Source organism: Larimichthys crocea, chromosome XXIII (genome assembly GCF_000972845.2).
Source record: "Larimichthys crocea isolate SSNF chromosome XXIII, L_crocea_2.0, whole genome shotgun sequence".
Lineage (NCBI taxonomy): Eukaryota > Metazoa > Chordata > Actinopteri > Sciaenidae > Larimichthys > Larimichthys crocea.
Window position 1 is genome coordinate 15,430,255 of NC_040033.1, and position 144,179 is coordinate 15,574,433.

The 144,179-nt window shown below is 40.5% G+C and overlaps 1 protein-coding gene across 2 annotated transcripts; it reads left to right on the forward strand.

Annotated features, from left to right (window-relative positions):
- Positions 1-16,666: 16,666 nt before the first annotated feature.
- Positions 16,667-85,920, forward strand: mmp16a (matrix metallopeptidase 16a (membrane-inserted)). 2 transcript variants are annotated; one of them, XM_019274849.2, is made up of 11 exons: positions 16,667-17,222; positions 33,931-34,079; positions 35,338-35,352; positions 35,652-35,774; positions 41,361-41,665; positions 59,750-59,911; positions 64,688-64,905; positions 74,353-74,491; positions 79,285-79,435; positions 80,012-80,127; positions 83,547-85,920. In XM_019274849.2, the coding sequence occupies exons 1-11, from the start codon at positions 17,097-17,099 to the stop codon at positions 83,879-83,881; spliced, it is 1,839 nt and encodes a 612-aa protein (XP_019130394.1). In that variant the 5' UTR covers positions 16,667-17,096; the 3' UTR covers positions 83,882-85,920. The 2 variants fall into 2 exon arrangements, with proteins under 2 accessions (XP_019130394.1, XP_019130395.1); XM_019274850.2 differs by lacking the exon at positions 35,338-35,352 and having other exon boundaries at positions 83,547-83,881.
- The last annotated feature ends 58,259 nt before the right edge of the window (positions 85,921-144,179 follow it).

The window sequence follows — 144,179 nt, forward strand, 5'->3', positions numbered from 1 at the left end:
TGCAGTGTTTAGTTTGTCTGTTACTGTCTGTTACTGTAGGAAAATAGTGGTTCAACATGGCTGATTCTGTAGGGGACCTGCAGTATCTGTAGATATAAAAGGCTAATTTTAAGGTATCAAAAACATAATAATTGTTATTTTATTCCCTTTATGCGGTATTGTGTACCGCTCCCTAACACACCTGACCTTTGAATTTTGACCTGATAATTGCACCACAGAAAAGGTTGAGGGACCAAAGTCATTAGTATCATTCTCATTCTCCAATAGCTATCCAGACATATTCACTAGAGGTGATCAGTGTCAGTAGGCATTGTCACATTTAAGAACTGAGGACATCAACATCATAAAAACATGAGGCAGATGAGACTTCATCTGGACCAAGAACTTTAGAGTAAAATAGAGATTTAATGGAGGCTTGATTTAGATACAATACATTATGTACATAAATGTATACAGTACATACAATATTGCTAAAAGAGGGCATGTTCACGTTTTACTTCCAATATCAGCATCTCATTTCTTTGGTTTAACTTTGTGGTTAAAGCAACTTTTTATAGTTCTGTGTGTATCTGCTTACTCTACTGGACACAGATTACAGCAGAAGGTGTTCATTGATGTTTTTTTGTTTTTTCTCCCTCTCTTTGCCCTGCAGCATTTTTTTTCTGTAAAAGGTAGGGCGCACAGCTAAAGCTTCCTTCGCCTGCAACGGCTCCATCTGGGCACCAAATGACGAGTGGGTGGAGAGAGGGGGTGAGAGAGAGAGAGAGTAAAAGTGAAAGAGAGAGGGAAAAGGAAGTGTCCAAAGTGACCAGAGTCCCACCCCAATGTCAGCTCTGTAACAGAGACAGATTGCGGTGGGAGGGACATGTCCCATTTCTGAGTGTGAGTAACACTGAAAGCAGATGACAGCATGATCTCAATCAAAGAGACTGTCGGGGATAGAGGGATGGACAGTGAGCCAAATAGTCCAATTTAACACTACACACACAAAAACAAAGGGTTTTCTTTAAGTAGGGCAAACCAAACCTAAAAATATAACTAATAAAAATGTAGTTCTTCTTGTTTCTTTGTAAGAAAATAGAAATTATAGTGATGTTGCAGCTATTGTGCACATCATTTTTCCATTTTTAAAAATAAAAAACATTCTGGACATATTTGTGGAAACAAAATCTAAGCTTCAAGCCTTTTTTTCCCTTGGCAGCTGTTAACTAACATGATAGAGCTGCCATTGCTAAGATATGTTCTCATTAGAATTTCAGCCTACGAATGTTAATAGCCTTTTTCAACAAATCCACATAATGTTAGCTATCAGCCATTAGTGATCTGTCCCTACACATTTGGGAGGACCTACCGTGCAATTAACCTTGTATTCCACTAGCAAGATACTCTTTGTTCATGTTCATGTCAACATCTACTTACAGGATTCTACAGGATTACATTAAATAGGTTAAATGTAAGACCTTTCAAGATCCTAACAGAAAACCAGTAAGGACAACGTATCAAGCAGCAGTGCATACCAATGATTCCTAATAATAATGTTATTCATTAAATTAATGTGACCTGGAACCAGATAAGCACCAGAAAATTGATGAAGTCTCAGCTATAATTGACTCAGTACACTTTCTTGCTACAGTAGGTGATAACATAGTTTGCTACAGGATGTAGCTAACAGAAAGGCCCACTCATAGTTTATAATTGTGAAACATTTTTGAAACCCAGAGAGTGCTCTGAGTAGAGCCACTTCTCCATCATATTAGGAGCCAGCTGAGGTGGTACAGGCATTGGATTAGGATTCCTCCTGGGCACCTTCCTTTGAAAGTATTCTGGGCACATCCAACTGGCAGGAGACCCTGGGGCAGACCCAAAACTCACTTGAGGGACTATATAGCCCATCTGGCCTGGGAACGCCTCGGGATTCCCCAGGAGGAGCTGGAATACGTTGCTTGGGAGAGGGATGCCTAGAACTCTGCTAAACCTGCTGCCACCATGATCTGACCTTGGATGTGCAGAATCATACAAAAAATGTTATAACTCACATTACATTACCATTACTTTTTTCAAGGAACCTATATTTATTGCCTTTGAAGACTGCAAATAGATTTATTAATCCCAAGGGAAATTCAAGAGTTTGCAGGTACCCTGACTCACAATAATGAAGGCAGTTCTTAAATTACAGATGGGATAAGCGATGGCAACTGCCTATTGCACCTTTCAAAGAATAGCACATTGTTAGTTAAAGAAAATTAAACAAAAATGAACATCACATGGAGACCAGAGATGTATATGAGTCTAAAGCATATATATACTGTAAATGTATGTATTAGTATAATTTTAGTTTAACTTTAAAACTTGAAGAACTGCAGCAACATTCAGACAGTGGAAGCAACCGTTATATTGAAACATGCTGCTTTTCTTAGGCTGTTTGCATGTTTTGAACTCCTCCAACCACAGAGTAACAATGGCACCCATGTGGCCCTTTGGTACCAACAGAAGAGTGATTATGCTGCTCCCACTTGGAGCATCTGCCCTGCAGCTGGCCACAGTGCACAATACCTACCCAGACAAATGGTAAACGACCCAATCAAATGATCCAATTCCACCTGGCCGACCAAACAAGCGGCTGAGCCGCGTGGATGGTTATTAGCCATTGATTACAGCACCCAAAGATTGCCTATCAAAGTTTTACATAAAGCTCTAAGCACCCACGTGCTGCACACCCATGCTGGGTCAAATGGATAATAATGCAGATAGCAATGTGCGGCACTGATAGTAAGACAGCAGCTGAGGCTGTTTGGCTGGCAGCAGGCCACCAGTGGAGGACGACACTTACTGGATTCATTACAAAACAGAATGGGAGCAATTGAGCATTATTACTGTCAGATATTACTGTTTGCTTTTATAATTTAGATTAATGATGATGAGGAACTCAGCTGAATATTGATGAAATGTGCTCCTGCGCTCAGAAGAAAGTAAGAAAACAAGAATAATTACAGTGTGTCTTCTCTAAAATGTCATCTCTCGCCTCTCTCTCATGCGTACAGGAAAGACCTCCATCTGCATGCAGACATCTATTTGTTTATTGGTTGAACTTCTGTATGTTTGTTCATCTTCTGGAAACCCTCTAGCCTCTAAAATATTCAATACATAGATAATGTAATATTTGCAGATATCTTCAGCTGTCTGTTTCAGACAAGCCTGACCTTTCAAATTAATATGTCTTCTTATCATGAATACAGTTTTGATGGATTTGTTTGAACCTGAGCTGCTGCCACGCTGCATACAAACAGCTGAGCTTCCTTTAGCTGCATTTTTTTTTTCAGTGGCATTTGATGTGCCCCGCTTCATGCTGCGAGCTGCTCATCAGGGCCAGCTCATCATCCCCCGGGAGGAAACTGCTGACCTGCACTGCACACTCGAGACAGTACAAACGGTGGATAAAAGTCTGCTCTGCCACCTGTTGTTAACAATCCTCACCTAATCCACAAACCTGTCTGGCGTTATATGATGAATAATTTACAGTCTGTCAGCTGCTCACCACTTCTACACATCCATATCTATATGTACTATGTATATATATATGAAGCCTAGATCGAAGTCCACGTAATGTACTTGAGATGGAAAATCAGCTTGCTGTCACAGACATAAGGATCACATCATGAACTCTTACCTGGTTCAGGTTCAGAATATAGCAATACTGACAGAGAAGAGACTAAATCTAAATTAAATTTAAATATACGAACTAAGCTTTGAATTAATTGTCAATCAGCAGCAGGTTGCTTATTGAACTATGGAGGGGAATTCATCATCTGACCACTTGTGCTTGCATTGCACACAAAGTGTGATGCAGTTCCTCGAATAGCCACTTGAGGCTGGCTCCAGTGCAAGTTAGGCCACATATTAAAATGTCCAACCAAAACAGTTTTGGTCCATATAGCTAAATTCTCCATTCATGACAACTATACTGAGGGTGAATTTTTATGTAGCTCACCCGTTTACATTTATATTAGGGCCTAAAGTTATACATAATTAAATGTGTGGGCTCCCTGATTGACAGGTGGGTGCCCTCTCAAACAAGGCTTCCTTCATCCCACCTCAGCTTCACCCATGCTAGACATCTTTGCCAATTTTTGGATTACCCATTAGCCAGCAGAGGCAGGATTTCCAAGATGGCAGCCAGATAAATGGAGCCACCACACTCTGAGCTTTCACAATGAAACTTTGGGTAACATGACAGAGACTACCAACATTTTCATTTATACAGTCTGTGGCTACACAGAATGAAACACCTGTATTATCCTCAAACTCACGAAATATAAGCATAACTCAAATTATCTTAATTCACTATTTATAGGCACAGACAGGTTTTAACAGGTTAGTAATTATTCATGTGTTGATGGAATAAGACCAAATATATTTAAATATTGTTTGGACTTAATTGGTTTTAACTTATCTTGTAAACTTTCAAATGTTCTTATATGATTTAGGTCAAATTAGTTTTTTTGGCTAACTATGCATGGTGCATGTGCTCAGTACAAGAGACCATTGTTTAAAAGTTGCATGAACGTCATACTTTATGTGTCAGGGGAAGATTGCACTAACTGGAACTGACTTGTAATAAAAGGCCAACACAAAGTTAATATCAGAGGATGTGACCTATTACAGCGTCTGTGCAGGGATGACAACACATACACACACAAACACACACACACACACACACACACACATAAACACATTGTACGCCATCCTCACCCCATTTGGCAGTTTGGTTTATGAGTCAGGGTCAAAAGCAGCAGGTGAACTTCCTGTGATGCCGTCACATGTTTGTGTAGGGGGGCTGCCAGGAAATGACACATTGTCTATGGGTTGATGGTGCCAGGTTTCTCTCAATAAACAACAAACACACACATACATACTGTTTGTCCGTGCATGTGCATGCATCTGTGAGGCTCTCATGTGCTTCCTTTATCCTCTACCCTCTATCATTTAGGACGTTTCAGATGCTTGATGTCATTTTATAAGTCCTCTCCATGTGAACCATGTGATGTCAGGTTGCTGCTGGGGGTGTAAGCAGGTCAATGTTATGGAGGTCAATTGAGTTGCAAGCATACTTAAATTGAATACAGAGTTATATAACAAACTTTGTATTCAACTATTTCTCAATAACATGAAATATTCGTAAATAAAAAAGCAACATTCAAAATGTAAACAAGACTTATTCTACAGCCATACACGTTTGCTGTGATTACAACTTTGCTAACAGCATCAAGAAAGTGCAACAGCACAAAACAGAGCAGCCAACTAATATTACTGACTAGTTCAACAGCAAGAAACCCAGCTCTGCGTCTGTCTTTCAGTGTTTTATTTCACGAAGCTCTCGCCAACACCTAGAAGTCAGTCCCAGATTTACTCTTGTCTGAGGGGAGGGGCTTCTTGCTCAGTCACTCTTTCTTTTTCTCTTCATAGCTTCCAACTCTGTAAATCACACAGAGAGTTGGTGCAAAGCAGCCGGAGGACATCAGAGGGAAAACCAGAAACATTTTCTCCATAAACAAAGTCAAAATCAGTGGAGAAGTTAGTGGTGTGTGACTTAGTGCGGTAAAGAGTTACATACTAGTAGTCGGATAGTGTGAGAACAAACATAAGAATGACAGACACACCATTCACCTGATTACATCTTAGCAGATTGGAATTCCATTAGATATGTAGTCACAATGACAAACAAATTCAGATTTTGACCTTTGCTGTCTGGGAACCACAAACGTCTGTGCTTATCTATTTAGTAATCTTGATCTTTTTCACTGGACAATGGGATCATTTTATACATTTGAGGACTCTGAATGTTTCTAGGAATCTATCCAAAAGCTGAAATATTCAAAAAAAAAAAAAAAAAAAAAGAGGACCGAAGTCGACTCCGCTACTGTGGTGTGTAAACGTCTTGAGCTGTTATACACTGAAAAGCATGTCACAGTCATCAGAACTATGTGCAGTCTAGCTGTACTGAACTGACAACACACTCAGCTTCTTTGGCAGTCGTATGTTACTCCGAGCTGCAGGTGTGCTCTTTAAAAGAAACAGAATCGCACAATTTGGTGTTAACAAGCACAGCAAGCCCTCACTCATTTCCTCTTACTCCCAGTAGTGTTTCCACTTGCACCACCTGAAAGCTGGCACTGATTTCACTCAGGAAACTGTTCGTGTATCTGTGTCATAGTAAGACACAGTAAAACCTCTGACTCCTCACCAGTGTTCCCAATTCACCCAGCTCATTAGCAAGAACATTTCCTGTAATGATCATAGTGTGAAAGTATTTCTCTTCATATCATCTGTACTCTGTGGCATAGCCTCCTCATAAAGTGTTTCTTAACTGTTGGAGCAATTCTGTCTTTGAAAGCCCACGGCTTTTTGCTTACAATTAACATTTTTAAAGGCCTCTAATGTCATAACACCTTTGTTTTAATGTGATCATTCATCTGAGAAGAATCTGCAGGATAATGGTTTTCCCATGGCATATTTTCAGCTCACGATTATTCTTGGCCCAGGGCTAATTCAGTCTACTATGTCTTTCCCATTTACATTTTTTGACGGGTAGCTAACACTTGTATCTGGTGCTGTTACGGTGAGGACTTTAGTAGTATTCAAATTTAAGAATGCCAACATTACTAGCAGGAAATATGTGCATAATGTTTTTAAATTAAAAGCAGGTCAGGTTGCTTATCATGACAAACCCACAGAGAATTAACCCAAATCTGCAGTTTCAGTAAACTCTAACTGTTTTAGTATCTTTCAGCTGATTGTTTTGGTAATACGCCCTGCATCTTTAGTGTTTTGGTTCACTTTGTTACTCAGTGTAGATAGCCACATAGTAACCTTGGTAGTTGTTAGAGGTGAAACCAGAACTAAAAGGACACTAAACATGAAGGTCTGAAATGCAGGTTTAAGAATAAAAGTAGATTTAAGAGGAAAATATGGGGTAAATATCTCACACTGCCTGATTTTATCTCAGTAATATCTCCATTCGTCCATGCTAGTTCATAAGTGTTTTGTTGCTTCTTGTTTCATGGTAGATCAGCTACAGCAGGACTATTCAATTACAGATTCAATTGGGCCAGATTTTAAAATGAGGTTTTAATAATGAAAAATTTTCAACTGCAAGTGAGTAAGAAAAAAAGAAAAAAATGTTTCACTTTTGAAATAAAAAAAGGGCAGAAACAGAAAAAAAATTACTATCATACTCATAACAAGTGGCAATAACAGTAACCAATAATGCACTCTATATTTCTCTTTCAGTATCTCTCTCTGCCCTCTCTCTCTTCCACACACACACACACACACACACACACACACACACACACACACACACACACACACACACACACACACACACACACACACACAAGATTCAGGATACACAAAGGGAAGCTGCTGTAGCTCTCTCTTATTCTGTGCATGGCCGCCCCACCAGTGTAATATGGCTCCTCCGATCATAAGATGCAGTCAAAATGGTTGTGAATTAAACACATTGGTTTGGCACTTGGAGATGGTGGTACTTGCCAGTCTAGACCTGGTTAAACTGACAGGGTTTTCATTGTCAGTGTTACATTTTATGCTTTCAGTGGAGCACTTCCCTAGTTGTGACTATAAATTGCCAGATGTTTTGGAAAGCTGGTCAGAATTCACATGAGAAAATGTTGATTTGTAAAAAATATGATTGCTGGCGGTGCTACATCTGAAAACATCCTGCCTGATTGGTCCTGTGCCTCTGCAGTTGGGAAATTAAGTGAGATGGCTCATTCGTTTGCTATTTCCAAAAACTATATATTTAGTTTACTTATTTTGTCATATATCAGATTTATGTATGCTGGCGAGCGAGTCGGAGGTTGCTTCTGGGCCATATGTGGCGGATTTAATTTGGAGGATTTAACATTTGCAGCTTATCAAGAGTGGAGCAGCAGAAGTTAGGAATATGAATTGATGCAAACTGTCAGCGTAAGTGGGCATTGTTGTTGAAAGTGACTGTAGTTCCTGTACATTTTCTTTTCACCCCCTTAAGCTAAACTGACAAAAACTTTCTGTCTGCTAAGTCTTTCACAGCTTTACACTACATGAACCTAGACAGTCTGGGCCAAAGGTTCAGACACATTTCAAAAATTATGTGGGGCCCAGACCGGCATGGAGCTTGGAGCCTGGTCTGCAGTCAGGAGGGTCTAAGTATTCTGTCTTCAACCCATTCAGACTCCAGGCTAATCTGCGCCGACAGCTGGGTTACTGCAGTCCCACTCAGAATAAGAATAAAACTCATCTAGTGTAACGTAGCATTAATTCATACGCTAACTGTGACAGGTCTAGACCCACTTCTGCAAGCTACAGTCTGCTTTAAAATGTTCCTGTGTGAAATGGTGCTACACCCAGAGCCAAGAACCAATTTAGCACTCAGAGAAGACCAGTGTAAGAAACGCTTCAGGGAGCTATAATCAATCATAATTGTTCAAAGTAGGGTGGTAAGTGCATTGCTCATCTTTCTGCTATGGCATTCCCCTCACTGCTGAACTTGCACCATTCAGCTTTTATTCAGCAGTATGTCAAGGGGGACGACAGACAGTGAACAGCAGCCATGGTGCTGGAGGTGCTTGATCCATCACTGAGAGTATTCCTAGCTGTATTAAAACATATTGACCAAAGTCTTATGTGATATTACTCACACAAAGCCTGGATGTTCCCCTAGAGACTTAGGTCACAACCAGCTCCTCACATACATTTGAAGAAGATGGTGCAGATATCATTAGACCCTGACTGGTAAATTATAGATTAGTTGGCAAACACAGCACTCTCTCACTGTGCGGGAGCATTTTGTGCTTTTTTGCCACAACATTTCGAAAAAAAAGTAACACTAATTATGACTAATGTATTGGTAGAAGGGTTGATACTCATATTCATATATATTTTCTCTTTACAAAACACATGCACTGGTGCTGCTTCCAATTTTAATGGAACATTTGGAGTTGTATAAATAGTAATTATTACCATATCAGAATGGAAAAGGCAATTAAAAGCCATATTTTACACAAAATCTGTCCAGCACACTAACAAATTAATCTTGTTTGTTTATCCATTCATCCATTTTCTGTCGCTTATCCATAGCCAGATCACAGTGGTAACAGGCTACGTAAGGTAGTCCAGATGTCCTTCTCCCCAGCAACGTTTTCCAGCTCCTCCCTGGGGATTCAGGCTCAGAGGCATCCTCAGTCTATGAAAGGGTGAACCCCAGTGACCAGAGGTCATGATGAGGTTAGACTATAGATCAACATGCAAAGTGAGAGCCTTCCACCTCAGCTCCCTTTTCACCTCAACAGTCTGGTACAACAGACACATACTCAACCAATCCTCCTGTCCACCTCACTCTCCATTTCACTTCTGAAATGTTTGAACTTTTACATTACATTATTACATTACATTGCATTTAGCAGACGCTTTTATCCAAAGCGACTTACAGAGAAGGACATAAGCTGAGAAAAATGTAAAGGAGCACAGAGTAGTTGTTAGTTTTGTTAGTTTTGTTAGGCAGGGAAGCATTCTCGAAACAGAAAGGTTTTTACAAGTTTTTTAAAGGTAGAAAGGGATGTTGCTGTTCTAGTAGCCGTCGGTGGTCATTCCACCATTTGGGGACGACCACAGAGAAGAGTTTAGAGTGACCTCGCTTTGCGAGAGGCGAGGGTACAACTAGACGGTTTGTATGAGCGGAGCGTAACGCCCTGGTCGGGATGTGAGCCTTTCACCTGGGACACGCAACTCACTCCGAACTTGGAGGAAGCAATCACCATTTTCCGTCAGAGAACCATGAACTGACTTGGATGTACTGACTCTAATCTTACACAGATTGTTGACAGTAAACCACCCTAGTACACGATGGAGGTCTAATGAACATAACCATATCATCTGCAAAATGCAAAGACAAAATTGTGAGGCTCCCAAACCGGACACTTTTCCTCCACCTGGCTGAAATTCACAAACAGAGTCAGTGACAAATGACAGCCCTTGACCTAGTGCTTGACTTCCTGCTGAGAATACGCACAAAGCTGTCTCAGTTTGTTTTCTGTCTGTTTCAAAAACTAAAACTTAAAAAGGACACATTGTGTTGTTGGAAGGGGCATTTGCTGGACTATTTTTTGGCAGGGCACAATAACGCCCATGTTTCCAGCCTTCATGGCAAGCTAAGCTAACAGGCTGTTGGTTGTCAAACAGTTCCCTGAATGTATGTCAGTATGTCTCCAATTGTCTCCAATATTTTTACCAAAAAACAAATAAACAAAAAAAAACCCCACAAGATATACAGATATACTCAATGCCTCCATACAAAGCAAAGATTTCATGTATCTTCATTAGGTGCAGAAGATGGGAGGTAGCCATTGCCTTCTTTAGTCTTGTACTTCCACTCCAATTTCTCCCACTGAAGTTATTAACGGCTCTTTTATGGCATCAGTCTGCCTTATTCCCAAGAGCACAAGTTTGAAAAAGAAAGTGTTGGCCACACTGAGCCAGAGAGGGAGTGAGAGAGAGAGTTTGCCAACAGCACCAAACGACCTACTTCCGATTTTGCGGTAAGGATCAGTTTCAGGTTTTTGGCCAATGGGTGGCTGCATGGTATGAATGTTTACCCCATACAGGAAGGGTGGAAACTTTTTTGGTACAGAGCAGAGACTCAACCACACAACCAATCACAGGGAAAATCTCCCCAAAGCCATTTATGCGTGTGTGTAGTGAATTTGTTTCCATTGCCCTGACTTTGAAGCTTACAGTTTCTACTCTTATCAGATCTACAGGGAGGTACTATGCAACCATTTTTGATGAACTAAGTGTTAGCATGCTTTCAATTTACCTTCCACATTATATGAATCCAAATGATCATCGGGCTTCTGAGTTCAAACATCTGAACCAACAAATTTTGTTTATTGCACCTTTATTTTATGTGTCAGCTCACTATTCCTACAAGAATTATGTTCATATTGGACAATTTTACACATTTACATCCAATGCCAATATTCGGTGCCAGCACAGTAAGTGTGTCCTGTTCACAATGTGAAGTCTGTATCAAGTTCAAGTTTGTGTCACTTTTTCTTTTTTCTTTTTTTTTTACTGTTCTTTTCCAAACCAAATTATAAAATTCTGAACTTGCATTTTATTCTAATTGTGACTGTCAGTCATGATGGTTGGGGTTCAAGAAACGCGGGGTTTGGAAATAAAAACATGTATAGAGAGCAGTGTAGAGAAGGCAGAACATTGGTCTTGTTGCCGCCTCCATTCTTTGTTTTTCCTCTTGTATTTGATTTTAGCTCCTCAAATGTACACTCCTGTTTGAATAATTTTGGGCCATCAAAGTGAAATGACTCACAGTCATCCACTAATTAGCCATTTCACTTAGTTTTCTTGAATTTCATTAGACATCCAGAATGATACTTCAATAGCGTGCCAGCACACCAAGACAGCAAGACAGCCTCACACATGGAAACAAACTGATGTGTAACTAGGTTTGTTAGCTGGAAAGTTGCCCCAGAGGTAGATCCTTATTCAGTTAGCTACAACAGCTATTCAGAGGGGTACTTTTGTGTTTATCTGCAGTCAAACTTAGAGTGAAATATTTGGAAATATATATTAAATTTCTATTTAAAATTGAAGTTTGTTTGGAAAGGCTGAGGAGGCTCATGTTACTTTCCCCAATCATCCATCATCTAACGGTGAACTATGAGGTCAACATTTTTTTTGAGTTTCCTAACTTTATTCATACCTCATTTATCTGTTACTGTATCTTTACTATATGATAATACCATATGATAATGAGTGAAGTTCAAGAGGGAAGAACAACATTTGATCGCACCAAGCTAACTCTGTGTAGTCTCCGGTGGTGAATTCCACACAGTATACTCACAGTGCCTACTCCATGCTTTGGTTTTCAAAGCAACTCCTCCACACCTCATCTCTCTGCCTTTTTCCTCTCTCCCTCTTTATCTTTTTGTCTCTCCATGCAGGTGCCTCTTGTTGGGGTTTTTGTTTTCATCAGCAAAGAGACTGCCAGGACTCTTAGAAATCCCCCAAATCCACTGTCTTCTCTACACATCTTCAACTAAACTACTGCCAAATCAACTGACAACCCTCTTATCTGAACAGCTTCATCTCAGTCTTTTTTTTCTACCTTCAATAAATCAGTTGTAGTTCTTGAGTTTATACAAGTGTGTAAAGCATGGCACACACATTTGTTACCTACATATTTCTCAATGCAGATAACACAGACTCTAGTGCTTCTGCAAAGTGAATCTGGTTCCTTGCTGGTGTGAAACTGACTGCACGACTAAGCTTATTATGTAAATATCCAATCTGTTCTCAGGGATGGCAACGTGTGGGCTGTAATCAGGTTATTTTTACACCGAGTCGACCCATTTCTGCTGTTTGTCTGTATGTCTGTGTGTCCAAAGTTTAAACAAGCCAGTGCCCGGCCCTGATGGAGCCACATGGCAGGGACTCTGGCGTCATGGCTGAGTTAATAAAGATCAGCTCTCTGTCTTATGTCAAAACTTCCTAGACGGAAGTTGCACTCACATCACTGATGGGCTGTGATCAGAGCCAGAGACCCAGATGTGTTGATTTTCTGTGTCATTTGGTCCTAAGTGCTCAGCCAAGCTATGATCCAAAATGGCAAAACTACTCTTTTTTTTCTTTTTTTACATCAGTGCACACACTGTGCCATAACCTGGTTGGTTTAATGATGTCATATGTAAGAATAAAAACTGGGCCTTTTTTCAAGCTGCAGCAGGTAGCCTTGCATGAGATGTCTCTTTGAAATGTGAAAGGATTTGATGTAAGTTGGGAAAGAATGAGCCAAAACTTTCAATCTTTTATTGAACTGAATGACTAAATGTGCATTGGCAGACTCAAGATCCAACCTATAAATCCACTTAAAAAAGGGGGAAAAAAAGAAAGCTAATGAAACATGTGAAATAAAACATTTGGGCAGAAACTTTGACTTGAAACAACTTAAAAGGATTTTTTTGAAAACGAGTTTCAGTGTGATCCTACAAAACACGAGAACCAAGAAACTTTTTTAATATAACAAATCTTTGTATACAATGTTTTGAGATACACGAAAGGTTTAGGACATTTCATTTTAATATAGTGGCACAGAATTAACAAAAAGTAATGCTGACAACTGGAAAGTCGTCATGGTTTGGAAAAATATCTATGTGAAAGAAAGCAGCCCAGTGAGGATGAAATGCACCCAGAAATGATCTTGGGTTCTGACCCAAGTAAGGTGGTCCAACTGTGTGAAAACTTTTTGGAATAGAGCAGTCATTTCTTATTGGAGTGTTTTTTTTTCTTCTTTTATTTGGCTTCAACTGACCGTATGATAACACTGCAATCAATCTGAGACCTTGTTGAGAGGGCGGCGTCTCACTGTGCTTCCAAACCAACCCCGGAGCTTCATCTGGAGAGAGAACGTGATCTGATCTGATCCCACCCAACCTCTGGAATTATTCATCCCCTGACAAATGTACTATAGGTTTCAAAATACTTTAATTGATAGAATAAATTTGGGAGACTTTGCAGATCGCTGGCGACTCCTCATCTTCCTCTTATTCTTTAATTTATTCCTCTGCTTGGGGAAAAAGAGAGACAGACGGGAGGCTTTGGATAAATTCTGCCAGGAGATCCAGGAGGTCTGACTGGGAGCAGATGCAGCAGTTATGAGACAGAGTCATGTTTGGAAAGAGAGGCTTTGAGGATCCTGGCAAAGCTCTATGCTGGTGGGAGGACCAGTTGGAAAGGGCCAGAACCTTTCAAAAAGGGCATTCAGGATTATCGAGTGAGAGAGGAAATCATTAAGTAGAGGGGAGGAAGAGAGACGGTGAGAGCGAGAATGGGGATGGGAGAGAGGAAGTCGGAATGAGAAAATGATTCAAACAGCCAACAAACTTCCAAATGCACATGCGGCGAACAAAGAAAGCAAGTCAAACTTTTACACTGGCGAAATTACTGTAAACTTTTATCACAGCTAAGCGCTGTGAAATGAATTAAATCCAAGATATAAAGAGAAGGGACACAACTTCTTTGTCACTGCTTAGCTTCAAATTCAACCAAATGCAATAAACATCTTGATTAATGTCAAAGGCTCACAAGGGGTCACACACACACACGTTGACCCATATGTAACATCCATATAATCTTAACAGAAATTTCTTGGTCTGTTCTGTAATGTAGCTGCACAAATTACTTAACATACAAGAGCATCATTAGATCTCTGTTCATGCTGGGAGTAGAAAACAAACAAGAATGATTGAGAGTTGTTAGAGAGATAAACATTAGATGCTCTTTTCTGTGTCATAAACTGCGCAATCTGCAATAGTTTGGTGGGAAATGTATAATTTGCATAACATATTTAACTCTAATGTCACATATGCAATGTAATATAACTTGTGTACATGACTTATTTTAATCCAAACAATGAACCATTCTTAAACTGAGAAGTTTTAGTGTCTAAACCTAACCGGGATTGTCAGACAAATGGGCTTTCAGTCCAATATAACATTCTTTGACTATCCAGGGAATAATGGACCATCAAAACAATTCACAGTCGCCCTGTAGAGCTAACTTTGTGTAGTCTGGGTTAGCATTATTACTGCAAATTGTTGCCGTCTAAAATTCCACGCTTTGTGTTAACAAGCAACAGTGTACAGATGTCTAAAGTTTCCAGGCTGAATGCAGAAATTAATCGAATGTCTACAGAGAAATTTTACTGGTTTCCAAGCCATTTATACTTTCACACACACCATTGAATGAGAGGAGGACATTAGCATGATCTCATCTGAGAACAAATGAGATCTTGTCCCATAAACTTAAATCACGATCTACTGGGGAATCCCAAGGTGAATTTAGTGTCTTTTTTTAGTGTCACTTCTTGCCTTTCATAAATCACTGCAGTTCTTAAAGGGGCTCAGCTGTTCAAATAGTAAATGAACAATTCATAAGTCTGCAATCTGCCTTGATACTCACAGTGTGAACTAATGACTGTGTGAGTCAGCAGATCTCAGAGCACACCGCATCCTATATCCTTTGCAAGTCGTGATGGACTCGCATGTCAGCCTCAGAGTGTCAGACAACGTGTACTGTATTGATTTGTACAATGAATTTGCATGTGTATTATTAGTAGTGCTGTTATGATCTGCAGTGGGCATGAAAATGTTTGCTTTTATCATTGCAGTATGACAGTGTGTCCCATAGAAACTCAAGACTCCTGTGTCACACAGAGGTCAAACTGTGCTACACACTCGTATTCTTGCTGCTGATGTTTTTCAAAACTTTAAATGGAGTTTTTCCATTTAGTGTGATCGGTGAGAATTCCTCAGAGGAAGTCGCTGAGGTGTATGTGCAAATTGAAACCTCATCAATGGGCTAATGGTGCGGCTCACCTAACTTTCCTGTGGCACACACACACACACACACAGTTTTACACACAACCACTCCTTTTGAGTTAGTCTAAGTCATTGATCTGGCTCATTAGATATGACCCTTCTCGATTACCAGAGGAGATTAGAGAGAGGCTTTCGCATACATCTATGTTTGTGTATTATGTCTTCTTGTTCTTTTTACCAGGCAACAGCACTTACATCACATATTTTAATGTCACTTAATGAAGCATACAATCGCAAGAGTATTTATACATGTAAAGATGATGCGACCATGATGAAGGGTTTGCCTGTAAAAGCAGGATCTTGAAAGCTTGAATGCATCAGCTACTCTACAGGAACTGCATTGACAATCAATGGCATCATCGTCACCTACTGGAAACAGTGCTGAGACACACAAGAGACTTCTGGGTACCGTGGAGGACTCACTCACACTGAGGGGTTGTGGGAATTTGAAATAACCTCTGAGCCTCATCATCGCCCTCTAGTGGATTTATAGAATACAGTAGATAAAACCCACACACAGACAGAAATACAGTGATTCAACATGCAGTTTATGTTTGTAGATATAAATATATAAATATAAAAAAATCACACAGAAATATAAAGATGTACATTTTTCTTGTTCTTGTTCTGAACACTGAAACGTTTATGTCAGGAAAATGATGATTTAGGCTGTTATTAACGTCATTTTCAAACATTTCACCAATGTTTAGTTCATAAAAAATACCTAGAATAAGGCAGATTCAGCACTTTTCTGAAACATTTACCTGCACTCCAAGGTTTAAATTATGGCATAAAGTGAGCGTGAGCTACACTCTGCTTTTCTTCCCAAAGTTATAATCAGATGATGTGTTTATATTCAATGGCAAACTAACACTGGACCTGCCTTACAAAGGTAAAATCATATAATGTGATTGTTATTTTTGTGTTTATTTACATGAATAAATAAGCTATAATGTGTTTATTTACATGAATAAATAAGCTATAATGTGTTCATTTACATGAATAAATAAGCTATAATGTGTTTATTTATTAATAAATAAGCTATAATGTGTTAATTTACATGAATAAATAAGCTATAATGTACTAAAAGAAGAATAAGCAGCATCCATGTGAAAAACATGTCAAACAAAAACTGGATGTTTTTTTTTTTCAGGATTTGGATCAGGAGTGGGATAGGGGGGGGCGCTCGTGCCAGTCCGCGCATGCGCATTCGGTGGGAAACACGATTGAAAACGGGCAGCTATGCCGCGCGGTGCAGAAAACGAGCTGGACGCGTCCGCTTGGAACAACGGCCGGTGTACCGGAGGACTCACCCGGGGACTGCAGGACCGGGAGGCTGCTGACAGGCGTTAACAGCGACTTTTTCCCCGGGGATAACCTCCTCCTGTAACCGCGGCGAAAGCAGCAGCAGCAGCAGCAGCGGCGGAGCGGTCGACGTATCCGCTCCCGACTCTCCCTCCCCTTCTTCCCCTCTCCGCTCCTCTGCTTTCGGCACCGCAACAGAGACACCGACACATCAGCTATGTTGCTGCTAAACGTCTAGGATTTACACCCCCCCGCCCCCGTTGTGCGTTTGTTTGTACCGACTGTAAATAAAAGTGCTCCGAGACAATAAGCGACAACACAACAGCGGGGTCCACTATGGTTTTATTGGCGGTCCGCAGTAGGAGATGTCTTAATAGCTGCTGTATGGGGACGTTATGCTTGCAGTTGTTGCTGTGGATTTTATGTGCCGTGAACGGAGAGGAGCAGCCGTTCAGTGTGGAGGTAAGAACCGGGACTGTTGTTGTTGACATGACACCATTCAAATAAAGGAAAAGAAAACGTGCTTTCCCCTCCTGTTAACATGCATTATTTATATCTTCTTTCCAGAGAATAATGTATTTAAGGCACATTGTTGCCCATGTTTTAGTCTGTGTTGATGTTTGACTAACAACGGGGTCTTTGTGAGATGCCCAGCTGGGTTGTTCCATCCTTTTTCTCCACTTTTGAATTTGAATTTTTGATCATTTGGATGAAATATGCACCTCCACATGATCATATTTCATATCTGGGTTTGTTTATGTTCTCAAAGCGGGCTAATATTAAAAAAGAAAAGTTGCCTTTTTTCACTTTAATATGATTTGAAATGTCCCCAATGGACAGTGAAGGCAACATGACTAGTTTAAGTCATGTTATCTTCCTATATAAACTCTACATACCCATGTAATTCAATACTGAGTCAACAAAAATCTTCAGTCAATGGAGCGAATATTCAGAATGGGTCCCACAGCCAGAACTTTTTCGTTTTTAAGACAGAACACGAGAACCTCCACTTGAGAGTGTTCAGATAATATCACATGTGCCATTACAACAAAAAGCACCACATGCTCAGAGGCTTAATTCTCCAGAAAGAGATCTCATGGGTTCACAGACAACAATGTGAGCAGCTAGATGAGATTTTAACAGGGGAGGGGAAAAAAAAAAAGGTTTCTTTTCAAATGGAGCTTTTATTCCGATCTGATATCCCAACTTAATGGATTGTTAAAAGCCCTCAGGCTACAAGTGTTACGCCAATAAACTTTAACACTCAATCAGCCCCTAAAAAGAATCAGTGTTTACTCTTTTTTTTACCTTTTTCTTTCTTTTAAGATTCTGCAGAGCGAGCACTCATGTTAAAGAGACACATTTGGGTTTTTATCAAAGGGCGCATGTGTCTTCTTTTTTTATTTATTTATTATTTTTTTTACATCCTCTGTTATTTCCAGTGCTGTTTAGCCAAAGTTGAATGCATAAGACTATCAAAGTGTTACACCGCAACCCCTCTCGCTGTCTCTCACACTTGGCTGCACACACACATCACAGAGACACCACACAGGAACATCCTGGCATGTCTACTGACAGTCATTTAAAATCCTACATCCACATATCCACATGATTTGCAAGCTTGGCATGCCGCACTGTTCCCTTTTGGAAAAGCAGAAAGGCAGGGAGCAGATTTAGTCCAGATGCTACAGGTTATTCAGTTTAATGTCCAAAATCACATGGCAAAAAAAAAAAAAAAAAAAAAAAAGACAAGAGGAAGAAAGTTTGAGAGATTGTAAAAAGGGTATGTTTTTTTTGTCCTCAGTTGATATATCTTGGATAGTTTCCCTTAAAAGAAGACCAAAATAACTTAAACTCTGGGCCAGTCAGATGTCAAAACCCATGATTTTCAATATGAGCCAGCCTCTGTTGCAAGACATGTCCAACAGTGTACATTCAGTGATTATTGATCACGGCTGGTATTATAATCATCGTCATATTTCACATTCCCTTCTCCCACATCTCCAGCCTTCACTTGTTATTATCCACCCCCAGACCTTGCATCTAATTGCTTCTGCAAGCCTTTCTTTGCCATGCCTACATGTGAATGTGCTGTAGTAGATCAGTACTCTGATCTTTTCCTCTTTTTAAATTGGCTGCTTGCACTTTTTAGAAATCTCAGAATTGTTAGTGAGTACGTGGCAGCCACGTGACTCGCAAGCAAACATATAAACTATAATTCCTTTTGGCTTTTATAAATGTGCGAGATGTGAGCACATCCCTGTGGCGACAAACACAGGAAAACATGAAACCTTTTGCTCTAAACTTAAAAGAGCGCCGGTCAATACGTCTCTGCATGTATAAGAGTAAGAAGCGTCATGAAAGAAGATGTTCTGAACGCATGTTGGCAAAGGCAGCACCCTGCTGTGCCTGCCATGTGAAGATAGCGCTCTGCTCACACTGCAGAGAGAGAAGCGAGCATTGAATAAATGCTGTTACAGTTTCATATTTATAATCACCGTGTGTTTTTGTCAGCTCCCTGACATGATGGCATGTGCTGCAGCCTTCAAACGTCAGCATTCTGAGCTTTTCTTACCGTAACGTGAGCCTTTTATGGTCCCCTAATTTAACCATCATTGCTGTCTTGTGTGTCCCAGAGGTGAGAGAACTCTTAAAAGCTGCTGGAGAGTGTGCCTGGCGCACATTTTATCCCTGTCATCCACAACGGTTGAGGTGCCTTTGAGCAAACTTTACAGGTTTGCCGAAACATATCGGTATGGTGAATGTGCGGGGCAGCTTTCAGCTGTAAATGTCCAGCACTTTAGGCTAAATAAGAGTTATAAAATGAGGTGCAGTAGAACTTTATTTGTCCCTGAGAGGCAGTTGAAGCAGAGCTGTATGCTGAAATGTGTCTTACTGTAAATGCTGTATAAACAGCGTCCTGCTCCAAGAGCTCAGTATAGCAGCATTACTGTGCTGCAGTTAGAAAGCATTACACAGCTTGTAGCAGGGTGACTGATGTCCCCCCGTGTGTCTCTGTGACGTTCTGTTTAGGAAAGACTGCACTGAACTGGTTCCACTGGAGCCGCTTACTAGATTTGTTATGACTGTGTGTGGTGTGCACCACAGGTTATAGAGGGTAATAATGAAGAGAGAGATGAGTATTGCCTCTAAATAACAGGTGTGGTTTGAGGCGGGAGATCACCTAAACCTGCCCTGTAATTGGTGGTCAGACTTGTGGTCTTGTCGAGGACTTTACCCTCGTTTTTTTTTTTTTTTTTTTGGTTGGCAGCTTCAGTGCTGACTTTCTGGATTTGACTTCATGGCTGAATTTACTGTGTTGCGACATTTTCTCCCTTTCTTGCAATTTTCTTTGCTCTGAGCTGACATTTTACAGAAAGTACAGCCTGTCGCCGGGCGATAAAACAAGTAATTAATACGAACTCGTAACACCTCACTTCAGTCTAACACTGTAAGACCAGCCAGCCTGTGCCTGCTGCGAAATGTTTCCGCAAAAGCTCCTCAGCTTTTGTTTATCCAATTGTCTTCCCCTGAAGAAGTAATTTTCTCTGCACATTAGACAATGTCATTAACAGTGGCACAGCCATGAGTCTAATTTCATTTATCTCCCTGTGTGCGCTGTGTTTTCTGTTTTAATCCATATTGATTTTACATGAAAAAGAAATGATTTAGTGCGACAGCCAGTGAAGTCATTTTTAATGTTTTCTCCATAAGGTCACATACTGTAGGTGGGCTGTGCGAGCAGTGGAGCTAACTTGACTTATGTGTATCATTAGTTTTTACATAACTGCGAGTAATTAAGAAGAGAGATAATGGATTTTTTAATCTCTTTTCCCCTGTCTGTGTTTCACACTGTCTGACAGTTTGGATTGTATTTCACCCTGTGTTGCATAAGAGGTTTTCTCCGTTCAGTGCCACAAACACACAGCCAGACCGAACTGTGTTCAACTATCCTCCCTTTTAGTCTAAAGTGGTTGTTTTGAACCGGTGCTGTAAGGCTTTGAGGTCAAGATGCATCATTTAAGAGATTTAAAGACCAAGTGCACTGCTCAAACTCTTTGTGCTGGTGTCGCGTTGGATTGACGCTACCCTTAAATGTCTGGTTTGATCTTTTGAATGCATGTGAACAAGCTGTACTGTATATTTTAAGAATTTGCAAACATCACAGCGAAACAGCAGCGCATTCATCTTAAGTGCTTTTTGTTTCCATCCGTGTCCAAAAATTGCCCGCTTACATAAAGTCCTCATTGTATCACTCACAGCTGTTTCTTTTCTTTCTACCTTCTTTTCATTCTGCTGGGATTTGTGATTTTTTGACTCTCGGCCGATTTTTCTCGCCGCAGTAGATTTTCTCGAGGAACACAACAACAATGTTGAAAGCGCCAAAGCCTCATGAGCATCACATTGCCTTGGTTACACTATTTCACAGAGAGGCATCAGGTGCAGCGCTTCGCTTCTGAGTCACATTAAGTGTTTGAATCATGCCACTCTGCTCGCCAGGACAAAGCGGAGTTGCGTAGTCAGAGATAATCTGCTGTACAACAAAGGGAGTGCAAAGTTGTTCCGGTGTTCTCCCATCTGTTAACACATCCTGTCTCAGATGGATGAATGAATTAATAAAAGATGGTTTGGCTAGAGCCCACTGACAGTCGGCTGTAATTATTAACTCCACCAAGGATTTTATCGTTTCCCTCTGTTTGTCTGTGTGTTTGTCTGTCAGCGAGGTTTCTCAAAAATCTCTGATCATGTTTCTGTGAAATATGGTGGACAGACCTTTGGTAAAAAAAACTATTGATTAGATTTTGGTCATGATCCAGATGTGGAAATTCAAACATTAGTTCCAAAAAGTTACTGACTGTAAGCCACAGCTATTAAACGCATACAGATTTATTCACTCATCTTATTACAAGATATAAGATATATTTCTTTGGTTGTAACAGTTCATAAAGTGCTTTTTTATTGTTATGGACTAAAAAAGCTGTAATCAGCATTTCCTGGAACAGATGCACGTGTAAGATTTTCCTGCTTGCGATGGCTGATGATTAAAGTATTGACTGATTTCCAGTATGATGGTAGTAGGCAGGGCTAATCCAATATCAATGTGTATGTACTTTGGTGGAATTGTATTGTGATGTGATTATATGTGATTTATATTATGTTGTTGTCCAAATTAAGGATTCAATAAAGGAATAGTTTGTGAAATATGCTTACTCACTCTATTGTTAAGAGTTTAAAGATAGATACCACAGCGGTGAATATGAAGTTACAGCCCACTGGTCCATTAGCTTAGCTATATAGCTTTATATTGTTTGATCTGTACACAAACAGAAATTAGTTATACTTTTATACAGAATTGGATGTTGGAACTATTGCAGAGCTAGGCTAGCTGTTTCCACCCGTTTCCAGTCTTTGTGCTAAGCTATGCTCATTGTCTTGTGTTTCTAGCTTCAGATTTAATGGGCAGATGTTGTGGAATGCAGTGAAAACACTAACAAAATGTATTTTTTAATCAGATTGAACATCAGTTTGATTATTTTATGCAGTACATTATGTCCTGTATCGTAACTATTTTCAATTAATAATGAATTAATTTCAGGATTTTTATTCCAGCCACATCGCTCAGCTCTGCAGAGTTCAGAGTCCCATAGCGCACAGCGTAACTACTGTAGCTGTTTTCAGCACTATGCTAATGCCAAGCACTGCTTAGTGCTGTTGTCACTATGTGGGGAATGGTGGAGCTTCATTCCTGTCACAGCTCATGTTACCATTTGGCAATGCTCAACCTGTGAGTGGCATCTGAATAATGGAAAGCAACTGGTGTGAGTGTGAGAGAGTGTGTGAGTGTGTGTAAACAGTTGTGGCTTCTTTCACTTTGGTGGATTTTTGTTCTCGCTCCTTCTCGGTGTCTGTGCATGTGTGTCATCTCTCAGTCATATTTACGCGGGGCGGTGGCTTCGGTGCCCTGTGTTGTAACCACAGGCCTGTTGGATGACCAAAGAAAAGAGAGAGTTCTTTTTCTGGACTGAGCTGAGGCTTAAATAGAACTGAACACAGTTCAAAACTGTGTCAAAACAATCTGAAAGGCCTTATTTGCTATTTTTGGTGATAAGTGTTCATTGGCATGGTGTTATTGCGCTGCATTTCCCAGAAATCGCTTGGCAGACAGACACTGTACATGGACTTTAGTGTTTTTACTTGAAATTTCACTTAATGAAGTTTGAATGTTCTTTTACTTTCCAGCGTCATGGCGGTTATCTGCACTTGTATTAACTACTTAACTACTCGGCACGACTGTCCGAAAAGGCCCCGAATTGAACGAATAGAAAAACTACTGTTAAAACTGGCTTCAGCAATCATAGTTTTTACTTTCTCCACACATTCATTTGTACCTTTAACAAACGAGATGTTAAATAGTTGCCGTGGTTTCTATGGGGCCACGTTTTCCTCCTACATCCAGTAAACTCTGCATGTATGAGCTTACCTTCTGTGTCTGAGTGCTCGCAGGCGTATTTCTGAGTGTATTTATACTCTCGTTTCTCACTGTGCAATCATATGGATTTGCAAGTACACAAACACTCACACACAGCATTTCTTACGTCATTTGGCTTTGATAGGAGAGCAGATTTCGGAGCCACCGGGGCGTCTGTGTCAGTCTGTTCACCCAAAACTGAGAGAAATACACAACACCTGCACTGACCTAAATGATTCATACTCACACACCTGATTTTTTCCCGAGCAGCCACTTGTTTTTGTTACGTGTTGTTCTAAATCTCTCCCCCCTGCATGTCAGCACACAGTGTTTCTCTCTCTGAAATATATCTTTGGTCACAGCTTACTGAGCTGTTAAATCTTTAATGTGACTGACAACTGCAACATTAGATGATGCCAATGGGGCATCACATGTAAGACTGTCAATTAAGCTGTTGAGAGAGACACTCTGGGACGTGTGTGTGTGTGTGTGTGTGTGTGTGTGTGTGCGCGCACAGGGGTGTTTCTCTCTGTGTGTTTATTTTTTATGCTACACAATTTTTTGAGTCATGTCAACTGTTGCAATCTGTTTCTGCGTGCGGTAATCTAGTTTTATAACAGCGTGTTTGAATATGTGATTACTCCTCACCCCTTATTTATCACAAGTAGAAGCCTGGATCAGCCGCATGGAAGTTTGGTCTTGATTTAGATCTTTCCGTGGCTTTTTTAAACTCATATCAGATGTCACAATCCAGACATCAGACTTTTTTTTATTTTTTGACATCTTAAGTCATCTGAATGCTTCGGAAAACCCCAAAAGATCACCCATGAGAAACGGCACTGTTCTGATCAGTATGTGTGATCAGACTGTGACATTTTTCGGTGACATTTTTGTGACATTTTGTACTAATGAGGCCACTGAGATGGCGAACATGGTGTGCATTAAGTATGTGCAAAGGTGCCAGCGGGGAAATATGTATCAGCGCCCTGTTTGACCTCTGCGTTGGGGTCACTGATAGTTTGGGTGTCATTGCGTTTAAAAAAAAAAAAAAACATTTTTTTTTACAGTACAAGTAGAGCAGTTAAATAATGTGTGTTTGTGTGTGGGTTTGTGGTTACTGGTGTGGGCAGGAAGGCTGCCGTTGCCTTGACGACCCTGGCACACTCGCCAGTGGTTCGGTGTATAACCGATGAATAATTCAGGGTGGTCAGAGGCGGCGGGCTTTCCCAAGAGGCCGGGATCATGTTCCCACAAGTCACCTGCACCGTCGAGAGCTCCGGTCAGTTACAGCCTGTGCTGTCCCTGTCACTGGTCCAACAGATCCACTTCTTTATCCTCTCCTCCTGTCGTCACCCACATGTTTCGTCATACAGTCAGACAGAGTTGCTCGGCACACAGTTACCTGTTTCTTGAATACTTGGAATTCATATTAAATGTGACATGGTTCCTCTTTATCGCCCCCTAATTTAACCCCTACATATATTATATGTGATAAAAGCATCTTCATTTGTAGGCGTTAAATTAGGGGGTGATAAAGAGGAACCGTGTCACTTTTATCACGTATAATTCTTCCTAATAATCCCCATGATTATCAGGGCTGGAATAATTCCAAAATCTTTCTTTTTCAACTCCTTTCTTAACTCGCTAATAACTGGTAGACCTGATATTTGTGGCATGAAACTTCAAGGTCTTCTCCTGCTGATTTTCCATCCTAGCAGGCACCTAATTGTATTCACTCAGCATCCCTGGGCGTAAATCACTCACTGATTAGATGAGTAGAATGAAAAACCAAGAGGGCTCTAAGACAAGTACTGACAGCAAGTCGTCCATAGCGGAGGAACTTGCTGGCACTTTTCAGCCTGCAGGCAATTTTTTAAAGCGGTGTTTCAGCTCTGCCAACACTTCCCCTGTCACACAAAGTAGCGCACCAGTGTCACTTGATGTTTGTGTAATCGTACCAAGTGGCATATGGCCGCCGTATCTGCTAAATTAATGCGAAAGTTGAAGTTACCATTCTTGGGTTTTGACAGATGAGTTCTGAAAGAGTGTACATAGAGAGAAGATCCAAAATAGCTGGCACTTTGGTTGTCAAGTAAAAAAAGAGTTTGAGGATAATCATACTCTGATTACGAAACCAATACAGTCAGTCAGTCATATGTTACCTTTGTGTTTGACAGATTACAGTAACAGTACAAGCAGAGCAATACTGTTAAATATACAATGTACAGTTTATCTTCTCTGTCCCATTCCGCCTATAAACCTTCTCTGAGCAGCTCAAGCTTGTAAACACACTTTACTCTCATTGACGGCCTGTGACAAATCTGCTCTGATCACATGCATAAATAAAGAGGTTTTATGGAACAGTCTGAGCCTAATTAGCTCCAATATTGCAGTGTATATCACAGGATCCGGGGTGAGAGAAAATGTGGCAAAACCTTGGGAGATTTCAGGAACTGTCACACCAAATGATGCATAAATTTAACATTTCAGTAAATCAAAGCACACGCAGAGTTGAGTTTTTTATGAGATCCAATTTAGAATGGTATTTCCCCCCTTTTTAAAAAAGGAAGGTTTGTGACACTAATATATTAAATCCAAAGACGTGTTTCATGTTTCAGATAAATTTTTCACACTTGTCATGAAATTTTCAGCTCTTTTTTTTTTTTTTAAGTCACATAAATGTCAAAAGTGCACCCTCACCTCCTGAAAGCTAAACTCGTCATGTCCACAACTCGCCATAAAAAATATATGCGCATGTGATCTGCAGCACAAGTCGCACCTTGTGCCTGTAACCCGAGCGGGCCGAGCTCCTGTCAGCTGATCGGTCACAAACGTCAACATCTGCGGCCATCGACACTGTCAGCGCGTTGCCATGTCGACCGGGCCTCCTGAGCCACATCTCATCTATAATAGAGTGATTCCAGAGCTTTTACAGGTTGGCCTTTTGATGGCACCCATCGGCTAATTGGCCCGCCTTCTGCTAGTCAGGTAGCGGGCCAAGCCGGCTGGTTGAGGGGTGGTCTGGGGACGCCAATTCTCTGGGGTCACTTAAGTTCAGTGCTTGTGCGAAGCATCTGGATGGAGGACAGCATGGCCTCTGAGTCACCCGAGGACTCTTTCAGTGGGCGACTTGTTTTCCTGATGCAGCGTCTGTGTGTTGGTAGCACAGTCGGTCTGAGTTTACCTGAGATGACATTGCTAAGTCTGATCGTGGTTAAAAACCATCCTCTACCTGACAGATCTTAAGTAGCTATGGTTGTAAAAATGCACTGAAGTGGAATGTTTAGGGGAAATATGAGGGCCAAGATTTGAAACCACAAGATGTTCTTGTCATTGTGTGACAAAGGTGAAAATAAAATGCACTCTGTGTGAAGGAGTGTGTAGAGAAGGGAGGTGAGTCTGAGCTCTTCTTGCATCAGAAGCAAGAGAGAAATCTACTTCAAAGTGGAGTCAAATCAAGCGTGCAGAACCCAAAAATAGGCACTGATGCATTTCAGACATTTTAGCCTTCATGAGGGCATGCTGCTGGACTCCTTATCTTTGCACTTCAATTTCTGCAGAAGTTTAACCTCGTTATAGCACTCCACTCTTTCCGGAAGATTTTTTTTTTTCTAGTGTAGCAGCATAATTATTAGATTACACATGACAGACCTATTTTTGCTTTATGACGTGTTCACAGTTGGCTGGTTTCATTCAGCTGCATCATGTTGTGGTTTAGAGTTTGGGTGAGTGCATGAATGGATGAAACAAACATGCCACTGTTATTACTGGTTCGCGGAAACATTTTTATCTGACAGCTATTTCAGGTATTTCCTTTCATGTTGCACTATAAAACACGTCATCTGTATGCTTTGTAGCGGCTCTTTCTTGTTCTCTTGAACATTTTTTAGATTTGGGGAAATATGGGTATCATTTTTAGCGGCCAGTTAGCTTAGCTTAGCATAAAGACTAGACATGGAGAAACTACTATCTTGAATATCACAGTTTGCTAGGTTCTATCAAATAAACACAAAATAAACACTCAAAATGTCAAACGTGGAAAGGTTCTTCAGAAAAACAACTGTACACCATCTGAATTCAAGTTTCAATTGTAAAACACACTTCATTCAAGCGATATACAAACAAACTAACTCACCAAAGCTGTCTTGGTTAGTCTTTTTGCAGTTTCAATAATCACAAACTAAATATAAACCCTTAATCCACCAAGTTAGATGTGTAAATATTCTGGCTCTACTACTAAAAAATTATTCCAAAAACAGCCGCCAATGTACTCTACTCTTATATCATCGATATATTGGTCAAATTGCCCGACCTTATTGTCCAATCCATACAAAAACCAGAAAAAATGTCAAGTTTGGTTTTACTGTTGGGTATGTTTTTTCTTTGTATGCTAAACTAAGCTAGCTGTCTCCTGACTGTAGCTTCATATTAACAGACAGACAAGAGTGTGATGTCAATCTTCTCACCAAACAATAATTTGGAAACCTACAATTATTCTTTTAATGCTCCTATCCATTTATCTGTCAGCTTAAATACAAGAAATGAGATTCCCACTCAACCAGTGTGTAGTTCTTTTTTTGTTTTTTTGTTTTGGTGTGTCAACTCTAAAGTGAGCGAGCATCAACGTATCATTTCCTACTTTGATCCAGAGAATTGGGCTTACAAATGTGAACATTAATCTTAATATCTCTTTATTAACAATTCATGAAGCTTTTCTTCCTCCGTTATGATCTGATGCTCTGTTCAGAATAATTAATTGTGCCTAGATAACGTTCATTGTCACTCTCATATTTTAGCTGTATTAGCAGCACTGTTACGGTGAGCTCTGGTAGTCCAATCATCTACATGCTGATGCAGCATTAGATGAAGCGTGGTTACCATTCTGTGCCGTCATTCATACAACCAAAAGTCCAAATCGCAGCAAATAGAGCTGTGAGCAGCACCGTCTATGCTTACTAGCTGCCTCGTTATCCGTTTGCAGAGAGAGAGGATGGGGAAGAATTTCTGTCTTATTGAATAAGGAGGCTGTCGAGCTGGAGCCTCCTGCTCTCAGGACTCCTTACAGTGGCTGAACACCGGGAACCATAGATCACTGAGAGAAAGAGTGAATCAATGAGAAAGGGAAGAGGTGCAGCGGAGAGAAAGAAAACAAAGAGATAAGGACAGATGATAAAAAAAAAAAAACGAAGAGCTCGGTACTGATTCAGCTAAACACATTTTTAGGATCTACTCATCTCTCTCGAGGATTGCGAGGAGAAGATGGGTCACTTTCCTGAAAGAAGTAGTGAAACAGTGAGACACGCCTTTAGTCAGCTGCATGCTGTATTGTAGGCAGTAGTAAATATTTGTTGGGTTATTTTTAGCTATTCCTCCATTGGCTGTCTGATATCACTGATCCTTTCGTCTCTGATAATTCAAGCGCCTTCTATTTTTTTGCCACCTTCCAAAAGAACTCATTGAATACTAATAATATAGAGTTTGTAAGAAAATGCGGATAACGTTTTAGCTTTGTTCTTTAGTCTTGAAGTGATGTGGAATATACGAGTGAACGGGAATGGTTGTTCAAGGTTAGATATACAGCAGCTTTCTAAACTTAAACTGCAAGGACAAACACAATTTATCCAATTATACTGCTGCAAAAAAGGAAGAGGCTTTGTCAAGTCTGAGAATACAACCTAGTAATCAACATAGACAATATAAAACATGGGCACGTATCCATGACGTCACCTGCAGGTTTCTGAAAAGCTGTTTTGAAAGTTCAGGATGTGGTGGCTCTGGCTGTCATTATCTTGGCAGTCCTGCCTCCACTATCTTCCGGATAATCCAAATATGGTGGAAGTGGATCGTGGGTGAAGCCAATGTGGGCCGAATGAAGCCCAGGGGCTTAAACTAGGCACCTGTAACAGCACCCACCTGTCAATCAAAGCAGCCGTTAATTATACATTAATTACACTTAGCTCAGCTGTCATGAACGAGGAAATTAGCTATAGAGACCAAAGCTGTTTTTGTACCAAGCTATAAACATGTTGATTTCAGCTGTGAAGTTGGACATTTTTACATAGGGGCTTATGGAGATTGGCTTATTCTGTAGGCAGCCTCAAATGGTTTGAGGAACTGCGTTTTTTTGGCACTTACGCATTGGCTTCATTTCACACCCATGCAGGTTGCCTCTTGGTAACCAATCATAGTGATGCCATTAATATTATCTCAACGTGGGATTGGAGAATAGGAAGCTTGCGTTGCAAACTGGAGGTGTGGGATTAGATGTGGACAGAAGAGGTCTAACAAAAAAACGGTTATTGATTGCTTTATGGGTAGTGGAGAAAAAAAGTAGGTAGCCATTTTGGAGTTCGACCATTCAAAAGGTCCTCCAACTTAAAAATTAAGCACATGTACCGTTATAGAACTTGAGTATGTATGACTAACTGTAACTCCACAGCCTTTCTCCATGAAGAAAACACCATTTTTTTCACATTTTGTTTAACCTGTATGTTGTGTCTTAAAGTAGAGAGACAGTGACCAGAATGAGTCAGTTGCTGTCAGTGAAATTACCGGCTGCTATATTCATTCATTGCGCCGTCTGAGCCGCTGTGACAGCTTCACCTTCCATATGCTGGCTCCATCTCACTCTCTACTGGGACTGAACAACCCCCACCCTCCATCACCTCCTGCATGCAGACGCACACCATCCAATATCCTGTCAGTGTCTGAGTGACAGACATATCTAACAACAGTCTCCGTCTCTGTCGCCTCTTTTCTAATACATCTCTCCATCTGATAATGGCTGCATTGTCTGGAAGGCCAAACACATCACACCGCCTCACTTAATATTTTCTGCCAACATCGGAAAAAAACTCACTGACATGTTTTCTTTTGCAGCTTCTCATTTACATAATAGTCGCGTTGCTCATGCTGCAAATACATTTCATGAACACTTTTCTTATGTTCTGAGCAGGTTTTCAAAACGTCTAGACAGATGTATCTGTACCCACATTCAAGTATAGACGCAGTGGGGTTAAAGTCATTAATGCAAATTCATTTAAAATCAATAGATAGTTTCTTCATGTTTTCGCCTTTCATCTCAGCAAAAAGTGGTCCAAATATTTTTTTTCAAAAGCCATCTGATGTTCTGAAGTCGTGTTGAATTAAAATGTCTCTCTGTCGCCACAATTGCGCAGTATTCTTAGGCTGCTGGGGAAAAACAGCCTCATAGCTTTTGGATTTTTTTTTTTTTGGCTAAATATTCAGTGCCACGTCTAAACTGTATGCTTTTTGATCAATATGGGTCTATTCACCGGGTCAGTGGTTATAGGATAGAGCCAAACGTGGTTACAATGAAAAACCTCTGATGTCAGAGAGGAGATGCGAGGGAGGGACAGACATGATTACAGGACAAGAAAAGAGAAAGTAGACATTAGGAGGAGAAGGAACGGCAGTAGAGAGTGACGTGGGACAAAAGCAATAATGAAACATTGCAGAGAGAGAAGTCGGGATCTTACAGTGTGTGTGGTACTTGTGATACCTGCTGGTTAATGGGATTTGAATGAATTAAGCTGTAGGATGGTGCTATGAAGACGATTGTTAAGCATGCCTGTCAGCGGGTGTGAATATACAGTGTAATGTAAATGCTGCTTGAGGTATAATCAAATTGAAAGTCATAAAACTGAAGATTTGAAAGGTTAACCATAAGCTCTGAACAATTCCGCTCCCATTTGGAAGGTTAAAAATAAGATTTAAAGGATTAAGATTTGAGTATATGTCATAACTTCTCTGTGCTTGGAATGTTTGCTCTGTCACAAAGATATAATTAGGTGTGTGAGCTTGCTTTTCGAAGACAGCACAATTCTCTGTTCAGAAGGCAAAACACGGCCCATGGAGGAAAGATCTGAAACTCTGGGAGAAAAAAAATCAGCTCAGACTAGACTTGGCAGTGTTTAACAGAGCTTCAATCAATCATACGTGCTTTTTAATCCTAAATTATAGTTTATGCTTTCAAAACATTACTTTGACTTTCATAAATCGTGAACTTTGTGGCTACCAAACAGATTACAACACTGTCCCAAATTAAAGCTGAGCATGAGTGTGTATATGTGTGTATTATCTTGCTATCCGTGTCCTCAGGCTTTAGTGTCTGTGTCAGCATCTTTCTGAGTATACTGGTTTGTTTGCAAGTGTTTCATGTGTTTCTGCCATAAACTTGCACATATGTGTGTCAGGTTACAGAGCTGTAGTTTCAGTACCTGAGTAGCCGAATGGAAATCTCACCCATCCACCCTCTTTCCCCAGAGTGTAAAAACCTGACACACATCATAACGTTATCACCCGCTCACTGAGTGCTAGGGGAAGAGGGGGCGAGGTAGTGTAGATAAAAATGGAGAGGCAGTGGGGAAATCCAAGAATGCCCAGCGGAGCCACATGGAAAATTAAAGAAAATGAGGGAGCAGGTGGACAAAACACTGATATATGACGATACGTGTGTGCAGGTAGGTGAGATAAAATGTGAATTGTGACACATGAACTGACACACAGTGCCACACATGGTGTCAATCTGATCATGTGCCTTCCTCCAGTATAGCTTTAGGGGACAGGAAGTAGGGAGGCAGAACATCATTGATTTAGATAATCTACAAAGAGGAAGTCTGGTTTAGATACTGAGGGTTCTTGTTCTCTGTGTATCCCTTTTAATGGAAACCTGGAACCCTTTGCTGTTCTTTCTGTTATATCTGTATGTAAGGTTCAATATGGTGTAGAATTTGGTTCTGTGTAATAGTATCCCAATATCAGTTCAGTTCAATTTCCTGTAAAAAAAAAATCTAATTAGGTACCAAGTATAGTACCAAACTGTGTATAGTTGTGTTATCTTGAAAGAGATGTTCCAATTTATTAAACCCAAATAAATATTGTATTCATTAATATTTTTTTAAGCTACAGCTAGATGAGCGACCACACATCATATATGTGCAATAAAAGTTAAGGTGTACTTACTTACTTCACCTCAACGGCTCACATGTTATTAGCCACATATAATTTCTTTAATCTGGAGAAAAACAGAGGTGTTTAAACTTTAACTTTAACTTAAATATCTACAAACAGCTCATCCAGTGACTTTCTAAAGGGCTCATTGTTGCTGCCTGGTGCCTGACACGAGACTTGCTCATTGCAACAGAAGCTGTAGACTCTCATTTGTTCCATTGTTGAATAATGGTTCGCCTTTTATTGCTTTCTCCTCAGTGGCTCTCTCACATCACGCTTCCCTCTCTGTATGGTGAATTTAATTCTCAGTGTGTATGCTATCCTGAGCAGCAGGCCATCCACAATGACTGAAGCTGCTTGACAATATTGTTGGACAAGAATAGCGCTCACGTTTTACAGCACAGCGTTGCTGAATAAAGGATACAAAAGGTTTGAGGCGAACACGCAGCCTGACAGTTCATTGGGTCTTTAAGATTCTAGGCCACTGTTTCTGTGTCGTGTTGTTTCAACACTTCAAACAATACAATTCATTTTTTATTAGTTTAATTTTGTTTTTATTGGTTGGTTGGCTTTGTGTTGCTAAATGCAGCATGCTTACCATTTTTATGATGAAGACAGAGAATACAGAATGTTCCGGGACTATCCAAATCCCTAAAGCCTCTTCGTCAGGAAAGCGCAGACCACCTCCCCTTCTTCTTCCTGGTCTAAAGATCTGAGCTGTGATTCCCTCTGGCAGCGTTTTATAGGGACACTGAAAGCTCTATTACACCAAAGCCTTTCCCTGACAAGCCAAATGACATGATAACAAATGACATTCTGCACTTTAGGCTCGTATAGGGATTTCAGTCTCTCTCTCCTATGCCCTTTCCTTTACCAGAATGTCTCTCAATACGTGCCTTCAGATCTGTTAGTCGCTGATCTTTTTTTTCTTACATTTGTATCTCTAGCTATCATAAAGTTGGATCTTGGTGACATTTAATTCTTCTAGTTTTAGTTCTAATGTTGGACAGAGGTGGTTTTTTTTAATTTATTATTTTTCAGGGAAATTCAGCTGAGTATTTAAAGTGCTTCTCCTGCACAAATACAATTCTATAAACTCACAGTTGGCAGCACACTCACACCATGGTCTCGTTAGCCCTGTGCTGCTCTACTGGATCAGGTGTGGGTAAAGTGACTTACTCTAGGGCACTGCTAGGGTGGCTGCTATTAAAAGAATAGTTCAACATTTTGCTTATTTGCTTTCTTAGTGGGAATTAGATGAGAAGATTAATCCGACTCTAATGTTGGTATAGAGAGTATAAATACTGGAAATGGCTAGCTTGGCTCTCTGTAAAGGTACCTAATTTAATATTTAATATTTTGTTTCATTAATGCAAAGCAAAAGTGTTAAAATGACAGGTTGTCCTTTAACAAGAGATATGTGCTGGGCTATTTCTTGTGACTTCTTATCTTCTCCAAAGGACACTGTTAATTAGCGACCTTTTAGAAAGACATGGGTTAAAATAACTAAGCTAAGCTAATTGTCGTCTAGGTCCAGCTTTAATATACAGACATGAGAGTGGAATCTCAATTTTCTTATCTCTTCAATGTAACAGTTCCTTTAATCATTATTCTGCAATTATCCCTTATGTTTTAAACTGTGTGCATAGATAGCTGGATACTGTTAACTGTAATGTCTGACCTCTAATGTCTCTCTCTCTCTCTCTCTCTGTATGTTTTTGTCCATAGGCATGGCTCCAGAGGTATGGTTACCTCCCTTCTGCAGACCCCAGAATGTCAGTGCTGCGTTCTGCTCGAGTCATGCAGTCCGCTATCGCTGCCATGCAGCGCCGCTACGGCCTCAATGTCACAGGGACTCTGGACGGCAACACTATAGAGTGAGTTACACTCCTTTTTTAAAAACACACCTTTTAAATATGCCACAGTACGTGACTTTGAGTTCTGAGCTTTTGCTCATGGAAACATCAGGTGGTTACAGTAGAAACAGTCATGGACATGTTAGTACAAAGAAGCAGTCATGATTCATTTAGTAGTGTAAATCTTTAATAATAATAATTAGTAGGGAATAGTTACTGTATGTTGTAGGCATGTTACTATGGAGACGCAATAAAGTGTGACTACTACTGTAACCCAAAACATCAGCTCCTTATATATTCTTCCTAATAGGCTGGTGTTCCTTATACATGGTTTATTCATAGATGATATTTTACAAGGAGAAGTGAATGACACGGCAGGTTAAAAAAATTGTTACAGTAATTTATTAAATGTTAATAAAGTGGTGTAGACAGCCTCTAAATGGAGCACAAATGGCAGATGAGTGTCTTCTCCGTCCCCTGTTTAGTATTCTGGAGGCGAGCAGAGTCGTTTTGCCAGTCACAAAGTTACCCTGACACAGATTAGTGTGGGGCATTTTAATTTGATCAAAGGGGCTTTTTACAGAGAGTACACCTCCGCTGTTAGATCAAAGGCTGCAAAATGTCAAAGTGTTAATAGTCAGTGGAAAAGAAGGAAGAGCGGGGACAGCGTTTGGTTGATCTTCGTACAATCAGTCAAACCACAGGCATCAGCCATGAGCAGACTAAGATTATACGTGGGTTTAGAGGAAGAACTCATTATTTTGTAACTACAATGACAAGAAAAGTCTTTCTGATGTTGCCTGCTGTGCATACACATGGGTGTAGTGGAGGGTAATCCCACCTGAGGCTTACATAAATCTTAAAGAGGTATATTTAAATGATATGATGTTAGTTGCGAGGATGTTAGAAATAAACCACAATCAATAATACAATATACACTATATGTAGTTACACCTACATGTTTTACTGTAGCTTAGATTTTCCCCTGTTTTAACCCCCCGGGGCCTTAACCACACATCATTTTACCTGCAAATCACTGAAAACAGTGTTCACTGACATTTGTCCCCACCAACACTGAAATACCATCCATGCTACAAATAGCAATGAGTTCAAATCGGCTCACTGAACTGGAACACGGTAATGTGGTGGCCAGCGGTGTGAATGCAGACTAACAGCTGTCCAGCTGCAGAGTGAAACAGCGTGAAATGTGATCAGCTAACAGTATGCCTGTCTTTTTTTTTTCTCTCTCCTCCTCCTCTGCTTCTCTTTGTTGATGTAGCGATAGCACGATAAGGTGAGGCGTCATTTGTGTGTAATACGGATATGAATGTGTACTTTTGTACAGTTTGGGAATTTGCATGTGCTGTGTGATAAACTGTGATAAGGTGTGGCGTATTCATGCATCCTCATGTCTGTTTTTTTGATGTATGTCATCCATCTCCTGCCAGTACTCATCAGTAAAATCTGCCCCTGTTCATAAAACTAAATTAGAATTGGTTTCTCATCATTATGTCGTCATTGCACATCATTACCATGATACCTTTAGTACTGCACTTCAGTATTGATTGGTGGCATCTCTTGTTTTCCGTCTAGGTGGATGAAGAAGCCCAGATGTGGTGTTCCTGACCAGATAGGAGGCGCAGCCAAATTCAGTGTCAGGAAACGGCGGTACGCCCTAACAGGACAGAAGTGGCAACACAAACATATCACATACAGGTGGGTGTTCTTTAATTCATCGAAATTATGTTGGTCAAATTCACCAACTTGATACAGAAGCAGTAGCATTGCAGCTTGTAATAATAATCCAACTCCACTCCAGTCGCCATAAACACGCCGACATGCACAAAAAAATCCCAGCCAAACACTCTGACTTGCTGTCAAGAGGGCTTTTGTCAAGTTGTGAAGACATCCGGTCAACAAGATTAACCCAGTATAAGCCAACAGGCACAAAGAAATAACTGATATCTGCACACATGCACACACACACACAGACATGTGCACACAGACAGGGCTTCAGGACTTAACCAGTGTCACTGACCTTTTCATTAAGATGCACATTCCTTTTGGAGAGACAGAAAAAGAAACAACCTGCTATTTTTTTTCATATAGTTCTTGCTCTTTTCTTATCCTCCATGTCTGCCTCTAAAAAATACAAAGGTTTCTTCTTCCCTCGACATGGCAGCCTGTTTAATACTGTAAAGATCTGATCTAAAAGGCTGTACAGTTCTCTCTGCAGGCTTTGTGCTTAAACATTTAGCTATTCCCACTCGTGGAACAAAGGAGCAACTACTGAACACAGCCAACAGTATTTGGACTCTTATAACAGAGAGAATGGTACAAAAGCAGAGGTTAAACCAAAGGTCAGCATTGATTTTAAGATAGGCTACAACCATTGTACGCAACACAGACCATGTTCTTCAAACCTTGTCCTGTAGAAGAACATGTTTTATCCTCAACAGAACATGCAGCACAAATGGCAAAAGAGTGTGTGTGTATATATAAGATCCAACCACGCGCCAGTGATCCCATCACCAATTCCATAATTCACAAGAACATTTTCTGACATTCAGCTACATGAGTAATAATGTACAGACCAACATGCTGCAGTTATATAATATTTCTCTGTTGATTTAGTGAGGTCAGTAGCCCAGATCCAGATAATATTTTATACATTCTCCACTGCTGCATGTCCCCAGCTCTATGTTTCATAGGATAATCCTTAAGAAGTGGGCTTGTTTTTTATTTTTGCTCACCCCTGAAGATAAATGTATAAGCAGTATTACATGCTGAATATAATCTAGTGGGTAGCTAACCTACAGCTGAAGTAGGACTGTATATCACTGATGGCAGAACTGTCCACATTCTTGCCTGTGCATTTTTCTTTTTAAAAAATGACACTGCGATCGGGTTTGGAGTTAGTTTCATTAGGGCTTGGTTCATCTGTGACGGCGCAGATCTGAAAAGAAGAAAATGAGCAGGCTTGATGAAGAGTGGAGGAGTAGATGGGTGGAATCGAGGAGGGAGGAAAGTGAGGAGTGGCGGAGTTGGAGGAGAAGCAGCTGCAGAGAGAAAGACATGAGCTAAGAGGAGAGGAGGAAACCCCAGTGGAAAGCAGAGGGTGCTCTGTGACAGATTAGGGTTATGTAATAGGATAGGAGCGTTTTGAGTGTGTGTGTGTGTATTTGTGTGTTGTGTGTGTTGTACATGGATATGTGCCTGGCCTCCAGTCAGTAGTCAGATGTGCCTGCAGCTGCTCCTTTTTACTCAAATTGATGGACTGAAGGTAGTTAGACAGCGTAGTACATTATAGATCATAGAAATATATCTATAATCTCCTTAAATGTTGTGTTTACATTTGCATATAGATGAATCATAACCATTTTTAGATAACGGTATTAAAATGTTATCAAAAATACACAAATTGGACTGTTGGGGTTCAAAAGAATAATGCAGCTCACAGCAGGAACCTTTTAATTTCACAGTAAATTCACAATTATATGTACAAGTCCCAGTATTGTATATAATATAATGAAAGTTTTTCGTACTCTTTGGTTCATTCAAACTAATGCATGCATATTAAATTAAGAAACGGGAACAACCAACAGTATCTTCATCAGTATCTTACTTATAGAGACCTATGGGAAAAGGATTGTTCAGGTTTATCATTACTTTAGTCTTCATAACGTCACGTTGCTGAGCTCTCTACAACAAAGTGTAACGGAGTAGTAACCAGGAAGTTGGTCTATGAACTCTCCTCTGTCAGTCATCGTCTCAAACCCGCCTTACATTGTATAAACCGTTGTGATTGGCCCTCTGATTCCAAGGCTGGTGGAATAGAGTCTGAGTGAATTGAGAAAGTATCTGCCAGAGCAAATGACACCTCTTGAGCTTGGCAGATTTGTTTGGTTCCCAGGCTAATCTTAATGTAATTTAACACAGACTAACAGAACTCTCCTGAATGTAACACGTCTATTGGTTTAAGTTGTAGCTACAAGTTTAAAGTGTTTCAACTTCATCTCAGTCATCATGTTTGTCATGTTATTTTGGTAGGGCCGATTACTCCAAATGCTACACTTGTTCCCAAAGTTAAAAAACAAAACAGAGCCAGGTAAATGTAGACATAAACAAAAACAGAGCATAGTGTGCCTCAACATATAAAGATCAATACTATGTTGTTTTACTTTTAATATCTGTTGCTGGCTTGGTTGAATTTGACTAAAGTCATGTCGGCCTTTCTCTTCCTTCTCCATTTCTTTAAACTTTAAGCTGAACAGTCCAAAAATGAGGCATAAAAAACAACGGTGACATTTGGAAAGTATAACAAATGCATGGCCGCTCTAGGTGTGTGCTAGTTTCCAGGTAGCCACATACAGTACTTGCTGTGGGGAGGCACTAATTAGCTTTGGCATCCCTACTGTTCTCCCTGCATGAGGCAACTATTATAGCACATAAGTTGCATCCGGAATCATTATCACTTCACAACATGGACTTTAATATTTAATATGGCCTCAGAGCAGGTTGGGATTGTTGCCCTTAAAATAGAACTTGCATATAGTGAGATGGGTAATAGAATCAAATAAAGTTTTTATTCCTCAAGAGGCCACAGTTGTTGGGAAGACCTTTGACTGTAACCCCTACACCAACAGGAAAAGGACTGTATTACGTATTAACGGAGAACTGTTGAGGCTCCACAAAAAGCTATCTTCATTTTAATCCCAATAAAACACATGGTTCTCTTTGTAGACTCTTTCTGGGTCAGCTGACAGTGATTCGAAAACAGGATTATTTCCTTGTGTTTATCACCCATGTACTTTGTGTATCTCTATCTGCTCAGCATAAACACTTCACAAGACAAAAGGGCTATTTTGTGTTGCCTCCAAGAATGGTCTAAATCAGCCAGACTGTTTGCTTAGTCAACAGCCAACAGCACACCACTTCAACTGATGTTCAAGATTGTTTCTGTAATTCAAGAGTACTGGCAAATCTTGAGACGCAAGCATTCATTCCTCTCATCTTGAGACACAATTTTCAAGCTGTTATTCATCACAATTTGTATCACTTATCTGATCACAATCAACAACAAGCTATCACAACAGGGTGATTGTTGCTTTCAGCTGGTCGCTCTGTTGGTTATGTCAGGGTCACAACAGATCAGTTTTTAGGTTTGAAAAATGTAAAACTGACAGGGCACAGTGTCAAAACATTGTCAGCACAAGCATTAAAGTTGCAATTTATAATTGATGACCTGCCATCAGATTAATGTAGCATTAACAACTCTTTCACCTGCCGTATTCAATATTTGTCATGTGTTGTTAGCTAAAAGTTAAAGCTGCTAATAATCAGCGTTTTTACATTATCTATGGATGATCTCACTACGCTGTTGGTTATAACCTGAAAACACTGCCCGTTTTAGTCACTTTCAGCTCATTGTTTTGGAAATTTTCCAATTTTGGTTCTCTGCCAAACTGCAGACAAAGTTTGCAGTTTAGGAGCCAGATATTTCCCTCAAGAGTTGATAGAGACCTCATCCAGAGCTAAAAGAAGACACTGATCACTGATCAGGTAGCAGAAACAAAACTCAAAATGAATAACGTGATTAACTTGACTTAACTTTAGGCTGGTTAAAAACTCTTTGACAATCTATTAACTATTAACTTAATTTCACACAAATCATGTGAACTAGTGCTCATCACCAAACCAGTTTAGTTAATTCGTCCATGGTCTCTCTTCTTTACAGGTCTACCTGCCATGTTGCTCTTGAATATTATGAAAACTGCTCACTCCATCCAAACGACCTCTGCAATCTTTTTCAACACATACATATTTGATAGTTTGTTTTTAGAAATTTGTCTTATAAGATGGCATGTTTTCCATGTCTTCATGATACCTGCATGCGTCTGCAGGGCTCAGGTCTGTCAAAACAGAAAATCATTAGCTTGAGAGTGAAAGTTTTGCCAAAACACGAGCGTAATTAATGCACCACTTTGCTAAAGTGCTAGTCCACTGTCAGCAAGTCAATCTTGAAAGAGCAGACAGAGAAGCAGTTTGTGGTTTGGTTTAAGCAATTACAACAAATTTTAAATGAACATTGCACTCCATATTTCATAACCAGCTTTCATGCTTCCCTTTTCACTGAGTTTGACTCAATAATTAATCAGAGTTTACATGCAATATTAATATGCTGTTTATAAATGCGTCTGGCCGCAGGCTACTATCTTCAGATGAAGATGAACAGTAGTCAAAGACAAAAGACGTTTTGATAACATTTATTCGTGTTACGGAAAATGACAAGCAAAACAGAGACAATGTGAAGAACTGACATGAAACAAAAGAGAGGAGATGACAAACAGTACGCAGAGGAAACAGGATGGATGAGAGGAGAGGAGGGAAATCCCTACAACAACTTGAAACACCTGAGACTTGTGAAAGAGACAAAAAAGAAATTGGCACACTGAACTTCAACTGAACACAAGCCAGCACAACCAACCACCAAACTGACACCGCGCTGCAGGCACAAGAAGACATCGAGTATTGTGTGTTTACAAGCATCTAAGTTGGAAGATGTAAACAATACCTATCTGTCTATCCCGAGAGAGGGGGAGAATTTTAATAGAGCGTGACACTGAGATATTTTTGGAGCGAATAAAGTAGAGAGAGGTTTTTTTGATTGCCCAAACCTAGACTGGGGCTCTCAGCAGGCAGTGGGCTGTTGATAATCCTTAATTAGAAAATAAATTCCAGAGGCAGGAAATTGTCCCGTCCTTTCCACACCTGCAGCAACTCAAAGCCGGCAGGGGAGGACTCAGCTGTTTTCTCTCACAAACCGCTCCATTTACCTCTCTGTTGGCGAACACGGCGAGCGTGAAATGGCAGCAAGCAGAGAAAGCAGTGACACTGACAGATTTTTTATTTTTTGTGGCCTACTGTGATCATGCAGTTCGACACCAAGTAGTATCCCTTCTTTTTCTGCCTTACCAAACTAACTTTATTGTATTCTATCTCTCATGCTTCAGGTGAGGTGGAGGTTATTTACGTTGACTGATGAGATTATAATCCATCATTTTTCCAATCCAGCAGAATGCGATACTCTTAGGTGTGCTTGTTTTACCAATCGTTTGGAGTCTTATCCGACCAATTCACAAAAGATTTGCTCATCCTGACAGCTGAAGGAGAAATCCCAATTTGGAGCCTACTGGGGTGTGATGATAAGAGAAAATTATCTGGTTTGTGTGAAATGTTTACAAAGGCTTCTAGTGTTTGTTGTTTTTTTCAGTCTTAACTTTTCCTTCCTTGTCTCTGCAGCATAAAGAACGTGACACCCAAAGTGGGTGCAGAGGAGACCCACGACGCCATTCGGCGAGCCTTCGACGTTTGGCAAAACGTGACGCCGCTGCGCTTTGAGGCTGTGCCCTACAGCGAGCTGGAGAGGTCGAAGAAAGACGTGGACATCACCATCATCTTCGCTTCAGGTTTCCATGGCGACAGCTCACCCTTCGACGGCGAGGGGGGATTCCTGGCCCACGCCTACTTTCCAGGGCCGGGAATAGGAGGCGACACACACTTTGACTCCGATGAGCCGTGGACACTGGGCAACCCCAACCATGACGGTGAGCAACACATTTGCAACAGAGGTCTTTAGCCATACGAAACTAGACTGTTTATCTATGTAGATGGTAATTAAGTTATTAAATCAATAATATATATTCTATATATACATTTCCAACATATCTACTCAAAACAAAACCACATGTTTTGACACTGTGCCAGTAAATCTGATGTTTTCCATCGTAATGCCTGCTGGATATTGTTTTCGCTGCTCCGTGTGCTGCAGATCTCTGGTCTGCCCTAGTACGCTTTAAGTCCAGTCTATTGAAACTTTCTCAGTCCTGTTTCTTCAACAATATCCGAGCCTGCTAGCATACATCGCCCCCTGTGAACTATAGTAATCACATCACCACTTGCTCCACTGTGACCCCGAGCTTGTGCCCTAGCTAGAGTATTTGGCCTCAGAGCTTTCTCTCTTGTCAGGCTGTATGTAAAGCCTTTAACGGGGTCTGTCTGTCATGCTATAGTGTGGTTTGCATGTTGAGCAGCTGTGTTGCTGTTTGACACTGTGCTGTCATCCAACAGATCCCTACTTGTGTGTGTGTTTGTGTGGCATCAGTGGCAGCCAGTTGACCTCTGAACTGTTCACAGCCTTCAGCGTGGTGATGAAAAGGCTTTGAGACGAGTAGATGGAGAAACAGATGGAGAGAAGATAGGAAGAAAGAGAAAATACTGTCAAAGAGACATAATACATGTAAAATAGAGTGTATATCATATATTATTATAAAGGTAAATAGAGCAAAGAAACTCTAAGCAAGTAAAGTGAAAGTTAAAATGATTCTTGACCGGATGCTTGTCGCAGCAGGACAACATGCTTCGAATATCTCAGATTGAAAAAGATACACAAGCTTTCATCTTTGAAATCCTCTTCTAATCTGAGGGGCGAGCCTGCCCTGCGGACCACTGAGACACCAAGAGCAGTCATGGCTCTTACTGACTCATGAGTCACAAGAGTGACAGAGATGACTGAGCGAGAGAAAAGGAGACACTACTAAGAAATAAGGACCCAAATGAGAGGCAAAAAAAAAAAAGCCAACTTACTAGAAGGAAGGCAGTCGAAGATAAGAGAGAATGGCAAAGTATCTCTAGACAAATATTGGAGGTTCAAGAGCTCACAAGAGAGACCAACGTAGAGGGAAAGACTGAGGAAGCAGTGAGAAGTAAAGAAAACATTTGAAGAGGAAAGGGGAGAGAGAGGAGAGCAGAGGAGACGAGATGAGTGGGAGCTGTTGAGCACTATGCGTTGGAAATAGAAGTGAGGAAGTTGCTGTCGAAGACAGAATTTTAAGTAGGAGCAGAGGGGCTTTTGTCGGCTTAGATAATATGTTGTGAACGGCTATATTTAAGGCCTTTGAGAACTTGTAGTTTGATCAAAGTGACAACAATCACTCCTGCCGGTTGAATAACACGATGGAAGTGATAACGATAACCCCAAGTCAACGCCACTGCTGTTTCACTGACTGCATGATCCGTTCATAAAAAGTCATATTAGACATGTCGAAACACATGTGCGGGTAAAGATCCACTCTGAGCACGTCCTCACACACACAAACACACACACACACACTTTGTTGTCGTTCCTGCCTTAGAGGAAGGAGAAGCAGCACTCACTGAAGGCTATGATTCACTCCCTTCAAACAAACTCACACACTGTCTCTCTACCCCTCAATGCAATATTAATACAGCCCCGCTGCGGCCCACACTTCTATGAAAACATCCCATAATGCATGCAGTTCTATTACGCACTCTCCAGCTGGCTTTCTTTCCAAATATGAACATGCACTGGCTGTATCCTGACTGCTCGCCGTGGCGGGGGGTGCTCTTATTCCTGCACAATGACTAGTGTTACACGGAGCTGAATTTCTGAAGCCTCGTACAGCTACTACTCTGTATTCCAGCTAGATTGTTGTTTTTTTGTCTTGGCACGATAGCAACACCTCTGTGGCAGCGTGTAGATTTTGGCAGGCGAAAACATAAGAAATCTGTAAGATAATAGCGCTGCAGGTATTACTAATGTTACTACTAATAATTAAACACAGTCATGTTTCAGTGTGTGCTGTTGTACCAGTGTATTTATCGGCTTGATATGTCATGACACAGTCTTGTGATGTGATATCGACACTCTGCTGTGTTTCAGAGTCAGCGGCGCTTTCTTTTCTTTCCGTGAACACGTTTAAACTCTCGGCAGGTTATACTGCACTGACAATGAGAAGATGTGTGTGTTGGTGTGTATATGTGTGTGTGTGTGTGTGTGTGTGTGTGTTCACTTTGGTAACGATTTCTAGGTTTCTTTTTAAGGTCTGATATTAATACTCAACCATAATTGAAATATATTGAACCACTCTTCAGTTTTAAAATAAACACATACAAACATCTGAAGGCTTGAATAAAGATACTTTACAAATGAGCAATAAACTGTATCTGAAATGAATAAAAGAGTAAATAGAAACATAAATATTGAGCATTAAATATCATTAAATCATTTAAAATTGCGATAAAGGTGCATAAAACTATGATAAAGTTCAGCTCAGAGAAAAGTCTGACTGACTAAAATAATGATGCATACTGCTCTGCCGTTTCTTTATGCCGGGTGGTATATTTTCCTCACATCATACAGATATCATAATGTACTTTAATTATACCCTATGCTATAATTATATACTTGATTAATGATTTGTGCATTGCAAAATTACATGTTCTAAGATACTGTCATTATTGTGGGTCAGATATTGTGATCGCATTGTTTTGTAATTTCTCAGACGTGCTGTATATATTTGATTATAAATACCAAAAAAAGGTTTTGTGGTTTGGGATTTTTGTCTCATTAATATTAAGAAGCTCTTTTATGATCTGAGAGATGCATGACCAGGTCAGTCACAGGTGACAGATTTTAGCCTACAAGGACATTGGTTCAAAGTGGGCAGTGCTTGTGGCTTTATAGTTGTGACGTCATAACAATACAGAAGTCTTGACTGGTCGTCAAAATATCTGCCAACTGAGGTAGATAACTATATATTTCCAATACATTTCCACCTCCTCTCTCTTCCTGTATCCTTGCTGTGTAGGGAACAACTGGGACTGATGTAATTTCAGCACATATTGCCGTGTGTCTGGCTTTCCCTTCTCTCTTTCTCGTCTCTCTTTTTTTATCTTGCCTCTCTGTCTTTTTTTTTTTTTCGTGCTTTTAAAAGTTCCAACTACACACTCGCTGGCACACACTGGAGATGAGCTCTTGTCCAGTAAGCTGCCCGTGCCTGTCATACCTAATCCCTGCCATGCTGTTGTCGAGGAGGATCAGTCGCCGTGGCGACTGCTGCCAGCATCACGCCACGGTTGTTTTTGTAGTTTTGCATGATACTGTCACTGATGCACACTGGAGGATTAATCTCATCTCTGCATTGAGATAAACACGTGCATACACGTGTTTAAGTGCTTGCACACACGCATGCATTTGAGGATAGAGGATTACTCAAAAGTTATATTCAGTGGCATTTCAGCGCACACAGCAGAATAAGGTTCTTATTAGGATTAGCTAATGGTATTTTAACAGACACACAGTCTGCTTTCTGTATGTTCTATATGCTTTTATCATAGAAGAGAAGGTGGTGTCTGAAAAAGACAGCTAACTACACCAGGGAGGCAAAAGTAAAACAACGTTGTATATTTTAAGTAGTTATTCGTCTCCAGCATGGAGTTTGCATTCGTCTGCTGGCGCCTGAATGCCTCCTGGCTGTTTTTGAAAGAACTTCCTCCTGTGTCTTACTGCCTCATCATCTTCATCGAGACAGTAATTTGACTGTAGACGTGATTATCTCAGAATTAGAATCACAATCAACATAATCACCTGGATTAGTCCGCTGTCTTTTCTTTTATCTCCAGTTTGAGCTTTTAATTTGATCTCCTGTCGCTCAAAACAAGAACAAATAAATCATACCTCCATGCAGCATGCTATGGATATTCAAGCATTGTGTGCATGTTAGGATGAAATAATAGAAAATGAAAATGATCATGGTTCCAGCTTCTCAAAGGTTAGAATATATTCCCTTTTTCTATGTTTTAGATTATTATAAATTGAATATATTTGGGTTTTGACTGTAGCTCAAACAAAAAAAGTAATTTTTAACCTTGGGAATAATATTTATTGTTCTGACATTTTTAAAGACAAAGACATTAATCGAGAAAATCATTCAGTCTCCTGATAATGATAAAAACACCCTGACTGTAGCAGTTTGTTGGACTCTTTTCATTTCATTTTTATCTTCTTATCTCAGCTGGATAGCAGCAGCATCATCCAGGGATTTGAGAAACCTTTTTCACAAAACTATGTACAGTGAAAGGTGCCACGTTGCTGCAAACATGTTTAGCACAGATCTGTCCGATATAACCAAATCACGGTGGCTAAAAATGTGCTGTGGGGGGGAGTAATGCAGAATGATCAGGAAATTCCTGGGAAGTGAATCTCACATACATCCTCAGTCAGGCCTGTGTTATTGCTTCTACTTCACACTGTCCTCTCTCTCTCTCTCTCTGTGTGTGTGTGTGTGTGTGTGTGTGTGTGTGGTAACAAGTTCTGTGGTTGACAGTGGACATAATCACACCGCACGTGTCAAACCTCAGTGGCAGATCCTTTTATGTGCAGCATGTCATGCCTGAAAAGAGTTCAGAGGACCAGAGAGTGAAGAGGGTTTGACACAGAGGTTTGAAGAAATCCTTTTTTATGAAGGCTAACCGACAGGATTTACCCATTTTCATTTCCCTCCCTTTTTCCATCCCCTTGTTCGCTACAAAGTGTGTGTCAGCCTTTGGTGCTGCTTTAAAGCAACAGGGCTTGCAGTCAAGGGAAAGGATTTGTTTAAGCAATATTTAAATGAACAAACATTTCCAACAGTGGATTACAGAAGTCCTTTCGGCTTGAGGAAATTGTTTGTCGGTTTTCTACCATCATAATTAAACTCAGTTCATATCTGATCGGTCTTGTTACAAATCTCCAGTTTCTTGTGTCCTTCTGCATGCAAAGACCAAATCCTTGTTGATTTTAAATTGAGAAACATCCCAGGTGGTGTGAACTGTTAATAAAAAATAACATTATGTAACCTGTTTCGTGCATCAGTTCCTCGTCCTTCATTCTCAGTATTTTTTTTCTCTTGCCTTTGAGCTGTCAAAGAAGGACAAAGCCCCCCCCCTCTACATTCCTCTCCCTCTCAGCCTATCTCATTTTATCATTCACTGTCAGAATTCACACTTTATTGTGCAAAATGAAAGCTGCAAGCTTATTTTAGCCAGGATGATGCACAGAAAGAGACGACCATGAAGGATGGAGATGGATGATCAGCCAATATCCCCATTGAGAGTTCAACATCCCTGTGGGCAAAACAGAGTAGTGGTCTTGGAGCTCCTACAGCTGCCCTACATTCTCAGACTGCTTGGCTTTAGAGGCTGATGGATGAATAGCTGTGAGGGATCAATAGATGGAAGGAGAGAGATGGATGCATGGGAGAACAAACTAAAGACATAATAGGATATGATGGGGGAGGGCAGAGGTTGGATAGGAAAATTATGCAGGTATGTTTGGATGAAACATCAAGCATGAAATGTTTGAACAAAGGTGAAATCGGGATGCAGAGCGCTGCAGGGCAGAGAGGAGAGGATTGTGGAAGGATTTAGTGTGAACATAGGATAAGGAAGAAGAAAGGCTGGAACTGGAGATCGAGATGATTAGATTGTCTTTTCATCAGAGCTCAACGTGCCACGATCATTTTTTAAAGGGAGCGCATTTGCAGAAGCCTTTTTTGTTGTTGTTGTTGTTGCGTAAAAATGGGGAAAAAAAAAAAAGGAAAAGAGACGCTCATCCATGTTTTATCACAAGGTCATCTTTGTGGGGTGAGGCCGCCGTGTTTCTCTTTGTGAAAAATCAAAGCGATGCATGCTGGAATAGATAAGACAGATTCCATTTTGTCTTTCAGTCACACTGAGGCTGATTGGATTTTACAAAAAAATAACAACTTGGCACCAAGATATAAAATAAAAAATTCGCTGCCCCTGCATACCATGACTGTATATAAACATCCAGCCTCACCCTGAGGGTGACTTATAAGGCCTGGTATTCCTTCAAGGACATCCAACTTCTTGTAAGTGAAAACTATGTAACATAACACAGCATGCGAGCTAGACCTACACACAGGAAATGAGAGATTCCAGGGCTTTATTATTTTCTTCACCCTTGCCCCCAAAATGAGCCAAAGAGGTTAGAAAAACACACTGTCACCAGGAGGAAAAATACGCCAATAATTTATGTTTCCTGGTATTGGGAGTAGATAACAGGGGCTGAGTTGGTGGGATACTCAGTAACAGAATGATGATTGGCTGCAGGAGGGGATGTTGGGATGGGCTCAGCATTGATCAGCTGATTGAGTGACGGCCGTAGGAGAAAGCTCAGCTCATTGGCGTCGATTGGCAGAACGGTCAATCATTGACTGCAACACGATTGTACATTCAAAGCTGGTGTCATTTTGGGCGTTTTTACCAGACGATGAAAGGAGATCAATCTTTGGTTAGTTAGCAGTGGACAGTGCATGGTATTGTAATGAAAGAGACGACAGAAGAATAACAAAGAGGAGGGAACCAGAGATGTTAGAACAGCATGAGGATAAAGGAAGAGATGTTGAGGAGCAGAGGAGCATATGGTGTCCTTGCAGGTTTATTTTTAGGTTGTTACTCCTACTGGGTGATGAGAAGGAAGCAGTCAACTGCCTTATTCACCCCGTTTCTCGTTTTCTTTTGTTCCTCCCTTGTCACTCTCATGCTCACTCTCTCCATTAAGTTCAGGGGGTTTAGCTGGCATGACGCTTTGTGTGTTTTCCAAAGCACTTGTACAGTTTCAGTTTCAAAAGAAATTGGCTGAAAACAAACCTGATTTATGTATGCGAAAGAAAGAAAGAAAGAAAGAAAGAAAGAAAGAAAGAAAGAAAGAAAAAAAGAAAGAAACCCACTTGATATTTCCTGCTTGCTGTCTTTTTTTTGGGGCAGGCAGTAATGCAGATAACAGCCAGCACTAGCTCAGAGTGAAGAGTAATTTCTTCTTGCTGTCCAGACATTAAAATTACAGTGTTTCGGAATGTTTTCAGAGGTTAAGTTTGTCTGAGAGTGACGTCGTCTGCTGTCGGACTGTGCCCGTTCAGCCTGTACATCGTCACAGTCTTTTTTAGGTTTCTTATCAGGTATTTTGGTCAGTTCCATTCCTGCAAGTGATGTATTTTTGTTTTTCTTTAGTTATAATATGATCTAATGCTCCGAATGACAGTTTTCTGGGTGTCGTGTGTTTGGCTGAGGTTTGCTATGTCAACATGCAAACTCTTGTTGGTGTTCTTAGTAGGGCAGGGCTTAAACATGTTAAGGGGTACAGTCACTATTTTTGATGTGGCTCCAGATTTTTTTAAATGTTAAGGACATTAACCTCATGTCCTGAAAGCAAAGAATGAGCTTTCGAAGCTCTGGGCAGAACTGGCGTGAGTTATAGTTAGATTTGTGTCCTAATAATTTTGAGACAGTGGGAGAGACTGGAGCTACATATCTTAGTCCTATAAACTCTGGCTATCGCAGTCTATTTCCAGTATGATTCATTATATAGTGTCAACATTTTCTGTTTTAGTGCAACACATTAAGTGTATTATTTTGCAACACTTGTCTTAGAACAAGATGAAACTGATTTTTTTTGGAAAACATTTGTTTCTTCCTCAGAAGTGTAATGCAAAAACAAATTTCAGTAGATTTCTGATTAGAATTGAATCCTCAGAGGTATTAAAAAAAAATACTATAAATTTTAAAACTGTGCAGTGTTTTTTTTATCATTTTCCGCCTATACAAAATTATACATATTTTCCCTTCCAACTAGATATTTTTTAGAAAATTAGTTTTGCCCTAACTGTAACTGTCAGGGTGTAAGTCTGGCAGTAATTAAGAGGGTCTCATATAAGTTCTTCTTTAGTGATAAGCAAGTGCATCATCTGCATAAAGTAGGACTTAAATTACATGCAGTATTTGTAAGTTTTCTAGGATAATAATTATTTATCAAGACAAACTTTGATTAAAATATTCACAAAGAAAAAAAATATATATCAAATCTCGGGTTTTTGGCTCCAAGCTCTCGCTAAATTAAAGGGTACAGAAAAGTTTAATAACTTTAATAACTTTTTCAAGGTTGTTCAGCTTCTCAGAAAACTGTCCTCCCTTCTGTAAAGATCGTGAATCTTTCCTGTGTCCTTCTGTCTCTATCTTTGTCCCTCCATCTCTCCGACTTTGCCGCTTGCCTCCCTCTATCTCTGTGAGAAAATAAATGGGGAGAATAGGACACTTTTTTTTTTCTTACCACAGGAGCAGATCTTTATCTTTTACTGGAAGCATGTGTACGTGCGAGTGCTGAGGACGTCCAGCACGGCTGCATTTGGGCAGGCAGTAGGAACAGTATTGATGGTTGGGTTACTGTAAGTAGAAGAGTTTGTGGGAGGACACAGGCGGTAAAACAGCACATAAAACTACACACACACACAAACACACACACAAAGATTTGAAGGGTGTTGGAACAACTCACTACCTTGTAGGTAGTTTATCTCAAGGATGCAGTGTGACAGTTGACATTACATGATGTAACACTGTGATATGATACAGTGCTATGTAATAGATCAGTATAAGATACTACATGATGCAGTCTAGGAGCATGATGAATGTACTTGTACAGTGCTACACATAGACATATGCTATGCAATACAGAGCACACAGTATATCTGTGAGATATGGTAATACAAACAGCTCAGTATGTTCAAGGAGCTGCAGCAAATGTTCTATAGAGGATCTTGTTCTGCCCCAGGCTTCGCCTCTCAGCAACATAAACTGTCCTAACCTGGTTTTTGGGGCAGTATATGGCCTGAATGCAGACACTATACAGGGGTCAGAAAAATACTGCTACTTTCTTTAAATCTTTTTTTTGAGTAAAAACATGAATAATCTCCAAAAAAAGACACTACAATTGAACATCTGTCTACTGTAATGTAGTACAAGACAGTGCTCTATTGAGTAAACATGCAAATACAACATTATCCACCATTGAAACCACATGGGATGTTACGTAAGTATAGTGCCGTAATAATGCAGCAAATCTCTTTTGTGTTAGATGTTTGAATTTGCTTGATACAGCACCTTTTAATACCTTGTTTATGGTGTGTGGAAATATCTCTGGTGGTTACATAATCATTTTAACTTAATTTCCAGCTATGAATATCACTTATGAGAAAAGAAAAGAGATTTAAATCACTGCGTTCACACAAAGAAAGTGAAATGAAGAGAAAAGAAAGCAGAGATATCACCATGCGTTCCTGCCCACCAGGCTGCCACTAGAAATAGACGGCCGCCTACTGACAGCAGCATCAACTTCCACGTGGGCGGCAGTACTCTCTTCCGCCCCCACACATGAATACACACACGCACACACGTACACTCTCAGAAGCACGCGCACACAGGCAAATCGCGCACCTGGGGAGACTTGCCCTCCCACTAGTCAGTCAGATGCTCTCATAAACTCATACCCATAATCCTTAGCAAACAAATAGTGTAAACAGTCCTACCTAGGGTACGTCTCCCTCTGAGAGCACACAGATTATCTCAGTTCAAGGAATATCACTTGCGTCTTCGGGGATGTATGATATTTGCCTGGTTTTATATAGAAAATATAAAGTAGCCATGTTATTATCAGTTACACATTTCTAAGGGAACATTTTTAAGGATGCTTAGGCACAATAATGATCCACTGAGAAGCATCATGAATAAAAATATCACTCTTTGTCAGGATTTGGAACAAAATGTGTTGTCTACAAACCCAGACTGTTACTTATAGCTTACCTACATTAAGTCCCCGGGCATTAAACTCTGTGACACATCCACAAAGGCAGCATTTGTCTGTAAACATCCCAGTTGTAGTTCTGCATTCTGAAGAAAGTCTCGCAATAATGCGGTCATTGATCCTGCCATAGAAGAAAGAAGGGTTTGGCAGCTGTTTAAAAGCAGTGAAGATTTTCTTTTACTTAACAAGAAGGTAGAAAAAAAATGGAAATGGCTATGTTTTTTGAGACCTGAAAGGGTTTGAAGTGTCAGTCGAGGTGGAAGGATTGAAATGAGAAATATCAGTTAAAGCGAAAGAGATGAAGGCAGCTAAAACATCAGTTGATGCATAAAAACCGAAAGCCGTAGAACTGCCGATTGAGGAGTAAAAGATGAAAGCAGTTGAAATATCAGTTGACACTTAGTGGTGAAAGTAGTTCAAATTTCAGCTGAAGTGAAAACTTCAACTTCTTTCAGCACCTCCAATTTAACTGATATTTTACACCTACTGCCACTTCAACTTTAACTTTGTACTAAGAATCGACAGGAGATATGTCAGTTGGCAACTGTAGAGAAGCGGGGAACTTTTTTTCCCTTTTTTTTGTAAAAGCCAGGCATTTATAAAAAGTCGAAAATTTACAGGGTGGGTCATCACTTGTTGGCTGAACTTGAACTCGAAGAATCTTAATAACCTAAGGAAGGTCCAAAGCGATGTCCATGGCCATATTCAAAGAGTATTAGCGACATTTAGCAGATCTGTATTATATTTTTCTCTCATTTTGGGTATTGTAGCTTCATTTAACATTCTGTTACTATCATTTCTCTGCCTCGTTCGCTGATACAAGTTGAGTTTAGAAAGTTTCCTCCAGCATTTTTGTGGTAACATTCGTGTTTGCTATGTCCACAGATACAGCTGCAGAAGTCTGTGCGAGCGATCTTGTGAAACGCACATGTGCACACACAATTGCTTGCGAATGCATTATTAATGATTAATGATCACATTTAAAATGTACACACATCCCCGTCTCGCTCACAGGTGCTGCACAGAGATAAACATGACAAGAATAAAGGATGACCTCTCCTTGGCAGCATTTTTTCCTTCTTTCTGCTGGTTTATTTACCTCAAGTCCACAGGAACGGCCAATATTTGGATCCCTGGCAACGTTCCACACACAGAATTTCAGTCTGTAGCAGTCTGTAAATAAATAATTACTCCAGCGTACATATGTTGCTCCCATCAGTCGGGGTTTAGTTCTCTGACAAGCTTGTGAGAATTAAGTGTAATAGATTCAACAGCACAAGTGTTGCTCAACCAATGTCAACAGCCTAAAGCGAACTAAAGCAGAGAGGGAGAAAAGGCAGACAGAGAGTAAAAGGATAGAAGATGAGGGGAGGGAGGAGAGCAAGTAAAACAACAGACCGCTCTCCTCTATAGGATAGTGTAGCTCAATGGATAGTACATGATACTGATACTGCCAGGGTAAGGGTTTAGATCAACACTTAGGCTAACTGTGCCAAAGTTTCCACAGGTCATGGCATTTTATTTTTTTTAAATATCATATAACATATTCCAATAACAAAAAGTCAAAGAAAATGATAACTTTAATGTGAAGTGTTAGAAGTTCAGGGATCTTTGCAGATTGGTAACACTTTTATCACATCCAGTGGTGTTTTATTCATTTGTAGAGAGACCTGGACTCTTGCCTGAGAACTTCTCAAAGCAGAAAAAGTCCTTCAGTTTGTGAATATTATTAAAGTGTTTGCATCTTATCTAAGATCTGCAGTGCTCATAAATAAAAATCTAGTTGAGTCTAGAGTGTCTTGCGACTGTGATCCCAGGATTACTAATACAAATAATTGTTTAAGGCTGCAACAAACCATTTATTATCCACTATTAACCTGTTGATCATTTTCTCAATGAATGAATGAATTCGTTTTTTGGTCTGTAAGATGGTGAAAAATGGTGATCCCTGTTTCCCAAAGCCCAAGATGAGGTCTTCAAATGTCTTTGTCCACAACTCCAAAACATTCAGTTTATTTTCGTAAAAACCAGGAAATATATTCGAGAAGCTGAAATCAGAGAATTTGGACACATTTTTTAAATATTATAATTGCACATGCGCATGTAAGCTCTCTCCATGTTGACTGTGTGGCATAGTTTCATATATGCTACAGTCACACTAAGTTTCAGTTTTCATGTTTTATCATTATTCTAATTGTCTTCTGGCTACAGTGGCCACTAAAAGTTGTGCATCTTTACTTTAATGGTTGTAGTGGTAGTCAGTGTGGTAAGGAGTCACATCTAATCCTAATTTATGCTGCAAATGCATCATCTGCCAACATTGTTTAAAATTATGCATGCAACAAACCAAAAGGGAATGACACATTCACTCCAGCTGGGATATCGTAATTCCTGGAATTTCACATCTAAAAAACTTGTTGTTAATACATGTGGTGCTGTTTGGCACAAGTTGATTTGGTGAAATGAACCAAATGGCACACTGAGTTTCTGTTTTGTCCTGTGAGGGCATGTTGGAAGCAGAGAGACTGTGAAAGTGAAGCGAGCAGAATGCAGCCATTGTACTTTGGCTGCTTTCTTCACAATGGTCACTCTGTCAAGTCAGGCACACAGCTCCGGTTTGACAGCCAGCAGAGCACTGTGAGCCCGGGGCCCTCTGAGCCAGGCACTGAACCACTGGGCTGAGATCCTCTGGCAGCTTGTCAGTACAGCACAGCACAGCACTCCTGGACGGCCAGTGCTCTCATTGACTCTCTGTTTCACTGTCTCTGCTGCCTCTCTGGACTTTCTGCTTTTCCTTCTCACTTCACATATATCCAGCTTCCTTCAGGGTCAAGGCTGTTCTGATTTCTGATGACGTGCCGGCTCCGAAAAACAACATCCAGTGTCAGTATGGTGAACTTCACCTCGGCTAGTGGATAACAGCTGATTTCCTTCCTTTTCCTTTTTCCTGCTCTCCACTGTGGAGCTCTCAGTCGGAATCAGGACAGTAGAATACATATCACCAGCTTACTTAGCATTTTAGCTTCATCAAAACCAATGATTTAGATAGATAAAACTGTTCAAGAGCCATCCCTTTTATTCAATGTTACTTTGACGCAGATAAAAGATTTGTTTTGGCACTACTGTAGAAATAAATGATTCAGTATGGAGGCTAGTGAGATATTTCACCCTAGTAAAGTGATGCACAACTCAACTAATTTGAACTAATAAACTAAAAAGAAATCCTCATATTGATTCAGCTCTACCACCTGAACACTAGCCTACATGTTGAAGTTGAGCGAGCATGAAAACTAGTAACCAAGTGAGCAGAGCAAGCTAGCAATTAGCCAAAAGTACTATATAAACAGTTAAAACATCAACCTTCTGCCACTTTAAGGCCACATTCAGACCAAATCAGGCACAGGGCTGTGAGACGTGGCTGATGGGAGTGTGTCTATTTGTGTTGAGTGTAACTGCTGTGAAACTTTATTTCGTTGATTAACTGGCTTTCTTGATACCAGCGCTCCCTCACTCTAATTCACTGTTCTTGTCACTCAACCAGTGCTCACTCTTTCCGATTTAGAAGCAGGTACATTAAATAAACAAAGCCAGAAGACATCATGTACAGTAACAGAGTTTAGTCCATTAATCCAACAGTGACATTTCAGGTTAAATGTGGAGGGTTTGACCAGTGGCCTAAATGCGGCTTAAGTGGTGGTAGTACAAATGCAAACGACCAAACTAACTCATTTGGAGCATGATAGGTGTGTTGTAGAAGGGTTGTTTAAGTTCATCCAACAGAGCTGTGGAGGAACATCGGTCAAAACAGTAGTTTCTACACTGCCCCATTGCCCGAAAAAGGTGTTAATCGCTTTTTCAGGTACGTTCCTGAAAATGCATTCAACACCTTTTCTGCATTTACTTTATCACGCAGCACTGTTTTGGTAAGTTTTTCCAAGACCAATAAAGTACAGTGTCAGCCACTCAGGGAGTTGTGGGAGCTGAACAATGGGAAACATTTGAGGTCCTCCAGGACAAAGAGAGCGCTTATGCTTGCTTAGACTTGGACGGCAAAACAACAGCAACAAGATAGCAGCAGTAACAGTCGCAGCTGTGTTTTCTAAAGAATGGGTGGAGGAGTTATAAAATTGTTGGTCTCTGCTGGGCATCCTCTTCTGTGCAGTTGGAGGAGTTAGGGTTGTTCTGGCTTTGTTTGCGGGCTTTCACTAGTTCAGGATGTTGATGTGCTGTTTTTGAAAGGCTTCCTGACTGGAGAGAAGAAAAAAAAAAACGTTCCCTTGATAGCGCTGGTAATTTGTCTACACTGGACAAAAAAAGACCAGAGTGATAACGAACATCCGAAAAAGCCTCTAATTAGGGAACAGACAAGCCAAAAAGTGGACAGCCTGCTGGTCGCCCGTGCTTGTAGCTGACGTCAGATGTCATGTGGTGAGCCGCGGGCACTTATTTAAACAGTAAGGAAGCAGAGAGGGTTACAGGCCCCTGGAGGCCAACGCTGACAACCTGAGCTATTACTGCAATTGAACAGCGGTGTCCAAGGCTCCGTATCTGATTTGTGTGCCAGCGTGTGTGTTTATCTTTGTGTGTTTATGTCTGAAACCCGGTATTCCCATGTCATGTGCGCCTCCAGCCAGCAGATGGGCTGTAGCAGTGGCATGTGCAGGGAGCCAGTAAATTATGGCGAAAGGGCCAGGTAGAGGTTTCTGGATTCTAATCACAACCCCTGTTTACTTTACTGCAACCCTGTGGGTAAAGACAGAGAGAGGTACGTCTGATCATAAATCTCCAGTGACTCTCCTCCTCCACCTCTTCCACTCTGTCTTCCTTTCTTTATTTTTCTTGTTTGTTTTTTTTTTTTTTTCCTCTCTTCCTTCTCGGCTACACTATCTCATTAGCAGCAACCTTGACCTATCCTGAGGAGAGTGTCGACAAGACTGCTGCTGCCGCTGGCTGCTACTCTGATCATTGCCCACTTAACATGAAAAAAAAAAAATCAACAGTGCTGAAATTTGTGCTTATTTTTATGCTGAATTCTCGGGCATAGCAGCGGATGGCACAGATGAGAGTGATGAATCACAGTGTGGTGGAAATATAAGACTCGCTGTCTCTTCTTTTTCCCCCAGAAACAAACAAACTAAAAAAAAAAATCTGTTGGCCTCAGTGGGTTATCACACAAGCCCTGCTGAGCTTTGTAATGTATTTCATCTCCCGGCATTGTTTTCTTCAACTCTGTCCTGCTGCTGAAGCCCTCTCGCTCTATTTTCTGCTTAACATTTTGTGTCTGGGGCCGAGGCATGGCCACTGTGAGGAGGGTGACGTTGCAAACGCCAAGGCCAGAGGTTACAGGATAATTCATCATCTCCATCTTTTGCGATTTCTGGAACATTGGAACATCTTCCAAAGATAACAAATAGTCTCAAGCCTTATCGTTTTCCTCGCCTCAGTTTTTCCCCTTCTCTTTATCATCCTGTTGGGTTTTTTTCCACTTTTCCTCACGCAGTCGTCGCTCCAAGTGCCCTTTCTCCTCACTTTACCTCACCTTTTTTATCTCTCTATTTATCTACTCTTTTGAATCTTTTGTCTCCCACTCATCTCCTCCTCCCTCCCATAACTTTTTTTTCCCATTGCCTTCATCTTGCCTCTTTTCTCATTCTTGTACACTATCCACTCGCATTCCCGCTTTGTTTCTTTCATCCTTCGCTTTCTGCTTCATACCCTCCCCTCCGTCTCTTTTCCACCATCCCTTGTGTAGGCTCTGTATACCTTTCAGCTGATAATTAGCCAGGCAGTACAAACTGTCTCGGCTTTGTTTGTGGCCCCGGGGCCAACAGGACGTCCCCGTCTACCACAGCGTAACTTACATAAGCAACCGACTCAAAGTGACAACGCCAACCTCAAATGGCCACCAGAGGCAGAGACAGACTCAAGATTGCGGGATGGAACAAGATGGAGGTGGAAGAAGACAGACGGTCTTTCTATTTACTCAACAGCTGATGTGACCTGGGCGTCTGTCATTAGGACTTGCACTGGTACTGCTCTGATGTACTTGTATTGTACATGAAGAACTTTAGTAGCATGTACTTTAGCACTGATGTTGCATTTTCAGAGCATAATTGGATCAGTTTAATACATAAACTCAATACTTGTGCTTGACACAATACTGTATGCCTTTTTAAAGCGTTATTTGGCAAGCAGTTCTACCAAAACAATTCATCCATCAAATTGTGTGTAGTGTTTTCGTAGATGGGTGTTGTAATTACAGTACGACACAGCAGAAAGTCTAAGGCCTCCATTCACTCCTATTACATTATGGTCAATTTGTTTTCATTTGATTTTTAAGTAATTCCAAAATTACGCCTGTCAGCATCAGCACACTCATCAATCACACATTTTCTTCAGGGCGTGCTTCTGTAGTTGACAATCCTTAGCACCAATCATCATGTTTTTGTGCAGTGATTGCACTGATGTCTGTACAGCAATTAATTTAACATTATTTCTGCGTTTCAAACTGCTTCATTGAGCACTTCTACCCCTCTGCTCCCACCGCCATCGCAGGAAATGGCCTAGAGAATGGTCTTCAGCTGCAGAGGAGTGTGACCCCAATTCCTCCACAAGTGATTCCTAAATCACTGAGCTGTTTCTCTCTTCTTTTTATCTCCTCCCCGCCTCTCTTTATTTGCTATAAACTCTATCTCCAGACACTTGTTCAATATTACAAGCTTGCATAAATTTGGCCTCACTTTCTGTACTTCTCCAATTTTTACAAGCCATCTATTTTCATTGGAAGAATTTGGCCAAACGATAGAGCTTTTTCAGCAAAACTCTGGATATTAATACAGCCTGTCCTTTCACGCCTGTGCAGTGGAGGGCTTTACATCAACCCTATAAAGACTCGTTGGCATTTATACAGTCAAATATCCTTCACAAGGTTCCAATTAAGCCATTCCTCTGTGGTAGTTTAGTCCGTAAATTCTTAAACATTGTACCGTACCTGATAAGAAGTGATCTGAATCACCGTCTGTATCTGCTGATCCGTTATTCATGTGACAGATTTGCAGTAGATAAGTGCCTTTAGTTGGAATCGCAATGAATAAGTGATGCTCTTTTTCATTCCTGTCGGGTTTATAAGGAAGAGAAAAGGATAAAACTGAAAAAGGATGGCAGTTGTTAGAGCATCGGAGGGTCAAACTTGAAAACACGATTTAGATCTTGTGCAAAACATTTGACAAGCCTAATTCCAAACCTCTTTTTTTTTTTTTACTTTAAATTTGTGTGTTTTAATGCCAAAAGATGAGTTTATCATAATTTTGTTCATGATAGTGTAAAAGGTTTTCCTTAAGTAAAGTAGTGACATGTATTTTTAGGCATTCAATGTCTCCTTGGAATCAGGTTAATAGCTTCCTGCAGACACCCAGTGTACTATTATAAATTATACATAAGACATAGCAGTCTAACCCTAATTGTACACCCATGAGTTTCTCAACAATGATGATGAGTTTCTTTATGGGTCGGTTTTGACATCTTGGCAAAAGATCAGAGCGGGGGCAGAGGAGGAGTGGTTTCTGTTGTTGTTTTGGTTGCCAGTGACGTCAGTTGAGGAACTTGAATGGGGCACGGAGGGGCGGCTTTAAATCCCAAATATCCAAATCTAATACAGTTGGGACTGGGTTGGGGCTTGGCTGTCGGCCACAGAGGGTTTCTGAGTCAAAAGGTCAATCCAGTGTAGTCATCAGCTTACCACAGCTCGAGACTAATTACAGCATGTAGGGTTTTTTATGCTCTGCGAGGGGGAGTGTGTGTGTACATTCATGTGTGTACAGGCCTGTTTCTGTGTAATATGTCCCATCAGTGGCTGTTCGCTACATAATCCATTCATTACGTGCATAAGTAGTGGATTATCTATGCTCATACATTCATATATGTTTGGATACATATAGTTGGGAGGACCGTACATGAATACCTCATTGTCTAACCATGAGCTAACCTGAAACTTAGAAGCCTATAGCTTCTTATTTTCTTTTAAACCAGCCAGTACGAAACACGTAAAAACCTGGCTTTATTTTGAAGGAACAACATTGGCACTGCCAACCAGAGCAGGTGCAACTTGTGAGAGATATAAAATGCTGCAAACACATTTTCCTGTTGAGCACAGCAATGACAGACTGCTCTCTCTTTTTCTCTGCCGTGTCTCTAGGTAACGATTTGTTCCTGGTAGCGGTCCATGAGCTTGGGCATGCGCTGGGCCTCGAACACTCCAACGACCCCACGGCTATCATGGCTCCTTTCTACCAGTACATGGACACTGACAACTTTAAACTGCCCATGGACGACCTGCTGGGCATCCAGAAGATTTATGGTAAGGCCTCCTGGCTTTATTTAGACGTAGATATCAGTTCACTCTGTTTACATGTTTTAGTAACTTGCCATAATGCTGTCACAGAAGAAAACGGCTAACAGTCACAATAACTTTCTGCACGACCTAACCTGCTAACAAACTAACTGAGAAACAAGTTATTTTGGCTGCTAATGGGACTGTGATTTAACATTGTTTATTCAGAAATGTACTTGTACCATCGACTCACCTCTAACTCTGCCTCTGGATCAGTTGGAGGTTCATTAAAAGTCAACGGTGCAACACAGAATTCAATTCAATTGCTTCCTCCATTTTTAGCCTTGCACTCCTTCGTGGAGCTGGTTTGCTGTTAGTTAGTTAGTTAGTTAGTTAGTGGTGCAAATCTGAGCTGAAATCAGTTCTTTCACAACATTTGACTTGTTTTAAATGCTAGTGTGACTGAGCCAGAAGTTAATCAGCCTGACTTAAATGGAAGACTTCTTTCTGTGTTATTCTAAACCCAGTTAAAGCATGGCATAAGTTTGATAACCAGATTAAACATAGATCTAAGATTAAGACCTAAATTTAAGCTCACAGGAGGGAAGAGCTTCACCGTCAGAGCACCTACACATTCCTCAGTGACACATTTTGAGTTGACAGGTGCTGATTGTGGCGCTTTATCTGCTTATTAAGCTGATGGAGCTCTGGGGCAGGTGTATCAGAAGTGTGAAATTCAATTTTGACTGTACCAGATCTATATAAGCATCAGTGTAGACTTAATTTTTACACTCTCAGTGTTGAATTAGTAGTACATCAGTGTAGAACAGGTTTCTATCTAGACATATGTTTTTTTTATTGATTGTTTCATTGAGTTTCATGTTGTTTTTTTTCATGTATACACATTTTTTACATTTATTTAAATGTTCATGTTGCCGTCTCGTCCTCAGTTTGACATTTATATCAAGAAACTTTGTCACTTTGTGACAGTATTGTCCCTTACCGCTGTCGAGGCTGTAAACAAGTCACACTCGGGTGAAACTGTCACATGAATGGCTGCACACTTACGCTAACACACACACATACACGAAAGAACCTGCCATCTGCTTACATGGCCAGGGCACATCCCTCTGGGAGTAACAGACCTGGGCAAGCGATCAAATCTCTCCTCATCCCTCTCATGTTTAACTCCTCTCTGCCGCTGCCCCTCCTCCCTCCTCCCTCTTGTACCAGGAGTTGAAGGGCAGGACAAGTGATGGCATCTCCTCTCTCAGGCTCGTTTTATTTTCCAGCAGCAGTTGGCCTCCTTTTCTTCCTCATGGCAACAATGATGTAAGACCTAGAGGATAAACGGGGACAAAGGTGGGAGCTGCACACTTCAGCGGAATTAGAGTTAAATAAGAAAAATATATGAATGACTTCCCATACAGGTAGAGACAGGTATGTTGAGATGTGGACAGAATTATGTGTGAGGTGTCAGAGGAAGTTAGATGAAGAGGCGGTGTAGGGCTGTAAATATAAAGATGTTAAATTGAGGACTTTGATTTGCAGTCAGTGGGAGCCAGGCAGGATCACACAGTGGATTGTGGGAAGAAAAGGTCTGACAGGGGTAGGATGAGCTTGATGTGGAAGATCGATTCACATTTTTGAGCATTGCGCTGCACTGTTTCCATTTTTCACCTGAGGTTGCAGAGAAGAAATGCCTGCTGGAAGCATTCACTCCTCAGGCTGCTTATACAAACACATCATTTCTCATGAATAAGTAACCGCCTAAACTTCACGGAATATTTATTGGGTTTAAAAACAAATGAAACATTTTCATGTAATTATAAATATAAAATACAACACATCAGATTTTTTTTTTGTCCTTCACCATTTTCTCACTGAGCTTCGAACGTAATGACTTCACACTCCTTTGAAGAGAACAGCCGACTTCCTGTTTACACATGCAGCAGAGTAAACTGTTACTGTACGAGATAAAGAAGAGAGAAAAAAACATCACTGTAAATATCATAGTCATAGTTATGCTAACCCTAAATATGTAAAAGTTTATGTAAAAAGTCATTTTCTAACTGAAGTCCACAGTAATAATTTCATACATTATACAGTTGTCCCTCGCTATAACGTGGTTCACTTTTCGCGGACTCGCTGTTTCGCGGATTTTTTTAGTGTAATTTTGCATGTTATTTTTTACAGCGTACTGTACAGTATGAACGCGCATTGTGTTCTGCGTCCTGATTAACTAAGGGAGTACTGTACAAAATGCGTGTAAAAAAGTGTATAAAAGTGTGTGGTTAGGGGTTTTACGGCCTTAAAACATGTATAATAACTGTAAAACTTACTTCACGAATTTCGTTTATTGCGGGTTATTTTTAGAACGTATCCCCCATGATAAACGTGGGACCACTGTATACAGATGTGTTACTAACACCTACATAAATCATTTGTTTTCTAGTGAGCAGGTCTTCCATTTGCTTTGTGTGTTGCATTATGGGAGAATAGTTTAGAGGACAGGAGTTTGAAGACACAGCATTTGAATTATGTGAATTGGATCCAGTGATCTTGATCCACAGGGGATTAAAAGTTTGGACATCTCAGCTTCTGCTGTATCGATTCTCTCTTGTGAGTCCGCCCCCCACTTGTAGAAGGTCAATACAAATGGCTGGATTACTCTCTTAAGGACACTCAGGCAGGCTCTTCAGACACCTTTGTTTTTAGTCTAGACTACTGGTTTCCATCAGTGTTTCCATTAAGGCCCAGGAGTATGCAGATTTTCACCAGAGCCAATCACCACACCAGATGAGTTCACTCATTAGATCCCTGTTCTTTGGTTAAAGTGTATTAATCTGTGAAATGAGCTGCTGTGGTGCTGGGCAACAATGGCACATGGGGGGGCCAATTGGTCTCACATGTGGGATCACATGACGATCATTGGAAACAAAGTGGCTAAAACAGAGCCAGACTGAAATACCTCAACTCTACCAAGTGTTTCATTTTGTCTGCATGTCCATCTGACTGCGAGTCTTCCCGGTGCTTTGGCTGCACTAATCTGGTATGTATTTCAGGGGATTTACTTCAGGCTGAAGTGAATGGGATCTCTCGTGCAGACCGCAGATCAGTTCTGCAGACTGGGAAATGTCTAGCAGAGAAGTGTTCCCTCCTAATCCTCTGATCAGCTAGCTTGTCAACTAGTGTCCTGGTTTATCTTTCTTTGTCTTACTGCTCACTATAGATCGACTCCTTCAGTTAAACGATCGGTTGCTCATTCACTTCTTTAATCCTCTCTTCATTTGTTGACTTTTAAATCATTTGTCAAGTCATTTAATCATTCATGTATAACTCCTGTGAATGTTTACTGTTGCTTTTCAATGTCATTATTTATATATAGCGCCATTACGGGCTGATGCTTTCCATGAATGGGGGAGAGGTGGTTGGGGGGGGGCAGGGGGGGTTTGCTTGTCACATTTGCATCTTTCATATTGCAGTCATCTATTCCTGCATCTGTTGGCCCCAATCAACACATGGAAACTCATCCTTGTTTTCACAGTTACACAGTGTGTTATTCATGCGTCGTCATGTGCTCAATTATTCATACACACAACCCACTCTCTTGCCGTCCCTCTACCCCTCTCCACTGTACGTCTCTCTCTCTCTCTGTAACTCATGCAAATCATGAATTTGAAAATGACACAGAGGCATGTCTGGGCCTCCTTCTGTGAGGGAATTTCATTTTTTTATCTCTACTGTATATACATGTTTTTCCCCTTATGTTTTTTTATTTTATTTTATTTTCTGTTTTATTCATCTAAACATATCATATTATGCTTTGGTGAGCCGAATCTTTAAACTTGGCAGCGGTCAACTCTAGCCACTGATTTTCACATCTTGTTTTTCTATCTCCTCTGTGTCTCTTATGTGTTTTTTTTTCTTGCACGATTTCCTCTTCACTTCTTATCTCTTCCTTTGCCATTTTGGTTCCAGTTACAGGTGAAAAAGTTGAACTTGGCTTCCAGATTTAGCCCCTGTGTAAGCTCAGGTGGCTAACTGTAACTGGTGCATTAATAAATAAAGTGATTCACATGCAATTTATTTTTACATCCTTAAATATCTCTTAAAGTCTTGCCTGTGTAAACCAGTTTTCCCGCTCACAAATTTTTTTGGAATCTAAATTGGTTTTCTCCTTTGCTAGACATACTTCTGAGTAGTTAGACATGCTGGCAATTACGCTATTCAGTTTGCCGAGAGATAAGATCGATACCACTCTATTGCGTAAAGACTGGCAATGGGTAAACAGATACCCTGGCTCTGTCTTTAGGTAACAACATTCTTCCAGCACCTCTAAAGTTCACAAGTGAACACAATTCACCTCGTTCGTTTAATCTGTACAAAAAACAAAGTGAAAAAATAACAAGGGAGTTAGACTATTTCTTGGCTAGCAGCAGTGACTTCCTTAATTCTCATTACTCTGATGTCAGTGTCATGTTTATTAGTGATCTTTACAGATGCCAGTAGCCCATTTCTGTGTTTTTGCAGTCTTTGTGGTAAGCTAATCGGCTGTTTGTGAATAACACTTAATATTAATATATGCACATGTAATATTTCCCTCATGCATTTATGTGCATTTATTGCAATGAGTTTGTAGTTATTTGTTCAAAATTTCATAGGATGTTGTCAAGTATGACAAGGGATGGCAAGGTGTGGTCCAGATAACACCAGAGCCTCCAGAAATGTAGTCAGAAAATGTGGTTACTGCTGATATATGTATCACAGCACACTGAGATATTTTCCTCTGACTTCCTCCAGGGCCTCCTGAAAGGATTCCCCAGCCTACCAAACCTTTGCCGACGGCGCCCCCTCCCCGCTCCCATCCTCCCTCAGACCCCCGCAAACCAGACAGGCAGACTCGACCTCCGAGGCTGCCCCCAGGAGATAGACCATCCCACCCCAATGCTAAACCAAACATCTGTGATGGAGGCTTCAACACCCTCGCCATACTGAGGAGAGAGATGTTTGTCTTCAAGGTAAGTGAAGAGTCTGTGATATTAAAACAAACCCAGGGCATTTTTACACTTTGTTTGTTTTGAAGAGTCATTTTGAACCCTGGAGCTGTTTTACCCAAAACTTGGATCTCTTAGCAGTGTGAGAAACGCAGCAGTCAGTCTTTGTAGGCCAAACAAACTTGAGACTTTGATGGAAGGATAGTTTCCAAACCGACAATATATGCCTGTAAGTCTGTAACAGTGTATAATTTAATCTATTGATACATGCAACAAAAGAACAACTCCCTTGATCGCTTGATTCAGACCAATGGAAATGGCCTGGAGGTTTGAAAAAGGAAAGCGAGAGAAAGCTTGTTAAAGGATTACCTAAATATACAGAGGTTGGGAGCTTTTCTTTTAATCTGCTTAATGTTCCATATGTGCGTAATGTTGAAATTGCTCACTTAGACTTCTTTGGTTGAGTTTTCTAAACGTTGGTAGAAAAGTTGGCTAGAATTGTTAAGAGAGGAAATTGATAATTAGGTTATAGTGTGTAGAAATATGGTGGACTCTGCTCAATTATCTTAAAACCAGCGCCTGTGTATTTTATTGCCTAATTAAAGGAGCTATTATGTCTAAAAGGAAGTCTTTCCAGGTTACTCCGGGCCAACAGGAATTTGGACAAATTGGATATTATATTCAGAAGAAACGCCATGCAACGCACAGTGCTGCACAGTTTTCCCTTCTTCCAGCAAACTCAGCCTGGTTCTCATTCCACTGGAAAAGAGAAAAAAAAAAAAACATACACATGTCCCTTAATGCATCTTTATCCTTGGTCTAAGCCTGTGAGCACAAGACCTTGGCAACATGCAGTCAGGAATAGAGAAAAACCTTGGGACAGCACAAAGCTGTCCTGTGTTCTCTGCAGAAAGGAGAAAGAGTGCCTCTGATACGTTCTGTGAGTGTGACTGTATTTTTCTGGTGATATAAATAGATAGTATTCAGTGGTTAAATAAGAGGCTTGTGGAGCCGGGGGAAAAACCCTTTCTGTCCTCTCTGCTACCCCGTCTCCGAGAGTGAGCTTTAAAGTTCAACATATGAACTGGAAAGGTGTTTAACCAAAATTAGACTCAAAGCTCACCCGCTCTCTTGTGGGTTTTTTTGTGGATATAATATTAGCTTGTTACAATAGTACAGATACGACCCCCAGTAGCTCCTATCACCCGCCATTACTCTGAGGGCAAGAGCCTGGTCTGATGGAGTGATGAGGATCATGGGATTTCTGCAGAGCTCAGAGCTACTGTGGAGACAAAAAGGATGTTCAGCAATCAGACAACCTCTTTATGAGTTTAGGATGTGAAGGATACAAGGCCAGCTGGGCTCTGAAACACATCTATTGTATCTGTGGGTTTGAAATCGAATTGAAGTGCTACAAATTGACTTTGGCACTGCTTTTTAAAAAATAATTTCTGTAGTGTGAGCATGCCAGTCCCTCTAGCTTTATTTGCCATAACCAATCAAATGTCATTTTGATGTTGTTTACCTCTAACCTGTTTTTATAGACTCAAATCAAATAATGTTTCCAAGGCTCCCTTCAAAGACAGAAAAGCACCAGATAACACTCTCTGTGGAAGGTTTATTTGTACGGGTTTGTGTATAAGATATGTATCTCTTTGTTTTGGTGCCGTGCCAGTGCAGAAGAAATGAGCCTTTCTCCTGCTGTACCGCATCCAATCTGACAGATTATCTTATAGTAAAAGCAAGACCTAAAATGTATTCGGCTGTCCACGTATTGCAAAACCCAAATGTAATTTAAGTGCTTTGTGTTGTCCTACTCGCACTCACTTATGTTTGATAGTTGACACTGTAGAGATGTGACAGGAAATGTGGACAGAGAGAGAACGCTATAACGCCACGGCTGGTTCTATTATGTGCTTTAAGCATAAGGCTGCCAGGGTTGCTGGATTTAATCAAACTATAATGGCTATTATTGTTATTGTTTCTTATAGTTAAAGAAAATAAAGTCAGAGTTTGTAGAGAACAACTTCAGCTTTATAGTAGAAACTGCCACACTTCTTAGTCCTGTGTGCCAAAAGAGTCTCTAAGCACTCCTTTGTAGGCCGCTCCACAGGGGCCACCCTTACAAGATGCCGTTCAGCATAAACTGCATGGCTCCCCCTGCTTTGTTTTAACTCTCCACGTATTATAGCCAGCTTTCCAATTAATGCTATAAAAGAAGTCTATATAATTAACCCCTAAGCAAAAGTAAAGTAAGGTATGGCTGTATGCAGGATATGATGTAGTGTGGACGTTACATTCAAATTCAACTCAAAAGAAACACACAAGATTAAACCAGACATGTCTGTAATCCACATTTTAAGACAGATTTTCGAATTGTGTATCATGTGAAAACATAAATTAAAACAGTGAAGTTAATTGAGTAGAATTACCTGTAATTGCCTGGCTTAAATAGTCATCAGCATTGATGTGAAGAACATAATTTTGAAGGCTGTGATGAATGTTTCTCTCTGTTGGCCTTCAGAAGTAGTAGCAGCGTGTATTTTTCCAAACATATAGAGAAGTGGAACGGAAAGACTGACAGAAAAAAGTGATTTGTTACAGAACGCATGTAAGTGTAGCTGTAAATCCACCGTGTTCACATCATTAGGACCACCAGTAACATTATGACTCATGACGATTTGCTCACTCCTTTGCATGATCCACGTCTCAGCCTGTGAATCCAATGTATTTAGTGAAGGGAAATCAATAAGGGATCACAGGTTTGGCTTGGATCCGCTCTCTAAGTGTGTTTCACGGGAGGAGCAGGTGGTCTTAATATTTCTTGATTCTCAGTGAGTGTTGTGCCAGTTTTCTGTGTGGAAGACTTGAGGTATCATGTTAATGCTTTCTTTTCTCCTGGTGGACGAAGCTGCCCAACTGTAAAACGGCTGATCTGGAATCATAATTACAGATGTTTGTCTTACTCCAGAGTTTGATAGATTCCCTGTAGAGCATGTCAAGGTCTACGCATTAGACGGTTAACAGAATAGAAATGATTTACAGCTTGTGCTTCCTTCTTGTTTCAGTTTGATTAGAATTTCTGTCTCTTGTTACTCGTTTATAAGGGTGATTTCTTGTTCCTCTTCTCGATTGATTGTCCACTTGGTTACTTCATGCTGTAGGTCCACTTGGCCTGCTCGGCTTGGCTTTACTCACCATCCCCACTTAATTGTTTTGGAAGAGCCGAGTCACGTCGATGCCAAGTCATTATAGCAGAGATCTCAGCAGTCTCGCAGCCCCCGAGGTCTACAGGTGGTCCAGCAATGTAGAGTAGTGGGCTTTAGAGAGGGGAGTTTATCTGCTGAAATGCACTGGGAGCACTCAAGTTTTCTCTAAAGCAAAAGCTGCATTTATTATCTTGGAACATAATATTCTTTGACTGAAAATGATTCATAATGTGCTTTTGTTTACTCTTTCTCACAAAAATTATGACCTGTGTTTGGCTTTTGCAATACAGGAACTGAAAGATTTAGATCCACATTGTCAGCTCTTTAGCACAATTCAGAGCTCTGGTAGAACCTGTTGGTCTCGAAAAGAGAAAATAAAACAAAGGAAAGAATATCATTGTCTGGTTCACTGTATGACTACAGAAGAGTTCAGAATCATGCCACATCACTAAATATGATATCTGTCAAAGCTTTACATTATTTCTGCTCGCTTATTTCCTGTCTTTGAAAGCATATTGCAGTCTACACATGTAGATTGCCTTCACAACCATTTACATGTAAATCAAGCATTTTACTTTTCTATCAACACTGATGTTTGCAATGTATAGCATATTAGGAATTTTTCCTGTGCTAGACTATTAGAGCCTTTTTTTCTAAACTGTTTGTGACATCTCATCGCAGGACTTTGTTATTATCAGTCAGTTAGTACGATTAAAAAGCAGTGTAACAAATTACAAATAAAGTATTGCACTTGTGTAAGCTTGGGGGAATGGTCAAAACCTGTGCACAGAGTAGGCTGGATCCTAAACTTTCCAGAATTCCATTGATGAGACCCCCCCTGCCTCTTAAATCTTGACTTCTCTCAACCCAGATACCTTCAATTTGTAACGCTGGCTTTGTGTTAAAACTTTTAAGTTTAAAGGCCAAGCCGATGTGACCCTGCTGACATCATCAGGGTTACAGTTTCAAACCTGAGAAACCAGCTTTACGATCAACCGAAGACATTTTACTAGTTTCTTTTACGGACTGAGTAATAATCTTTGTGATGCTTTAATTTCAGTGATAATGTTGCATTTAGCAATAAAGGAGGCAAAAGGTTAATGCTGGGGTCGTTAGACCTTCCAAATCTTGGATTGAAGTTGAGTTAGCAAGCCTGAATGACAAATGAAACGATTATATCAAGAAGACGAATGAAAACACCAGACAGGATCTACGATTTCTATAGCAGATGTACAGTAGGTGTAGTAAGTTAAAAACATATTGTTTTTTAAGTGTTAAGCTCCATACTGTTCCCAACAGTGTGCCCAAAGTGCCTGATTTATTCGAGGCACGTTAATCTACAAAGGCAGGTTAGGAGTCATGCTTGTTAAGGTGGTAGTTTTACGGTCGATCATTTTTCTCTCAGTGGGGTGACAGGAGGTCTGTTAAGGTTCACTGCGTATGACTGTGTATGGCCGTGTAGATCCAGTGTCACCAGTAAATGCCTCACAAAAATTACACAGCTACCACTTTTATGATTGCAGGCACTTTGGATTCAACTTCCTATGAACTCCCAAACCATATGGTATCCCTACGGATGTATATGCATGTGCGCGTACAGACCAAAACATTAATGCAACCAGTTTTCTCTTTCTGCTTCAACAAAAACGTACCATGGACTGTGACCTCATCACTTATACTGTCAGACAATGACCAGACGGGAAGAGTTCACTCGTTTCCCATCAGGCTCAGAGCATAGTAAAACATGGACATCTAGTTTCAGACATCACCCAACAGACGTTAAGAAGTCTGGATTTTGAGTTTATGGCTCGCTGCCCTCTTGTCAGTTTGCAGAGCCAGAAAATCCAAACAGAGCTTTAGGCTAAACATTCCCTAAAACATAAGCCTTAATATTGTCTTAACGGAGCAATAATTTTGAAAATCAACGCAAGGACACATTTTACAAGATGAGAAGTCAGCCACTGGGACTTAAACTCTTGTGTTCCTTTTTTTTCCATTGACTTCCATAGGCTTTACAGCCAGTTAAAGACATTTAAAGGTCCATTCTTTATATGAAAGCATAAAAGAATACACATTTTAGAAAGCAGTGGTTAAGGGATTGTTGTATTCATTCATGGGATCATTGTTTGAATGCTTCAGGGTAATTTTATTGAGCTCACCTCTGCTCTCATTTGATACGGCCTGCAGGTTTTGCTTGCTCAAAAGTTTGTAGAGGCTCTTGCCCTGCCTACAGTCCGGTACAATAGAGAAAAAATACACTTCCCTCATCAGTCTATCACCCAACTCTCATCCTGAGACAGTCTACCATAAAGGAAACTGCCATTCTCCTCCTCCGCTTCACTGAAAGACCTTCCTTCCTTGATGTGGACAGATTTAGAGCAGGGGATTCTGGGACGCCGGAGGTTGCCTTGCTGTTCAGGATTGGCCACTTGGCCGCTGATGTTGGAGACATGCTTTGATTCCGACATCCATTAATGAGAACACAGTGACCAAGTGGGCAGTGAGCTGTCCACTCTTCTCAGTATCTTTCTCCTTTGCTTTACTGGGAGGGAAGAGATGGATACTCCTGCAATAGCAGCAGAATGTCTACTCAGAGGACTGAGGAGAGGAGATGATTTAGAAGAGAAAAAAAAGACTTTTCTTTTAGAAGAGCCCAGAGAGGATACTTACAACATACACTGCTCTTTTCTACACTTCTCTGAATCTTTATTGGACATGAATGTTCTTGTTGTTGTGGCTTTACGATTATTACCTCCCAGGAATATATATGACTCTGCCACTAAGTCTGTTTTGAACCACTAAATCGGAAATAATTAATCCAAAAACTTGTTAAATATTAAATTAATTTGTATATATGCTTTTTTTGTTTAGTTTTCTATGAATAGAAGGTATAGTTCGTAGTTAGTAGAATCTTCATCTACACTTTGTTTCACCTGTTGAACACCCCTCTGCACGCTTACATGTCTGATTTAACCAGCTGCATATTTCACTCTGCTTTGCTGACATTTATTGGATTAGAATATTTCATCACACACAAACTGTGAAGCTGCCGTATTAGAAAGAACAGTAATGAAAAGTAACAGCTGCAGGTTGAAAAGTTGAAACCAGCACTTATTGCTATAGTGACTGCATTTCAAGGTCATACTTCATTATTTACAATGGTTGCAGCTATGATAATGTGGTTTGGAGACGTTGTGTTCCGGCCTCTGAGGTAGCTTTCAGCACATGAGAAAACACAAATCTTGCCACAAAAAAACGTTCGTCTGCAGTTATTTCCTTCCGTTAAAGTCATCTTTGACAGGTGATCATGAGGAATATGCGGATCTCAGGCTTCAACTCTAATCCTCATTCCTCTAAATTATTTACACCAGCATTCTGCGCTCAGTGAAGCCAAGCGATTGTGTGCGTCACATTACCCAAGTGAGAGGTCAGCAACACTGTCATCCTAACACCAATGTCTGTCATATTCTCACCTCTTCACTGACACACAAACACACATGGCAGAAGCAGATGCTCATTGACTGCTGACCTGGATTAGGCGATGATGAGGTTTTAGGTTTAACCTCATACTTAACGTCAAACCTGACTACATAAATGTCTGATAAACAAAATGTCTATAATACTACATATATAAATATAAATATCTCTTACAATACAATTATAAATTGTCCTTTTACTTTACTAAATCAAATAGAAGACAAGGAGACAACACTAAAATCATCCATCCTTTGTTCAGCATGTAACTGTGGAGGTCCATGTAAGCACAGATAATAATCTATAAATAATATCTTGGTTTAAGAGACAACATGAAACAACAACTATGAAAACATTCAATGTGTTTTTGTATTTTTATCCGTTCTCTCTGTAGTTTTTTTTTTCTCTTTGTAGTTGTTTTTGTCTCTTTGTAGTTGTTTTTTTCTCTTTGTAGTTGTTTTTGTCTCTTTGTAGTTGTTTTTGTCTTTTTGTAGTTGCTTTTGTCTCTTTGTAGTTGTTCTTGTTCTTTTTTAACAAGAAATGGTAGTAGTCCCTTCAAAAAGAGACTCTGACCCAGGGGTTAGGCACATTTAGTAAACTTTCCATGACCTTTGTTTGCTGCATAATGAGTTTTGCCAGTTATCGGTCACACTAATCTTACAGTAGAGCACAAAGTAATCTCATCCCATTATTTGATCTGTTCATTTAAATTAAATGGGAGGCTATTACCATTATTTGTTTGTTCTTTGTCAACTCAGCAGTCCAGAAACGTTTTGCAGTTGTGTTGTACAGTCTTAACTCTCAGGGCAGTGTCTGCAGTTTACGTTCCACTTCACAAACTTTCCTCAATGCTGACAAAACCTCATCGGTAGAGACAGTTTGTTAATACCATCGAGCAGTCCTGAATTTATATTCCTATACAGAGTGTATAGTAATTTAGACTGCTCTGCATGCATTTTCACTCGCCATGAGACAGTATGCGTGACAAACCCTGCACTGCCCTTTCTCTCACAGAGAACATGAACAATTTGAGTTTGAATATTTCCAACTTCTGTTACGACTAAACTTGTTGTAATTATTTTAGACGTTCCTATAATTGCAAAGTACAGGCTAAAATGTTCCACAAGTGAAGTCTGCTCGCCTGAGCTTTATTTTCAGAGTGGGAGTGGGACAGCAGGGCGGGAGAAAGAACATTTTCTCTTTTATAAAGTCAAAAGGATTCAAATGGTTTGGATTTCACAGTTTGATCTGTTTTCAATTACTGGGCCGGGCTGCATACAGAATAAAATGCTGAACAATTGAAATCTATGGAGGGCAGTAGGTATAGAGCGAGGGAGGGAGAGGAAGAGAGGAGGAATTGGAATGAGAGACAAAGGGGAAATGAAAAGAAAGAGGAGGAAGAGTCCAGGGAGAGAGGAGAGTCCCAGAGAAACAATTGGATTAGACAGAGGGAGAAGGAGAGCAGCAGAGAGAGTGTTTGATAAATGGGCTGTTTATTTAGCTTTCACTGTGAATGAAGCAGGGTGTGATGATGTGTTGTCCCTCCGCTCTCTGTCTCTGCGTCCCTCGCTATATGAGGTCAGGATTTTTGGCCTCAGCGCTCAACACGTTCAGGAGGGGCAATTGGCCATTCATTGCCAAAGGGTGGGACATCTCACTGAGCCCTAATGGCTTTCACAGCTGGGTCTCCCCCCGGCCCTCTTTATCATCGAGTTTCATCCAACATCAAAAAGACACACCTTCCACTTGCCTGCGCTCACGTTCCAGAGGAAATCAGAGACTGTTGGCTTCTCATAAAGCCCTTGGCTATCACTTTGCCCATGTTACTTGATGGATTTCCCAGTATGTTCTTCAAGTTGTGCGTGCGGAGCGTCGGATTCATGGACTTTTCAGGCAATCTTAGAAAGTATATGCGGATCTTAAAGGCACTGGGGCTATCAGAGCAGCAGCCTGAGTTAATCATTGCCAGCAGGCTTTGTTTATAATTGTGGGAAAGCAAGGAGCTGGCTTGAATTCACAGCTATCAGATGCTGCTACCACTGATTGTGTTACAATATGCAGAATTCATTATTATATCTGTTTTCCTGGTTATGGGCAGTTTGTTGTTGGAACTTTAGAGGGAACTTAAACGTTAACTAATGCCTGTTTTCCTACTTAGTCATTCACTGATTTTCCACATAAAGATGGATCACACAGACTTTACACATCTTAACCCACACACACACACATACGCCTTATACTTGGCCCGTTTGTGATTGTCTGAAACACAAAAGCTTAGGTAAATGACAATGTCAAGCTCTTAATTGGGGTTGGGGAAGTTAACGAGAGATGCATTTTCCAAAACTACCAATTAATCTTGTATAAATCCTGCCCTGAGGATGCAAATTAAATAGCTCTCTACCCAGACATACATTTGACAAACCATGTACGCCTGGAGTAAGGGCTGCTCCCGTGGTTTAGGATTGCCCTTTTAGAAAGTTGGGGACTTCTAAGAGACACAGTAAAACAACAATAAGCAAAACCTAAACAACAGAGGCCAAGATATTCACACTTTAATTACCTACATTCCCCATAAATCTTAGCAGCATTTTTAATTTGTTGACCCGGCCTCTTAAAAGCTGCCTCTGAGAAACCCCACACGCATAGTTTTAATGCTGGATTTCTATTTATTTCAAAATCAGGTTGTCTAGAGCCACAGAAGATGTTTTTTACAGGCTGACAAGTGCCCCCTTCAGTCATGTTTGACCTCTGCCTCCTAACACTGTCCTTTTTAATGTCTCTCTTTCAGGACCACTGGTTCTGGCGTGTGAGAGATAACTCCGTAATGCCAGGATACCCCATGCTCATTAGTGTTTTCTGGAGGGGCCTGCCACCCAAGATAGATGCAGTCTACGAGAACAGCGAGGGCAAGTTTGTCTTCTTCAAAGGTAAGCTCACAGCGCTGCTGTGATACCATCCTGGTTTACATTTGCTTCACATGTCATCTCTCCTGGGTATTATTCATCCGCAAGAATTTCACAGATATGTTCTGTATTTGTGTCTGTCATGTGTTTTTGTATAAACCATATGCACATGTCTTTTTAGTATTCAGCATGTGTTTTCTGTATGTGCCCTTACTTGGAAACAAACACAGGCTTTTTATCTTTAAACCGCTGTATGTTATCATGCTCACTCAAAGAACTGCCTTGATCTTATCTGTGGTTGCGAGTTCAGTGTAAATCTGTGGAAGATTAAGGAAATGTTTTTCTCACTTGGTTGTAAAATCCGCCTTAAATCCAGCAGTTATGACTTTTAATAATTCCCATGTTATGTTTTGTGATGCTGGTCGTAATATTCTTTATTTGAACACAGAGCTCTTGGGGAATCACTGTCACTGCATGTAACAAAGCGCATTAGTACTCGCTGTCAGTGTTTGATCATCTCCTCTTTTTTTTTTACCTTTCTGAAGAAATTTGTCTACATATTCAAATCTAGATTGAGCTATCCCTAAAACACAGAGATTTAAAGCTAATTATGCCTAAAGCCCACAAGCCACTCAAAAGAAACAGCAAGCAAACAAAGCAGTCCTGTAAACTCCTATTTGCATACACTCCAGAGAGAGAGAGAGGCCAACAGAGAGGGAGAGGGTGTTGATGAGAGGAGACGTAGGTAAGCAGTCAAAGTCTGCTGAGATAAAAACTACAAATCTTCACTCAAACCCATTTCTATTTTCAACACCAAACAATTCCTGGAAATGCGGACTGCTGGTCCCGTGAGCGTCACAAGCTCTGGAAGTTTTGATTTTGAAGGTATACACTCCACCCTGCTTTTCTTTTCGGGCCGGGTAGCAACGGGATTGCACACAGATTTAGAAAATTTATACGAACAGAGTGTCATTTTTCATTTTAGCATGCACAGCTGATTTCCCAGAAGGCCTTATACTGTCTGTCCCCATTTGGAATAATAAATTAAGAAGAAAGTCGGCCAGAAAACAAAATGCAGCACTCTAGGTCCTTGTCTAAGCAGCCGTTTTGAATATTCTCTAATAGTGCCTTGTCTGATGAATTCTCCTAAAATAAAAGCACAGATGGAGGCTTTAGAGTCTAGTTTGCACAAGTCATGGCTGAGACACTGATTAGCTTAGTGTTGTAATGGCATCACAGAGCAGGTCAGCAAGCAGACATCACTGGTATACATTAGAGATATATTCAGCATGTGTTTTTCATTCCTGCAGTCCAACTTTGTGCCAATTTTGAGTCAGTGTTTCCCTGTTTTCATTCTTCTCAGACACTGGATATGCAAGAATATGTGGGACGCTCATCGTGTAAAAATTACATGCAACAGTAGAATCAAGCCTATTGTCAGCTTTGCTAATCAGACTCAGCGTGTCTACAGAGTCACCATTCTGAGCCTGATGACAGCATGCTGACAGATTTTCAAGAATTACACTTAAATGATGTATGTGTAAAAACTATAACCGTCTGATTAGCCTAAATCACAAGAGGTTGCATTATGAATTCAAATTAAATTCATTAAATGAAATATTGGCAGTAGCAGGTTTACACCGAGGCACCCCTACGCGTGCCGCAAAATCTATATGTCAATATGCATTTTCCTCGCAGGAGGCGGGATGCAATCAGAGCTTGATTGGTGCTTTTTGTGGCAGAGGACAGAAAGAGCTGCTTGCTTCATTTACCTCATGCAGACATGTCTGAGAGTGTGTTATTGTGATATTACAGCTAGACTGATAAATCTGCCGGGTCAATATGTCTGCCAGTGTTAGCTTATTGCCGACATCAGTGTACATTATGAGGATCGTTTGAAGTAGTGTCACATTCCATAATTAAAAAAAAACACACACACACACACACACAAAATTGAACAATTTTTAACTATCCTACAGTGACAAGTTTATTTTTCCATTGTAAAATATCTGGCTCATATCTTCCGCCCCTCTTAGTTACTGTTGGTACGCTGTCAAGCATTTCATTTTGGCCATTAAAATGACGGTGGCAGATTTACCGCGCAAAATACTAAAGCTTTATTAATGTTTCCAGCTGGTTTGTCTAAAACAACTCCCCTGGAAAAGAAGTCTAAAATGTGACAGCGAAACATTCATAACATTCATGCTAAAAGACTGAGGCTAAAGCTACATGTCCCAGGCAGAAAGTCGGCATCCTCATTAGCTCATGATTCAAGTGTAATATATAGTATCATTGTTTATGTTGTATTGTAGAATAAAGCTAGCCAAATATATGTTATTCTTTCTAAACTAACCCTTGGATGTTTTCTAGGCTTACAGTTAGAAAAAGTTTGGCGAACTAACGCTAGCGCTAATGTAAACGTGATATTCTAGCATTTGTTCAGGATGTTCCTCTCTGAACCAGTTTTACTTTTTACAGGTTACATACTGTAATGTATAATAACGAAGTAGTGAGCTAATGATAAGATCTGTGTCTAAACTAGGTTACTATTGTGGGTACAAACGAAGTTAGCAGGATAAGCTAACGTTTGCTGCTTTTCTTTAGACAGACAAACTGTTCGGTTCATTCCCTACACACACTTTTCTTTGTGGTTGTGTAAAGGCAAAAAGCCCCATGAGCACCGTTTTTTAGCGTGTCAAGAAATTCAAAGCTTGACAGGCCTGAAATTTCATAAACTGTGTGGTAAAGGTCAGAGTATGTTGAGGAACCGTATAATTCAGTGACTTTACATGTGTATACTACACACATTCATCATTACATTTGAAGTTTCTCAGCCCAGCTGTTTGGTGTTAAACATTTACAACATTTACAAACCGGGAACAAAAATATACAAAATCATGGAAAAGTTAAGCATTTTTTACCTCAGGGGCAACATTGGGAACTAATAATTTCAGGACACACACATGGGCTTCATTTGGTTGTACAGTATGTTTTGTGTGTGCCTTGTGTAAGGAGGAGGGGTCTCCTTTTGGAGCAAATCTTCATCGTATATAATACTCTTCATACACTGTTGATGGCAAGCAGGGGATTAGTCGTTACACTGCAGCAGATGCCGGAGCTCGCCACTACATCAAAGCAGCCCTCATAGCTCTGAAGATGAAGCCAGACTTTTATGTGGAGGGCTATGCAAGTTGAGTTTGAAAAAAAAAGAAGTCACGTTTTGTGTAGGATAGAGAGACGGGGTATATATATATATGTGTGTGTGTGTGTTTTTTGCATGAATCAAGTTGAACTCGTTCTTTTTGGGGTGGGGAGACTCTATTAATCTCAAGGTGTGGTGTGTTTGTGTGTGTGTGTGTGTGTGTGTGTGTGTGTGTGTGTGTGTGTGTGTGTCAGGGCCAGAGGAAGTGTGACCCAGAATGAGAGGAGCACTGTAAGAGAAAGAGGTGAAATGACAGGAATTTCCTTTCCAAAAAGAGGCCACTACATTCCCACTTACGTTCAGCCAACACTTTGTCCTACTGTTCCTTCCCCTTTTCCATCTAATAAATCTCCCTCCTTCAACTGCATAGTGTAAATACTTCTTTAGGGTTAAATGTCAACTGTGAGTCCTTTAAGAAGCGAGAGAAGGAGTGCAAATGTTGCTGGAATCATGTCTGCTTTATTTCACACCCACTTCCTGTATTTGTTAAAAGAAAAGGCTGCAGGTCATCATAAAGCTGACCTTGCAACAATTCATCATGGTCCAGGAAAGAGTCCAACACATAAAACACATGAAAATGTAACATTAAACCGGATTCATTAAAAAAAAAGAGAAAAAAAAGCTGTAGCATATTGTATATTTATCCTCTGCTAGTTTCCTCCATCTGTAAAAGTCACACACCCCCTTTGTTTTACCTTCTTGGTCAGCCTTTTCATGTTTTCTCTGCTCAGAGACACGTTTATTTTTGTCAGTCCTGCGAATATTTAGGCTGCATTAGAAAAGTATTTCTGCTGTACAGGTGTTGAATAATGAATATTGTTTCCCCTGCATGGAATGTTGAACCATGACAGCCTTAGGCCCCATCCCAATGATTAATCAAATCAAAACTCGATAAGATAAAAACTGCGTGTGTGATAAGAGTCAGGAAAAGATGATAAGCTGAAATATTTGACATCCTTTTTCCCTTTTACTTTCGTCATTCCACCTTTCTTTGCTCTCTCTTGAAACGCACTACCCTTCCACCCACCCAACGCCCACTTCCTTCTGGTACACCCTCCACCTCCACCAGTGACGAAGGAAAGCACTTCCTGGGGTCACACTGTGTCAGAAACGTGCTGTTTAACCTAATTACGCCACAGGAAGGAGGTGTTTTTAAAGAGAAAGGAGAAGAGGGAAAAACTCACAAAATCTATTGTGATCCAAATGTTTCGTAATTTTTCTTAAGTCTGTCCTAATGTTCTGGTACTTGCTTGGATCCTTGGAGCTATGGAAAAACTGTTTTAATGTGACTGTTCAGCCACCGATTTTCCTACAAGAGTCATTTCTTTTTATCTCAGTAGTTACAGGCTCAGTTTGCCAGCAATGTTAAGTTCCAAGATTACCTTTAAGCAAGGGCAGAAGAACTTGTCACCGTGTCCGTGTCCTATTTTAAATTAGGGAAACATCAACATCAAATACAGTAACACGAGGTAACAGGTTATTGCCTGTCATTTGTTACAAGGCTTGTAACTGTCTTTGTAAATCTGCCCTCCTCGCATGTTGCTCATGGAGGGTAACCCCAGTTGTTACTTGTCCTTGTCCCTCTAATTTATTTTTCCCTCTTTTTCATGTACAGGGAAACAGTTCTGGGTGTTTAAGGACACAGTGTTGCAGACTGGATACCCCAAGGACATTGCCCAGTTCGGCCACGGCATGCCAGCCCAGAGCATCGAGACCGCTGTGTGGTGGGAGGATGTGGCCAAGACCTATTTCTTCAAAGGGGACAGGTGGCTACAACATTTGTTTCCACGAACAATAATGAACCTTCATCCATCGAAACCTTTTAAGAAAAACTTTGTTGTAGTTTAGACATTTCGCAGCCGCAAGAACCTTTGACTCCATGCGGAGAAATCCTTTTTAGCTTGACCAAAGAAGTCGTGCTGTTTCAAATTTAGTCATCTAAAAAAAATATCTGTGACAAATTAAAGGAAAACTCAACTTGCACCTGCATCTTAAATGAAGTGTTGAGTGACCATGAGTATCCACAAGAGCTTCAGTTTTGCCTGGAAAAGATTCTCTAACTCTGTGGAAGTCTGTCAATGGGATGAACACTGTTCTCTCAAAAGATATTCCCTATGTGGTGTTCTGATGATGAGTGCTGTCTGACATGTCTGGTAACTCATAGTCTGACAATTTAGAGTGGTCAAAGCAAGGAGGTGATAGGATATTCTGACATGTGGTATTAAGATACAAGATATGAGCGTAAACCACCATCTGTTATTAATCGACCTATTTAATCCTGCACTCATAGACATACACTACCTGCTTTGTCTTCCTGCGGCTCATCATTTGTTCCTGTTTAGGTACTGGCGCTACAATGAGGACATGAGAACCATGGACCCTGGCTATCCCAAGCCTATCACAGTGTGGAGAGGTGTGCCTGATTCACCACAGGGGGCCTTCGTCGACAAAGCCAATGGTACGATTTGTCCTGCCCGATACACTGACTTGGCAATAACAGCACAGTTCATGTGCCAGGCAGCATTGATTTCAGCTGGTCACTGGCACACATTGTGCAGTAGGTAAACCAGAGTAGCATTGATTGAAATTTGCCCCAGTTATTACAGTCTCAATGAGTGGCACGCTTCCACACATGCAATATCAGGGGATATAGACTGATGAGTGTTTGTGTATAGCAGGTGAAAGATGAAATAGGTGACTTTGTCCAGAAATCCCCTTTTTATTTGTTTTATTTTGTTTTATTTCATTTCTGTTGAATTGTTTCTCAAGCACAATGTTCCATAATCAGTCCATCCTGCTCAGAGTGCCATAAGACCCAGTTGGAGCAGGATTGTGGAAAGCAGAAAAGGACAAGACCACCGCTGGGCGCTTATTCCGGTTTAAGCCAGTTGGCCCTCGCCAAGGGCGTGAAGGCGGGATTTCAGACTCTCAAAAAGCTCACCCATTGGCCCATCTGATAGTGTGAAGAGGGAAAACGCTTTTCCCATTGGATGTATTATGCCAGGTGGGTCTGGGCCTGGTCTTGGCATCGTCTCGGTTGGAAAAAGCAGGGCAGGTGGTGCTGAACGCTCTGGCCATCTGTGCGGCAAATCTGCCGCCAGATCCGTAGCCGGGCGTGTCTGCCGGTGAGACCAGGTGGAGCGGGCATCAATCGGAGCATGAAGGGTGGATTAATATCCAAGGGGATGATGAATGTTTGCGCGCATCCCGTGTATTTCCGCTCATATTTGTGTCGACCTGCATTTATTTGGCGGTGCTCGCTGTTTGCGGAGACAGTGTGTCAAATGGCACGCTCATAACATTGACCCAGATAACCAGCTGTAAATGAGTGTGCTGCTACTGACGATGATAGCATGTGTGAGAATAGAGGCCTCAGGGTGATTTTGACCTGGCTCTAACCCACAATACCTCAAGCTGTCTCACCTCTCCTCTCCTCATGCTTGTCACAGTACTGTAAGTCTGGGTTCAGCAACCCCATCTATCTGTTGCTCCATCTGGATCTTTCTGTCTCTATATAACACTTCATTTTGTGTTAAATGTTGGAGAAAAGTGTGTCAGAAGCTGCTGCCAGGTTGGAAAGAAAGTAGTCCCCAAGAGCGGTTATAATTCTTCAGCTAATCACAAATTCCTGACTGAACTCTAAATGAGCAATTGGAGGGCAGTGTGTGTGGATTGGCTTGTGTTTCATCCCCTACAGAACCACATGTGAAACAGACTGTAACCGCTCAGGTTTGAGGACCAAGCACTGTCTCTTCATAAAACAAACTTCATGTCAACTTCTTGTCATCTGTCTTGTCCAAAACTAAATTAGTTTTAATGGAAGACCTGTGTGTATTTCTTTTTAAAGGAATGAAATGAAATTAAAGGAATGTTTGACGTTTGGTGAAATACATATGTTTGCTTCCTTGCCCAGAGTTAGAGGAGTAGATTGATACAACACCTATGTCTGTAGGTTAAGTGTAATGCTACGGCCTGGAGGCAATCAGCCTAGTTCAGCCAAGTTCTATCACATTTGTTTACCGTGTACAAACAGAAGAAATGTGAAAACAAGAGATTTACACAGTATCACTATTTGACCACAAGACCCCAGGAAGTCACTGCTCCTTGCTCTTGTCCTTGTAAAAGACACAATTTATCAGCTTTCTATGGACGGAGCCAAACTCACTGTATCCCCCCCGCTTCCAGTCTTTATGCTAAGCTAATTATTTGGCTAAGCTAATCGCTTCCTGGCTTAATCGCTCCTGCTCCAGGAAGTACTGTTGCCAAAACGATCTCTGTGATTTCCTCCTGCTCATAAATTAGCTGTCAGATGTCAGTCTGCTGGCTATAAGATAACCAGCAAAAATTATGAATTATTACAGAGATTTTAATTGTGTTTGCTGCCATCCCATGACTTTGGACTTTTGCTAAAAACACTTGATGTTTTTTACAGATAAAAAAAAATATATAGTTAAATGTTTTTACAGTTACATATAAAATCTTAATCAGTTTCTGTCTCACAAACGCACACGAGAAGACATGCAAGGGACTTCCAAGAATCTTAAAAAGCTTTGTCCTGTGCTTCTACCTCCTCGGAAACATCTTCACCTAACAAGTGATTTAAGACGCCCTGTCTTCTACAATAGCCATCTCGCCATCTGACTGGGAATTTAGAGCGTTTCCCTGAGAAGAAGTGTGCATGAATAATAAATCACGAGAAACAAAGCGTAAAGGGGGCCAGCGAGGAAGAGGAGAGCTTAAAAATTCAGCCAGGCTGTCATTCTCAGTTTAACACGGCATATATTTTCCCAACAAGCATTTCAGACAGTGACTCACAGGAGGCAGCGAAGTTTAGTGTCAACCCAAATAGACACAGTATTTTCACAATAAGTTATCATGGCACAGGAAAAAAAAAAAGTTATATTAAAACTCCCAAATGTCATTTCAGCATTTTTTTGACATTGTTACGTTACAATTTATTCATCGTCGAAATGTTTGCTGGAATCGGTGGAATCTGTGTTGTTGTTGTTTTTTTAGCTTCTGTCATCATTTTCAGTGCTCTTGACACAAACACAGAGAGGCCCAAGTGAAATAACAAAAAATCATCAAAAAATAAACACTGACTGAATTTTGTGTGACATCAGGACAATTGCTTCCACAAACAAAAGGGAAAAAAATGCCACTCTTGTGATTTGAAAAGCTCCACAGCAGCATGCTTCTTGGTGATATTTGTTGTGGTGCTGTGCGATATTAGCTGTGGGGTTTGGTTGCTGGTTGGGTGTGTTTTCTCTTTTATGACCAGATATAATTAGTCCTGAGGGACAGTCAGGGACATCTCAGCCAAACAATCAAGCCTGAACGGAAACTATGGCTCAAAAGCAGAGCAGCACACACGCTATTGTTTGAGGGGCACTTCTTGTGCTGCGCTGACAGGTTATCGTCACTTCAATTTCAGTTCAATCAGTTTTTTTTCTCTTTTTTCTTTGGATGATAGAAGAGGCAGCTGTCCCAAGCTGCAAGGGTTTGATCTGAGTTTTAATTAAAAAGAAAACACTCTCCTTGAATTCAAAGTGAGCTGAACTTTGCCCTGCTTGGCAGACAGATGAACGACTTTAAACACAGACACGCCAGAAAAACCAGAACGTACCAAAATGTCTCCAACATTAAGGTCAGCGGTGGAATGTAAGATGTACTGCACTTCATTTCACAGTGCATTATTGTACTTTTTACTACTTTTATTTGAGATTTTACTTTCTAAAGAACAGCTGAAAGTCTTCTAGTGGTTTGACATCACTGCTGAAACACACTTGAAACTCACTGCTTGCTGCTTCTCTACTCTTTAAACCTTTTCAACAATGTACTTACAGCTTCTTCTTTGTTCTTTTCTTTGTCTCTCAGGTTTCACCTACTTCTACAAGGGTAAGGAGTACTGGAAGTTCAACAACCAGTTCCTCAGAGTGGAGCCAGGCTACCCACGTTCCATCCTCAAGGACTTCATGGGCTGCGAGCTGACACCCATCGACCCTGCCCGGCCGCCGACCGATGAGGGCACATCGGAAGTGGTCATTGAGCTGGACAACGAGGCGAACACGGTGAAGGCCATCGCCATCGTCATCCCCTGCGTGCTCGCACTGTGCCTGCTGGTGCTGATCTACACAGTGGTGCAGTTCAAGAGGAAGGGTACGCCACGCCACATACTGTACTGCAAACGCTCCATGCAGGAATGGGTCTAAAACATCGGGAAGAGATGAGAAGGTGGGGTGGCAGAAGAGACAGGTGAAAACAGGATGGACAGCCCCCACTTTCACAGAGGAGGACAGTGGACTCTGGACATCTTTAGTGGAAACACACAGCCACACGTCCTCCTTATGGGTGATCTGATACCTTCGTTCAGACCCGCAGAAACAGCCTGTCGGCGGCCCCTCACACATAAGTTGACCCCCAGGACTTAAAGTTGACTCCGCTAACCCCCAGCCTTTTTAACAAATGGGAGCGGAGGGACAGTTTATGGGGGATCTTTGCCTGAAATGACCTTCAGTCCCAGTCAAAAAAAGAAAAGAAAAGAAAAGAAAAGAAAAAAAACAATGGTCGGCATCACTTTGTATCTCAGAAACTTGACTTCCCATTCCTCTTTTATTTCTTTGCGCGACTGCTCTTAATCAGAAGGAGGACTTTCAGGGGAGCACGCACTCTTCCCACAGGGCACTGCATTGTCATCTGTCATATCAGGTTGTTGATTAAACAACAGTTTTTTTTTATATATTTTCTGATCATGGTGCCCCTCCACCTCCCATCCCCACCCATGCTTCATTATGTGCTTAAAAGATAAAAACGAGTAAATCACATTACCAACCTTCAGTCCTTTTTCTGTTTATTTTTCATTTGAATTCTTTTGAGAAAGGAGGTCCTCACTGTTCCCTTTAACATGCTCCTGAGGAAGAGACCAAACTAAACCAAATCAAATCAAATTCTCTCCAAAGAGGATCACTCTTTTCCCCTTTGGCTTTCTTTTTTTCTTTTTACTTTTTTCGCTCTAATTTCAGTTCATCCTTCCTTCTCTTCTCTGGATCCTTGCAGCGATTAAGAGTTGGGGAGCTCTGACTGTTGTGGCAGTCTGTTTGAGACACAGGGGCCAAATTATTCTGCAATATTTTAACTCGCCTTAATTATAGATCATACTACTTGTGCTTGGTTTTGCTGTTCTTGGAGTTGTTTTTTTGTTTGTTTGTTTTTTTAGAAATTTGTATACCGCTTTTGTTTCCGTTTGTTTGTTTGTAACAGAAGCTAATCGTGAGCTTCCTGTGATTGTTTTTTCTGGATTTTTATTACGTTACCCAGAGTTCTCAGCACTGGCTTGCTGAGCCATTCTGGACAGAATATACAGTAAGGTCAGCCTGTATTGAGAGTAATGTATTGTATCGTGAAAAGATGTTGGAAGGTTCTGGAGCTAAGCCACTATTTTTGTGTTAAGATATTTGTTACTGTTACTTTTATCATTTCCATACAACAGAAATCAGGCAAATTATGAGCTTGAGCGTCTTGTTATTGGATTTGCAGATGTTATGTTTTTGTCCTTGGCCCATATCCCCTTCAGTTTAAAGACGTGTGCATCCAAAATGGTCATTCTGTATGGTTATTTGTGAATGGACAGACCATTTTTTTTAAAAGAATCCTGTTGACTGCCTTGTTTGAGAGAGCTCACAGTTCCCAGAATGCTCTTGTCTCCTGACTGAGGACCCACAAAGTGAGACACCAAGTCAAGATCAGTGCCTGTGTCAACGTGCATGCAAGCATTTACATACTGTACATCGAAGCGGTTCTGCTCAACATGGCTTTGGAACAGCCTCAAAATCTGAGGTGGAAGTTTTCTCTTGAAAATACTGTTTGCATTTATTTTTGTATATTTTAAGTGTACCCCCAACCCCCCTCCCCTTACCTCCAGGTACAATTAAATCTAAGAAAAAAAAAAAACTTTCAAATGTTAAAGTGGTACATTTGGGGAAATGTTTGGGAAATCTAATGTGTGATTGGCAAATGAAATTGGCCTCAACACACCAACCAACAGTATGCAAACATGTAGTGTCCTCGCCGTCACGGCGGGCAGTCTTTGAATGTGTGTCTGTTTTCATGATCACATACTGGTTTTTCCTTTCTTTCCTGTTTTCTGGTCAAAACAAATTGGACATCTCACCATGACTTCTTTGTGTAAGACTTTGGGACAACAAAGAAACGTGTCCTGACAGAATGAATAAATTGATCAATATATGATTAAGAGCTGCCTTTGAACTCTGTGCTTATCTTTTAACTTGAATGTATGTATGTTCAGTGCGCATCCACACTGCCTGTACGTGTGTGTCTCCTACGTCTGATTGTGTTTGTGAGCTTATAGTTGTTTATGTCCAACTCTTAGATGATGTTATCGGGAGATGGCAAGAAAAATATTATCTATTAAACATTTATGACACCACAAAATACATCACCATGTGCCTTAGTATAGCAGTGCTTTAAGATAAATGCTAATGCATGCTAACATTGTCACATTGACGACGCTGAGACCCTGATGTCTTGTAGGTATTATGTTTGCCATGTTCATTAAGCATGTTCACATGTTAATATTAGCTACTTGTATCGACTTCTAAAGTATAGATGAGAACTGAGTCGGGGGAAGTTATGTTGTTTTGTGTCCACACTATGGATATCCATGCCAAATTTCATAATGGAGCCTCTTTCAGTGGAATTCATATATATATCAGTCTACACAAATGGAGCCCTCATTTTGATACAGCCAATTAAATCTTCAAAAAAGCAGTAATGGTGGTGTAGACATGCAGACACACGGCCACAGACTTTGAACGACAACCACATAAGCCACACTGCTAAAGTCTCCGTCTTATCAAATGTCCAGACACACTTGTTTTCTCCTGGACATTAGCTTGTTGAACAAGCCACCAAAGAAACATTCACCTGGGGAAAATTGCCCTAATTAGCTACAGCACAGTAAACGGCATGGACACGTTCCTGCAATTGTCACTTAAGTACGATTTATTCAATACCACTAACAACACACTGTCTGCCGTGACATGAAGGCTACAGCATACATTTGTTTAACTTTGTCTCGTGTTCCCCTGCCAACTGTTGTCAATCTTTAATCGGTCAATCACCGCCATGCCCCCTACAGCCACCTGAGATGAAAAGTATTTCAGATGTTTTCTCCAAACACTTTGACATTAGATTGCAAAAAAACGTAGACTAAATATGATTTCAGTTAGGAGTCAGACTTTAAATAACTTGTAACTTGGCGGAAACCAGTGTGTCCTATAGTCTTGAACAAACAGTGCAAAGGGCCGACATACAGTACATAAACAGTACATAAAGACATTGGCACAAACGACAGTGAACTCCAGTAGTAGCAGGAAAGAAAAAGAAAAAGTAGCATTTGATTCAGAGGACTTGTATACGTGTTGATCTGAGCTCAGCTGTACTCTGGTATTGTGTGCTGCTGTATTTTTGGGTGGCATGATAAAAATCAGTGCTTTACTCTAGATTTACGATCCCGGCGGTGCAGGGCTAGCATTTATTGTGCACTGCATGTGAAACCGGATCCATGTACGGCCCGGCTTGTGTTTACTCTAGCTCTGCTGGGAGACATTCAACATACAGTTACTGACAACAGAGAAGATCAAACCAGTTTACTGACTGTGGTGTATGTGTGTGTGATGAAATTACGCTCTTAGGGATAACACTTCATTGGACCTCATCACAGGACTGTTCAGTGGTGAAATTGCCTCTCTGCTTTTAGACAAAGGCATTATATGCTCAGCTATGTTTGGATTGGTGCTTTTTCCGGAGGCTCTAATTTATTGTCTCCATCCCTGTAAATACAGACTTTGATTGTCTGTGTCTATGCGCCTATTTGTGTTCTCCCTCTCCTACAGATGTGTGTACTGTATGTACCAGCCCTGCAGCAGCAATACAAGCAGTTTAGTGTTAGTCAGCACATTTTCTTTTACTTCTATATTTCTTTTTTTTGTGAGTACATGTGTGGGTGTGCTCTGAGCAGAGGGGGGTGTTAAAACAGTAATAAGTAGGTCCACAAACCCAATGTTGCTTTGCCTGCCCGGGCGGATCTGTGTCTCAGTCTTTGTCTGCCTTATAATGAGTGAATCACTTTCTGCATCTTGATCCTGCGCATGCATGCTTCCTGGACCCTGTGTGTGTGTGTGTGTGTGTGTATGTGTGTTTTTGCAAGCATGTCAACCTCACAACTGGAGCCTGGACAAACCCCTGTGGGCCCAGCAGCCTCTTTTGCAACTGCCAGGCTAAAACATTGGTGCTAAACTGACCTACACTGGCCGAGGCTGTTTTTCTGTGGTGCTATTTTTGTCAGCCCTCCTCCTCTTGCTGTCATTGGCTCAAAACTTGAATGATTACAACAGGAACCGAAGTAATACATTTTCATTTAACCTGAGTCCTTGCAGTTCGCTGCTTAATGGCCCCTCTTAGGTTAAGAACCATATATCCTAGTGGTGGTTATTAGCGTGGCACAGTGAAGCAGCTGAAAGGAGCTTGTTGAAAGTCAGCAGGGGTCAAGCTGTTGCTATGGCCCGGATGAAAAAGGTTAAAACATATGTAGGAGGCACAGATAAAGATCAATGGTTGTTTACTTGTACTGTCTTTTAGAGAAGCGAGGTATGTTACCTCATTATCAGAGGTAACATTGTAACATCACTTGCCAACATCTCCTCTTCTGTGTTTGTCAGATCACTACGTCAGTTTGATGACATTTATTCTGTGAACTGTATGTGACATCTTAGCACCTCCTTCCCAATTCACTCATTGTCAGAATTGACTGTTCGCTGAACCCCAGCTCTGTCAAACTTTGGATTTCTCCACACACCAAATCAGTGTGCATGTAGCTGTAGTCCAAGGAATACTTTGTATTTTAAGAGTGGTTGGTGTTTTGGATTTTTTTTGCCAATCCAATACTATACTACCTATCCCACAGTAGTAACTGAGTATTAAAAGGCACAGTAGTATTACATTTACCAATCACATCAGTGAGTCATTAAACTCTATAAACAGATATCTGCAGTTTGTGGCCCGAGTGGTATTGACGATTACATCTGAGTGGGCAAAAAAGGCGAAATTCTTTGGAACCCATCTGCTTGTTTAATGGTGATTTAGCTTTTTATTACCTTACTGTATGTTTTTAAATGTTTTCTCTGTTCATGTGCAGAAATGTGTCATCTCATCATTCTCTCATATCAAGTCACTAATCAGAAGTCTTGGCCCCGATGTCCGTTATTGATTTTCCTGATTTCCACTGGCTACACTAGAAGCTCAAAAGCATTTGTCATTGTCTCCAGAGGCTAAACCATTATAGCCGATGAGTTCCGAGTTTGATAAGTCCTGGTCCTTGAAGCCTTTTAAGTTTAACTGTCTGATAATCCAGACATCTAAATCTAACTGTGTCTATGTCTAATATGTAATTAAGCAGCTAAGCAGGGTTGTTTTGAGGGAAATTAAACTAATCTAAAATATTTTCTAATACTATTAGTCTCTTTTAACGAGGCTTCCGTTAATTAGCTAGCTAGCTGGGTAATCAAATATGCTAGCAACAGTTATTGGCTAGAAATGAGAAACCAGTTTTTGTCTACTTGTGTCTGAAATCAAAGATCCATTGTTCCAAAAATGACTTTGAATTTTGAGTGGTAAACTTCCACCGTTATCTTTATAAACTACACATGTCCCATGAGAGAATGAACAGCTTGACCGTCTGCAGCTGTGGGAGTTCAGGGCTCAGCGAACAGTCAATTGGTCTGTCCAGTCATGTCATTATGTTTGTGGAGGCACTCTGTTGACGCCACTTATAGAAAATGTCTTTCTTTTTTATACCATCTTTCCACTGAATGTCTCTCTGCATCATTCTTCTGTTGTAGTCTGTCGTTTTAGGCTCCACTCTGTCGATCAATAAATACATTTGAAAAGATGTTCCCATGCATCCTTCTCTTGTTCATGCATGAATGGTCCTGACCCACCGCTATTCCCGGCAGGAATACTGTCAGTCTTGACGTGACGCTTTACACTTGGGTTTCTTTGAAACACTTTTCTTCAAACTTATCCCGACAGGTATTTGAATATGAAGCAGTCATACCAGGATCTAAAATGTATTTTCTGTCAAATTTACCCTCCAATTTATCATATATTCACAGTTTGATCATACTTGTATGTCAGCCTTTCATGTCATTCCTCCCACATCCATTCATATCCTCTATCATTCTGTCAAAGATGAACAGAGCCATGTCATGTCATGTTTTTTTTTTCTTTGCTTTTTCTATGTAGAGAAAGAATAGTTCCTGTCACTGGTCCATTCAGAGGCAGAGAGAATTTCTTCTCATATCACAGAATAGACCATCTTTATATTTCTCTGCCAATAAACCACCTCTGTGGACATGAGAATTCACAGACAGAGGATCAAAGTTTCTAACACCGCACCATGTGGAATGATACTGAATGAACAAATCAATGACACCTCTCTGCTACAATGCACTGACTCTACATCTACAAAGAAATACCCATTTCTGTGTCTGCCGGCTTTGAATGAGCTGCTCGGACCAGACGAACCGTAATCTGTTTCCAATTTCTATCATTTCCATCGCTGGTTCCAAATGTTGTTGTTTTTTTTCAGCCGTGCACCTTCTCGCTGAAATCTGCTTAGAATAACACCTACATGCATATGAAAACATACCCATGGCATATTGTACATTCCAGACACTAAAATGAGACACATTATGCTTTTGTTGAAAGTACTTCTGCACTGTTGTAACAGTATTAGATTCTTTATTTTTTCTAATTGCTGACATTTTGTTTAGATTTCCCACCATGTTTTGACTGAGAGCTTTCTAGTTTCTCATTCTCCAGCTGTCTCAGACACTGCTGTTATGTGTGCTATGTTCACATCATTAACCTTAGTGGTATGGGGCTGATGGATGGAGACACAAAGGAAAAGAGGTTCAATACAGAGCAGACTTTAGCGAAGTAAAGAAATTGTTCTTTTCTGTACTTTCACTCACTCGTCCATTTACTGTTCCTCTTAGGAAGCATTTGTTCTAATGGCACTGAAGGCAGAAGACGGAACATCGGACAACTAGGCTGAGGTCGGAGCTGCAGGCATTATCTTAAAAGATTAGGTAATATAGACTATAGGCTAAGAACCATATGCTCATTCATTAAATACTGATACTGATTTCACCTATAAAAGCTCCATTAGTCTCCAAAACTTCTGCAAGCTTATGTTTAAGACCAACCCTATGGATTTCATTAAAGGAAGATGACGCGTTTGAAATGGCTTAAAGGGTTAGTTCACCCAAATTTCCCCCAAAAAACATCCTCATTCACTGTAAGGATCATCTGGTGGACAGATAGTTTTGGTTTAAATTGTCCAGATTATGATTATATGTCTTCTTTAAACACGGTTAAGAGTCTTCAGCCTCCCGCATCTCTGTGAGCCTGTACATAGCCAAACAACATTCTAACATTGTCATACTTACAATGTCCACCATTTTAGTTAGTGTGTTAACATGATGATATTTGCTATTTAACACTGAACACAAAGTACAGCTGAGCCTAATGGGAATTAGTGTTGGAGGTATTAGGTCATAAACTGAAGTGTTAGATAAATAACAATCTGATGACGTGATGAAGTTATTACTGTCAAAGATCACTGTTAAAGAATGTCTGAGCCAAATTTCACAGAAATCCATCCAATAGTTGGAGACATACTAAAATCATAAAGGTCAACCTCATGGTAACAAAGTCTGGTCCTGAAATTAATAAGGTTCATCCTCTGGGAACCTTGAATGTCATGTCATTTCAAATATCATGTTAATCCATGAACTGACTGACTGATATTAGCAACCCTAAAGCAACACTGCTAGCATATGGAGCCAGTTTATCCCTTCCTCTAGATTCAACAGAACCGTGAAAGTCTGGGTTTGTAGTAAACTGACCCTTCATTCAGGCAATGGTAAAGTGATACTCTTCATGAAGGGACACAGTCCAGTAGAAGAATAGTTAATGGAGTCATGGAGCTCAGCTGACTCATGTTGTCAGCCTTACACATCTATTGGACAAGCCCCTGTGGGACTATTTTTTTCTGGGTCACAAGTTCATTTTTTTGTAGGGGTCATCCTAAAGAAAACCAGCCCCAGGAGGTTCCTTGTTTTTAGTCGTATTTCAATCCGTGGTCTCAGGTGGCTTATGTAGCCATGTAACCTAAAATCACAGAGAAGGACTCTGAAACTGAGCTCAAGGTTAAGGTCAACAAAAGATGCTTGAGCTACTGTTGCGTGAAAATGTCTAAAATGCCAATTTTGCAAAGACTCAGAAGATCCAACCTTAACCATAATCCATTTTATATTTTGAAAGGACTTCACAAGCCCGAAAGGTCTAAAACATTTCTTATCTCACAAATAAACATGTATACCAAGTAGAGTAAAAACATTTTTAGAAATTGTTCTTTCTCATAAGTTCTGCTGTATGTGTTTTCCCTCCATATTTTAAATATATATATTCTTTTGAGGTTCCAAAGCAAAATACAAGATAGAAATGTGAGGAATTGATTGAACAGTGTCTTTGCTCTGACATAAACTGAAAACATTAGTGTATCCCGCTGTGTGGCAGTCATACCCCAACCTAACAAAGTGTTACTTAGGCAAAGGCATTTAATACTACTTTATTTTGTGGAGTAACAGATTACATTAAGAAGAAGACACGTTCATGATAGCACATCCACTGTATGTTATTTGAAGTTATTTATATTTCCAATCATATTCATGTTGTAAGGTTAATATCACTTTGTCTGCAGTAAAGCTGTTAATTACCAACATTTGCTTTAATATTTCTTCTACAGTTATGTTCATGTAATTGGTGGGAGATGAAACTGAAACGTTTCATACATCAGAGTAATGAAATATTGTTATGAGACAGGTATGCACAATAACGTTTCAAGTCAACACATTGTCAGCGGTTGACAGTGTGGAGAAAGCCGCCGCGTTGCTTCCAGCAGCTGCTGCAGATAGCATCTCTGCAGTCCCAGATGACCCGTCGTCCGTGGCTTTACCTTCCACTGTCCTCTGTCTCTGCGGGACTCTCATTAGTGAAGCTAACACATTATCCACACTGACTTCCATATAGACAGGAGGAAGGAGGAGATGGAGAGCAGGAAGTAATGATCCGCAGTGTCCAGGTAAAATTAGCTCCATTAATCACATCATTGATTGGTCGACTGCAGAATGCAGTGGTCCTTCTCTGCCTCTTTCATAAGAAGCAGTTATGAGCTCTGGAGACTGGCATGGACGTATGATTAGCTATGAATTATGTGTTTGGATTGTGGAGAATAGTTTTTGTTAAAACGTCTTTGTTTATCTGGAGGCTCTTTTCTCGTGTTTCTTGTGTTTTTCAGCCTTTAGAGGAACAGTCGATACCTGTCTCCTTTTAGATTAAGAAGAATTGAGCTCGAAAACTTCCTCCATCGCATTCTTATTCAAAAAAGTAAGACTCATTGGTGTTTCGCCCCAACTTTTAAATCTCACTTTCTGCATCATCAAATTTGTCCTCTCTCCTTCCTTTCCCCGATAGATTTTCTGCTGGCTTCTTGACCCAGACATTATGAACTGTTTTCATCTTTTGGCGTCCAGATTCCAGAGTGGGAGTAAGAGAGCTTTCTCTTTGATTGATATCTACTTTTCAGAAAGATGTATGAGATTTGAAAATGGAGAGGCTAGAGGGGCCATTACTATGCATCAACCATCAACTGCCAAATACCAGCAAACTTATAAAAGAAACCCTATTGTTATTTTCCAGACCTATGACAGATTGTTGCCTTTTCACTGCACAGATATCATGACAGAAATGTAGACCTGTTTTATTTTACTAGCACAATTTTCTTTCTTTCTGCCTCTATGATACATTCTTCTTCTAACAGATGCAGTGCAATGCAGCCAAACAGTTGTATCTGTTTGTTCCCTTACTGCCAACACTCTGGTCATTAAACAAGCTGAAACAACATGTTGTCAGTAAGGATTCACTTTCTGAATAAGAATACCTTCATTCAGGAATTAAGGAAGCATACTTGGACTTCAAATGCCTCTTTAGATACACATTTTATTTTCACATTGTTGGCTTTCTGTCTACAGGTTTTATTGCCAATTCATATATGACGGTCCAGCACCTGGAGAGCATGTATTAAAAGTCTGCATGCCCAGCTGACATGCTTCCACTGAACACGGAGCCATGAAACAAGCACGCCCGCAGTTTTTCGTTCATTATGAATTCCTTCTCTTCTCAGCCGTAGTTAGAAAATGAACAGCTAAAAAAGGGGTTTTCTACATTGCATTCATTGGTGCGTGTAGGTCTTTGAAGTAAGATTTGTGGAAATCTGACAAACTTTTCATTTCGGTCTGGTGGAAACAAAGACAGGAATGTTTTTGGCATTGCCAAAAGTCTGCCAAAAGTTGATCAAACAGTATCAAAACCACCCACTTCTTAAGTGATGATTAACAAGATAACATATTTTGGTCAGTGTGAAACTATTACATGGAATGTAGTTCAGACAACTCTCACTTTAGATGGACCATTAGTGCTTTTTGACTTTTATCAAGTCAAGCATCAGGGATTAAGTTGTCTTAAATTGGGCTGAGCTTCAAAACTACTGGATCCTACATTTCCCATCATCTTTTAAAATTTTAAAGGTGCAGTGCGTAAGATTTAGTGACATCTAGTGGTGTAGTAGTAGCTGAAGGAAACCCCCTCGTTTCACCCTCTCCTTCCTAGAGTGAAGGAGAAATCACAAAGGCTCGATCTAGACTCATTGTTTGGTTTGCCCTTTCTGGGCAACTGTAGAAACACAGTGGTTCAACATGGCGGATTCTGTGGAAGTGGACCCGCAGAGGATATAAAAGGCTCAATCTAAGGTAAAAAACAAAACATAAACAAAAACATAACAGTTATTATAAGGTGATTATACATTCACTTGACCTTTGAAACCAAGCAGAGATAACCCTGATTAAAAGACAGACACAACTGTTCTCAGGGGGTAATTCATCTTAATGAGTACACTGAAGCTGATGTGTAAGATAAGTGGAGTGTCCCTTTACAAAAAGACGCACTGAGGCGAAGAGCCTCCATTTTGACCTTTGCAGCAGTGAATACATGAGCGTGAGAACACCAGAAGAGCAAAAATATCAGTTTATTTTTTCCTGCACTGATTTCACAGCTTCCTCTGACAGTGATAAAGTTTTATCAGCAGGAGACATAGGATACAATCTCTTCATGTTGAACACAACCATTTCTGAGGACCTCAGCAACAAATCTGCTAAATCAACACACCCCAGACATTTTCCCTTTTTCCCCCTCCTCCTTTCTTTGGTGATTATTTTCAGTGAGTGGAAACTCGGGCTCAGGAAGTGTTACGCATTTCAAACAGTCCAGAGAGGCTGGCTGCATGGCTACCCACTGGCAGTCCATCTTATTTGCTTTCCCTTGCTTTGTCTCAAGTCTCGATGTGAAGATAATATAAGGGGCTTGCTCAGAACTTTATTTTGGTACTACAGCCTTGATGGACCCCCTTTTTGTTTCCAGAGACAATTTTCTTTCCTGTGCTCAGCAGAATTTTACTCAAATCTCAGGCAATTACGATAAGATCTATGGGACTTTATTAGCCCCAGTTGAACACATTTACATCTGTAATATCAAAAATAAACATTTTACTCTCATAAGCAGATGGTCTCTGAGGAATATGCAAAGGAAAGAAAGTGAGGGTTACAGTGGGATGACAGCAGGCTGTATGAGACAGATGACTGTGGGAAAGACATGGAGCTCCATGAAACAGACGACCTGATGTAAATGGCTTTTTGCAGAGGGAATGTGGGCTGTGGTCTTGTAACGCAAAGTGCATGTTATGTATGCCGCACTCTATGATCACAAAGGAACTGACTAAAGGCGATGAACGGTATAGCCACATGCTGTTCTGCTTACAGGATGTATGGTCAGTGGCCTGAATAGCCTGAAATATGTTCCTGTGTGGTTATGGCATGTGTGTGATGTGTATGTCTGTGCACGGATGTGCTTTGACTATGACTCACGGGTGTCCTGTCGTGTATGTGTGTGTGTGTGCATCCTTGTATTTGGCTTCAGTTACTCATAGCCCTTAGGCTGTGTGTACAGTATGTAAAATGCATGGTCCATAGAGTCTAAAACATTTTAATGTACTTAGTTACTTTTCACATTATCCACCTGTGGGTATATTTTGTGGGTGGTGTCATGGCTTTTATGAAATTTTCTCTTGGTTGGTGTTACTGCATTACTGCGTGATGCTTTCATGTGGATTATTGTTACAGTATGACTGTTATGGCTTGGTTATGTTATTTTGACAGACAGGGGGAATATATACTGGCTAAAGGCATGCAAACACGTTGTCTTGACTTACACAGCCAGTTCACATTTTCCATATTGTTCTCAGTAATATTGGCTTAATTGTGAATTAAACAGGGTAGGGCATTGGTCTGAGTTGTGACAACCACATTTTCTCTGCATACTTTATATTCAGCTAAGCCTTGGAGAATATTTCATCTCAGAGCTGTGGGTTTATGTGTCAGTAAACTGCTTAGCTCCTGTTCTTTGATTTACACTGTTGCTACACAGCTATGAATCTGTGATTTTAGTAGGTTTAAGTGAATTATTATGTGCATGTTGAAGTCTGCTGCTGCATATGAGCTAGATCTCTAGTCTTAAATTTTCTAGATGTTATTTTCGCTCATTTTTTAAGCTGCGCAGCTGGTCGGGATGCTTTTTTGAAAATTTTTTGCTTCATGAATGATTTATAGCTGTATCAATAGTAGTCAAACGTACTCCTCTTAAGGATACCTCTCTCCATAACTTTATAAAACTGACAACTAAACCATTTCATGAGTATGTCAGAATATAACTCAATAGACCTTTTTCAGAGCAGCCATTTTGACATGAAATAGTAGGGTCAATGCAGGTGTTTCCAATGATACTAATTAAGGTTCAGTTCCATTTATTGCAGCAGAGTGAGCCAACATGCGCCACAGCAGCACCCTGACTCCGTTTGACCTGAATGGAACGGGCCCTTAATTAGTATCATTGGTAACACCTATGTTGACCTACTAAGTTACCAAAATAAAATTGAGGAAAGAACATAAATTACTCATCCCTGTTTTCCACAACCTTCACCTCATAATTTTTCATCTTAGACAGCTAATTGTACGATGTTAGTATCAGTATCATCCCTATTTAATCCTTAAAGTCTGAAAGATTTCTTTCAAAATACATAAAATATGTTGAAAAATAGTTGCTGAAAACACGTGAAAAGACTTGAATGATATATTACTGAAATGTGGAGTTGGAGGTTAAAACAGCTTTTCACCAGTTTTCAGTCCAGGATTTTCTGGGCGGTCCTAAAGGGTGGTTCGATGACACGCTAAGGCCACCCTGAACATACCTCTGCACAGAGATAGAGATTAATTCATCCCAAGTGTTTTTAAAGTTAGTCATGTCATTCTCTGAACTCATCTGACACGTTTCAGTCTCTTCAAAATTGCTGCTTGACTGCTCCCACGATTGAGCGTGGCTTCGGTGCATTCAGTGGACTCGCCCCCACAGTCCTGGAGCTGAGAATACTGCTCATTTTTACACGATTTTGACATCTAATTTCATAATACTGCTCATTTTTACACGATTTTGACATCTAATTTCATAATCTTGGCGATATTTTTAATCATTCAAATTTGGCTGGGAGGATATTAACACATCTTCTTTAGTCTGACAAACTCAGAACACATATTTATTCTGATTTTAAGAAAAATATGATTTTAAAGTCCACGTAAAGATTATTTTGTGCTTTCATTTATAATAAGTAGTTTTTGAAGTATAGTTAACATCCAGTTACTCTGTAGTGTGTCTGTTGCTTTGTATACTGATATTAATGTGCTGGCTTGTAGCCTGAAAAACGTGCTGCCTATAACAAACTACCTGTATGAAATATGTGTGGAATGAACTATGAGTGTAATTAATGAGGAGCTTCATTCTTTAGGCTCTCGTTAACTACACATGTTGAGGCTCGTTAGTATGGATTTAGGGCTGCGATATCAACGGTAATATTACGCCTCAAGAAAAATGAACCCTTTCCGCCTTATCAAACTCTCAACTTGTGTGCCACTTGGTAGGACTTTATGAACTGAGTTAATACTTCATAATGGAATTTTCATTATTAATGATTCGGTGGCAGGCATGATAAAACTGTGGCAGTGCGCCATAGACAAAAGCCCTTTGTAGAGGAAACATTAAAGTATCACAAAACAGTCATTCCTTGAGCCTCTAAAGTGAAGTGGCTGCAACTCAGTCGTCACCTGTGAGTGCACAGAGAAAGTGTTACAGTATGAAGCAAGAGCTGTGGAAATGTGCTGCTCAGCAGACAGTGTGTATTTATAGTAAGCGGCTGTGTTAGTGGTGAGTAGCCGTGGCTCTCTGACAGAGTTACTTAGCAAACCCCTGTGGGCTCAGACTATCTATCCCTTTTACAGGGAAGTCATTATAGAAGTGGATTATACACGACAGCAGAATCTCATTTCCAAACCTCTCAGGAAGGCAGGCTGAAACGTTTGGATTAAAATTCTTGGGCAAAGCTTGTTCCAAATATGAAACATAAATTTGCACTCAATCTAAAATGCTCTGCATAGTTATATTTTTAACTCCGAGATGTGTATTTATCAATAAATAAGATGTGTTTCTCGGTGGACACCCTGGATTGCGAACTAAAGCCTCGGACGTTACTTCTTGTTTGATCAATGAAGTCTTCTCAGATTGGGATCTGGTTTAATCTCCCCTCTAATCCCCCGGCTAACAGGCACTTTGACCTTCCACATTTATGAGATGATTGTTCAACCATCTAATTTCCTCATTTTTGTGTGCTTTGGAATTAAGGCTTCAGTGATTTGAAAGTAGATTCAAACACAGCCCTTGTGTTAAGATATCTATGTTAGCGTTAAAGTATTATTAACAGTTTTTTTATCAAGGTGCATATAAACTAAGGGTTGCCATTGATTTACATTAAAAAAGAGATAATCACTGTTTACTTTAAACACTTTGAGGCTCAAATTGTCAATTTTCAACAGACTGAATGTCTTGAGCCTGACCCATTGTATTTTGAAAGGATTCTGTAACCCCCAAAATCCTCATCCGTCATCGCAAGTAATACGCGGCCATTTTAGTCAATGTATCAAACCCCACCGGCTCCGTAGTGGTCGGTTTCAGACGCTTGGCTATGCGTGAATTACGCGTCTGTTCTATTTTTGACGCTTGATGCGAGCAGCACGCATCAAATTACACAGACCACCGCAGGGGGGGTGGAAACCAGACACAGAAAAAGCAAAGAGAATCCAGTGGAGAATATGGTGGACAGTCATAAAAACAGACAAAAACAAAACTTATTAACTAGGTAGCATATTTACACATGTAGAAGCATGTTTAGAAGAACATACACTGGGAAAATGGCCAAATCTGAAGACTAGCGGGCTAAACTGTTGCAGCAACAGTTATTTTTATGATTGACTGATGACTGACCTGATAATAATAAAGTGTCTGATCTATAAAATGTCAGAAAATACTAAACAGTGATGTTTTTGTCAACATTTTTTGCTATTGACCATCTTATCTATCCATGGCTACCAGGTTCCACCCAAAGTTGTCAGTGGCCTTTACAAAAGTGTCACATCCCAGTAGGATACAGTTAGAGAAATATTTGGAAAAATATTCATCAGAGTATTTAGTTGTCGACATTGTCCTTTTCTTCATTTCAGCTGAGACCAGTTGTCCATTCTAAGGTTTTCTCCATGCTTGATGAATGCTTTATCACTCATGCTCCCATTTTTTCCTGAAATAAACCTTCTGTATAATATGCATTTCTATTTATCAGACGACACAGGCGTGTAGTACAGCTATACTTTTAAACACGCTTGTGTCATCCTCGCACGCTAAGCTGCAAGCTCTGTCAAATACAACGCATTCTACTTCAGCACCACTGACTGTATGTAGCTGTTAGCTATTGCCAACCGCACAACACTATTAAAGACACTCAGCTATTGTGACATTTTGCAAAAGCTAGGCTATGTAGTGATATAGCTGACTAATGTGATGGCTGGTCAGCTAGACAAATTCATGTGAGATCAAAGAATTGATATGTACACACGAGGGTGTCGACATGTGGTTATTAACAGTGTTGTATGTGAATTATTTAATGTTATAGTAGATTGCTCTCCTATCATAGCTCAGTTCTTTCCGTCACTGTTTAAAAAAATTTGGTCAGTGATGGACTATACTGTATTTGGTTAACGTGTCCCGTGCCATGTACAGTGAAAATGGGTTGTAGAAAATCTCGTTTGATGGCCCATTGCAGGGTCATTTAGCCTGCACAATGAGCGTGATTGATAACTGTAATAATCGTGCATCCATATTAGCTTTAGCCTCACTACTTCCTGTCATACTGTTGCAATATTATTGAGAATAGTAATAAAGCAATTGCCTTTATCGGAATCAGGTCATTCCTTCACTTGAGTGCTCTGAGTGGTCACAAAAAGTCCCTGTCTTTCTCTCGCTCTCTCTCTTACTGCCTTCATGAAAATGGCTTCTATAAAGAGGCTAATTAAAAATTGTACTAATTCTAACACTGACTATGGATCTTATCTCTGACGATCTGTGCATTGCGTCTGAAGCAATTAAGGAAACTGGATGGGCTAAGTTGGCTTTTGTTCCCCAGTCAGTTTAATTAGTGTGATGAATAGTGTAAGAAGCAGGATCTAAATGCCATTCAGCGCAGAACTCATCGGACGAAAGGCGGTTTTGTGGAGCTCGAGAAAAACGCTTTGTCTTCACCCTTTATTTCAAACACTTCAAATAAGCTCTGTGGTAATATGTTGCTAATGTACTGTGGTGGAAGACTTTGTGTTGGAGTGGAGGCCAAATATAACATACGAATAACATATTTATCACTCATGCTGATGATTGAACATGGCCGGTCCTAAATAAACACAAGGTTATGTCTCCCTTCTGATTCATTTTAATTACTCATCACGTCCTTGCATTAACTCTAAATGCGGCCATAACTCTGTGAGGGGGTTGTCTCATTGGTCAGATAATGAAGATATACAACAAAATCTACCTAGCTGCAATTACATTGCAATGTTTTGATCCTAGAATATTTACACGCCATCTTAACTCTAATCCATGAGCAGCGTGTTCACTCCCACAGTCTCTGTCTGTGGTCTGAATGATTCAGACTCACTGTTGTGGTCACTGTGGCCCTGAAGTGGACTCATAACGACTATTATTCATGCTGTAGCATTGAGGCTTTTCTAACTACAGCTCTGCTACAATGGGCTTGAGTGCTCAATGTATATGTGTGTGTCAGCGAGAGAAAGCAAGACAGCTTATTTACTCATTTCTCTAGAAATATTGATCCAACCCCGACCATTGTAAGAGTTTCCACATTATACAAGTCGTTCGGTAATGGGACCAGTACTGAGGAATCCTCTTATTGGCTTCATGTTTCAGTGATTCCCCTCAGTGATATCTGAACTGCATGTAGTGGAACCAAGTATAATGTAAACATGGTGTTTCCCACGAAAGATGCACTGTTCTACAGTAATGGAGCATTTATGGAGAAAATGTGTTACTTAATATTTGACTGTATGTGGTAGAAAAGTGGCGCCAGAAATGCATTTGTGTACTATAATTGGGCATTTTGTGATATTTTATATGGAAGTTGCCCTGTTGTTCCAAATCACAAAGTAATGATGTTAATGTGTGTGCTGATACCAGGCTGGAGGCTTCAAACAAACTGTTGGAAGCAAAGAGTCACATCACAATGGATGGCGGTAGAGCACATTGTGTCACCGTTTAGTTCAAAGGTGGTGAAGGTGACCTCACTGACTGTCATCGCCGGAGCAGAGCATGTTGGAGTCATACCGCCCTGCCTCTCCACTTCCATCAGTTTAGTTTGTGAAGTTTACAGACATGCTGTTCCAGCATCACTGTGACCTCTGGTCTGCTCCACTGATGACTTGAATCATCATTTTTTCAAGGGTGTTCCAAGTTAACGCAAAAACGGGCACGCATCTTCTGTGCGGTCGACACTTTGCCCATGCAGACCTCCACTTTGATGGAGATGGAGCCTATTAATGAGATAACACATGTAACCACAGTAGATGATTTAATTATTATTCAGTTGCATCTTGATGCATAATTAACTACAGAATAACAAACCTAATTGATGTAATTGTTTATGACGGCGCATCAGCCATTGCTTTCTACACTTTCAGGCATGTTTATTAAAGTATCAAACAGCTGATATAATGTATATATTAACTTATGTCCATTATGTCCATTTCTGTCCTTGTCTTTAAAACACTTTTTAAATGATAAATGATAAAGTGTGCTCCAACAATTAAAACCTTTAGCCTAGATTTGTGCTGTGATAACTGACTTGAAATCCGTAACCTGCTTAAAGAGACATAAAGTGAGTTAAAGATATATAAAATAACCGCATTTAAAACGACTTAATTTCCACTCTGTAAATACGGACACATGGATGTGCAGATGGAGTAATAGTTTGATAGCAGGAAAACTACCAGTGCTCGTTCATACAGCCCTGCTGATGTCCCTCTGGACTAAAAGCAGGAGTAGAGAAGCACATATGATGAAACACTATCCTGAACTGACATGTACTGTAGGACGTTCACAAATGAGTCAGAAATTACCTTCAGATTTACTCGCATCAGAGTCTGGACCAGCATCCTGCATGATAAATGATGCATGATGATACCCGGGCAGCTACTGACACAAATGGTTACATGTCCTGTTTGTGTGTGTGTGTGTCTATAATCATCACAAACAATATGCAGAAATGGCTGCAGCGGTGGGGAAGATAAACGATCTCTTTGTACGAACACATTAGCACACACACACACACATGCAATGATAGATAGATGGCATTCCCCGGCCAACCCACCACATTAGTGTTGCATGCTATCCTCCCTTTCTTCAGCTTGGTCCACCAAACCTCACCCAGGGGGTCAACAACAATCTAAATTTCAATTAAAGTGGAAAATGCCGCTGATAGAGACCGAATGAATGTTGATGCCACTTCGTCTGAGGGTTCAGGTTTCAGCGGCAGCTCTGGGAAAAAAGCATTTGGGACAATTATTTCATTATCTCAAATCCGCTCACAGCGGGCCAGGGTTGCATCCCCGGCTGAGATTAGGCGGAACCACAATTATTATTACAATTAGAAAGCAGACAGCACCAGCACAAGTGTTTGGCCCCGGGAAATACTGAATGTCAACTTAAGACTGTTATTAGGAAGCTGAAGGTGAAGAGAAGATTGAGGATGTGGAGAGGAACGGGGCAGGTTTGAAAGATGTTTTTTTTTTAATTGTCTGTTTTCCATGTTGTTCACAGGCTACAGCTTGCAATTTGTGTTAAGGTAAGGTAGGATTTAATGAGTTGAAGTAAAAAGAGGGAAAAGTGGAGCCTCACTTCACAAACCACTTAACATGAACTACAAGTTGCAAAACTGCATAAAAACTAAACACAGACTTTATATGAGAGTGGGAGGTGTAAAACATTTATAACCTGTAAGAGTTTACTGGGTTGAACCGGTGAACTTTGGCTCACTGAACTAGCTTTGCTTTTCTAAAAAAAAAAAAAAAACACTGTCAAGCTTGTATTCTTCAACTGTTTGTAAAAGAATGAGAAGAGACAGCTTTTGATGCCAAGAGCGAGAGGTGCACCCTGTACCTAAGCAAATCAAATTTGCATTTGTATTACAAATCGAGTCCAGCTGCATTTTACTTACATCATGCCTCTCCAATTACTGTTAACAAAATAAGGGTGGACTCAGTGCAGATCTGTCAGTGTGAGATCAAAGAGGGAGAAAGAACAAGATGTGAGGTTATGAAGGGATAGAGGAGGTGAGAGGAGATACTGGAAGGGGACTTCCAGGCAGACATGGTTGTTTAGCTATCTTAGTGGCAATACAGGAGAGATAATAGCAAGTGGTGTGATTATTTAACAATGACTGGTTGTGATTATGGTGTAAAATAAGTTCCTTGTCGAATTTAATACTTTAAAATGACAGTGAAGAAATCCACATGAACCACTCTTCACATCAACATTAATTAGATTCAGTTTTCATTAAAACAAAATTATAACTGGTGTGTTAACTGCATGGCGAATTAATCAGTGCACATGAGGCCAAATTACCTCCCAGTTACCATATGACCAGTACCGACACCTGTGTCCTCTCAGCTTAGCTCTGTCCTCGAGAGAAAGAGAGACACTAGTGCAACAGAAAAATAAAGATGAAGCTGAAATTAAACAAATGCACATACAGTAAGGCCTCAAGCAGAGACGAGCAGCTACAGACGTACCTTGACTTGAAAATGACTCAAGTGACATCACACGAGGCAGTTTATCACTTTGTGCAGCAGCTCCCTCCAGAGGCACAAAGCACTTATAATACAAGATATTTTGCTAAATGTAGAAGTTAGATAGTTAGTCAGTCATGTCAATGTTTGCAGTTGAGCTATGGACAATTTTGAGCGATGGAAACAAAGGATACAGATAATAAACTAGTTAACGCAGTGCTCCTTATATGTGCATAAGATTAAAGCAAATCTGTCCATCATAGCAGCAGCCACCAGGAATCTATTGACATGCTGGTCAAAGTCATTTTTTCCTTCTTTTTCTTTTTCTTTTTTTTCTATGTCTCAATTTGAAAAAAGCTGAAAAAGAAAAGAAAACTGTGTTTGGCAAGTGACCAATCAGTAACATCTGTTTGTTGTTGCTATGCTATTATTCATCTGTAGCAGCAGGAAAAGGCTGCATTGCAATTACATTGTCTTTGGTTCACAATATTGAAACTTGTCAAGAAAACATTTTAACAGGTGAAAAACAATCTGTGAAAGCAAACAGTTTCATCTGTGTGTGTATGCCGCGATGCAACTGAAGGCTTTACAACATGTACACACACACACACACACACACACACACACACATACAAACATTTGCGCTCTTTCATGAACATGACTTAGTTGTACTCAGCAGCGCAGCTGAGATGCCATTAAGGCTGACTAGCATCAACCAGAGGGTTTTTAGTGAGGGGATCTGAAGAGGTCATCCTCCTCACTAACTGACATCCTGCTTAGAAGTGGGCCCTGTTCGACAGTTTCACAGCCAGCTCCTATCAATAGTTGATATTATTGTCGTGTTGAGGTAGCAGATATGGCATTCAGAGACAGCGGCGTAACTAGTTTTTGATTTGTTTCACAGCAGGGAAGGAAACGGAACGAGGTCTCTAGTGCTGGTGTGTGTGATTCCAGCACCAAGAACACATAATGATAATCATAGTCATAACATTAGCATCTAGGCGTGATGATGTTTAGGACCAGCAGCGTTAGCAAGAGCTAATGGGAACATAATGACAGCGGGTCTGTTTGCTGGGAGGTGGGATTGGTTTGGTGAACTGGAGAATGCTTTGTCAAAGGAAGAGGAAGCTGAATACAGAAAAGATACAACATGCCACTTCATACAGTCGAAATTTGATGATGCTGGGATGCCATGTGACCCCCAGTTCATTAGATGTTATTGATTATCATCACATCAAACCACCACTGTGTTCAGATCAGCAATAATGAGACGTGATTCTTTAGTCTCTCAAGTATTCCTGTGAATTATTGCAGTCGGACTCAATCTTTATATTGACAAGACACAAGAACATGAGAAGCTATTGCCACAAAGGATAGAAATGACTTACTCAGCTGTCCACAGACATCAAGCTATCATAAATCAGTCTCTTAAAGGATGGAGAGGCAGGACCGTGTAAAGCAAAAGCTGCTTTACATCAGCGTCTGCAAGAGTCAGCAATCAAGACAGCAAACAGGATTGAGTTCAAAACCTTCATCCACTCATTCTCTACTCACTATATACAGGTGTAACAGACACTTAGTAGTTACTCTGCAGTGAATAGAGGTGTTGAAATGTTCAAGATATGGACAATTCTGCATCAACACAGTGACAGGAGTTTGCAGCCTACACAAAATTAAAGCCCAATTACGTTGATTGATTTTCAAGCCGTCATTTGGCGGTTTAAGATTATGTTGCAGTGTCTCTCACATTACTTTGATATGTTGGAAGATGTGACATGGGGAGGTGAAAAATGATTACAAAAACAGATCCATTGCTCTGATTTTGGGTTTTATGAACTTACCGCTAAGCATAAATGTAAAATCTGCAGCACAAAAATGAAATACAGTGAACGTGAGGAACCTTTAAGAATTCAGTGAGCCCAACTAATCTAAGAAGGTCAAGTTTGTCATCCAACTCGAGAATCGTGTTTATGCACAGAGGTGGTCACACAGATACTGGTCTTTAAAAGATGGAGCTTTTTATTTTTGTGACTTTCTCAACAAGGGGAGCTCCGATTTTTCTGACTGAGACCAGTGCAGATTTACATCTCTAACACTGAGCTGCAAATAGAGAATTCAGACACTTATGGATCATTTGTCATTTTGCATCATCATGGACAGGTGCAGGCCTGCTTCATCATCTTTTTCACATCTGTAATATATGACACATTGCATTGCACCAGCTAATGTGGTGTTCAAGTAACAAAAGGACCAAACTAAAAAGTGGCACTAATTAACACTGGAATACATTTTCTGATTATTAGTGAATTATTTAAACCTTTAAATAAATATAAATAGTACTACAGTTTAATCCCATTTTTCCATTTTATCACTGTTTTTCGGGCCATAGTACTGACCATATAATCACTGAGTTCTGGTAGGACTAAAACATTGCCAAAAATACCAAAAGAAGAGATCATGTGGAGGGATTTTCCTGATTAGACACTGATCAGAAATATCATTAAAATGAAACCATCTTGAGCAATAGAGGAAAAACATTGAGAATCCATTAGCTATACCCATTTATCCTTTAGAGGGTTGTGGGGAGGCTGGAGCCCGTCCCGCTGACAGAAAATATTTGCCAAATATACCAGATAACTCAACAGTGAAAGGTATTGAGTGGGATTCAGTTTCAGTTTTTCTCCTTCCCTTCTTCCTTTCTATCTTAATTAGCAGTCAAAGCCGTCAGCGCTGATCTCTTATTATAGAGACGTCATGCAGTGTTGCTACACTGCCGGAAATCAGCTCCAAGATAATCAAGCTCAGTGGAAGTGGATGCAGCAGGTCGGCGGGCGATCAGCGCCTGATTAGGAAGCTTTTTGTCTGAGACGACCTCAGCGGAAGATCTCATTATCTGACTTTAGTAATACTCAGAAATGAGCTGTCCTCTTTGGTGATAGAAGAAGGACTTTTGAATCTTCAGCAACACCAGAAATGATCAATCTGAAACATGTCAGGGTAACACAGGACTCACAGAATCAAAAGCAACATTATGTTAAAATTGGGATATACTGTACGGTAGTTATGATAAAGAAAGACAACTCTGATAACAGCCAAACATCATGCAAGTGCCACAATACAAGACATAGCAGCCAACTAATATTACTTATTAATCCAACAGCGAGAAGCCCAGCTTGGTGTCTGAATTTCAGCTGTTTATTTCACCAAGCTCTTCAGAGGTCCTGCTCCTTCACTCACCTTTTCTTGCCTTAGCTTACTTTGACAGCGTCCTCTTCGCCTCTATCATTATGTCCATAGAGGCTGCCAAGCCCAGTTACATTGCTCGTTTGCCCGGCTCCAGTTCTGGCACCCCACCGGTTCCACTGCCCTGAAAACCTCCTCTTCCTGGTGGTTCAAAACACCTGTGGTAAAAACACTAACACCTGTCGAAAGTCCAGTTGAGATGTTTGCTGTGGTGGTGTGTTTATTAAGAAGCATGCCGGCACACAGGTGAACTGACGGTCACTGAGGGTATCTGAGCCAGTGAGTTGAGCAAATGAAGGGGAACACTTTTATACAGAAAACAGCCATGGTTATTATGTAAATAGGGATGGAACAAAAGGTGGGGGAGGCAAGGGAAGGTAAAGGAGTTGGGCAACAAAGAGTATAAGGTAGAGTAGGTGACATAGGGTAGAGGGGGCAGGCCTGGAGGTTGGAGCCAGCAAGGCAAAAGGGCAAGAATACACATTTGGCATGGGCAAAAGGTTTGACAATGGGGTTGGGGTGATTCCTAGACATTGTTTGATTACTCAAACATTAGCAAGTCTACACTGCCCCCAACATGTATTACCTTGATCAAGGGACCAGCTCAGTAGGGGTTACAGGTTGGGCCCAGACGGACACTACTTGACTTTTTATAGTTTTCTATATGCTTTTTCTCCAGGGCCTCTGAACTCACAGCCCAGGCAGCCCGGCTAACAAACTAACTAACAGCAGCTATAGTTTGGAGCAGTTTACTTTACATCATCAGGAAACTCATCAAATCACAGAGTTGGGTTACTGTAAGTTGGGTTACTGTAAGCCTGGATCTTTCGTGTGTTTACAGTGTGGGGAACCAGAGGTCAGTTTAATCATCACCAGTTGACAGATGGTTGTTTTTCTTTAGCACTGGGAAAGTCACATTGCAACTGCACAAACGTAAAACAAAAGTAACTGCACTGGTACGGACGATATTTTGTATTTTATTTTCAGTAATGTGGCTGTAGCTCCTTTGTACCCATGAACGTTAAAGCCAAGTGATTGACTTTACAGGGTTCAACAGGTAATAGTCTGTAATTAAAGTGTAGAGAAGCTGGATGATGCCATCTATCACTTTTATCACTGAGTAATCTGTCATCTGAGTCAGCTAAATGTCACCACTGACATGTTGATTTGTCAGTGCTATCGGACGTGATAGATGCATGTCAGAGAGCAGTGAGCGGGCTACACACCAGTTTAGTCAAACCTTCTCAGGACCCTCCATTCCGTGTAACATATACATAGGAGGCATTTCAGCTGTGGAAACATCAAAGCATTTTTTGGGACTACAAGTCTATATTATATCTGTTGATTAGCTTTTAAGATGGCAGCATGCCTGGCTCCCTATAGTGCCTTACTGCTAATTATTTATAAGTCCCAGCAATGTGCATCTGAAGTGCTAATGAGATGGCACCCTTTGCTTTGCCCCCCCAGGAGCGTCAGGCCTCAGTGAAGGTTTTAAAAGCGTGCCATCGGCAGACACGTGCCATGGACTCAGCTGCCAACGAGGCTCCAGTCATCGATTCAATGTGACTCTGAAATGGATTCAATTTTTTTTCCCAGTGTCTTGTAATAAATCCACCAGGGTAATGATAGGTGTCTGAGCAGGCTGCAGTCAGAGAACATGACTGTTTATCAGTAATGGCCAGCAGTTTGGCCATTTGAGTGCACACAGAGCTCGGCACACACCCTTCTCTTCTCTCCTCAGCATCATACTATCCTTACATGTAGATCTCCTCTAGTAATCCTGTCTTTACTCTCTTCCTCCCCCCTACCATCCAAATGGTGCCATCAGTCCTTATTGAGGCCATTGCCCAGGCTCATCACGCAAAGTGCCGCTGGCTGCAGCTGAATGCATCTCTATGGGCTGGCAGTGAGAGCCAGGGGACAGGCCGGAGGATACATCTGCCATGACAGTAATGCACTGACTCAGCGCTCAGTGCTCAACACTGTGGCCTGGACCGCCCCTACCCCCATCCCCGAGGGGGTCTGGACACACATGCAAAACATTCACACTCATACATACATACAGGAAATCGGGTTTTTTAGAAAGACAAGCGTGCGTGTGCATAAACAAGTGCACAATGAAGTTTGTTTGGATAGGTGTCCGGAGATTCCTAAACGTCGAAGAGTATACGCATGCATACAAATATATAAACATAAATATACAGAAAGAGTCAGCCGTGCACCGGGACACCCGCAGTCCCTCCACTGTCTGCTCTTATGTTCACATAGAAATCCAGACGACAGCCCATTTTCCAGCGAGCATCTGGAATACAAAAACAACCATCGACCCTCTGGCCACCCATTCCCTGCCAAGATAAAATTTGCTTCCTTCCAACAGCGTCTTCTGTTTGCTTCTCTCTCCCTGCGCTTTATCTCCCTCACATCATCGTAAATTGCCTCCTTTGTGAAATATACAGTGCGAGACGGAGGGATTCTTAGAAACGCACACACACACACACACACTTGGGGGATTTTGTGGGGATAGTGGGAGTGCTGCAGCTGTCGTTCTAACAATGATAAATGGCAAAGAGACAGGTTGAGATGGTTTTGTCTTTGTTTGCTTCCGCATCAATTGTCCCCCTGAGCAGAACGGTGATAATGCCTTTAATGGCTCAATCTCCATCAACTTCATGAGCAAAACATGCACAGGCATGTGCGCGGAGACGCACGCAATTACTGTCTCGTCCATATGTCATGATTCTCACGTCCCCTTCTTCCTCCGCCACCTCCCTCCCCATCTTTACTGCTTCTCTTTCTTCTTGTGCACTTTTTGTTCCACACCATCGTCTGACCGTTTGATGTCAGGGCGAATGTCTCTCTCCTCTTACATCCTACTTTCCCAAAGCAACGTGGAAGGAAAGATGTCATAGATCAACAAATGTTGGGACAGTGAGCTGAGAGAGAGAGAGAGAGAGAGAGAGAGAGAGAGAGGAGAGCACTGCAAAAAATAGTCTCCAGTTTTGCCACACTACAGTGTACTCAAAAAAACAACGACATAGGTATGATGAAGGGAATCCATCAGTGAGCGATAAACAGTCACAATCACAAGTTGCAACATGGCATCAGAACTTTAAAATTGGACTTTAAAGTTTCAGGTTAATTCCACTGCATGCATTCGGAAGAAAAGTGTCAAAATGTATGTAGATGTAATCTAATCCCAATCTTTACAGTATGTGTCTGATCTCCATTACCATTGCTCCATCTGACTAGCTATTATTATTAGCCATCATCATTACCATTGCATGATGTTTCGATAGCTCCATTTTTGACAAATCTACCTTTAAAAGCACACGAGACAACATCAGAGAAGAGAACGTGTGATAAACGGATTGAAAAATCACTCACAGTGGTGATAAAACATCACCAAAGGAGTGTAGGAAATGAGAAGTGAGGTTAAACCGTGACCCATACTCTGTCAATAACACTGAAATAATTTCATTTGTGTCTAAAATGAGTGCCAGGACCTCTAAACAAAAACCAGCAGCAGGATAAAGAAAACCATTCTTGATCTCTGGGATGATTCAGAAAGCTCTTCAAATGAAGTTCAGCCTTGGAAATTGACACAGTTAAGTAAGATTAATTTTTTTTTTTCAGCTGTATTGTAAGAGAAATATGTAAAACTCAAAGAGACATTTCCTGAAAGGTCCTGTTCTTTTCAATAACTGATCTACAGTGCTTTTCTCCTCGCTAAGGTAGAGGTGAGGCTGTGTGTGATTCTGCCTCACAGTACTGTCATCCCGTCACTCTCGTGAGACAAACGAACAGAGGAACATTTATTCTGCTGTTTAGGATTGGGCTGCGTGGGATCCTCTGAATTAATTGGAACAAATTACACGTTTGTTCAAATTTGTTCAAACTTGATTGTTGTGACAGTTCCACTCAGCATGAGATTAAACTAAGGTGGTTACTTTTTGCAGTGCAGCAGACAGAGAGAGAACAAGAGCAAGAGGAGGAGGAGGAGGAAATGGTCCCAGCTGACCTCTCACTTGAAGCCAAAGAGACAGTAAAAGCTCATCTGTGTTTGTGTGCTTGGCAGCAGGCAGACCTTGTGAACACACAGCCGTGGAGGCCTAATAATATTTTCCAAAGGAGATGAATCTGTTTTTCTTTTTGTGGTTGCTCAGATGGACCTAAAACCTTTTTTTGCTGAACTAATGGAACAGATGGGGTGTGTGTTGTTAACGCTGGCTCCAAACAGCAGGTTTGCACCGTGTTCCTATAGTCTTACTTACAGGAAAGTGATATTAGTTGGTTGGCCTCACAGGACCGATGGCAGGATGGGTTGCGCTGGCGATACCTTTTATTGTGGTGAACGTACCATCTGCTCAAAAAGAAGTCAAGCCCTGAATGGAAAACATAAAAAAACAACATAAAAGTCTGCAGCTCTTGTTTACTGCCGTTTAAAAGTGTTTTGCCATTAAGTTTCAATTTGTTACTAACTGTGCTCCAAAGGGTTTCCTTGAAATTATCCTACAGACATGAGGATTTATGTTGGACCCCTACTGTGAGGTGAATATACATCCTCACAGTTGTGGGGGAAACACTGTGCAGCTGCTGCTCCTTTTGTGGTTTAGTATGAAAGAACAGCAGGATTTTTTTTACTTATGAATCTTGCTTGCTGCAGTTAATGTAGAAAAATAGAGAGAGCAGAAAGCTAATGTAATACATTTTACTGATAATTGTACATTATTATCACTGTAAAGCATGTGTAACTTTTTCAAATTATTTCATTTTCTGATCTCAAGCATCTCTGCAATTAGATCATTTGGCATTTACACTCCATAAATAGAATTTCAGCCTCTTAACCGAGCCATTTTATCGGAGTTTGACCATTTATTACGAATATGAGTTCATAATTGTTTTAGAAACTTCATCAGTTGCCACAGAGTGTAACCTCACCATGGATACAGACTGCTCTGAATGATTTCAGAGTCAATATTGTCTGTCAAGAAAAGTTACTGCGGAGAACGAGGCAGGCAAATTTACTGCATAAACATCAGCGCCCTGTCATTACAGCACCATGAACAGGATGAGATCGTTTTGCCCACGGGCATTCAGCCCATAATGCATTGGCTGCTGAGGCCTGGTTACCTTTACCCAGCCCTGTAATGAGTCAGTGGCTGCTGGCTGGTGGGAGACAGGAAAACTCAGAGAAACGTGATTGAAAGTCAATGGAATAGAATGAGTCCTATTGATCTCTGTCGGAGATACACAGCAGGAGTACAGACACGGGCTCGCAAATGACCCCATTAAACTAAATGTGTAAAGTCCCAGTTATCGAATCATCCTTCCACATACGAGTCACTGTGCCAAACTGTCCTGTGAATCTAACAGCTTGTCTCACTCTGCAGTGCAGAATTACTCTCATAAGGACTCATTGCTGTTGGGTAGTAGAAAAAATGTGGTAACATTATTATTACCTTTTCCTCAATAAGAAATGACTATTTTGATGCCTCGGTTCAGTAGTTTCACAGATTTAAACCGTTGTGTGTACACAGCGGACACAGAAACTAATAATTTATTATTTTCTTCATCCCAAGTTGTTTTCATTAGGATCAGTAGTCTCCACAGTAGTTCAGCCAACTAGCATTAAGCTACAATCACCATAACGTGTAAGTGGAATTAATTTTACAGCATCAAAGGAAGACAGTAAGCAAAGCTATCAGAACTGACTGATTCTTTACATGGAAATATAGCAATGAAATGTATCTCTAAAGTTAAAGAGTGTACTGTAAGAAGTCATTTTAGAGCTGCACCAATAAATGATTAATGATTAGGAAGATGACTTTTATGTCTTCATATCTGATGATGTATGTCTGAAAGTCTGTCCTTATTTTCTCTCAATCAGTATTTGGCACACTTGTCATCATCTTTTCAGCTGTTATGTTTTGTCAATTAGTGGCACAGAGGAGCTTAAAGCCCTTGAAATCGTAAAAAGTCCAGTTTGTAGGATTTAGTACAGTAGTTGCAGATTACAGCTCTCTTATTTCACAAATTTCCCTTCTTCCTCATGTGAATTCTAAGCTAACAAAGCTACAACAATTCTTACTTTCAGGTGATTATACACTATTAAAAACAAAGTATATTAAAGTAAACAGATCTCCCTAAATTTGACACACTGGACCTTTAACTGGAAGTTAAACTTTTGAATAAATCCCCAATCTCTGTGAAGCGAAGCCATTGCAGAAGTGCCAAAAACTGCAGTTCCTCAAACGGCCCCATGAGTCCCCATGTTAAAAATGTCCAACTTCACAGCAGAAATAAACATGTTTACAGCCTGGTACAACAAACGGTTTTGGTCTTTGTTCATGGAAACTGTACTGAGGGTGAATTTCTACCTGTTCAGATTATATTTGGGCTTAAATTTATGTATAATTAACAGTGTGGCTGCTTTGGCTTGTTTGATCACCCAGGCATCATTTACATTCATTCAGGCAGCCTCCGGTCCACAGACAATCCACATCTTTGCTCATTTTTAGAATAGCTGGGAGGTAGCAGAGGCACGACCGCCAGAATGGCAGCAGCCAGAGCAACCAGATTCTGAACTCAGAGCGGCTGTTTAGAAACCTGTGGGTGATGCCACAGATATGACATCTATTCTTTGTACTGTCTATGATCAGTACTCTGACACCCTCACGGTGGACAGTTTAAAGACTAAAGGATCAAAATCGATGCAGCAGAACCAGAGATGTTGTCTTTTATTCCACACAAATTCTTAATCCTGGTCGGGGTGTCGATTAATTGGCAGAGCATCCGCCCCATGTACAAAAGCTCAGCAGCAGCCCAGGGTTCAAATCCGACCTGCGGCCCTCTGCTGTTGCTCTTCTTAGCCCTGGTCAAAACTTGGTGCCTACATTACCCACAGTGTGACTGACGACAATTTGGGCTCCAGTGTGAGCTCACTTGAGTTATTTTATCAGATTTTGCGTGGTTTAAGGTTTCACATATTTGAGGTATTCAGATGATTGTTTATGACATGTTCTACAGTCAGAAACTATGCGAATATGTTTCATGTCTGGGTGTGGTTTAATAAGATGTGATGGGCTCGCTCACACACTGCCCAATATTGCTAAATTGTGATTGGTGTGCAACTAGGTGACATCACTTTTTCCCTAATGGAGTCCCACCCACTTGAAAGCAGTGAGCATGATGAGACAAAAACACATATTTCAAAAGTAAAATGACAAAAACAGTTGTAACCATGGCAAAACCCCATCACCCATACTACAATGCTGATTGGAAAAAAAGGTTTTCAGGACCTTTAACACATTTAAGACATATTTTTTCCAAATGAAAACATCACATGCGTCATTCCAGAGGATGAAGATTTCAATCAGCAAATGAAAAGAGAAAGGTTCCCAGGCTGAAAATGAAACTTCTCTCAACAAGATTATTATAAGAGCATAAAAACAGGTGGCGGTGTGTGTGTGTGTGTGTGTGTGTGTTCTCATGCAGAGATCTGGTAGTTGTTTGTCAGACCCTCCCAGGCTGTCTGGCATGCCTGTAGGTCATGGTTGGCTGTCTTCAATGACACATCTGTCTCTCTCTGAAAACCTGGGTCTGCAGTCCAAAGAGCCAGCTCTGGTTACCTGAGGGGCCTCCCCCATATTCTGAGCCCATATCAAGACACATTTCAGACGTCCAGAGGGAAGAGAGAGGGGAGCTGCTGAGAGACTGTTTTACTTCTCTTTACTTTGGATACATCTCAGTAAAGAAATGTCTAAACGTCTAAAGAAATGCTGAAGGGGCAGCCTTATGCTGTTGAGCTGCAGAGTAAGATGACTTAAAGAATTACCTTCATGTAGAGGACACTGGCCTGAAATGACCAGGTGCTGACAGTCCTCTGTCATTAATAAGTCATAATGAGGTGACATGAGGACAAAGGAGGCACAGGAGGAGAAATAGGCTGATCTAGGGTGAGTGTACAGGACATATTTCATGTTGTGCTGTTACTTCTATGAGAACTATGAGAACAACACTATTTTTACTTTTTTTAAAACCTTATTATGACATCATTTACACTGTAATGTTAATAAAAAAAGGAATTGCAGTGTGATTTTGGTGTTCAAAAATGTCACTCAATTAGAGTTTATGCAGGTGTACTTCCAAATTACTTTAGTATTACTTTTAGTGCCACCACAAGATTGCCAAATAGCCATTAGACTTACTGGACATTCAAGGTTCCAATTAATATTGATGGGTCAATCAATCAATTGGTGGATTAAATTCCTTTTTTTATGGGTCAATCAATCAATTGGTGGATTAAATTCCTTTTTTTTATTATGTTTCGGGCTTCTGAACCTTTATTTTTGAGAGTGACAGCTGAAGACTGACAGGAAAGCAGGGAAAGAGAGAAATGGGATGACATGCAGCAAAAGACCTCTGCCTCTGTACATGGGGCACACGCCCTACCAGGTAAGCTACCAGGGGAATAAATACTAATAACTTTGTGATTGCTATGAGATTTATAGAGGTGATTTTGAGTGAAATGTCTCTATCTACATTTATTTGATCTCAATATATCCCTCTCAGTATGAATTATGCCATCAAACCGCAATACCCCAAACGTTCACTTGAGGCTGGCTACAGAATTAGTCAATCTCCGTAAGCCCCTATATTAAAATCACAGCAGCATTTGCAGCATAATCTTAAACATGTCAGGGATTTAAAAATTCTGCTTTTTGACTGCAGGACTACCTCACAAAATTTGAAGCTACCACCAGCTGAATGTAGAGCCAGCTGTGAGCTTATACTTTGAGGATGAAGACATCCCAAGGGCAAAACAAACTCCATCCCTGCAGCCACAACACACCTCAGCAGATGGATCATTTAGTGTGAAAGCAAAACACTTTTACCCGTTCCTCATTTTGCTTTCGCCTCTATCCCTCATATCTCCTACATTGCCTTCCTCATCCACATGCTCTTTCTCATTTTCTGATTTAGTCTCCATCAGGATTTTCTCTCTGGCTCTTTCCCTCCTTTTCCATCCTCCCCTCTACCCACTGCTCCATCTGTCTGGGATTGTCACAGGAGGGTCATCAGAAGATGCTCATATATCCAGATGCCTTCCATTATAAAAATGCATTTCAGAAGAATTGGCTTTCAGGGCAACCATGCAAGACAGGGCTGAGTCGAACATCATTGCGCGCTTTGTAACGTCGGCACCAGAACACCAGCTGGCGCTCATTTAATAGCCCATTCGGTCCCGAGGTGCACCTCAATCCCCAAAGCTGTCAGGGCTCTTGACATGATGGAAAGGTGGGTAGCAAAGACAAAAAGCCTAGAGGGATCCCATAGAGTATGCGTTTGAATGAATCAGCACATACACAGACATTATAAACACCAAATAATAGTAACAGGAGGTTAAATAATCTCAGCATCTTGGCAGCTGTTGATAAAAGTCTGTTTGCTCTGTCTTGGAATGGAAATATATCAACATTGGTGTGCCAATGTTTCCACACGAGTGCTTCAATAAAACGACGGAATTCTCAACAAATAAACATTTTTCATGATGCACACCCGAGTGTTATGCATGGAAACTGCATGAAGACAAAGTCGCACTCCCAAGGAGCTGAGGGCCGACCTCAGTTACATCGTAAAAATGACGACTGATGTCCTACAGCCTTGCAAAGCGAGGCTCGCATTCCTGGATAGATTTCCTTCTTCCTGTGCTTCCTGATGAAACAGGACCACTTCTCTCAGGATGGAGGCATTCTGCAAACAGCGGTGTAATGTCGTGGAACAAACTCCTTCTAGGCTCAGAGTGGCAGCCCATTTTGTCTGCTCAATCTACCAGTCAAAGGCTGACAACGAGATTTATGACTGAAATAAAGGCAGCCATCGTCTCCGGGTAAACAACGGAAGTCAAGGGAAGAGGGATATACCTTTTTATTTAATTATTTTCTGGGGGACGAAACGCAAAGTACAAAAGCAACTGGCGAGAATTGGAAATGTTTCTCCCATCGATGCATCCAAAAGGCCTCACAAAATATCAGAGCTGACTTCGAAGAGGTGTTGAGTGATGAAGCAAAACGCAGGAAAGAACAGTTGGCGATAAAATATGAGGAGTGTAAGAGAGGACTATTTCATAGCACTCCATTCAGACTGATAGGACAGCATATAAAAAGCAATCATTCCTCCGCCAGGACCCATCCCAGGGACTTTTATTTCTCAGCAGATGTGAAAAGTATTATCCAGTTAGGATGTGCATATACACACTCAAACACAATACAGTAGGCCTTCACGGAGGTCAAGATGATCTCAGGGAGAAAGGGCTGTTGTTAGAAGAGGAGGGAGGACTCTGAAGCCCTCATGGTGGATCAGGAACAGGTGTCTCATGTTTTTATACTAAATCTCCTTCAACAACACACCTTCTTCCTCTTCTCCCCTCCCAACGCTGATTGAGGCTGGGATTACTTTACTTTGCAACAAACTAAAACAGTGAGCTGTATCTTGTTTCAATTCCCATATCCCCACTAGTCATTATTCACCTAATTACAGTACCGTCATCCAATCCACCAGTTCCTGTGCTCGTCCTAGCATGTAACTAACATCACGCCACTGTACAGTGTTGGTCTTCACTGACAGCACAGCTAGGGCCAATGGAAATGCTCAAACGTCTGTATTATATTACCACATTTTGTGATGCATTTAAGATCTAATCATATTCCAATGATTGAGCTGAAATGTTTGCTGAACTTGCACCCTTTGAACCATATATTTTGTGTTATAGTCAGCTGCGGTAGGGAACGGTGTAGGAAATCAATAAGGATTACAGGATGAACACAAAGTGGGTGTAGTCTAAATACACTGGCTGTGGGCAGTGGACTTTTGAAGCACAATGACAGGTTTTTCAGAAAGCCACCCCTGGAGCGTTTTGAAACTCTATCCGCAAAGCTAGAGACATGGACACAGCACGTAATTACACTTTGGAAAATTTTGAATTTTCACCTCTAGTATCAGATTGAGGTGTAACAAAGTTTAATGTTGGGGGGAGATAAAACAAGAAAGGGTATAAAAGTCTGCATGCTTTCTAACCCCAAGAGATTAGAAACACTAGCAGGAATGCCATGGGGACAATTGATATGAAAAGGCTGTAGTTGGGAGCATGAATGTGCTAATCTTATTCAAGGATGGGTCAATCCAAACCTCCAGATTGGTACCGTGGCTGATACATAAATATCAGGTATACATAAAGCAGATCGGGTATTGAGCATGATATGAACGGTCCACATTAACTACAGTTTTGTTGAAAGTGTTGTTGTAAAGTTTGTTGTTGTAAAGGCCACTGACTCTGTTCGTACCACAGTGAACGTCAGCCAGATGTTATTGTATATAAAGAATTAGAGCACTCCAGGTCTTGCAAAGCGAATAACTCATCCTGTGAAAAGTTGTGTTACAAACTGAAGGTGCAGGGTTTGAAAACAGTTGGCATTTCGAGGACATGTGGGGGTCTCATGAAAGAGTTGCATTCTGGGCAAATGCAGGCTCAAGTGTTTTTGGAGCTTGATACTATACTATAAACTAAAAGTCAGGGTATCTCTGCCCTTGCTGCTTTGATTTCAACCATTTTCAAATCTATATCTTATGAGTCCTCGAACTTTATGGAAATGCAATACTAAAATCACTCAACCATTCCCTTCCAAGTTGGAGAAAAAATAAGCCTGGTATTGGATTGGTACTCGGCATGGTCAGACACCTTGAGTTAAGATTTGGGAATTTGTATCGAGGGAGAAAGAGGTGGATCTGTCCATTCCCAATCTAATTAGATATACTGAAAGAGCAAAGCTAATATTTGGCCTTACAGGGGTGAAGGATGAAAGCTTTAAATGTTCTAAATACTCTTCCTATGGGGAGCATGAACACACACAGGAAATTAAATGAGGAATTTATAAAATACCTTGACAGTGGATCCCAGGGTTGGTCATAGTAATAGTGACAGTAGTCAAAAGGTCAATAATATCATTAGGGATCACCCACTGGGGACCATTAAGGTCCACAGTAAATTAAATCCTGGACCAAAGGGTGCCACCAACATACTCAGCAGGGAACAAACAAGTGTACAACAGAAAGTAAGATGAATATACCAATAAGTAAAATGTTTGCAGTCATCATGAATTACAGTCAGATTTAGCAGCCTTCAGCATAATTGTATGTTGGTTTAACTGAACCTGGCTGGCTGGAGGATCAAACACAAAATTCTTCTGATTTCTCAGCAGTGGTTGAGACAGTATCGCCCATGGGAGAGCAGAAATGGGTCAGGGATATTATTTGGATGCCTGGCCTATGATTTGATGAAGTACTTAAAGTTTCCCTGAGGTCTAAGTTAAGATTCTCTAATATGATTTCCCTGCTGGCTAATTACATTATGAATAATTTGTAGCCAGTCCACCACTTTGGTTATCACATCTGGAGTACAAATTGATAGAGAAAAGTGTAAGTGTGTGTGTGTGTGTGTGTGTGTGTGTGTCTGTGTGTGTCTGTGTGTGTCTGGGTTGAAACATAAAAGAGGGAGGAATAAAGAATTAAGTAGAAACAGGAGAGAAAGATCAGTCTTGGCGACGGAGGAGTGCACAGAGATGACAAAGTAACTGATGTAATGTCAGAGCGGCGGGCTAAAAGGGGCCATAAAAATGGGCCATTCACTAGACTGCAGACGATAATAAGACAAGATAATGCATAGCTTTCTAATAAAATCTTTATGAGAGTGAATCTATGCCGGAGCTCTCGGTGTGCAGATCATTCACTCTGGCATCAAAATGCAAATTGTCTGAATGGACTGTTTAGTTTCTGCACTTACAAAGACTGGGCTCCATATTTGATGCATGTAAATGAGATACTTTTATGTTCTTTTTATGTTTGCACATAAGATAAGGTTACTTAAATTTTTAAGTAGCACAGTGGACTTGTATATAATAGTCTGCTTGAAGTGGATATGTTTCTACCTCTGATATGATGAACATAGATAATCAAGCGGTGCAGCCAGAGCGTAATACTTCTTAGGAATAGTGAAACTGTAAAAATGGAGCTAGATGACAATGCCACAGCTCTACAACAAATGTGTTTGTTTGTCTTTGCCAGCAAACGATTCACTCATCAGTCAAAGAACAGCTGTGAGAAGTAGTCATAGGGGAAGGGCTGCGTTTGGGAGGCGAGCCGAGCTGTGTGAGGCGGCACCACCGTCACCCCTTTGGGTGTTTTTGACGCTGACACTGTGTAATTTGTTTCCTTTCTGTTGTTTCATTTTGTCATCCATCTAATCGAGTCGCTGCGCTGGTTGTGTTTTCTTCCACGCGCCGATGTGTAATTGGTTTGCGAGGTGGCTTTTTGCCTGTGACAGTTGTGCAGTATGTGGTAAAGATTAATGGAAAGTGTCTTAAGATTCTCTTTAAAAACTGTTGCAGTGCGGTGGCATTAAATGGGTGTCTGGTTCAAAGAGTTGAATAAGACAGAATGAAACTGTGGTTTTCTATTTGTATTCTGACTCCCAGTTATCAGCTGTGCTCTTCTGTGTCTGCTGTACGATGCCTCAGTGTGTCTGAAATAAGAAACAGATCAGTAAGCTAACAACACGCAGTGCGCTCAAGGATTCCTGCTAACAAGGCCGATACTGCACTCATAAATCTAAACAGGTATCAAACAGAGGTGACCATTCTACTAATTAAATAGTTTCTTTAACAATGTCATTATACTTTTAAAGGAACAACGGGCTGATACATTTCCTTCACAACACATCTGCTACAAGTTAGTTGTAATTTCGAGGAAACAGGGCTTCTTCTGTTCTGTGATAAAACTGTGAAACACAAACACAATATATAAAACAACACAAATATATAAAAATCAAACTCTCTAATCAACAATGCCCCTTTTTCCATAACCAATATTAGGCTGCAGGATTTTCTGTATTTCCAAACAGGCACCACAGTCTTGTAGTTTCCTTATCTGTGAATTTTCGACTCTGAAGTCACACAGTTTGAATGACAAGACACCAAGAGGGTTTATTAACACGATACAACCTTCTTTTCATGGGTGCGTGCCTTAGAGCGTCCCATGTCTTTATCTGTCCCTCAGATTGGCGGTTAAATGACAGACAGATGAGCACAGGACAGCAGAGGGAGATGAGATGACACAAGAGACTGAGAGACTCAGAGTTTGAGGGTGAAGCGTGGAGAAGGAGACGGCGATCCACCGGAAGAAACTGACAGAGCCTCAGGAGGACAGGCAAACCATTGAGAAAATGAGAAGGAATGTCATGCTCGTGAGCAGTGGCACAGAGGAGAATAAAAGCTGTGACAGGGAGGGATGCGGGGCAAAGAGCGACAAGAGAATACAAGCTTTTTGAAGGAGTAAAGGGCTAAATAAAGGAAGCACAAACAAATTTCTTTCAACCGCACCATAGGGCAAGGTGCAGCTGTTTCATTGTACTGTGATACAACATTTTTGGAGTCACTGTGCTTTAGAATAAACTTCAAGTCAGTTCCCAACAAGACACCAAAGGAGCCTTTAGTTGCATTTGTTCTCCGCAGAGCTACAGTTCTGCACTTACATCCTTTTTGATGGCTAATTGAGTGTGGCGGTCAGTCTTATTCATTCTGTAATTGGCATCCTTTTGAGTGAATTCATTTGCAGTAAAGTTTAACTATTGGCTGGAACCCCAGACATCATCACATAAAGAGAACGGTTCAAAAAGTATCAATGTCAGTGATTTTTTTTGGTGTATAATTGTGTCTCAGCTGCCAAACATCTCTTTGACTTTGACTGTCATTGGATCTGTGGCTCCATTTTCTCTATCTACACTTCTCTTCATGGTTTTGGATTCTTGGTTTCACCTGAGTGCACTGGATTTAAAGTTTGTGTGTGCTGTGTTTTATTACAGTATGATCTCACAGGATGCACGCAGGGAGTCAAACAAGATTAGTTTTCAGCACAATAAGCACTAAGTAATTGTAAACACCAAACATCTGCAACGTTTATGGGCAATTTGCAAAGTCAGGAAGTCTGTGTAATCAGTTATAAGATTTCCGTTTACACAATCCCCAAAACAAAAATGTACCGTCGCATGTTATATGTTGCTACAGTCAACTTTAACCTCCAGTGTTTAAACAGTAAAAGTGCTGAATGGTTTTAAAAGCACAGGAAGTTTGAGACTTATCCTGACATCAATCCATTTGTCACAGAGAAATGACATAGTTGTGGGAAAAAAGGAAACTGACAAGGAAAATTTGGTTTAATTTATAGTCTTGCTCCAGTAATGACTACATTACCACACCACCCACTGTATAACTAATCCTGTCCACATTGGCAGAAAGACAACAACATCCACCTAAAGCTACAAAGGTCTCATACAGAGGACTAATTTGGGTCTCAGCAGTAGGAGCAGGGTCTTTCACAATGCTGTGGGTTATTTAATATATTTAATGTTTCCAAAGCCGTTCTGGGAAAGGCACTGTGGAATTCATTCATTACTCTGTTTTTATTTTTGCTCATAAAAGCCTTCATAATCAGCATTTAGCAGTTTTTTTTTTCACAAAAGGTGCCATATTTGTGTCACATTAGCTCTTAAATGACAAAAAAATGCAAATAAATCCAAATTTACGGTAAAAGGATTTAAGAGCAAATCTGTCAGTGGAAACCTTTTGATGAAAGGCTCATGAGACCAGCAAAAACTGGCAGTGCTGTTGCAGCTGGGACACCTGGCTACATGATCTCCAGCATAAAGGCTTCCCCTGTCAGTCACCATTAGTCACCATTTTAAATGGTGGTGTGCCCAGTATTTAAAATAATGACATTTTCCTCTGTGATAAGTGGATTTTGTCAAGTGTGGTGAACTTTGTTCTGTAATTTAGCATTGTTGGCCAACAGGGAACTCGACAATGCTGACCTTAGCAGCAATAGTGGCCAAAGAGTCTACTTGTAGTATAAAATATAAACGTCTTCCTGAAAGAGTCTGGGTTTGCAGGCAATTACAAGACAGGAGTTGATGGTATGCCTTTTGAATAATCAGTAAACTGTGCTTTTTGAAACTTGGCGAACAAACTCACAAAAAGTCAGAAAGCTCATTAGCTCTGTCACCATTTTGGCAGTCCTGACTCTACCCGCTCCTGGATTATCCAAAAATTGGCAAAAATGTGGTGTGGGTGGAGCTGAGTTGGGCTGAGTGAAGCCTGGTACCTGTATCAACACCCACCTCGTAACTGAACTGAACCTGCAGAAGCTGGGCTCAGACTCCCACCTGGTTGCACCATCCATCTCTCTGGCAGATATGACTGTTTTTTTTCTAACTGTTGCTACTTGTTTCAAATTTGGGTTGTCTGTTGAAATGTACCCTGAACTGGGAGAGTATTATGCTCTGTTGAAGGAGCAGCCCAGCGTCAAAGCCAGCTGGGACAAGGACAAGATGCACTCAAAGACATCTGAGATTCTCACACACTTTACAGACACATCTGCTTGTAATGTTTTGGTCTCTACCAAAAAAAAAAAACATTTGTTTAATATAGTTTCAGTTCAGATTTTGACAAATATAATACAGGTTTAATTTTCCTGATGCTGAAAAGGAGGAAAAGCGTTGATGTTGAATGTGTTCTAAATATATTACTGTGACAATAGCAGAGAAGTTGTTTTTTAATGCTGTGCTGCCTGAGGTATTGAAAGCATGAGCATCCAGTGTCGAAATTCATTGTAATTATGTATTGTTCTTAAAATGCTGGACTATTTGCCCACATAGTTTTTTAACAAAGGTTAAACCTCACCCCATCCTTACTTGGTTGTGAACCATTGAACCTTATGAGGATGCCCCTTTCATTCCCAATCATGATACCATCATCAACATGTTACCAATTAACCTGTTTACCTGTGGAATGTTCCAGACATGTGTTTTTGAGTATTACACAACTTTCAAAGTCTTTAGTTAATCATAGCCAAACTTACATCATACAGAACGAGTGTACATTTAAAAACAGAATAAGTTTATCGGTTATTGTGTTGTTATGTATCTTGTCTTTGTGCTGTATTCAATTAAACATCGATTGAAAATGATTTGCAAATCACTGTATCCAAGTTTTTTCAATCATTTTTGATTTTTATTCAATCATAAACAGGAAAATAACCTATAGGGTTGTAAACATTTTTGCTGTGAAGTTGGACACTTTAACATGGAGGCTTAAGATTGACATGTTCTCAAGTGGCCATTCGAGGAACTGCAGTTGCGTTGGCTTTATTTCGCAGCCACAGCGGCTCGAGCCCAATGAGCTATTATGGACTATTGCTAGTGCGTTATTCGCGTGCTAAATGCCAGCTTCACTAGCCCAAAGAGCAGTCACTATGTCAGCAAGCTTCTAGAAACAAATATTTAGTGAAGATGCATGGATGATTTTGATGGATTTTGTTGTTCCACTTTCTGGTATGACCGGGCCTTAATGCAGATACTCTGCCAACTGAGATTAATGCAGAAAATATGTCAGACAAAGTAAACATGGGTAGCAGAGTGCTGCTCAGTTGTGGAGAATAATCATGTAATATTCCCTCCACAAAAGGCTGCCAGTGTGCTGTTTTAGTTTACTGTCCCAAAAGCAACAGTGTGGAAGAGGAAAAACCAGGACTCAGACAGTGAACCAGGGCCAGTGACATGTTCTCCGTCTGTCTTCTTTTCACACACACAAACACACACAGATTCTCATCATCCTTGGAGAGGCATCATATAGCAACCACAGCGGTTATTAACCTCTGCCACAAACCGTAGACCAACAAGTTGGCTGCTCTAAAGAGTCGTCGTGTCTTTGAAGAGGTTTTAAGGTTTTTCTGCACACGAGAAAACACTGAATCTTAGCACATCTACAGCGTGGTGCTACAGTCTGCACTTAATCATCTTTCAGTCTGTTTGTTTTTCCATTTTCATCTCCAATTATCTTGTGAATATTACATTTTATGTGCTGTACTCCTTCCATACGAATTACTCAAATGCTGCAGACAAAGGAAATTAATTTGAAAAACTATTTATTAATGTTATTGCCAATTTCTCATTTTAATTGTTTTCCAAGTAGCCATTGGTGACACTGCTTTTTGTGGCACTTGATAATATAAGGATTTTTATTGTATTTTAGGGGTTGAAAGTCACAGAATAGTTTCATAATCATTTCTGCATATTGCATTATTCATGTGTTCCTTTTGTTACATTTCATGCATAAATAAGCTGTTCTGACTCCCCTGTGTCAGTTTGATAATGTCAGAAAAAGACTGTAAATAAGTTTTTTTTAGAAGATGTGTTTTGATTGCTGTTTAAATGCCCATTCTTCAACACATTCCCATAATTTAGAATAATAACCATCATTACTATAGGCCATCCCCCAGACCCCAAATCCATTAACTTCATCTTCATTCTACAGAAAACCAGGGAGGCAGTGAAGCATTTGACTTCTGTCTGGAAGAAGCTACTGCACCAAAGGGCTGAATTTGTTGGTTTGGATCATCAAGGCAGATTGTGTTTGCTACCATATGGTTTTATTTTTCAGCTGAGCCACAGGCCTGAAGGCTGAAGCAGTTTCTCTGTTGTTTTTATCTATTTTATATGTCTGCCCTTAGCTCTGAATTTAGAAGTAGGTCTAACAGAGCCTAGACAGTTCCCTTGACCATCTCACCACCTGTTTGTCTGTGTTAAACTCAGTTTTATATTCAGAAGTATAAATCAGTCAGATTTATAAGTGCAGAGGCTGCAACACAGGCTTTGGATTTATTCACCAGGAGAATCACTTGAAAAGATAAGATTCAACAGTAAAGGCTCAGGGTTTGCTCTCCATTAATAATAATATCAAAGCTATGGACTAGTACTGTAGATAAAACAGAAATAAAATACACTGTAAAAACCACTGTAAGCTGGTTCAACTTAAAAGTGGAAGTTCTAAGACTAAAAGTTCAGTAAATGGTTAGCCTGGCTCTGCATAGCAGCCTCTAAATCTAGTGAATTACGCTAAGCTACCTGACTGAGTTCACTGTTTAACTGATGATTACAGTTTTATTTCTGTTATCAGTTTTTCATTTGCCATAAGGTCTGCCTCTGTTTTGTTAGAGCCAAAATTGTACCAGAACTGGTAAAAAAGTGAGACTGAAAACTATAAAAATAAATAAAAATAAAAAAGGAGTAATGTCTGCTCAGAGACAGAAATGGGATGGAGAATCCGGTTGAATTTTGAAAATCAAACACCCCATGCAAACTGTCGGTTCTTACTTTCAGGTGATTATAATCTAGTGAAATCATAGTTATGAATATTAAATTCCATTCCTGCGATACACTGGACCCTTAAGCTTGAATTCCTGATAAGTTTTAATCTCTATTTATCATTTTGCTACAGTAAAGACTATAATAACAACTCTGATTGGCACATCTATAGTGTCACAGAAAGTTATGATTCTACTTTCTTTCACTTCTGAGACCAATAATAACAATAGTCTGACATCTCATTCCGTTTTCCATCAGCCGGGCCTTCAGTGCTACAGAAGTGAGATACACAAAAGTAAAGTATCCACATCAACCTCATCCACACACGCAGATGCTGCTCAACACTCTCCACCTGCCTCACCATGTCTGCCAAATTAATCTGTGTGAGGAGATGAGTTTGGGATGAATTCATCTCTACTGGATGAGAGAGCAGCTCCCATATGTTGGGCCTGCTGGGAACCTGAGAGCCGTATCCTTATTTCCCCTGAGGCGGCAGTCGGTGTAACCCAGGCCGAGGCATGGCAGCACTAAATGGAGTAGAGATAGGAAAGCGTTATCTGTGGAGACTGCTGAGAGCACACATGCACACACACACACATACACACACCTACACACACAGCCAAACTGAGGTTCATATCCTTAATGTGACCTGCTTCTCCTTATGTTACCTGGTGTTATTGCTGCTTCTTATCTTCTGTCTGAGAGACGGTGGGGCATCTGAGGTGAACTGTACTGTTGGAGATGTTGAATATGAATCAACAAAGCTCACAATGTTCAAGACAAGCGGTCCCAAGGAAATGTGAAAAAAGTGAATTACATCTTGTCAACATGTCAAGTATAATGATTTCTTTCCTCTGGATGATTGCTGTCCCCAGCTATTTAGCACCTGAATCAGCTGCATTTTGCTGGAATGTGCAGAATACCCCGTTTATAATGTTCAGGACTTTTTATCATGAACTGAAGAAGAAGACCTGAATGAACTGCTTCACATCGCTTGGTTTTGTGCAGGCTTCACACCATTTTATCAGGAAATCATGTGAAACAACCTTTCGATAAGACAACTCTTGATTTACTTGATCTGCTATTTAAAGTTTTGTTAACATAAAACGACTAGAAATCCACCAAGACCATTATTTTCCACCTCCGAGTGCATTATCACAAATATACCACAGCAGATAAACAAGCTAATAGGCTGAGTGCTGATTTACAACAGCTGTTGAAAACATCTGTATTTAAGGTTTGCCAGCCAATGACAGGCAATTATTGGCCATATTGTAAACAATTTTACTCATTGTGAGTCACAGCCAGTTAGCATGGTCTGTAATTGAACTCTACATAATGTAGTACGCACTGAATAAGACATGAGGACGAAAATGGGGTGGTCTTGAACTTACTTAGAGTTTTAAAGTTGTAGACGTGAATGAAACAAGTCAAAACTGAAGGCATTCATCATCCACCACCTTCAACCCTAAGAAAACCTCTTTAACTTTTCAGACATAAAACATGTAGCATTCTAAAAACACAGTGGTAATTTCATGACCTTTTAGGAGATCTGGCTCAAGCGTTGATCTGTTGTTTTAAATTATTTTGCAGCCTGACCACTGATGTCATTTATTATGTTAGGAATCTGAGAAAAATAAATGGATTTGTCAGCATAATGAAACAGAGCAGAGTTTTATCCATTGCGATGTTAAGCTTCAACAAACATAAGAAACAAAGCAGCCATACCGGCCCCCCATATACATTATACTCAGAACATTTAAATCTGGATATGCTCAGCTTCTTTTGTTATGGTACAGCTGTAAAACAGCAGTACCATATGGAGGATATCACACTTCCAAAGCCAGATCTGACTTTCTCAGAATCGTCTCCGAGCATAATTTCCCTTTGTTCTTTATCATCATTCACATTCAGTCGTGACTTTGATCAGACAATCATCTTTTAATTATTTCAGTCTGATTTAGAGTTACGAAGCATGAATCACATTCTCCTTGACCCTGATCACAAGGACACACATGTCCATACATGACTTTTACTGTAGACACATGTAACTTATAATCGCCGTGATGGGGGAAAAACATTACATCGAGATATAGATGTGAGCACAGACTAAACATAAGCTAATGATTTATCATGTAAATATTATGGCACATCTGCTGCAAAGCTAATTCCTATATGAATAACTGGGAGGTTGTGGCCCAACACTACATAAATCAACAATGGGAACGTACCCTGTATACCCTGCACAGTGTAACTCTACATGAAAATCAGATATAGCTAAGATTGCTGATAGATCTAATAGACAGATTAAATGTATGTAAAAACAAAAAACAACTGGGTCAAACCAGCCTGTTTGTTTTGTCTTCTGAGTTAAAGTCATTTGAGCTCTATTTGGGTGTCTGCAGTCTGTAGGGCAGAAAATAAAAACACAAGCACGCAGACGCAGATAAGGCCAGACATTCGGCATAGACTCAAAACACGCTCGCACACCAACACACAGGCCGGAGTATGATGAATTATGTTTGTGCTCAGGAGGTTGCACTTCATTAGGGAGGAGGACAAACTTTGTGCCAAGTTCAGTGCACTGTTTATTCTTTCTGGTCTGTGACGAGCCAGCAGAGACAGTGGGAAACAATGTGAGTGTCAATAGGGGGCCATAACACATCCACGACTAGGCCAGACTAGGCTAGACTCTCATGCTCTTTTTACTGTATTGTATGTCGTCCACATGGGTCCCTGAAAGTTACCGGTCAGCACTGCGATGATGGATTTACTTATAAGAACTGGAAGTCAAGCTGAGTCTCATGTTTCCTCCTATGTCCTATGTTTATTATTGGACACTGTGTGGAGTTCTCCGTCAGCAATGTAGCCTCAGGCCACATTACGGATACAATGAGCCTACACCGGCAATGTTTTACTAATCAGCCACATCGGGGAATATGTTGATTATTAAGGCGTAATGTAAATCTAATAGACTGTGTGTGGGGAGCTAATATAGCTGCTTACACAGCGATGTGCCACAGGTTGCCATGTGACCAACATAATAAGAAGACCATCACTGAGAGCTGAGATTGTTTGGAACAAATTAGGTCTTTCTTAAGTTGTGTTCTTGTTGGTACTTGTGTTCTTCTGGTAAAGTGATCAGTTACTTAAGTATGCTCCAAGTGCCCCAAGAAATGTTCTTGCCTCTTCATCTTCCATCTTCGGTATCTCAGCATGCCTTTCACATCAAATAATGGCAATGGCAGAGACTCAAGCCCTAATTACACCTGCATAAAAATGACGAAATGTCATAGTTTTATCATGTAACCCATGGATCCCACTGAGATGTAGAAAATGTTCAGGCCACGTATGCATTTCAATTGCACAGAAAATTTCCATCCATTTGAATTACATAGTTTTAATGTACATTAACCAGCATCTGCCCCATGTACAAAACTCAGTCCTTGGCACAGCAGCCCCAGAGTTTGAATCCAACCTGTGGCCCTTTGTTGCATGTCATTCCCCTAACTCTCTCTTTCCCTGCATTCCTGTCACTCTTCAGCTGTATCTATGAAATAAAGCTTGAAAAGGCCAAATAAATATCTTTAAAAAAAACCTTAATGTGAAGCAAGTAATAGGATTTATGTAATAGTACTAATAAATTGACTGCATTATTTTTGCTGTTGGGTTTGGGCAAACAAAATAGCTTTATTAATAGTGAATGCATAAACCTGGCTACTACTACACTACTGTGTAGTGGAAGCACATTGAGTTAGCACTATTACATAAATCTTCAAATAGATGGAAATTTTATATGCAGTTGAAATGCATAAGTCCTGCATGTTGGCCTAAAATGAGTGGGGTATGAACTGCTCTGCAAAAAAAGACATGTGTTTGAGACTGTTTTGATACAGGAGTCAATTTTAGAAATATGTCTTTTGAAAAAAAACAAACAAACTTTGGTTCCAATAGAAACCAAGCTAAGCTAACGGTCAGCTAGCACGTTAGCAATCATGCTACCTTTATTCCCCTTTTTAAATAACTTTGTATTGAACAGCTCAAACCCAGCTTGCTAGCTGTTAGCAGTTAGCAAGATTCTGTTTTATCTCGGAAAACCCCTTTGGTAATTTACCAGTGGAACATATTTCTAAAATATAATAACATTTGTAAGATAAACATAGGTCTGCAAAATTGTACAAGAACTAGAACTTTGGTGTGCTAATTAGCATTAGTGTTACGAGCGCATATGATAACACTGTTTTACATTTGTAGGTTTCTTTTGGATGGATTCACCTCAGAAAGTGTGACATTCCTTTCTCTCCTTGGTCTCTGTTTGGTTAGCAATAAGGTACTTTGGCAGAACACTGTACTTCTTCCCCTGTAGCAGCCACAAACACAAATCAGGTGCTGAGTGAAACTGATTTTCTGAGCCAGTGTTGCCGTGGAGCACAGTATCATTCAGAGTACAACAATGGCATGCAAAGTGAAACAGCTTGTTCCCCTGACAGTGAAGTGAAAAGTGAAACATTTGCCCTATTGTTTGGTTTTCTTCACACAGAGAAAGCAGTAGAATAAAATGTAACAGGGAAACACAGACAACATAGTCTCTTTTGCTCCTTTGCTGTCAGCTGTTGTAAAGCATCACTGACCTGTGTGCTTGTTGGATCATCCTATGAGTAACTGAGTAAAAAGCATCACATGGATGTCAGTAAACACATCATGTCACAGGATTTATGGGTATTGATGTTTTCAGTAATCTCTCTCTGACATGGAGTCGCGAAGTGCTGCTCCACGTGTTGTTTACATTTATTTTCAGGGTCAAAGCAATTTGTACAGTATAAGGTCACATGTTTATATGGATGTATATATGTGCTGCAGGTACTCATCTGTTTGTGTGTGTGTGTGTGTGTGTGTGTGTGTGTGTGTGTGTGCGTGTGTGGTGCGTTTGCGTGCACTTTTCATTTTAAACGATGACTGAAGACATACTGGCCTTGGAGGCAGAGCAGCGATCACGCTCCAGGATATGAGGTCATAGGAAGCATGTGTTATATTTAAGGACCTGTCAGCTGGTTTCCTGGTGACACCTCCTGCGGCGGTAGTGTCACCGCACCAAATGACTCCTCTGGCCTCCTGGGAAACTTTCACAGGGTTTAGTCCAAATAGCGGAAATGACTTGGTTGTGACCCTCTTCCCCTGCACCTCGGCAGGGCAAACAGGAGGCTGCTCAGACTCAGCAAACCTTTCAAAGGCCGAGGACAGAAAATGTGAATTTTCTCATGTTGAAATAATAGTTTCTGAAACTGTTCTGTGACTTTGAGAATGTCATGAAACAGTTTCGCAGTTTCTTGCCAACACCTGTCAGCTGTTTCGATGAGCCTTTTTAAACTTGTTCCCAGAAATTTTTGCAGTTTCTGGACTGGACTCTAGAAGCTGTCCTACCAGGTGGCAGAAACTTAAATTCTTTCAGACTACACAATACCACTTTTGTAGCACCAACGTGGATTTAGGGAAGGCAGTGTTGGTTCGGCCATCGGTCAGTTGACCAAACTGATCCATACTAAAATATCTCAACAACTATTTAATGGACTGCCATAAAATTTGGCCCCTAGAGGATTTGCCCACAGCCCAGTCTAATAGCTTTAATGTTTTTGTTTATGACCATACACCTGACCTGTACTTTCCTATCAACCACACTTACTACTGTCCTGATTCAGAAGCATCTTAAGATAATTATGTGTTGAATGTACTGAATGGTATCTAAAAACTGTTACGAATGTTGCCAGGCCCAGTCTGTGCATGCTGTTGGCAAGAGTTTTAGCTTTGCTGCAGTCAAATGAAGGTGAACTAGTTCCTAAAGGCCAAATGTGAACCAACCAATCATTCTGTGGGGCTTACACTGAGCAGGGTGGATTCAAGAATCCATGTTATACAGAATTTTCACCTTGCAATCAGTGTGTTGCAACATACAGTCGTCCTAAGATGTGTTTGCATAATTGTGGCTCATCTATTAGCTTGGAATTGTGTGTGTTCTCTGGCTTGATGATTTTTGCTGTTGCAGTTTTGAACTGTACACACTGTGGTGTCAGTATGTCTGGCACGACAATAATTTTCTGTACGACATGTCTAAATCACATCCTACCCTTTCTACTTTAGTTGAACAAGCCTCTCAATGCTGACCGAATCCGCTTTAATTGTGCTGTATTTAAACATGAGTCACTGTCTGAATGAGTAAGGTGGGAGTGTACCTAATGAAATATGTTTTGAAAGGATGGTTAGATTGATTGATTGTTTACAGGAGAGAAAAATAGATTCTAGACCGAATATACATGGGAAGATGTTGGTTTCACTCTCTAGTTTTTTTTCCTTCCAGATGATATTTTCCTGCAATGTCATCAGGACAACTTCTTTCACAGTTGCCAGTGAGAAAAAAAAAATGTAGTTGAGATTATTTGCTTTTATTTGACAAGTCACAGAAACAGCAGTGTCAGGAGAGACGCATATCTCAAAATGCATAACTGGCGCCGCAACTCACCACTAATGTCGGCCTTTCATCTACCATCTCTGCTGATAGGAATATTTCCCCACCTCTGCAGATAATGTTAGGCATAAAAGTAATGACTGGAGCAGTAATTACCTGATGCAATCTGAATCTAGAATTATTTTAATCGTATCCCACATGGTGGATATAGACCAGTGCGAGGTTGTTTTTCTTTCAATCAGACGAGATGTATGGTTTATAAAGCGGGAGGACTTAGATATCATCAAATGGAAAACAACGCAGGTCATTTAGCGTGATGGTCTCAGTCGCTGGTCTCATTTTAGCCAGACTGAGGGGTCGTTTCAGTTGAGGATGACCAGAGCTGTTCTTCTGTTTTTTCTAATGGGAATATGGGAAGGACCAGATTCTTGAAGAGGGTCACTCAAGGTCTGTAAAATCTCAAAACAGTCAGTGTTCTTTAAGGTCTCTGTTTGTCTGTGCTGAAGCTTGAAATACAGAGATGTCCTTTTGTGACATTCTAATCTGACTGTTTGAAAAGGAAAGCAAATATATCAAATGTCATTTCATTTTCTCATCTGTGTTGTCTGTTACAGTGAAAAAGTACTGTCTGACCTTAATGATTAACCCCGCAAACCAAACAACAAATGAAAGAAAACCATAGCGACAGAAGACAGGAAAACATTTCAGTAAACATTTCTCAGGATGAGCTGGTGTTAAAAGAGCAAAACAACTTCAGATCTGTCTAACTTCACCCTGGTGGTCTGCATCTAGCTTGTAAAGATGTGCAAAAAGCTGAGTGCAGGAGTTTAGTTTCTCTGATGCTCTAGCAGTTCGGAGCAGTGATGGATGGTTTCAGTCTGGATAATATATGGCGAGTGTTGTTGTCAGAAGTGGGATCTGCTAGAATGAAGTCATCCTGTAAACAACAAATTAGGGTCTGGCGAGGAAAGTTCCTCTGTGCATTTAAATATTGCAACATCTGGCTTCTTCCTGAGTCAAAAGCAGCATGTGTGAACATGTGTCTTATAGAGAAGAGGGGTGAAGCTTTGGTCAGCCTCAAACCATTAATATAAAGTGCTCCACTTCATAATCAGAGCTGCAAACATGTTCAAATATAGTATATTGAGTATATTGAGTCCACCGTACACGTCCATGTGTGCCAGCATCTCCAAAACCTGGTTCCAGTAATCAAATGGCTTATTTCCATCTTAATTAATGACTATATAAAGCTTTACCACCAATGTTTCCACCCACAACAAATCATGCCCTGGTTCCACTCATGTAAAGCTGTGCTTACACTGCACAGATTTTAACTAATGTTGTAGTTAAAAGAAGGAAGAGAAATTTCCGTCTGAAGAGTCTGTCCATATTGGACCACACACTTTACATCTAGTACCAAAGTTCAGTGACCTTGTGAGGCAGCTGGACAAGATCTCCCAAAATCTCTCAAACTCCCGCAATTGCGCAAAAGTCTATCTTGCCACACTTTAAGTTATGCATTTGTGTCCAAACCACAGTGGTTCAGACCACTAACAGCTAATGCATGCCTGTGATAGATGTGTTAGTTGCTGAAAGCGCCTACCATTTTCCAAACAGTTCCCTGTGTCGACTTCTCAGATGGTTCTGTGTAATAAATCATCTGGTGCAGTCAGGTTAAAGGTTCAGTGCCGATGCGGGAAGCTGTGTGCCCTTTATGTTGCCAAGCATGTTGTGTACAGTATGTGATGATGATGTTTAGTAGAGGCAGGACTACCAACATGATACCACAGATTTTGATTTCCGAAACCTGTTGTAAATAAATAATGGCATATATGTGGACGAGGCCTCAGTGCAAGCACAGAAAATGCGATCCTAATGTGTGGTATGAATTAACAAAATAGAGCAAGCGTACATGAAGAGAGTTCAAATCATATGCTCTAACTCAACATTTAAAGATGGGATGTGAATATGAGATGTAAAATGAAACAAATTACCGATTTGATATCATCTTCCCAGTAGTTTACCCAAATGTGCCAAGAGTCTGAGTATAGGAAAAAAACAAAGAATACATTGCGAGGAGCAGACTCATTATCTACAACTGGTGAATGTATATAAATCAATGCAGTTCTATTACTTCAACTATCTCATGGGCACGCTGTTTGGATCAAAATTATAGGAAACAGATAACCAATCATAGAGTGAATTAGAGACAGGCAGACACACAGGCTGATTTGGCTGTGGAAACAAATCAAGGAATCGATGTGCATTATGTTTATGAATATAAACCGTCGCTCTCTGGCGGGCCAGTCAGGGGCCTTTGGATTGAAATCAGAGAATACATGGCGCACACTCATTATCTGCCTTACAAGATACATGGTCACGCACAAATAAAGACTCACCTACACACACACACACACATAAATCGGTAAACTGACAGATGCAGGGTGCACGCACTTGAACACAATTCAATAAAGAGGGAACTGGAGCAGGAGCCTTTTTATTGGGTTCATTAGAGCCTACCTCAGGGCAGAGTTGAAAATAAATAGTCATAAAATAATTAAAAGCTTTTCAGTTAGTAATTAAGGTGTGTCTTTAAAATGAACGCTCTACTTTCATGGTTGCAAATTACTTATGGGTAACAAACCACATTTTGGTTCATTAAGTCCCATAAAAAAGCAAGCAAACCATGTAAAATATATATTTAAAAAGCATGACAAACTTTTGGTGTTTTACAGTTGTAATAAAATACTTAATCAAGCATGGTCAGCATCAACTGAAAAGCAAACTCATCAAGAGAAGATGCAAGGAAAAGTACAGAAACACTGTTAAAATGAATATTTCAGACCATCCACTGAGACAAAATCGATTATACAATTGAGTGATTTGGTGTTTTAAGTTAGGTAAACTTAATTTTTGTCAGCTAAATATAGAAACATTTCTATTAATGGAGCTAATAATTGTCTGCTTTTGCCTTCCCGCTTCATCCACACCCTTTTCCATATCCCTGCATGTAACTTATTCCTTTGACAGGGACTATACACACACACAGACACTGAAAAAAAAAAAAAAAGCAAGCTAACTTTAGGCCGTCTATGACGCAGCTGCTGATGTCCCAAAATTACAGCCCAGATTACTGAGCAGCAAAGACTATCTGTAATTTATAGGATAGATTCACCCACTTTGCTCCCTCCTCTAATCCTATATTAGGTCTCTTTAGAGTTGCCAGACAACAGTTCTGGGATTTACCAGAAATAGATATTAAGGCACATTCCCAGTGTATGGGTCAAGTTAGGTAGAGCCACATTAGTTCAGCTCCCAGTAGGATTCCTAAAAGTGTACCAAGGCATGAAGCTGCTGAACATTCGGTTCTTGTTGAAGAGCATGTGCAGATGTGTTGTTAAAAAAACCCAAAGTAATTATTGGGTGAACAGAAAGATAATTAGTAGTTTCAAATGAGGTCATGATAAGATGAGTTCAAAAATGGTCATCATCATCATGCTGTACTGTGAGAATTTACAGAGGTAATTATCTCTCTGTATAACATATTGAAATATGTATTGTGAATGAACAAAAAGTAGGATGTCAGGGCAGTCTGAGAAGTCGTGCCATCTGCCTAATACTAAAAACCCTTTCATCGAAAGGCTCAAAGTGCTAACAGGTGCAGAATTGCCAACCAAACCAAATTTATCAGTGCTGCACGGTTCAAACCATACAAGCTGTGCTGACAGCAGGGTGCTAACCACCCTGCTTTGTGTCCATTCTTTCATGCCACCTGTGTCAGCCACCACCACACCTTAAAATATTGTTGCCTTTTTTATCTAAAGATCACTGTGGACATTTACTGCTACACTTCAGGTTCATTTAACTAGTTTCCAGTGAACCCTGACAAGAAAGAACTGCGGTCACGGATGGTATTCTGAGACTACAGAAGTCCAACAGCTGGGCTCAGCCTCCTCCAACATGCTTTTGATGGCCAAAAGAGAAAATAAACTCACCAGGAAAAGTTCCTGTCCTGAAAGAGGGACATTATGTTGTACCTCTTCATCAATCAATTTCCTATTTTGAAACTAAAACCAGAAGAAGAGGATGAAGAATGTAACTTTCTTATAATTATCAGTGTTTGTAACAAAACAGAAGTAGACCATTTCATTTTGTCCCCAAAGAAAGATTGGAAACTCCTGTGGGAAAATATGGCAGCGCTACTCCTCTTTGATAATCAAGATATTTGAAAGTGGTTTGACACGTGAACAAATTGCATGCCATTTGCCACTTCAAGGAGTTGGCTGAGGTTGCTCTGTGGCAAGTACTAAAACATTTTGCTCAAGTATCAAACTCTTGGTAAGGGCAAGTAGTCAACGATAACTTAAAGATGTGAAAGAAGCGATAGAGGTAAGCTGCCCAGTCGTTGCGTGTACGTGTTTTAGTCAAGAATCAAGCATCATTGACGTAAACACAAAGTCTGCCTCCTCTTGTCCTGCCGGAGTGTTCTGTCAGTTCAGAACACTCATCTCAAGGTCTGCTGCTCTTAATCCAAACCCAGTGCTTTCTTTCCCAGTGCTGATGTGTATTTCTGTCACAGGTAATCATCAGGCATGGTTTGATCAAGGTTTGATAAAAATCTATAGATTTATTCATTTGCATGTTGTCAGCGAACCAGCGTCTTTCACTGCATTCTGTGCATGCCATTCTGTGAGCATTTATAGGCTGGACACCTATGTACAAGTGAACTAACAATGTTGTAACTGTTGTTAATGTGATCCCGATTAAGAGAAATGAAACTTGTGAATGAAAAAGCAGAGTTAAAAAAGGAAATCAATTGAGACAATTAACGATCAGTTGAAGCAAACACCAATTCAGGACTGATGCTTTTTTGTATTTTTGAAATTTTAGGACTTAGGAAACAGAGTTTCAGAGACCGTTGAGTAAAACCCTCATCCATTGTTCAGACCATGCGTCTGTTGTGCACCTGTGTACATCTGCTCGCCTGCCCATTCTCCAGGCTTTACTTCTGTCATCCTGTCCTACCTATTTGCCTATCTGTTAGTCTGACGTGATTACACACAAGCTGTGCAAGCATGACGACGTGCGATTGTGGGGCCCTAAAGGGATTGCATTGGACCGGTTAGCATCCGTAATGAATTTTCTTCTCTAAGTCAGAATTTGAGCCATGGCGATAATGGACCACAGCGCCCACTGGTGAAATCGTCTTGGGAAACTGGCACAACCCCAACACACGTCTTACATGACACAACCACAAATAGAGAGACGAGGGAGAGCAGAAAATGAGAGAGCGAGGATTGTGGACAGAGAGGAAGACGAAGGGAGAAAGAAAGAGAGAGAGGTTTGGTGGAAAACAAAGAGAAACCACTGGAACTGCTGGCAGGGAATTCATAAGCTCTGCTGATTATCAAAGCAAGTCAGCATTTGTGTACGCATCGTGATCCAGGCCTTACACACACACACACGCACACACACACACGCACACACAAAGAAGGTTGGTATCTTGCAAAGGCAAGTGCATTCAAAATCATCATTCAAACACAAATTGTTAAAATCCTTTCAAATATGTTAATTTATGTCAGCTGATACTGATAATATCACAGTTATTTCTGTATTTTCCAACACTTGTTTGGTACATTACCACCACTTGACTCAAATACTACCAGTTGATCTTCTCCTCTACAAAAAATAATATACCAAAACACATGAAATAATTCAATAACGTGAGCCTTTAAACAAACGCACACTTCTGTCTTTCCACACACTTTCCATAAAGATCCAGTAAGTCCATTTTAAGTTGTTTGAGAACATTGCTGTCGCAGCTTGTTGAGGTAATTTTAGTAAATCATAAAGTGATTCACAATAAAATAGTTGTTTCGCCTGCCAATGTAAAGCTGAAAATATCAATTTTCAGGTTTATAGTAGCCATGCTGACGGCGTAGCTCCACTGTAGGATTTGGCAATGTTAGATGTCGGTCTGTCAGTTGATCCACCACTTTAGTTCAGACTGAAATCTGCCATGAAATTTTGTGCAGACATTTATGGTTCCAAGAGGATAAATTATAATGACTTTGGCTCTACAATGAGGATTGATATTTGTATGTGTTAGATATCTTGACAACAGCTGAATGGATTGTTTGCTATAGATATTGTCCTACTCGGGATGAAGTGTAATTCTTCATATAGCACCATCATCAGGTCCAAATTTGAATTTGTCCAATACTTTGGTACCTTTGAAACTAATAACATTCTTACCAGCCTTAGTGCTAATTAACAATGTGATGACGAGATGATAAGACGATGAATAAGATAGGGGTAACATTATACCTGCTAAACATCAGGATGTTAGCATCATAAGTGTTTGAATACTGATTTTAGCATTTGGGGAGTTCACGGGGCTGCTGCTGTGACTATTGCCTTGCTTTCCCAAAAATGACCTTATGGCAGGCTTTAGTATGAAACATTGTCTTAAGCTTAGTGCAAGAAATACAGGAAAAGACGTAAATAGTGATTGAAAAATAATATTGCTATATATCTTATAATTCTTTCTCTCACTTCTTCACTGACCTTCAACAGTCTTTGGACTTTATATTCCCTAAGAACCTTTCCTTTAAAAGTCCACTCTAAAGACTCTGTCATTATTTATAATGGCCATTCAAATTTCCACGGAAGCCAATCCAAGTGGGCCTTTCCTTTTGACCCTACTTGACCTTGAGCACCAACACTTGAGCACCACCTTGCTAATGATCAGTCAAAGATGTTAAAGGTTGTGTTGGGTGTAACGCTACACATTTTTTTATTTTCTGTCTCACTCCAAAAAAACAGCTTTGTCCCAGATTCATTGATATTGATAGAGATAAAATCTCACCTGCGGCACCAGAAACATATCCACAGGCATCGGTTAGAAATGCTGTATAGTTTAAACTGCTCTCACCGATTTGATAAGGAATGGTGTTGAAGGACATTGACTTGTCCAGGTAATATAAATGTCTCTGTTCTTCTCAACCACCACAAATAGTGATCTTCTGTCCTTGAACAATTAGCCAACCTGAAAAAAACATATTGGATTAATGTCAATTACAGTCATGTTGAACTCACTTCAACCTCCAGAGTCAAGGAGTTCTTCCATGCTTTTTGAAGGTTGAGACTCTTGTGACATCTAATCATGTAATCTAGTCAACTAATGGCATGACAATGTTGGTCTGTTTGGTTCAGACTGAAATATCTCAAACAGTATTGCCATGGAATTTTGTACTGCCGTTCATGATCCCTAGAGGATGAATCCATCCTGACTTTCATGATCCCCTGACTTTTCTTCTACTGCCACTATGCGGTTGATATTTATACCAAGACGTTTATCTTCTTATCAGAATTTATTGCAACAACCTTGGTGATCCCTGAATCAGGTCAAAAAGTTCTCACCAGCCTCAGGTGTACTTTATGTTAATGCAAATTAGCAAATATTAGCATGCTAACATGCTAAACTAAGATGGTGAACATGGGAAACATTACCTGCCAAACATTAACATGTTAGTATGACAGCTATTTACACTAATATTACTTAGTGTTATATTAGACTAACAGCAAGAAGCACAGATTGGCATCTGTCTTTCAGCCTTTTATGTCATAAAGCTCTTACCGACTAGCAGGGCCGGTCTTAGCTATGGGCAATGTGGGCGGCCGCCCAGGGCGCAGTCTCCGTGGGGGGCGCATGAGCGCCCGAAAAAGAGAAAAACCTCAGTAATTTTGATACCACTCATTAAGTTAGCGGACGGGCGCCCCGGGAGCGGGGTGTTGACAAGGCAGAGGGGGGCGGCGGACAGACTAATGGAGGCGCATGGCGCATCCAGGGGCGCACGGGCGGCCGTGAGGGCGCACGAGAAAATGTTCGCCTCGGGGGGGGGGGGGGGTTTTGCCCGGGGGGGAAAAATTAGGGTCTGGCGAGGAAAGTTCCTCTGTGCATTTAATATTGCAACATTGGCTTCTTCCTGAGTCAAAAGCAGCATGTGTGAACATGTCTTTATAGAGAAGGGGTGAAGCTTTGGTCAGCCTCAAACCATTACATAGTGCTCCACTTCATAATCACAGCTGCAACATGTTCAAATATATTATATTGAGTATATTGAGTCCACCGTACACGTCCATGTGTGCCAGCATCTCCAAAACCTGGTTTCAGTAATCAAGTGGCTTATTTCCATCTTAATTAATGACTATATAAAGCTTTACCACCAATGTTTCCACCCACAACAAATCATGCCCTGGTTCCACTCATGTAAGCTGTGCTGACACTGCACAGATTTTAACTAATGTTGTAGTTAAAAGAAGGAAGAGAAATTTCCGTCTGAAGAGTCTGTCCATTTGGACCACACACTTTACATCTAGTACCAAAGTTCAGTGACCTTGTGAGGAGCTGGACAAGATCTCAAAATCTCTCAAACTCCCGCAATTGCGCAAAAGTCTATCTTGCCACACTTTAAGTTATGCATTTGTGTCCAAACCACAGTGGTTCAGACCACTAACAGCTAATGCATGCCTGTGATAGATGTGTTAGTTGCTGAAACGCCTACCATTTTCCAAACAGTTCCCAGTGTCGACTTCTCAGATGGTTCTGTGTAATAAATCATCTGGTGCAGTCAGGTTAAAGGTTCAGTGCCGATGCGGGAAGCTGTGCCCTTTATGTTGCCAAGCATGTTGTGTATGTGATGATGAGTTTAGTAGAGGCAGGACTACCAACATGATACCACAGATTTTGATTTCCGAAACCTGTTGTAAATAAATAATGGAAATATGTGGACGAGGCCTCAGTGCAAGCACAGAAAATGCGATCCAATGTGTGGTATGAATTAACAAAATAGAGCAAGCGTACATGAAGAGAGTTCAAATCATATGCTCTAACATCAACATTTAAAGATGGGATGTGAATTATGAGATGTAAAATGAAACAAATTACCGATTTGATATCATCTTCCCACTAGTTTACCCAAATGTGCCAAGAGTCTGAGTATAGGAAAAAAACAAAGAATACATTGCGAGGAGCAGACTCATTATCTACAACTGGTGAATGTATATAAATCAATGCAGTTCTATTACTTCAATATCTCATGGGCACGCTGTTTGGATCAAAATTATAGGAAACAGATAACCAATCATGAGTGAATTAGAGACAGGCAGACACACAGGCTGATTTGGCTGTGGAAAACATCAAGGAATCGATGTGCATTATGTTTATGAATATACCGTCGCTCTCTGGCGGGCCAGTCAGGGGCCTTTGGATTGAAATCAGAGAATAATGGCGCACACTCATTATCTGCCTTACAAGATACATGGTCACGCACAAATAAGACTTACTACACACACAACACACACATAAATCGGTAAACTGACAGATGCAGGGTGCACGCACTTGAACACAATTCAATAAAGAGGGAACTGGAGCAGGAGCCTTTTTATTGGGTTCATTAGAGCCTACCTCAGGGCAGAGTTGAAAATAATAGTCATAAAATAATTAAAAGCTTTTCAGTTAGTAATTAAGGTGTGTCTTTAAAATGAATCGCTACCTTCATGGTTGCAATGACTTATGGGTAACGAACACATTTTGGTTCATTAAGTATATAAAAGCATAAAAAAGCAAGCAAACCATGTAAAATATATATTTAAAAGCATGACAAACTTTTGGTGTTTTACAGTTGTAATAAAATACTAATCAGCATGGTCAGCATCAACTGAAAAGCAAACTCATCAAGAGAAGATGCAAGGAAAAGTACAGAAACACTGTTAAAATGAAATATTTCAGACCATCCACTGAGACAAAATCGATTATACAATTGAGTGATTTGGTGTTTAAGTTAGGTAAACTTCATTTTTGTCAGCTAAATAATAAAACATTACTATAATGGAGCTAATATTGTCTGCTTTTGCCTACCCGCTTCATCACACCCTTTCCATATCCCTGCATGTAACTTATTCCTTTGACAGGGACTATACACACACACAGACCTGAAAAAAAAAGCAAGCAACTTAGGCCGTCTATGACGCAGCTGCTGATGTCCCAAAATTACAGCCCAGATTACTGAGCAGCAAAGACTATCTGTATTATAGGATAGATTCACCCACTTGCTCCCTCCTCTAATCCTATATTAGGTCTCTTTAGAGTTGCCAGACAACAGTTCTGGGATTTACCAGAAATAGATATTAAGGCACATTCCCAGTGTATGGGTCAAGTTAGGTAGAGCCACTTAGTTCAGCTCCCAGTAGGATTCCTCAAAGTGTACCAAAGCATGAAGCTGCTGAACATTCAGTCGGTTCTTGTTGAGAGCATGTGCAGAGGTGTTGTTAAAAAAACCAAAGTAATTATTGGGTGAACAGAAAGATAATTAGTAGTTTCAAATGAGGTCATGATAAGATGAGTTCAAAAATGGTCACATCATCATGCGTACTGTGAGAATTTACAGAGGTAATTATCTCTCTGTATACATAAAATTGAATATGTATTGTGAATGAACAAAAAGTAGGATGTCAGGGCAGTCTGAGAAGTCGTGCTATTGCCTAATACTAAAAACCCTTTCATCGAAAGGCTCAAAGTGCTAACAGGTGCAGAATTGCCAACCAAACCAAATTTAAGTGCTGCATGGTTCAAACCATACAACTGTGCTGACAGCAGGGTGCTAACACCCTGCTTTGTGTCCATTCTTTCACCGCCACTGTGTCAGCCACCACCACACCTTAAATATTGTTGCCTTTTTTATCTAAAGATCACTTGGACATTTACTGCTACACTTCAGGTTATTTAACTAGTTTCCAGTGAACCCTGACAAGAAAGAACTGTGGTCACGGATGTATATCTGAGACTACAGAAGTCCAAACAGCTGGGCTCAGCCCTCCCAACATGCTTTTGATGGCCAAAAGAGAAAATAAACTCACCAGGAAAAGTTCCTGTCCTGAAAGAGGGACATTATGTTGTACCTCTTCGTCAATCAATTTACTATTTTGAAACTAAAACCAGAAGAAGAAGATGAAGAACGTAACTTTCTTATAATTAACAGTGTTTGTAACAAAACAGAAGTAGACCATTTCATTTT

Coding starts and splice junctions, on each gene's coding strand:
- mmp16a (XM_019274849.2), top strand. CDS start 17,097: ATGGTTTTATTGGCGGTCCGCAGTAGGAGATGTCTTAATAGCTGCTGT. Junction 59,912..64,687: donor GGGCATCCAGAAGATTTATG/GTAAGGCCTCCT, acceptor GACTTCCTCCAG/GGCCTCCTGAAAGGATTCCC. Junction 64,906..74,352: donor GAGAGATGTTTGTCTTCAAG/GTAAGTGAAGAG, acceptor TCTCTCTTTCAG/GACCACTGGTTCTGGCGTGT.